This window comes from Triturus cristatus, chromosome 2_1 (assembly GCF_964204655.1).
Source record: "Triturus cristatus chromosome 2_1, aTriCri1.1, whole genome shotgun sequence".
Taxonomy (NCBI): Eukaryota; Metazoa; Chordata; class Amphibia; order Caudata; family Salamandridae; genus Triturus; species Triturus cristatus.
Window position 1 is genome coordinate 990,348,393 of NC_140581.1, and position 144,179 is coordinate 990,492,571.

Here is a 144,179-nt window from a genome sequence, read left to right on the forward strand (position 1 = left end):
AACAATAGTGTGGGGTCCAGACCATTTGTCTTGGAGTGCTGCTGGGGCCACTGGCTCCAACACCCACACTTTCTGCCCTGGCTGGCACACAGTCAGCACAGCCTTTTGGTCATGCCAAGCTTTTTGGAGTTCTTGGCTTGCCTCAAGGTTTTTAGAAGCCTTCTTCATATACTCTGCCATCCTGGAGCGGAGGCCAAGTACATAATCCACTATGTCCAGTTTGGGTTGTCTGAGAGGTCTCTCCCATCCTTCCCTTACCAAACACAGGGGCCCCCTTACAGGATGCCCAAACAAAAGCTCAAAAGGGCTGTAGCCAACCCCCTTTTGTGGGACCTCTCTGTAAGCAAACAGAAGGCAGGGTAAAAGGATGTCCCATTGTAATAATGAAGGATGTCTCGTAGACAGGCCGCTTAGAACAGGTTGTAGGTTTATTTGACAGGTAACAAAGTCCATATAAAGATCACCAGTAAGGCCTCAGATCTCCAGTAGAGCCCCACCAGGAGCAGCCTCCCTGCTGCTCAGCCCCATCTCCTCCAACTGCCAACTCCTCCAGTCCCTCACACCCAACTTTCTAAATGACATCACACACATGGCTGAGCAGCAAGGGACAGAGTAGCAATGAGGAAGATGCACATAACACAACAGGTTATAACACATCTCCCTTCCTTACGAAAACAAAGCATAAAGATACAAATGCATAAAATCAAGATGTAACCAAAATACCATTGCAAACATAAACAGAAAATTCATTATGCAAGTAAACGTACAACAGATCAGAAAATACTTGCAAGACAATCCATAACGAACCCCATCCCCCTCCCTAGGGAAATAATTAGATGGTAACAACAACAAACGAACAGCAATGGGGTAAACACACCACCCCATAGGGGAAAAACACCTCCCATAAACTTGGAAATAGGGAAAATAAACTTCCCTATGATACAAATTACAGAAATAGGGGAACAACGTCACCCAACCAGCTTGAAAGTTCTCTTGAAATTTTTTCCTTTTCTCTTGAAAATCCTTTAAGCAACAGAAACCATAGTCCATTGAAATAGCACACGTAAGTTCTTTCCAGTCGTCGCCAGTGTAATAATGAAGGATGTCTCGTAGACAGGCCGCTTAGAACAGGTTGTAGGTTTATTTGACAGGTAACAAAGTCCATATAAAGATCACCAGTAAGGCCTCAGATCTCCAGTAGAGCCCCACCAGGAGCAGCCTCCCTGCTGCTCAGCCCCATCTCCTCCAACTGCCAACTCCTCCAGTCCCTCACACCCAACATTCTAAATGACATCACACACATGGCTGAGCAGCAAGGGACAGAGTAGCAATGAGGAAGATGCACATAACACAACAGGTTATAACACCCATCTTCGCCTAAGCTTGTCTGGTAAACCTTTTATCATCCCTTTTAGGGTCTTGTTGAATCTCTCCACAAGCCCATTGCACTGTGGGTGATGGGGTGTAGTGAACTTGTAGTTCACACCACACTCCTTCCACATTGCAGTCAAATATCCTGACATGAAGTTGGCACCTCTGTCAGAAATAACCTCCTTTGGAAAGCCCACTCTGGGGAATACTCCAAGTAGGGCCCTTGCCACAACAGGAGCTGTTGTGGTCCTTAGGGGTATAGCTTCTGGATACCTGGTGGCATGGTCCACTATCACCAGTATGAACCTGTGCCCAGATGCTGTTTGGGGGTCGATTGGTCCTACAATGTCTATCCCCACTCTCTCAAAGGGAACCCCCACCACAGGTAGTGGTATGAGGGGGGCCTTTGTGGTGCCACCTGATTTGCCACTGGCTTGGCAGGTGACACAGGAGCGACACAACTCCTTGGTATCTTCTGACATATGAGGCCAGTGAAAGTGAGGGACAAGCCTGTCCCAAGTCTTGTTCTGGCCTAAGTGTCCTGCAAGGGGAATATCATGGGCCAAGGTAAGAAGGAAGCCTCTGAAACTCAATGGTATGACCAACCTCCTGGATGCACCAGGCTTGGGGTCTCTAGCCTCTGAGTACAGTAGCCCTTCATCCCAATACACTCTATGGGTACCTTGAGCATTCCCTGCAGCCTCAGCAGCAGCCAGCTGTCTGAGGGGTTCAAGAGAGGGGCAGTCTAATTGTGCCTGCCTCAGATCTGCCCTTGAAGGTCCCCCTGTCCCAAGAAACTCAACCTGATCAGGTTCAAGTTCTTCTAGGACAGTTCCTTCAGGGCTCTCAGAATCATCCTCCTGTGAGGGCTGATCCACCACCTGAGGCAGGGGGGAGGGCACAGCCTTTACCCTACTGCTCTTTCTCTTGGGTTGTGTCTGGTCCATTGTCCCAGGATCCAGCACTTGTTCAGTGTTACACTTTTTGGCCTGTGACCTGGTCACAGCAAGGACATGTGCATCTATCCCAAGCATTTCTGCATGGGTCCTATACTCCACTTCAGACCAAACTGAAGTTTCAAGGTAATTTCCCAACAGACACTCTACAGGAAGGTCTGAACTTACCACAACTTTCTTAAGGCCAGTTACACCTCCCAGGAGAAGTTAACAATTGCCACACTATGGGAAGTAGTGGCATTGCTAGCGTTGGTCACTAGGTAATTCTCACCTAGCATGATCTGTCCAGGGTCCACAAAGGCAGGGGTCACCATTGTGACACTAGCCCCAGTGTCCCTGTAGGCCTGAGCCATTCAATGATTGATAAAAGGAGTCTGTCTGTACTTGCCCAGGTTACTGGGACCCACAGTAGAGGACAAAGCTATGTCCCCATCACAGATCAGAACAGCCTGAGTAGGTATCCTGACTAGGCCAGAATCCTCCTCAGTTACCAGGGTTAACCCTACTACACCCTTTTGCTGGGAACCACCACTTACAGCTGGACTAGGGGGTACAGTTGCCTTAGGGGCAATGGTGGCTGGGAGCTTATCCTTTTTGGTGCACTCACTAAACCAATGTGAGTTTGACTTACAATAGATGCACCAGGGTTTCTTTTGGCCATCTTTCTTCTTATCCTTTTTGGAACCACCCTCCCCCTGAGCCTTTTGGGGGCCTGGTGAAGACTTCTGGTCTTTTTGTTTCTGATCATTACCCTTCTGGTCTGCCTTTTTCTGATCACCGCCCTGGTTCTGGTTTTTCTGCTTAACTCTAGTCCTGACCCACCTATCTGCCTTCTTTCCCAATTCCTGGGGAGAAGTTAGGTCAGAGTCAATCAAGTGTTGATGCAACAGCTGGTTTTGACAGTTCTTAAGGATTTGTTCTCTCATGATCAAATTATACAATCCTGTATAGTCCTTAACCTTACTACCCAACAACCAGCCTTCCAGAGCCTTAGTGGCACAATCTACAAAGTCAGTCCAGTCCTGAGTCTGTGTCTTCTGGGTATCCCTGAACAACAACCTGTATTGTTCAGTGGTTAGGCCAAACCCATCAATCTGAGCACTCTTCAGGACAGTGTAATTGTCAGCATCCTCATCACTAACTGTGAGGAGCTTGTCTCTACCTTTCTCAGAGAAGGAGAGCCACAAGATAGCTGCCCACTGACTTTGGGGTACCTGCTGTACTTTGCAAGCCCTCTCCAAAGCAGTTATCCATTTGTGGATGTCATCTCCCCACACTTGTAGGGAGGGACAATCTTGCTCAGGTTTCTATTATCATAGGTCCTGTCTCTATCCTTAGGGATATTGCTGCCACCAGTGGGATCTAACCCACTTAACTTCTGCTCTCTGGCCAGAGCAAGCTTCTCTTTGGCAAGGGCAAGTTCTTCCCTCTCAATCCTCAGATTGGCGTCCCTCATTCTGGCCTGATGCTCTTTTCTCTGTGTAGAAGTCATTCCCCTGTGAGAAGAGGCATTGGAGCTATTAGAGACATGGGAGTGGATAGATTCCCTTGAAGGGGATCTGTCTCTCCTGCTTCTCTGGTTAAGCCCACCTGAGGGTCTGAATGGGGGGACCCCAGTCAGACTCCCATGTAGGCTTAAGTTAGCCTGGCTAAGTCTCCCAACTTGGACCTGGCTGTCTACCTCATCTTCTGAAGTCCCATCTGACTCATCTGTAGTGGGTAGACCCTCACCTGTACCTAGGGTACTAGCCTGGGAGGCCCTATGAGCATCATACTCCTCTAGGATCTCCACTAGCTGAATGAGGGTAGGGTTGGAACCCTGTTTTAACTTTCTGGAGGTACGCAATTGTCTCATCTCCTGAAAAGTTAGGGTATCATATCTAGAGGGAATCTTTCTAAGATCTACCACTCCTGAGAGAGAATCAACTTGATCTCCTCTCAGAGACATGATCTAGTGAGGGTGTGGTGTGTGCACCTATCTACACTAGTTGTATCTACTAAACCTCTCTAGTAGTTGTAGTCAGGGTGTGCTAGGCCCTTCAACCTACAACTACTAAGTCCAGTAGGACTTAAGTATTTATAATCTATGTTATATGTACCTAACAATATCTATGTGATCTTTCAATTTAGTATCTCAAGATTACAATGGTATTACAACAGCAAGCTCAGATCCCAACCGCTGCTCACCAATGTGAGAAGTTGGCCTGATATATGATGTCACTAATTCTAGTGTACACCTTGTATCAGTCCAAACAACCCTTATGGTGATTGGTTGTAAAGTCAACCTTATAGACCAGCTATCCTAGTGGTAGCATGGACAAGAGCAGTCTTAGGCTAAACTCTGCATGGCATGTGAAGCCAGCTGTTATACCATATGTAATCCCTTGAATACCAAATGAAAGGACACCACAACAGAAATATATAAAAATAGAATGTATTTATTCTAGTCAAACCCTCAGCACTCTTTATGAGATTCGAGGTAAGTACAACACAGTCTTATTTAAGCATACATTAAGTCACACAGGTAAGTAATACAGTTAGGCCCTAGGGGCCACGCAAACCATATACTAAGTAAGTGGTATAAGAACCACTGTCACGAACACAGGATAGGCCTAGGCCTAGGGAATCGCTGGGGCTACACTATACTACCAAAGGTTAGGAAGTGGGAGGCCCACGGGATTCAGGTGCAGAGTGGAAACACTCACGCGTAATGCGTAAAACTCGATAGAAATAGAAGTTATTAGAATTTAACAGTTTTAGGACACTTCTGGAATAGCTAGGAAGTCGAGACTCGGAAACTAGACCCTAGGATAGTCAATACCCTTGTGAGCACCGGAGTACTCAAGTTACCTAGCCCACGGGCTACGGGTGCATAGGTGTGAACTTGCGTCGGTATCGTCGTTGACTCCTATGGATGCCTGAAGGAAAGTTACTGACAGGCAGTCAGTGAAGAGTGTCCGGTGGATCCCAAGGATGGAATCAAGAAGGAAGGATACCTGCAAGCAGAAGGGACAGAGTCTAGGTCACCAGCCAGGAGCCGGGAAGGAACCAGGCGATGTCGTGAAGATGCAGGTGAAGAGGTGAAGCTTGTCGCAGCAGCCACGGGTACCAGGAGGCGTCGAGGATGACCAGGACCAGGAGGTGAGCTGTCCCACGAAGGCTCTTGCTGTCGGCGGCGTCTATGTCGAGTCAGGACCCAACAAGCCTTGGCAAGCGGAACCCACGCAGAATGGAGGACTTGCTTCTGGTGCAGACCAGGAAGTTCTGGGGTGCTTCTCTTTCACAGAGGAGCGGGTGCCAGTCTGGAGGAGCCGGACCAGCAAGATGAAAACAAAGGTTCATCGTCGCAGAGGTCACTAGCCAACGGGCCAGCAACCGGACAACACGTCGAGCAACTCAGGTGCAGAAGGGCCCCACGCAGAACACGTGAAGTGTGGGGAGCTGATCTTCTTTGCAGATGGTGCTCGGGATGAGGGCTTCTCAATTCCCCAAGCACAGCCTCAAGGAAGCCTCAGAAGTCGCGCTAGTCAGTTACTAGCCACTTTTACCAAGTCGCCGGTCCCACGTCCCTCGTCGCCTCCACGGGTCTCAGCTTCGCTGTAGATGTGGATCTGGGTCAGAGGTGTCTGGAAGTCTCGGCGCTGGTCAGTCTCTGCAGTCGTCCCTCGTAGGATCAGTCGCAAAGCAAGCAGCGGTCGCTGGATGGTGGCTGGTTGCCCAGGGTGGTCACTCCTTGGCCACAGGGGAGATTTCTTCAGTCTTCTTCCGGAGGTCGAATGTCGAAGGTCCAGAGTTTCTGTTCAAGTTGCAGATTCAGGTTAATATCATTTAGCAGGGCTCAGCTACCTATTGATATACTGGGCTAGTGGGCTGGGCTACCTGCAAGGTCCCTCCTATGGGTGGGACCAGGAAGGGGAGTGGTTACACCCCCTTTCCTTTGTCCAGTTTCGCGCCAGAGCTGGGGCTGGAGTGCCCCAGCGCCGGTTTGAACTGGACTATGCATGGGACACCTTGTGTACCCCAGGCAGTGTCTAGTTTCTTTCACCCCTCCCTGCCCCAATACACTAAGTCCTGTCTGGGGTGGTGCTCGCACCTCCCAAGGCAGGAAACCTATTGTCCAAGCCTCCCTCGCTGGAAAGACTCCCACCAACAGGAGGTCAGACTTGTGTCTGTGGCAGCAGCATCCATTTTGTGATGCTGGGGCTCTGGTTAACTTTAACCGGGTAAGTAGATTTCAACATGTCTTCTCCCTCTAGAAGGGAGGAATAATATCCTCATTGCCAGAAATGGTATGGGGGTATCATTCCAAAGTGTTAGACACCTTACACGACACATTTTGATAAAGCCAAACTAGAGTTACCATAACTGTTTAAGATTATAAGGTACTTTAAGAGTATATGGTAGGCTATATCATAGAACAGCTATAAGGACATGGTTCCGAAAGCTGCAGACAGGCTCAGCTCATGCTAGAGCACCATCTCACATGTTACCAAGCACTCTGCCTCCAGGATTGTTAAGGCCTGCCATAGGAGTGGCTGATAGGTACACATGTGTCTATATATGAGGTAGGTATAGGAATACTACACCTAAGCAAGGGGTGTTTACACAACCTTGCCCCAGCTGAGTGATCAGCCAGTTGTGTCATAATGGAAGGCCAGGCCAGGGGTGGCACAATACATGCTGCAGCCCCTGGTAGGCCTAGGGTACACCTATGCCCTGGGTACCTAAGGTACACTATACAGGGACCAATAAGGTGATCCTAACCAATTGGGTTCTGCACCTAAAGTACATAGTATAAATTTAGAGAGAGAACAGCTGGGCTGTGGGTCTGATTGGCAGGCCCACAGCCACATCTAAGTCGAAAACCAGTGAAGCAAAAAGCAAAAAGTGGGGGTGAACATAGAAAGCAGACCCTACTCTCCTACAGTAATTACTTATAGAAAAACTATTTTAATATGAAATTTTTTAACACACTTGAATGAAGTTGTAGCAAGGTTTTTAACTCTGCATCGATAAACATATTTTAGTATTGATTTTCAACACTGCTTCTGATTATGGAAATATCATGTGATTTTATTGTATGTGCTTTTATGTTTTTCTTGTAAGAAATCGAATAAAGCTTTATTTAATTTGATTTCAGTATGATATTCTGAATGCCTTTTATATGAGTCTTTAAAATAACATCAGTGAGATGCACTGTCATCAAGTGCCCACTATGGGAGCAATCGCTCTCTCTCTGAAAGATATTGGTAATTTTTTTTAATTGTATACATTTTCACTCAATGAAGGTAATAGTAATGGCATTAGACAATAGAATGTTTCTTTTTTTTTCTTTACAGCTTTTCCAGTATTGAAAAGAGTTATAGGCTTTTCCAATTCATTACCAATGACTTGTTCTCAATTATTTCTCATGGTAGATAGTGCATTATTAATTTAGAACCTTTCTTCATACTGTGCTACCAAACAGACAATCCCCTCCTCCTTTGAAACACACCACATTCCCCAAATATTTGTTAGTACCCAGGCCATGCTCCATCAGGATCCCCGATTGAAATAGATGCAACTCGTATTAGCACTGCTTGGAACCTCCCATACTGTCACCTGAATCCTTTGGAAAACTGACAGATGTAAGTTCTCTATCTAGTCAATATTCGTTCCCTGACACATGTTGCCTCAGACAAGGCCAGGATGTCCAAGCCACTATAGCACCCGAACTTCGTCTGTCTCATTGGTACTCCATCCGGGTCAAGTCTAAATGACATCAGTCATTCCAGTTCACACTCGTGTCCATGGAACAGCTCTAGGAAAATTGTGGTCATTGTTCCTCTGTTACATTATCACATTATCATGGTACTGTTCACATCCTTTGGCACAGTAAACACTATTAATACTTGAGTTGTTTTTTTAAGGACTTCAACACCTAGGAAACTGATGGTAGCCACAATAGATTGGTTAAGGGCCTTACACTAGAATAATATGGCTGGCTTCAAAGACTCTTTCTCTTTTTGTTTAGGCCAGTCCATGGCTAATAAATGGCGGAGTACTATCTTGAGTTAAATGCTTATACCAGGGCACGAATGAAATGTCTTTCTTTCCCCTACCTTTGGTGTTTTGAGGAGTTTGTTTGCAAAGAAAATCCAAGCGTATTTTTGATCTGGTTGTTGAGTTGCAACAAAAATAAGCACTTAGCTTTCCTAAAATTAGAAGCCCTCAAAAAATCTAACAAAAGGAGCAGTACATTTTTAACAATATCCCCCGGCAGCTGTCAAAGCCATTCAGAACCTACGACACCCCCAGAACATATTGAATTCTGCAGATGATGAAATCCAGGTTGCAAAGGCAATAAGCACGGTATTTCCCTTTTAAAATGTGTAAACTGTAACACTTTAACAAAATATATATATTTTTCATTTTAATGCACAAACCAAAGAAGGCATTACAGTCACATGCAACGTGCACCGTTGCCCACATAATTTGAAAAAAGTATACAGTATCACATCAAGGTCAAGCGTACCAATCTGTGAATACATATTTTTTTTTTTGTAAAATATGTTTATTAACATTATAAATCACTCAAGAACATTACAGTCAGGGGCCAGCACTTACGTAAAACATCCGAACATACAGCTTCCTTATAGAGTCATGCCCACTGTTACCTGATGATATACTATCTGAATTATCGCTCCCCCAACAAACTTTGCAGTGTAGTCCCTAGTAATTCCACCATCAAATCTCCATGTAAAGTCTGAATACATATTTATGTTATAAATGGAAGAACTACACACTTCACACATGAAAATACTTATCTTATAGCACCTCAGACTGACTGGTAGTGAGACCGGACAATGCATCAAGGCCTTCGCCTGTGGACCCCAGCCCATTATATGTTCTCCACCAACCCCAGATTTTATCAAATGTACGAGCACAACCTCTACTACGATATGTCACTCTCTCTGCTGCCATGTATAGGTTCATCCTGCGTCTTCATTCCTGTATAGAAGGTACCTCGGGTGCTCTCCAATATCGAGCCACATCTCTTTTGGATACTACTAAGCCCAGGGCTCTAAAGACAGGTGTGAGAAGTTGGCCTGGCTTATTGCACCAGTACAATTCGACTCCTATGGTAGATAGGTTTAAGACAACCTTTTAAAGAAAGCTATCCTAGTGGTAGCTGTGGAGAGCTGCCTTCAGGCTAAGTCTTTAGAGGAATGTAAAACAGCTTGTTTTACCTTATAATCTCTTGAATTGCTAAATGAAAGGACACCACACAGGTATATATATATATATAAAATATATATGTATTTATTACTAGATACACTCTACTAATCTCTTTATGAGATTAGAAGTCTGGAACATATGCACAAATCAACGTTTCACAACAAATTAAGCACTTATATGGCTGGGGCCCTAGGGGCGTACCAGACCATACACTAAAAAAGAGACTTAGGAATATCGACTTGCGAGGGGACAAGGCCTAGGACCTTCTGAAGCGCTGGGGCCTCACTAATCCACCCAAGGCAGGTAAGTAAAGGACCCACGGGAGACGCATGCAGTGTGAGAACGCAGCCGCGGATCCCAATAGACTTCAATGGAGCAAGTCGCGGTTGGAATTTTAAAGTTTTAGGATACTTCGGGAGAGTCTACAAGCAAGTAACTTACAAGGGAAGTAGTTCTAGAGCCAACACACACAGGAGCACCGTAGTGCTGGAGTTAGATGACTTGCTGCTTGTGAAGACAGAAGAAGTGTCCGTGGAATCCAAGGCTGGATTCAGAAGAAGGAAGACCTGAAAGCAGAGGAGACAGTGTTCAAACTCACTTGGCAGTGACCCGGGGCAAGGAAGCTGGATGCCCACAGTCATCGGGTGATTTCAGGTGATCACGGGTGTCTTGACTCTTCAGCCACGAGGTCCAGGAGGTGTTGACGACAACCAGGAGCTGGATTCGGCGTGTCCCACGAAGTCTGCAGCTTACTGCGGTGTCGATGACCAGATTGGAGCCAACAAGCCTTGGTAACAGCAAGTCTCGTGGAAAGTGTAAAAAGTCAGCGGTGAAGACCAGCAAGATCTGAGGGACTCACCCAGTGAGGGTAAGTCAGGGCAGGCGTGGAGCAACCAGGGGAGCCCTTTGGATTTGTAGAAAGGTCTTCTGGGGACCCACAAGCCAACCGGCAAGGGATCGCGAAGATGCCTCGGGAGGATTCACTCACCAGGAGCCCACGGTCACTCGGGACGTGGTAGGCCTCTGATCTTCGGTGGAAATCCTGCTGGTTCTTGGACCACACGTGGTCCAATGCACAAGTTCGTAGAACGTTGTGAAGGGATTGCACTCGAAAACAGTGCACGGTACCCGGGTATTGCTGTTCCTCGTCACTCGTGGGGTCCACTTGCCTCAGCGTCGCTGGGGACTCACGATGGCCTTGGAGAAGTCAGGAAATCCACTTCCGGGGCTGCAGGGACTCCGGCGTGAGCGGGAAAGTTTGCGACCGTTGATGCAAAGTTTTGGTGCCTGCCAAGCAGGGGAGTCACTCCTTGACTCCAAGGGAGATTCTTCAGTCTTCCAAAGGTAGTGGAGCGTCGAAGGTCCAGGATTCTTCTTCAGAGCGTCGTCCAGGGATATCTAGTTTGGCAAGGGTTCCCTAACTTATACTACAAGGAAGGGAGGGACTAGCTCTATGGGAGGGTCGGGGGAGTGGGTGGCTACACCCACTTCCCTTTGTCCAGTTTCGCGCCAGAGCAGGGGCAGGTAGCCCCTGAACCGGTTTGAGCTGGCATATGCACAGAGGAGCCTACTGCTCCCCAGTACAGTACTTCAAAGCACTCTAGGACTGCACCCACCCAGCCACAATACACTAAATCCTGTCTGGGAGGTGGTTACACCTCCTTGTGACACAATTCCTATTGTTGGGCCTCCTGCACTGAGAGTTTTGGTCAGCAGCAGGAGGGCAGCCCAGTGTCTGTGACTGGTGGCATCCATTTTGTGATGCCAGGGCTCTCCAGGATTCTACTGTGTTTCCACAGTGGGTACATGTCTATCCCTCTAGAAGGGTGAGATCATACTCCCACACCAGTTACTGGTGTGGGGGTATGATTCCAATGCGTTTGACACCAAACACGACATGTTTGATGCAGCCATCCCAGAGTTAGCATTTACAGCGAGGTTATAATGCACTTAAGTGTATATGGTTTAACCGCATCCACAAACAGCCACAGAGACTAGAGTCTGAGAGCTGCAGAGGGGCCCTGCTCAGGCAGAGGCACCCCCTCACATGGAAACCAAGCACCCTGCCCTCAGGATTGATAGGTTCTGCCTTAGGGGTGACTGATATGTTTATATGTGTGTGTAGGTAGAGATATAGTGTACCTATATCTCAGTGAGGAGTGCTAACACTACCTCACCCAGGCTGCAGTAGCAGGCCTGTGGTGTCAGATTTAGTCTGCTTCCCAGGGGTGGCATAATACATGCTTCAGCCCCTGGTGGGCCTGTGAAGTACCTATGCCCTTGGTACCTAAGGTACCATATACTAGGGGCTCATAAGGTACCACAGTATCCAATCACTAATATGCACTCCAAATTGTTTAGAGAGAACAGAGAGGCTGGGGCCCTGATTAGCAGGGTCCCAGCCAGACTATAGCCAGAAACCAGTGTTAACATCAGACAAAAAGTGGGGGCAAATTTTTCATAATTTAAAAGGCTCCCTCGAGCCGCTTGAGCTGACGAGCTTGGGAGCGCCGGCATGCCCAGAGTGGAATTGTGCCGGAGAAAATTAAGCGGCAGCATGTCCAGCAACCTACTATTTTTTCCCTACTGATGACGGAGAAATCCAAAAACACGTGTCTAGGGATACGCTTTGAAAATTATGGTATTGAGCCAAGAAACTTTTCGAACTTTGTCCTGTGCCAAAAACAATGAACTACATCTACCACGATGCTCAGAGGTAATGACGCTGCGATGTGAAGTCAGTGTGCTCCCACCCACTTTTTCATAATTTAAAAGGCTCCCTCGAGCCGCTTGAGCTGACGAGCTTGGGAGCGCCTGCATGCCCAGAGTGGAATTGTGCCTGAGAAAATTAAGCGGCAGCATGTCCAGCAACCTACTATTTTTTCCCTACTGATGACGGAGAAATCCAGAAACACGTGTGTAGGGATACGCTTTGAAAATTATGGCATTGAGCCAAGAAACTTTTCGAACTTTGTCCTGTGCCAAAAACAATGAACTACATCTACCACGATGCTCAGAGGTAATGACGCTGCGATGTGAAGTCAGTGGGCTCCCACCCCCTTTTTCATAATTTAAAAGGCTCCCTCGAGCCGCTTGAGCTGACGAGCTTGGGAGCGCCTGCATGCCCAGAGTGGAATTGTGCCTGAGAAAATTAAGTGGCAGCATGTCCAGCAACCTACTATTTTTTCCCGACTGATGACGGAGAAATCCAGAAACACGTGTCTAGGGATACGCTTTGAAAAATATGGTATTGAGCCAAGAAACTTTTCGAACTTTGTCCTGTGCCAAAAACAATGAACTACATCTACCACGATGCTCAGAGGTAATGACGCTGCGATGTGAAGTCAGTGTGCTCCCACCCCCTTTTTCATAATTTAAAAGGCTCCCTCGAGCCGCTTGAGCTGACGAGCTTGGGAGCGCCTGCATGCCCAGAGTGGAATTGTGCCTGAGAAAATTAAGCGGCAGCATGTCCAGCAACCTACTCTTTTTTCCCTACTGATGACGGAGAAATCCAGAAACACGTGTCTAGGGATACGCTTTGAAAATTATGGCATTGAGCCAAGAAACTTTTCGAACTTTGTCCTGTGCCAAAAACAATGAACTACATCTACCACGATGCTCAGAGGTAATGACGCTGCGATGTAAAGTCAGTGGGCTCCCACCCCCTTTTTCATAATTTAAAAGGCTCCCTCGAGCCGCTTGAGCTGACGAGCTTGGGAGCGCCTGCATGCCCAGAGTGGAATTGTGCCTGAGAAAATTAAGTGGCAGCATGTCCAGCAACCTACTATTTTTTCCCGACTGATGACGGAGAAATCCAGAAACACGTGTCTAGGGATACGCTTTGAAAAATATGGTATTGAGCCAAGAAACTTTTCGAACTTTGTCCTGTGCCAAAAACAATGAACTACATCTACCACGATGCTCAGAGGTAATGACGCTGCGATGTGGAGTCAGTGTGCTCCCACCCCCTTTTTCATAATTTAAAAGGCTCCCTCGAGCCGCTTGAGCTGACGAGCTTGGGAGCGCCTGCATGCCCAGAGTGGAATTGTGCCTGAGAAAATTAAGCGGCAGCATGTCCAGCAACCTACTATTTTTTCCCTACTGATGACGGAGAAATCCAGAAACACGTGTCTAGGGATACGCTTTGAAAAATATGGTATTGAGCCAAGAAACTTTTCGAACTTTGTCCTGTGCCAAAAACAATGAACTACATCTACCACGATGCTCAGAGGTAATGACGCTGCGATGTGAAGTCAGTGTGCTCCCACCCCCTTTTTCATAATTTAAAAGGCTCCCTCGAGCCGCTTGAGCTGACGAGCTTGGGAGCGCCTGCATGCCCAGAGTGGAATTGTGCCTGAGAAAATTAAGCGGCAGCATGTCCAGCAACCTACTATTTTTTCCCTACTGATGACGGAGAAATCCAGAAACACGTGTCTAGGGATGCGCTTTGAAAAATATGGTATTGAGCCAAGAAACCTTTCGAACTTTGTCCTGTGCCAAAAACAATGAACTACATCTACCACGATGCTCAGAGGTAATGACGCTGCGATGTGAAGTCAGTGTGCTCCCACCCCCTTTTTCATAATTTAAAAGGCTCCCTCGAGCCGCTTGAGCTGACGAGCTTGGGAGTGCCTGCATGCCCAGAGTGGAATTGTGCCTGAGAAAATTAAGCGGCAGCATGTCAAGCAACCTACTATTTTTTCCCTACTGATGACGGAGAAATCCAGAAACACGTGTCTAGGGATACGCTTTGAAAAATATGGTATTGAGCCAAGAAACTTTTCGAACTTTGTCCTGTGCCAAAAACAATTAACTACATCTACCACAATGCTCAGAGGTAATGGCGCTGCGATGTGAAGTCAGTGTGCTCCCACCCCCTTTTTCATAATTTAAAAGGCTCCCTCGAGCCGCTTGAGCTGACGAGCTTGGGAGTGCCTGCATGCCCAGAGTGGAATTGTGCCTGAGAAAATTAAGCGGCAGCATGTCCAGCAACCTACTATTTTTTCCCTACTGATGACGGAGAAATCCAGAAACACGTGTCTAGGGATACGCTTTGAAAATTATGGTATTGAGCCAACAAGCTTTTCGAACTTTGTCCTGTGCCAAAAACAATGAACTACATCTACCACGATGCTCAGAGGTAATGACGCTGCGATGTGAAGTCAGTGTGCTCCCACCCCCTTTTTCATAAGTGCAGATCCTACTCTCCTACACAACCCCCCCCAAACGCAGGGACATTAAACTAAACTTGACCAGTTGAGTCTTTGTGTTCTAAGTGGAAACACCTTGAGAGTCCATCTGCATTGGCATGTTGGGTCCCAGGTCTATGTTCCACTGTGTAGTCCATCCCCTGTAGGGAAATGGACCACCTTAAAAGTTTTGGGTTTTCACCTTACATCTGTTTGAGCCATAGGGGGGGCTTGTGGTCAGTCTGAACTATGAAGTGAGTGCCAAACAAGTATGGCCTCAGCTTCTTCAGGGCCCACATCACAGCAAAGGCCTCACTCTCTATAGCTGACCAATGTTTCTCTCTAGGGATCAGCCTTCTGCTTATAAAAGCTACTGGCTGGTCTTGACCTTCATCATTCAGTTGAGACCGTATAGCTGCCACACGCAGCTCAGAAGCATCTGTTTGGACAATTAACTTTTTGGTGTAGTCTGGACTCTGTAAGATGGGGGCAGTGCACATGGCCTGCTTTAGGTCTTCAAAGGCCTTCTGACAGCTAATTGTCCACTGAACCTTTTTTGGCATTTTCTTTGAGGTAAGATCATTTAAGGGGGTCACTATAGATCCATATCCCTTAATAAACCTCCTATAATACCCAGTGAGGCTTAAAAAGGCTCACATATGTGTCTGGGTGGTTGGAGCAACCCATTCCATGATGGTTTGGATTTTGCTCTGTAAAGGCTGAACCTGGCCTCCACCTACAAGGTTGCCCAGGTACACAACCTGACTCTGCCCTATCTGGCACTTAGTGGCCTTGATAGTGAGGCCTGCTTTTTGCAGGGCCTCCAAAACATTTCTGAGGTGGACCAGGTGATCCTGCCAGGAGGAACTAAAGACAGCAATATCATCTAGATAAGCTGAGCAATAAGTTTCCATCCCTGCCAGAACTTTGTTCACCAACCTCTGAAAAGTGTCAGGTGCATTCTTCAATCCAAAGGGCATCACAACAATGTGGTAGTGCCACTAGGGGTCGAAAATGCTGTTTTGGCCTTGGCATCCTCAGCTAACCTGATCTGCCAGTAGCCAGCTGTTAGGTCAAATGTACTCAGATACTTGGCTGAGGCCAAAGTATCAATCAGCTCATCTGCCCTTGATATGGGATAGGCATCAGTCCTGGTGACTGCATTGAGGCCTCTGTAGTTTACACAAAACCTCATTTCTTTCTTACCACCCTGGGTATGAGGTTTGGGTACTATGACTACTGAACTAGCCCAAGGGCTATCTGAAGGCTCAATCACACCTAACTCCAACATTTTCTGGACGTCAGTCCTGATACAGTCCCTGACATGGTCAGGTTGCCTGTAGATTTTACTCTTGACAGGCAGACTGTCCCCAGTGTCCACCTCATAGGTGCAGCAGGTAGTCTGACTAGGGATCAGGCTAAACATATGTCTATACTGCTGCAGAACTTGTCTGCATTCAGTTTTCTGATGGTCAGTGAGGCTGCTTGCCAAAGCAACACCATCTACTGACCCATCATCAGGGTTCTGTGAGAGCAGGTCAGGGAGAGGGTCACTCCCCTCCTCCTGTTCCTCATCAGTTGTCATGAGCAAGCCCATGTCAGCCCTGTCAACATATGGTTTCAATCTGTTAACATGGAGCACCCTAAGGGGGCTCCTGGGAGTTCCAAGATTCACCAGGTAGGTGACTTCTCCCCTTTGCTCAACAATTGTATGGGGGCCACTCCATTTGTCCTGGAGGGCTGCTGGGGCCACAGGCTCTAACACCCACACTTTATGTCCTGACTGGTACACAGTCTGGTGGCGTGCTTCAGACGGACTCCCCGAGATTAAGAAAATATACTGAAAACATCAGTCGAAATTGTATCCTGATGACCGTGCCTCCTGCAGTACAAAGTATCTACCCTGAAGTCAGCGATTCACACCGGGCTCTTTAATCTGAATGGAAAAAGAAGAAAAGAAGAAAAAGATTAAATAACTAGACGAAGACGAATCTAGATCTTCTACAACACTGGTAGTCTCTTCTGACTGAAATTGAGCGGCAACCACGTCATACTGTTGGACATTTGTCCTATCACCTACAATTAGGCTGTTATACACCCCCTGTGTCCTGAAGAAGACCCGATATGACTTTATAGAACAACTGGTTGATATAGGGTCGAAACGTTGACGGTTCCACAGTCCCGCACTAATTGGAATTCCTTGTATATACAGAAAAATCAGGACTCGTGCCTGACAAGGGTTATTATCTATCCATAATTCAGCTGAGGACTTTTTGTGTAAAAAAACTTTATGTATTTTATTGACAATCACGTACATAACATTGTAAATATTCACATTTTCACTATCACACCGAGTCACCTTATTCACTTTGTCACTGCGTCGCTTTCTTGCAAATATTATTGTATATACAGCCTGTTTCATTTCTTGTACATACCCAAAGGAGTTGATGAATGATTTGAAATTCATATGAAATACAAAAAATAAATTATTACGTTTTTTTGAATTATTAGTCATTGTTTAAGATTAATTGCTTGCTAGATCATCGAATGCTGTGTGTTATGTTTAATTGATCTATCTCAATTGTAAATAATTGTTTTCCCTACGGAACCATTGTTCATATATATTGATGAGGCCCAGGTTCCTTGGGTTATAGGGTTACCCCTGTGTGCTTAACTCTGGTACACAGTCAGCACAGCCTTTTGGTCATGCCAAGTTTTTTGTAGTTCTTGGCTGGCCTCCAGGTTTTTAGTTGCCTTCTTCATGTATTCGGCCATCCTGGAGCGGAAACTAAGTACATAGTCCATCACATCCTATTTGGGGGGTTTGAGAGGTAACTCCCAGCCGTCCTTCACCAAACATAATGGACCTTTTACAGGATGCCCAAACAGAAGTTCAAATAGGCTGTAACCAACCCCCTTCTGTGGAACCTCTCTATATGCAAACAGAAGGCAGGGAAGTAAAAGGTCCCATTTTCGCCTAAGCCTTTCTGGGAGACCTTTAATCATTCCCTTTAGGGTTTTATTGAAACGTTCAACTAACCCATTGCATTGTGGGTGATAGGGAGTAGTGAATTTATAATTTACACCACACTCCTTCCACATTGCTTTTAGATATCCTGACATGAAGTTGGTACCTCTGTCAGATATGACCTCCTTTGGGAAACCCACTCTGGAGAAGACTCAAATGATGGCTCTTGCCTCCACAGGGGCTGTGGTGGTCCTCAGGGGAATTGCCTCTGGGTATCCGGTGGCATGATCCACTACCACCAGGATAAATCTGTGGCCAGATGCAATTGGAGGGTCAAGGGGACCAACAATGTCAATCCCTACCCTTTCAAAGGGTACCACCACCACAGGTAGTGATATCAGGGGGGCCTTTGTTGTGCCACCTGATTGCCACTGGCTTGGCAAGTAACACACGAGGGACAAAACTCCTTGGTGTCCTCTGACATATGTGGCCAATGAAAATGTGGAACAAGCCTATCCCAGGTCTTTTTTGGGCCCAAGTGTCCTACTAAAGGGATGTCATGTGCTAGAGTCAAGACAAACCCCCTAAACCTCTGAGGTATTACCAACCTCCTGGTGGCTCCAGGGGTTGGATCTCTACCCTCAGAATATAGGAGTCCCTCATCCCAATAAACTTTATTGACCCACTAGCGCTCCCAGCAGCCTCAGCAGCAGTCTGCTGTCTGAGGGGTTCAAGAGAGGGGCAGCACTGTTGCTCCTTGCTCAGATCTTCCCTAGAAGGCCCCCCTGCCCCCAAGAACTCAACCTGATCAGGCTCAAGTCCCTCTGGGGCAGTTCCTTCTTCAGGATCTGCTTCTCCTCCCTCAAGAGGTGAATCTGTGATCTGAGACAGAAGGGAAGGCACTGCCTTAACCCTACTGCTCCTCTTCTTGGGAAGCATCTGGTCCATAGTTTCAGGATCCAGAGCTCGTTCAGTTTGATGCATTTTGGCCTGTGACCTGGTCACAGCAAATACCTCTGCAGGGATGCCCAACATCTCAGCATGAGTCCATAACTCTACTTCAGACCAGGCTCAAGTCTCTAGATCATTGCCCAATAGACATTTGACAGGGAGGTCTGCACTGACTACTACCTTCTTGAGGCCAGTTACCCCTCCCCAGGAGAAATTCACAACTGCCAGACTATGGTTGGTCCTGACATTGCTTGCATTGGTAACCTGGTACATTTCACCCAGGATGATCTGTCCAGGGTCCACAAGATCCTCTGCCACCAAGGTGACACTAGCACCTGTGTCCCTAAATGCCAAATCCTGTTTGCCATTTATTACAGGCTGCTGTTTGTATTTGCTCTGATTACTGGGGCTCACTAGGAAGGACATATCAATGTCTCCATCACAAATCAGCAATGCATGAGTGGGTACTCTGACTAGGCCAGAGTCCACTTCAGAACCCAGGGTCAACCCTACTTCATCCTTATTCTGAGTACCACCTCCACCAGTTGCTGAACTAGGGGGAACAGATGCCTTAGGGGCAGAAGTGTTGGTGGTTTGATCTTTGGACTTGTTACAGTCAGAAGTCCAGTGCCCTTTCTGTTTACAGAATTTGCACCAGGGCTTCTTTTGGCCGTTTCCCTTGTTAGACTGTGAATCCCCACCAGATGCAGATTTTTGGGGCCCTTGTGAAGACTTCTGGTATTTTGACTTATCCCCACCTTTCTCAGAGCCTTTAGGATCTTGCTTCTTGGTGTCACCCTCTTGGTTCTGGGTTTTCTGCCTCACCCTGGTTCTGACCCATTTGTCTTCCTTCTTTCCCAATTCTTGGGGAGAGGTCAGATCAGAGTCCACCAGGTACTGATGCAACAACTGGTTCTGGCAATAATTGAGGATCTGTTCTCTCATCATAAGATTATACAATCCCTTAAAAGCAGTAACTCTACTACCAACCAGCCAACCCTCCAGAGCCTTGGTTGCACAATCTACAAAGTCAGTCCAGTCCTGAGTCTGTGCTTTCTGGGTGTCTCTGAACTTCAACCTGTACTGCTCAGTGGTTAAGCCAAACCCATCTATCAATGCACTCTTCAGGACTTCATAATCATCAGCATCCTCTTCTCTAACAGTGAGGAGCTTGTCTCTACCTTTATATGAAAAGGAGATCCACAAGATTGCTGCCCGCTGCTTTTGGGGGACCTGTTGTACTATACAGGCCCTTTACATAGCAGTTATCCATTTATGGATATCATCCCCACTCTGGTAGGAAGGAACAACCTTGGACAGGTTCCTATGGTCTGGAATATATTCGCTAATTCTAGGGACACTGTTGCTGCCACCAGGGGTTTCTAAACCCTCTATTCTAGAAGCTCTCTGGAGCTCAAAGGCTTCTTTATCTAATGCCAACTGTTTGGTTTTGAGGGCAAATCGTGCTTCCTCATACTGCAACAGTTTGTACCTTCTTTCAGAGGAGGTCTCTCTTCTACTAAAGTATGAGTTCCTCTGCGGGACAGATTCTCTGCCTGAGTGATAGGAGTGGTCAGACTCCCTAGAAGGGGACCTAGGCCTCTCCTCCACTCTGTCAGTTCTCTTTGTGAGCATTCCTCTGTCCTTTTCAGATCCTTGTGGATCTGGCCCTTCAACCACAGAGTCCAGGTCATCTTGATTTTCATCATCTGACCCAGAGACTGTAATTGACCCACCCCCTGATTCAGATCTATTAGCTCCTAGAGCTAATCTAAGATCATCTGCTGTCAGCAGATCTATCAGGTGTAGTGTGGAGGGACTCTGTCCTAGCTTCAGGTGCCTTGCAGCACACATGGCTTTCAAGTCAAAGAAAGTCATGTCCTTATACTGAGGCTGAGTGGACCCACTGGCTCCACCCTTTAAGGACATTCTAGTGATGTACAGTGTTGTACTACCTACACTAGTTTGTGGCCTACTGATCCTAGCTTGAGCTGTAGAAAGGGTGTGCTATCCCTTGACACACAGCTCTAAGTTCAGTAGAACTTATTGATACTAAGCTTGACTTTATATGTACCTTGAGTACCTATAGTGGTTTTCAGTTAGTAATTCAAATTGAGATTTTCTGGTAAAACAATGGCAAGCTGGAATCCCACACGCTGTGAAGTACTGGGTTTTTAAAACCCAGCGGTGCAGGGGAACACACCCTAAGACTTTGAGTTCTTCCTGTTTCAGACCCACAGAAACACAGAGTCTTCTAGGTGAAGTCAAAGATCTTGTTTATTGGCTGCAGACCAATTACAGGTGTCCGAGAAGTACAACACAATGTATGTTCTCAGGAGACTGCTTAAACTTACAGAAATGGGCTTCTCCTTATATACAAAATATCATGCTTCAGGCACACATTCCTTGTTTTACGATATGGTCATTCATATGTATTCATTACAAACGAAAAGGCAGAGTCATGATGACCATCCCACATTCCAGTTAAGCCAGCCCACAATTATTTACCCAGCGAGGCTCAGATCCCACATCAGATATCAACAGACCCCAATAAACACGGGCACCTCCTGTTTGTAAAACATGCCATAAAGCAGGAAGAGTCAGGTGTGAAAGAGATTAGCCGGAGGCTTGTGTGGGATGAAAAGGCTTTATGGTGTGTCAAACCCTGATGCTAATCACAGGTGGCCGTAGGACGGGGAGCTCGTGGGACCAGACTGACCTGGGACGGTGGAGCCAAGTCGCACAGGTCACAGAGAAGTCAAAGGAAGGCACATGTGTTCTAAAGGCCGGTGTTTGTCCTTGATGTGTAGCCTATGTGAGGGCAACCATAAGATGGCCACCGCTCCAAGATGGAACCCACGAAGTCAACGTGAAATATCATATACAAAGTGCATTTATCGATAACACGTTATGCAAAGCACTTGTACATACTGCATTGGCCATTCGCGGTTCGCTAATACCCGAATAGACAGGGGTAAGGCCCTGCCTCCTACGCGGTCCCAAATTTTAAAGTACCACAGACCCTCCTTTTGCCCTTACATAGACAATACCTATACTCATATCAATCCGAGTCCAGGTCTATATTCATGAAGTCATGGAGATGTTGCTGTAGCATCATCCTATTACTTAGCTCGTCCCTCGATACAGGTTTCCTTACACATAATGTAGCACAGAGGCCACATATCGCAGGAGCACACTGTATACACAGACAGAACAGGAAAAGAATGGCTAAGATCATTCCAATGACAATCAGAATCTTCCAACCCCAGGCAGATATCAGTTCCCAGAACCACCCCATCAGTGACCAATCTCCTTTATCCACGTGTATGGATTCAGATATTTTATGCAGTTTGGAGATGGCTTGATAAACTGTTGGAGCGTTATCTGGTATGAAAATGCAACAGCTAGATTGGATAACCTTACATACCCCACCGCGGTCTGCAAGTATGACGTCTAGAACCATACGGTTCTGCAAAGTCATGAGGCGATCCGCTTGGAGCTCAGCTGTCAAATTACCAAGGGCACCAGCTGTAACATTAACAGTGGATTCAACCACCCGAGTCAGTTGTCTCAGGTTCCTACTATTGACCATAGGTCCCCAAAACGGCAGGAAACCCAGAAAGAAGTCTCCCGCTTCCTGACCGGCAGTATCCTCCTTACTAACCACACCTCTCACAACTCTGGTCTTGTGATAATCAGAGGCAGCAGTAAATGTTGGCGGTAGCAAGTTTGCAATATAACATGTGCCCGAGAAATCAGGGGGCAACCATGTATATGCTCGGTCATTGCAGACAAAATATGTACCCTTGGCAGCCAAAAACGCAGGGGAAAACTGCGATGGAAAAGTGTACGTTCCAGTAGAGTCACTTTTCCCCAGTTGAGCTCTTGGATTCTGACCATTACCTTGTAAACAGAACCGACCTATGTGGGGTACGACCCAAATTGGGGATGAGATTTTTCGCTGCCTTTCACCCAGACTAATGCTATACCCCGTCGCGTTCCAACCTACATAAGCTCGCAATTCATCCTTGGGAATAGATGAGTATGCGTCGATATCTCTGCTCATATCAGCAATTCCTTTCATTAAGGCCTTATTATTTGTGCTAGGTCTGATGGAACGCGGTTGTCGCGGGGAGTAGGCATCTAATGCAAAGAGAAACATGGTCTGGAATGCCCATGATGATCCATTATAGCTAAACGGCAGCACTAGATAAGGAATACCCTTGTTAATGGTATGTGGCATTAACCCACACACCCAGCAATTGGTTGTATTCATGACTAGTTGGTGCTGGTGCAGGAGCTGAATAAACGAGTTATTTACAAACTCAGACCGTCTAGCTTGTTCGTGTTCAGGCAGAGGGTGGAAGGAGTGCAAGGAGGCAGTAGGAGGAGGTATAGGCTGTACAGTGGGAGCAAATGGCTCTTGAGAGGAGAAGAATACAAATCCTATAGTAAACACCATCATACTACATAGTATAAACAGACATAAAAATACAAAACGTTTGCTCTTCATTATTTTACATATTTTCGTCTTAAAGTTCATTTCCTCAGCGGGTCTCTCCATCTTGAAAAACTCCATCCTCTAATCATGCCGCACGCGGCGGGTGAGTATCTTCTGCTAAGGAGTACGCCTGTCAGTCCAGGGAACGCCCTATACCAACCAGAACCGTTGACCTAACGTCTTCGGCCTGTACCCCAAAGTCTTGGCACCGCGACCCTGCGGCTGAACCCGGATGGTGGTTCGAAAAACAAAAATCAAGAAAGTCCTTCAGATGGGAGAGCTATAATATCAAAAAATAGTAAGGGAAGGGAATTTTTATTTGGCCATAGGTCTTGGTCTCAGGTTGTAGCGGTTTCTGCCAGGTACTGACTGGTCTTGAAACAAGAGTTCAGGCTCCGTGGTGTCCAAACAAATTGACGGTGGCACAGCTTCTTGCAAAATATCGTCACTTTCTTGTTCTGAAGTTGTGCCTCTTACGCGTGCATCACTAAATGGTGCAAAACGAGGTACAGTGTCTGTTTCAGAATCAGCGATACCCTCCTGGACCCACTGGTCATATGGTAGAGGCAAAGGGATCCGTTTGCAGTGGGCGCCGTGAATCCAATTCTTTTTCCCTTTCACTCGAACCGCTGATCTTGTCGATAGAAGTACGAGGTGAGGGCCGATCCAACGGGGCTCATCGTTGTTCTTTCGCTGAAAGTTCTTCATGAGTACCCACGAGCCAGGATCGATATGGTGTCCTGGAGCTTCAGAGGCCTGGGGGAGTGTATCGTGCACCTGTTGGTGTAAAACACGCAATTTAGCCGTCAATTCATACAGATAGTCAAGCAGTACTGGATGTTCGATTTCGCTGAATTTTGTCGGTCTTGGCACACCCCATACATTGGCCGGGCGGCCAAAAACCACTTCATATGGACTAAGTCCCACTCGTGAATGCACAGTCATTCTTGTGGATAGGAGTGCTAAAGGCAGAGCGTCAGGCCATTTAAGACCGGAGCTCGCCTGGATTTTGGCCAGCTTGAGCTTCAGAGTGCCATTGTAGCACTCTACTAATCCAGCTGATTGGGGGTGATTTGCAGCGTGAAACTTCTGCTTTATACCTAATCCCTCACACACATTCTTCATCACTCGACCCACAAATTCACTCCCATTATCACTTCACACCATTCTTGGCATTCCAAACCTAGGGAAAAATTCTTTCATGAGGGCTTTGGCTGTGGATAAAGCAGTGTTGTCTTTTAGGGGATATGCTTCTATCCATTTTGAAAAAGCGCAAACAACAACCAGTACATATTTCAAGTTGTTGCACCTTTCCATGTGGATAAAATCTAGCTGCAAAACCTCAAATGGATATGATGGAGGCGCAAAATGACCAGCTGGAGTTGGGGTTCCCCTACCAGGGTTGTATTTCAAACATACCATACAATTCTTGACCACATTCTCTGCACACTTGGGAATTCCAGCGTTCTGCCATACTGGAGCCAACAACTTACAAATTCCTTTCACACTGATATGTGCCATTCCATGTGCCATAGTAACCACTGGAAGCACATATGCATCAGGTAGCAACCATCGCCGATGTTCTGACAAATCAATCCAACAACCATTCTCATCCAATTTACCCGTACTTTCTCTCCACTTGCTCAACTCTTTCTCTGTGGCTTCAGCTTGAAGGGACTTCACACTTTCTATCGTGTCTTCACACATTCCAACATCACCAACCCATCTTGCAGGGCCTGCAACATACATTCGAGTCTTCACATCTTTTGCTGTTTCTTTCGCGATTTCGTCAGCAAATGCATTACCACGACCAACATAATCAGTGACTTTCTTGTGCTCACTGCATTTCATAATCGCAACTTGTAACGGTAGGGTCAGTGACTCAAGGAGATTATTCACCAACTTGCCATTCTGAATTTTAGCTCCATGCGAAGTCAGGAACCCACGTTCTTGCCACAATCGCCCAAAACTATGAGCCACACCAAAGGCGTACTGGCTGTCAGTATATATGTTCACTTTCATTCCTTCAGACAATACGCATGCTCTTGTAAGGGCAATTAATTCTGCTGCTTGAGCCGAATTATGTGGCACACGTGCAGTTTCAACAATCGTGTGAAAAGTCGTGATAGCATATGCAGCTGTCGTATCACCATTCGGAAGCTTGAAGCACGAACCATCCACCCATAAGGTACCATCACACTCAGTCAGGGGAGTATCTTTAAGATCCACTCTCCCTTTTGTCTCTTCTTCTGTTCTAAACAGACAATCATATTGCTCAATCTCATCTATGTCTGCTTGAATCGGCAATAATGTAGCTGGATTCAACGTGTTGCATCTCTTTATGTGTATATGATTTGCCAACAGTGTTAATTCATACCCTGACAATCGAGCACTAGTTAAGTGCTGTGTCTTGGTCCGGTTTAACAATATGTCCACAGCATGTGGAACCATAACGATCAATGTGTTATCCATTACCAATCCAGCAGACTGTCGAATAGACATAGCTGCTGCGGCTGTAGCTCTCAGACAACTTGGCAATGCCCTCGCTACCGGGTCCAAGGTTGACGAAAAAATATGCGCATGGACGCGGTCTGTCGCCAAAAGGCTGTGTTAACACTGATAATGCGCAACCATCTTTTTCGTGAACATACAATGTAAAAGGCTTGCTATAGTCAGGGGTACCCAACACAGGAGCTGAACATAATGCATTACGCAATTCCCAAAAACTTTTCTGACAATCTTCAGACCATGGGACAGGATTCGGTGTGTCTTTACATGTTAATGCTAACAAAGGTTTTGCCAGCAAAGAAAAATTCGGTATCCAATGCCTACAGTATGAAGTAATGCCCAAGAAAGCACGCACTTCTCTCTGTGTTCTTGGCACACTTAATTGTGCAATGGCTTGAATTCTTTCTGGGGTCAGTTTCCTTCCCTCCTTCGATAAGAGATGACCTAAGTAGGTCACTTCTTGTCGACAATATTGCAGTTTTGAGAGAGACACTTTGTGATGAAAGGCAGACAAATGACGCAACAATGATAATGTAGCTTCTTTGCAAATCTTTTCAGTATCCGCGGCGATTTGTAAATCGTCAACATACTGAATAAGGATAGCGCCACTAGGTAAAACAAGTGCATCAAGCTGCGCTTTTAAAGCCTGACTGTATATTGATGGGCTTTCACAGTAGCCCCGTGGAGCGCGTTTAAAACGGAAGCTTCGACCTCCTAAACAAAAGCCAAAAATGTCCCTGCTCTCCTCTGCAATTGGGATGCTAAAGAAAGCATTCTTTAAATCGATCACTGAGAACCATGCAGCAGAAGCTGGAATCATAGTTAACAAGGCAGTTATATCAGGGACAACTGGAAACTGTGGCACAACAATCTTATTTACCTCTCTAAGATCAATCACAAATCTGTAAACAGGTGGCTGTGAAGGGTCCGTTCGTTTCAAGACAGGTAAAACAGGACTATTGCAAACGTTGCCTCTTGTTTCTTCAATTACACCCTTCTTAATCAAATCGCTGACAATTGCTAACAACGCTTTCTGACCTTCATTGGAGATCTTGTACTGGGGAATGCGTGGCAATCTGACATTGGCTTTTAAAGTGACCACGTATGGCGGTATTTCCAAGAGACCCACATCATTGGGACCAGTAGCCCAAAGGACATCCGGAAGGGATGACAATTCAGGTGGCAATGTATTCTTTGACAAGTACATCGGGGAAATCACTTCCTTACCCAATGTAAGTTGTACTCCTGAAGGGGAACAATATAGCGTTGCATGCAATCTTTTTAACAAATCTAATCCTAACAGATTTTCACCACAACCTGTCGTTAGGATGAGGGGTGCTTTTAACTCACAAGGTCCAACAGAAAGTGGCATAGGACTAGAAATCGGGTTCCTAACTGGGGCGCCAGAAAAACCTACTGAAACATTCATTTCGCCAGACAAAGGCGCGCCAGGGAGTTTTGAATGCATAATTGAACTCTTTGCAGCACCAGTGTCCAGCAGAAAGGGCTCTGTTACACCCGCTGTAGTCACCTTAACATATGGTCCACTCTGATCCACCGGTACTGAAACAACTCCCTCTCTCTGTCTATGGCTGTCCTAGTAATCATTACCTTCCACATTGTCGTCTTCTGCATAATAGTCATCATTATAGTACTGAGCTGTATTACCATTTGCATTGGCTTGCTGATCAAAGCTATTTATCGTATTTTGAGGCGGAAGAGGACGCGCGTTCTGGGGAATATTTCCACGTCCTCTGCCTCGAGGAGCTTGCTGACCACCTCTACCTCTTGCGCCATACGCATTACTAGTACGCTGCATTAATTTAGGACAACTATATTTAAAATGACCTTCCTCTCTGCAATATGAACATTGATTGGGACATATAGGGATACGTGGTTGATAATACCCATTCATTTGCTGGTTATTCTGAAACTGTTGGGGTTGCTGATAGATACCTTGGGTTTGCCTATAATTATTCTGTCCTCCACGTGGCGGATAAGCCTGCTGTAAAAGGACCTTCGTTTTCAATTCTTTCTTTTTCTTGTCTGTTCTATCCTTCTCGTCTTTATCTCTATTTTCGTAATACTGTGCAGTAGCCAGTATTTGCGCTGAAGAGGAAACAGCCCACAAACTCTCTGAATCTTTTAATTTCTTACACAACTCGGGAAGTAGATTCTGCACAAATTTATCAACAAATAACCGTTGGCCACCTTCAGTACTCATGTCTTGACCACTGTGGTCGATAAACGTTTCTTCAAACCTTGTAAAGAAATCGGACACTGTTTCATCTTTCTTCTGCTTGCATGCGGATAGTTTATCCCAATTCACGCGCATCGCGGGCATTATGGTTTTCATGTATGTAATAATTCTACCAGGGAGGTCTGCTACGAGGGGCTCAGGTTTTGCACCACCAACTTGTCTAGTGTCTGCGGCAATGATATTAGCCCATGTGTCCCCTAGTTCTGCAGCATGATCCGTATTACGAATGGATCCCCATAAAGGCTGTGGAACCACATTCCCGAACAACATATCTATGTCGGCCAGATTCATGACACATGATTCTGCAGTCTGTGATAACTCCTTGTAATATCCTGTAGGGTTTTTACGGGGGTCAGGCAATGTCTGTTTAAGTGCTAACACCTCAGAACGCTTCCATGGGACATGTACCCAAACACGCTGAAAATGAGCTGGAACAGCCGGATTAGCATTTGCATCAGCAGGTCTCCAAACTGGAGGAACCTCACGCATCGGATATTGGCGCGCTTTTACCTTTTTCCCCACAAGGAATTCCTGTTCGAACAATGATTGTTGACAATCGCCATTCCTAAAGGACAGTAAAGTCGCAACTGCTTTATCTACATCGGGACCCACAATTGTACCTGTTTCAAAATCAAATCGCACTCGACACAACTCCTGCGGGTTTGAGTTTGAACCATGATCCTCCAATTCCTCACAGAGGAATTCATACATTTTGTCGAACACATACCTCTGTTTTGGGGCGTCCCATTGGTGAAACACGTTAACAACTGACCCCACATCATAGAGTGAAGGGAAAACAATCCACCTACGCGCCATATGATCTAATACCTCTTTCTCTTCAGGATTAGGCAGCTGACTACGCAACTGCTTACGTTGTAAACCAGGGGTCATACTAGATGACCCAAAGAGAGACGACATTAAACTAGTAACTACATTAGCTAGTCGTTGTCGTGCTGAAGGAGAAGTTGAGGCGAAAACGGAGGGAAAGACAGAGGGAAGAAAAGCGGATGCAGATACAGGTACCTGGGTAGTGTAGGGAAAAGCGCCAGGGGAGGCAGCTGATGTACTAGGCAAAATCGCAGGAAGCGCAGGGGCAACAGGTAACAAAACTGGCGGCCCTTGAGAGGGCTGCACTGCAGGGATAGGAGCCAGCTGAGGAGGAGCTGGCGGCTGTGGGAAGGCTTGCGGCACATTAACTAGAGGCTGCACATTTACGAGCTGTGGAGGCGCTGTGGCATTTTGCGCATACGGGGGTGGCGAACTTAGCAAATGGGACATTAGGGAATCCTTTTCTTTCTCCTTTGTCTCATCTTGTACAAGGGGTGACAAAACTGGGTAACATTTATCGATCCCTAGTTTGCGCTGTCTATGTAACTGCTCATTCATTTGTTCCTCCTCATTATCTTTAAATTGCACAGCTGCTTGCATCATTGACATACCTTTTTCTCTCTTATTCCTTTTTGCTAGCTTAATTTCCTTCTGTTTGGCTTCCTTTCGCCATAGGCGGAAAGAATCAAACATCGCCGGCCGGGCTTTCTTTTTAAACAATTTAACTTCCAAATTATCTAAGATATCTGTATCGAAACTACCATTTTGGGGCCATTTTAAAACACCGTCCTTTCTGGTGTATCGGATCCATACTTCATTATATGCGATGGGGCCCACGCCATGTTTTACATAAAGCTCATAAGTTGGAGTTCCAATTGGAGGAACCGGACACGAATCCTCTAATTGGGAATCCCTTCTACAACCCAAACAAAACAACCTTCCAAATACACTAGAACCAGGTATCTTCGCTCACTAGTCTAGTTTCAAACTTCAAAGGATTATCGAATACGATAGTCTCATGAATACACGAGTCCTCTGGCTTTGGCACTTGCAAGTTCCAAATCAAAGCGATCCCGAAGGATATCAAATTCCCGAAGGATACCAAACAAACTGGGAGACGCTCCACTTATACTTAACTGAATATCGATGATCGATGGCGTCACCAGAAGACTCTCTTGATTGTTTCGCTCTACCAAATCGTCAAGGGTCCAAAACAGGGCGATTAATCAGGGCAGCAGTCCTTCGTAGCCGTCGGGACGCGGAGAACCTCGCAGAAAAGACTCTCGGACCACCTCGACATGCAGGGGTCGATGAAGTGGCGGCCTTCCTCCAGAATTTCCACACGAAGCTCCTCACAAACCTCTGGCTTGGACCGGTACCGCTGAAATCGCCCCGAGTTGGGCGCCAACTGAAGTACTGGGTTTTTAAAACCCAGCGGTGCAGGGGAACACACCCTAAGACTTCGAGTTCTTCCTGTTTCAGACCCACAGAAACACAGAGTCTTCTAGGTGAAGTCAAAGATCTTGTTTATTGGCTGCAGACCAATTACAGGTGTCCGAGAAGTACAACACAATGTATGTTCTCAGGAGACTGCTTAAACTTACAGAAACGGGCTTCTCCTTATATACAAAATATCATGCTTCAGGCACACATTCCTTGTTTTACGATATGGTCATTCATATGTATTCATTACAAACGAAAAGGCAGAGTCATGATGACCATCCCACATTCCAGTTAAGCCAGCCCACAATTATTTACCCAGCGAGGCTCAGATCCCACATCAGATATCAACAGACCCCAATAAACACGGGCACCTCCTGTTTGTAAAACAAGCCATAAAGCAGGAAGAGTCAGGTGTGAAAGAGATTAGCCGGAGGCTTGTGTGGGATGAAAAGGCTTTATGGTGTGTCAAACCCTGATGCTAATCACAGGTGGCCGTAGGACGGGGAGCTCGTGGGACCGGACTGACCTGGGGCGGTGGAGCCAAGTCGCACAGGTCACAGAGAAGTCAAAGGAAGGCACATGTGTTCTAAAGGCCGGTGTTTGTCCTTGATGTGTAGCCTATGTGAGGGCAACCATAAGATGGCCACCGCTCCAAGATGGAACCCATGAAGTCAACGTGAAATATCGTATACAAAGTACATTTATCGATAAAACGTTATGCAAAGCACTTGTACATACTGCATTGGCCATTCGCGGTTCGCTAATACCCGAATAGACAGGGGTAGGGCCCTGCCTCCTACGCGGTCCCAAATTTTAAAGTACCACAGCTGCCCACCAATGTGATAAGTTGGCCTGGTATATGCTGGTCACTAGTTAAAGTGGCCACCCTGCACCAGTACAATTCGTCTCTTATGGTAGATAGGTTTAAGACCACCTTTTAAAGAAAGCTATCCTAGTGGTAGCTGTGGAGAGCAGCCTTCAGGCCAAGTCTTTAGAGGAATGCAAAGCAGCTTGTTTTACCTTATAATCTCTTGAATCACTAAATAAAAGGACACCACACAGGTATATATATAAAATATATATGTATTTATTACTAGACACACTCTACTAATCTCTTTATGAGATTAGAAGTCTGGAACATATGCACAAATCAACGTTTCACAACAAATTAAGCACTTATATGGCTGGGGCCCTAGGGGCGTACCAGACCATACACTAAAAAAGAGACTTAGGAATATCGACTTGCGAGGGGACAAGGCCTAGGGCCTTCAGAACGCTGGAGCCTCACTAATCCACCCAAGGCAGGTAAGTAAAGGACCCACGGGAGACGCATGCAGTGTGAGAACGCAGCTGCGGATCCCAATAGACTTCAGCGGAGCAAGTCGCGGTTGGAATTTTAAAGTTTTAGGATACTTCGAGAGAGGCTACAAGCAAGTAACTTACAAGGTAAGTAGTTCTAGAGCCAACACACACAGGAGCACCGTAGTGCTGGAGTTACCTCACCCAGGGAAGCCGGGTGCATAGGTGTCTTTTGCTGTCGGGTCGCGGCGTCGTTTTCAATGGGAGCCAAAGAAGACTTGCTGCTTGTGAAGACAGAAGAAGTGTCCGGTGGAATCCAAGGCTGGATTCAGAAGAAGGAAGACCTGAAAGCAGAGGAGACAGTGTTCAAAGTCACTTGGCAGTGACCCGGGGCAAGGAAGCTGGATGCCCACAGTCGTCGTGTGATTTCAGGTGATCACAGGTGTCTTGACTCTTCAGCCACGAGGTCCAGGAGGCGTCGACGATGACCAGGAGCTTGATTCGGCGTGTCCCACAAAGTCTGCAGCTTACTGCAGTGTCAGTGACCAGATTGGAGCCAACAAGCCCTGGTAACAGCAAGTCTTGTGGAAAGTGTACAAAGTCAGCGGTGCAGACCAGCAAGGTCTGAGGGACTCACCCAGCGAGGGTAAGTCAGGGCAGGCCTGCAGCAACCAGGGGAGCCCTTTGGATTTGTAGAAAGGTCTTCTGGGGACCCACAAGCCAACCGGCAAGGGATCGCAAAGACACCTTGGGAGGATTCACTCACCAGGAGCCCACAGTCACTCGGGATGTGGTAGGCCTCTGATCTTCGGTTGGAAATCCTGCTGGAGGCTTGGACCACACGTGGTCCAATGCACAAGTTCGTAGAGCGTCGTGAAGGGATTGCACTCGAAAATAGTGCAAGGTACCCGGGTATTGCTGTTCCTCGTCACTCGTGGGGTCCACTTGCCTCAGCGTCGCTGGGGACTCACGATGGCCTTGGAGAAGTCAGGAAATCCACTTCCGGGGCTGCAGGGACTTCGGACTCCGGCGGGAGCGGGAACGTTTGCGACCGTTGATGCAAAGTTTTGGTGCCTTCCAGGCAGGGGAGTCACTCCTTGACTCCAAGGGAGATTCTTCAGTCTTCCAAAGGTAGTGGAATGTCGAAGGTCCAGGATTCTTCTTCAGAGCGTCGTCCAGGGATATCTAGTTTGCAATGGCAAAGGTTCCCTAACTTGTACTACAAGGAAGGGAGGGACTAGCTCTATGTCCCCTCCTATGGGAGGGTCAGGGGAGTGGGTGGATACACCCACTTCCCTTTGTCCAGTTTTGTGCCAGAGCAGGGGCAGGTAGCCCCAGAACTGGTTTAAGCTGGCATATGCACAGAGGAGCCTACTGCTCCCCCAGTGCAGGGCTTCAAAGCACTCTAGGAGTGCACCCACCCAGCCCGAATACACTAAATCCTGTCTGGGAGGTGGTTACACCTCCCTGTGACAGGATGCCTATTATTGGGCCTCCTCCACTGTGAGTTTCGGTCAGCAGCAGGAGGGCAGCCCAGTGTCTGTGACTGGTGGCATCCATTTTGTGATGCCAGGGCTCTTCAGGATTCAACTGTGTTTCCACAGTGGGTACATGTCTATCCCTCTAGAAGGGTGGGATCATACTCCCACACCAGTTACTGGTGTGGGGGGTATGATTCCAAAGCGTTTGACACCAAACACAATATGTTTTGATGCAGCCATCCCAGAGTTAGCATTTACCGCGAGGTTATAATGCACTTAAGTGTATATGGTTTAACCGCATCCACAAACAGCCACAGAGAATGGACTCTGAGAGCTGCAGAGGGGCCCTGCTCAGGCAGAGGCACCCCCTCACATGGAAACAAAGCACCCTGCCCTCAGGATTGATAGGGCCTGCCTTAGGGGTGACTGATAGGTTTATATGTGTGTGTAGGTAGAGATATAGTGTACCTATATCTCAGTGAGGAGTGCTAACACTACCTCACCCAGGCTGCAGTAGCAGGCCTGTGGGGTCAGATTTAGTCTGCTTCCCAGGGGTGGCATAATACATGCTTCAGCTCCTGGTAGGCCTGCGAAGTACCTATGCCCTTGGTACCTAAGGTACCATATACTAGGGGCTCATAAGGTACCACAGTATCCAATCACTAGTGCATCTAATATGCACTCCAAGTTGTTTAGACAGAAGAGAGAGGCTGGGGCCCTGATTAGCAGGGTCCCAGCCAGACTATAGCCAGAAACCAGTGTTAACATCAGAAAAAAAGTGGGGGCAACATAAGTGCAGATCCTACTCTCCTACAACAAGGTAAAGCGCAGGATATCAATATCATTTGGGATCTCCAACAAAACAAATTGTGGCTTGAGAGTGAGTGTCACCTCAAGAACATTTGAGGGCTTCTGGATGATCGTCTTACGGTAGCTTTGTATATACAGACATTCCAAGAGGGTGTACATAACGAAGTACACGGCGTCTGCGCATCATCAGCTGTCTGGGGTAGATGCTTTCCCCATTGTATGTAGCCTACAACGGTCATAATAGACCCTATGAAAAATGTTGAACTGTATCAGGTGTAAGCGGGACTTGGTTTGCAACCTCACGGGGGTGCATCAGTTCTGCCGCCCAATCTATATCTTCCAATTAGCCCACGTTTCTCTGCCAACCCTCTCGAGCGTACCCAATGTATTTGGCATATTGTTATTAATTGTTCGATATGCAGCACAAACGTGGCCTCTTTCTAGTTCATCCATCAAGATGCTGGTTGATTGCCTTCTCGAGAACCTTCACTGGAAAGGGGAGTAGGGAGATGGGCTGGTAGTTTTTCAGTTCTGTTGGTTCGGCGGATAGTTTCTTAAAGAGGGGGTCTCACTTTGGAGTGTTTCCAGTCCTCAAGGAATTGGCCGAGGTGATGGAGGTGTTCAGGACTTTCGTGAGCTCATTGCCAATGATCTTGATCCTGAGGTTGAAGATGTGGTGGGGACAGGGGTCTGTGGATGCTCCTTAGTGCACTGAGTTCTTGATGGATTGTGCCTTGAGTTTTGAGAGGGTCCCAATGGTGGAGCAGATGTTTGGGTTTGTGTTTGTGAAAGTGAGTAGGTTGATGCTGTTTGCGGTGGTGGTTTGAAGTTTTCATAGATGATTGAGATCTTGTTATGGAAGAAGTCCGCCAGGGTGTCACACAGTCCTTGGGAGGAGGGCGATGTCGTTCCCAGCGGCTGCGAGGTTGGAGAACTCTTTCAGAATGGTGAAGAGCTCCTTGCTGTGATTTGTGCTTGCTTCTTTGCGGTCTGCTAAGGCAGTCTTTGTTTCTTTCAGGAGGCAGTGGTACTGTTTGAGTGCTATCTTGAATGTGGTAAGGTCTCCTGTCTCTTTGCTGGTGCTTCATTTCCTTTCTAGTTGCTGCCAGTTGTGTTTGGTGGATTTTAGTTCTATGGTGAACCAGCTGGCTCTTCTGGCAGGTCTTTTGGATTTGGCTGGCTTGGCGGAGGCAATTGTGTCAGCCTATTTTGTGAGCCACTTAGAGAAGTTCTTCATAGCCAGATCTGGGTTGGATGTTTATTCTGGGAGGTGGGAGTTGAGAGTGCTTGTCCACTGGTCTCCTGATATCTTTTTCCAGTTTCTGCGTGTGGAGCTGGGGGCATGGTGCTAGTATTGGTAGGTCCCGAGATGGTGAAGTGGGCACTGTAGTGGCTGGTTTAGGGTGAGGTGGTTGTACTTCACTCTGTCGATAGAGGTAAAAATGGGGACGAGCATGAATCCTGCAATGTGTGTAGGGTCGGTGACAAGTTGCCTGAGGCCGATGTTGCTCATGCTTTCCAGGAGGTCGGTTGTGTTAGTGTCACTGGTGTCATCGAGGTGGAAGTTGATATACCCTAGGAAGAGTTAATGCTCAGAGTCAATGGCAATCTGGGCAATGAGTTTAGGGATAGCTTTGCAGAAGCTGGGGCGGAGTCTTCATGGTCTGTAGGCGAGGGTGTCTCTGAGGGTGCTTTTTTCATCTATGTGGGGTTGGAAGTTGAGATGCTCCATTATCGGGGGTCAAATCGTCTGAGGAGATTGTGCTGTGGATGGTGTCCTTGTAGATGATGGCAATTCCTCCTCCGTGTTTTTTGGTTTTTTCTCAAATTGTTATCTTGTAGCATTCAGGGGTGGCAATAGCGAGGTCTGGCACGGAGGCGGGTCTCAGTGAAGAACATGGTTCAGGGTGAGGGATGAGATAGTGTTCCAGATCTCTGTGGCGTGTTTGCTGGGCGATTGTGCGTTGAGTAGAATGCACTGGAGTTGTACCTTGGCGATCTCAATCGGCGTGGTGGACGCAGACGTATTTATTTTGTCTCCGGCTTTGTTTGTTGTTTCGGTGTTGCAGGTAAACCGGCAGTGGTGGCAAGAGAACGGACCTTTGGTGGTACATGGAGATGTGCAAAAGCAATTGTTGTCGATGCACCCAGGATCCAGGGCTCGGAGGTCTGCTGCGGTGTAGCTGCACGGGGTGGAAGAACTAGGGTTTCTGGGAGGGGAGGAGCGCTGGGTGGCAGGAAGCGCAGGAGTGACAAACTGCGGGAAAAGGAGCGAGGGGGGGCAGGTTCCAAACAGGAAAACAGGAAAAACTGCAGTTTAACAAGAACAATGTCAGTGGACTAAAACATCCTCAAATAATAGGACAAAACAATAGCAGCGAAGGACTAAACAACAATACAACAACAACACCAACAATACAATACAAATAAAACAGTACCAATACAAATTGCAAATACGAGTTGCACAAGCAGTGCAATGCTACCAGGCTGGCAGCAGAGGGCGGCAAGGGGACAACAGCTGCAGAGTCAGGGAGACCTGCGGTGCTAGCAACGAGAGGGGAATGGATCAAGGACCTGCCATTATCAGCCAATAGGAAAGTTTGCCTCAGTTAAAAAATGCATGCAGGCCACACATAACACACTGCCTTTTCCACAGTTACAAAATATCCTCCAGAGAAAGGGAAAACATGGAAACTGTGCCAATTTAAAATTCATTACCTAATTTTAGTAGGAAAAGAAAGACATACAGTTACATAATAATCAATAATGCAGTAATTCCAGGGAAATCTATTCGAAAATGTAATTATCCCAAAACATCTCCTAGCATCAGGTACATAATGTATAGCAACCTTAAGATCCTTTTCTTCAGATATGTTTATCAGAACAGTAAGTACAAAAACGAAGTAGAATGCATTCGATTCGCAGTACTTTAAAATGCAAAATCGCTATGTTTAAGATAGGCACCTAAACTTTTTAAAAGGTTTCAACTGGTGTTTTGCAAGACTAGGCTCACTAAACCACAGACCACAGACCATAGACTGTCAGAACATTTTTCCAAAGACTCGCAAAATTACAAGGTATATTGTTGCATGGCCTGTTCAGGTGCATGTGGATACTCTCAGGCTTTGGCTAGGCCACTCATAGCCCCAACATGCTCACACACAGGGGACATTTGCCATAGATTATCTTAAAAACCATTGGGAGGCCATGCAGCAGTTTCTTTTCTATCAGGCGTTGTGTGGAGTGGGAGCTTGAGACTCCTCTCCTGAAACTGAGTAAGGAAGTATGAAACAGTCACCATCCCAGAGAGGGGATTGTTTATAGTGCAATATAGCATTGCTGCCTCCTTGTACCTTGAACATATACCCTCCTTTTTTTTACCTTTGCCACTTGGGTCCTTTCAGAACTGTTTAGGAGGACTGGGGCCATGAATGGGTTACTGTGCCTAAACCATGGTAGCACCTTCTACCATTGATGTCCCTGGGCCTGACCTACTTTGTTGCTACAAACTGCACTCTTTCACTAATTTCTTACCTGATTCTCAGGGTAGTGAGCTTGAGCACCCAAAGGCCTCTCAGGGAGGTAGAGCGGGGGTGAGAGGTATGTGGTAGAGACTCAGAACTGAGAGTTAAGCAACAGAGACAATAAATGATTTCCAGCTCAGGTATTTTCTTCATGAAAAAGAAAAACACATTTATTAGACACCAAAACGTAATACTGCACAAAGTAAGGTCAATTAAGCTCTGGGTTCTGCTTGATTGTAACCTGATTATTATCATACAGACTATGCAGGGCGCACAAGTCCTAAAAAAGAAGTGGGGGGACTCTTCAAGTTAAGTGACATCACGGCAGGAAGTGACATCACGGCAGGAAGCGACATCACGGCAGGAAGCGACATCACGGCAGGAAGCAACATCACGGCAGGAAGTGACATCACATGTGCAGCAGATCTATCATTTGCACCTATTGCAAGATTTAATAATTGAAGCTGCTCAGTACTTAAGCCTGTGTCTTAAGGTCCTGTATGGAGGATTTAACAGCCCAAATGTGGATGAAGTTTGGCATACAACTACACTAGTCAAGCCATTAAGTGCTGTAAGCGAGGCGTACTAAAACATGGCCAGGTTTGGTTAAGAGGAGGTCCCAAATGATGAAGCATGCCACTACGGTGGGTGATGGGATTACGTCCTCTTTTTAAGGACTCCTTGGGCTAGGCTTTAGTTTAATTTTCATTTAGGTTCTGTATGCCTGATTGAATTGTGTATTTTTGTGGTTCTCTTGTTCTTGACCCCTGGACTTCTGCATCTATACATATACTAAAACATGGCACCATGAACGAAAGCAGAGTTTGTGCATTGAAAAAAAACAAAGAAAACCACATGCTAGAAACTACAATAGTGATTATCAAAACTATAAAATGTATTACGCTACCTAGAACACCACATTTAAATATACTGACAAGTTTAATACACTGTGACCATGATAAAAAAAAATACAGTTTCAACCTGATACTCTGTACATCTGTTATTGCAGACATTATGGGACATGTTATATTGCCACAGGATGTTTGACCATGGAAAATTTGTGGGACCGCTTATATCATTGAAAACCATCAATTAAAAAATGCCCATGTGTCTGCATATCTTTTATTGTGCTGGGAAGTAGGATCTACCTTTCTAGACTGAGTATCATCTGCATGGTGATGAGCAATCAACCACCTGTTGACATCTGACATTGGATTCCAAAGAGGCAGAAGAGGGCCCATGAGGTTTATAAACATTAAAGAGGAAAAGCGTCCGATGCCAAGGCAGTTTCGTATGGGTGATATTATCAAGTTCATTGTGCTGAAACCCTTTTCGCAGTCACTTGAAGTCACAGGAAGTGTGTTTATAGCCCTCTAAACAGGTTACAGTGGCTCTGGAATCTCATTACCACCATTATCAACATAGTCTCTAAAGCCTTCAGATACGCCTTTATAATTAAGAGAGAATCTCCTGCACAGGTTTTGTAGTTTTTCCTCACCTTCATACCATGGGCTCTCAATATCGTTTGGCCACTTCTGTGGGTTGATAACATCTATCTCTGATGTAAGAGCTAAAAATTAATCTGTCCGAGATGATGTGACCGACCTATTGCTTGCAGACTGTGCATACAACCTGGAGCGCAAGTTATCTGCCAGATTTGGGGGGGGGGGGGGGGGTTATTTTTACCTGCCCACGTGAGTCCTCCCAGCTGATTGGCACTCCTCTAAATAAGCCACTCTCAATAGCTTGTTTAGACTCCTTCCTGCGTGTCCCTGGAAACACCTTAAGCTTTTCAATTACCTTTACTGAATGATTGATGAGCTGGTAAGCTCGTAGCAGAGTTACTTCATCCCTTTGAAGTGCTTCTGACAGTGTTCCAATTTCATGAACCGCATCTGTAACACCATCTAGATTCAGCAAAAAATCGGAAGATGTCAGGATTTTATTAAGCCCGCTGAAAGTAGACCGGTGTTTGGCATCACGAGAAGTACTTAAGCTAGACTGAACAAAATTCTGGTGAAGGGCTGGGTATGACTCCCACACTGCTCGTATTGCCCTTTTGCTAGAAGCAATCCACCGGAAAACTCGCCCAATTTTCAGAATTGCAATTTCTAACTCTTTCGCACATGCATTGAGTTCCTACTGATTTTTGGGAGACTGGTGGTACACGGCATACAGTTTTTCGAAAAATTATGCAAGGTGCTTAAGGTCTTGCACTGTATCAACCGTGTCCGCTTCACTGAGCTCAAGCCGGTGGCATAGACAGTGCCATTTTACAAGGTGAGGGTATTTACAACATAGCCTCTCCAAAACACCAGAGTTTCTCCCAAGCATTACACTGGCACCATCTCTGCACACCCCTATACAATTGTCTGCAAGGACCATTGATTGTAGCACGGACATAAATAATTAAAACAGTAATGGAAGAATGGGTTGTTGACTCATCAATATAAACTGAGATTTTTGGAGCCTGTTCAACGATGCCGATGCAAAGCTTTCTCTGCATTTCCTTAGCAATGCAATCGGTTATCTGTGCTGCAGTGAATTTGCTGGGTAGAATCAAGCTCATATCTGACTCATTAGCAACCTGCAAGGCTACTAGACCTGGAAAGTCTGAAAAGGAGCGATTATTTTTTGCACAAAAGTAAAGCGTGCGAAACCCCTTAACTGTTGAAGTATGATAATGACTCTGCTGCTCCAGGAACGTTGACCGCAGTACCTCCTTCTTGGATGCAGCTCGGATATCACATGCGTTAGAATGTGCTTCAGAAATGCTATGCTTATGTATTTTTTTCCGCAGTGAGCCTAACTGGCTAGCTTTTGTTGGGCCAGATGCAGCAATGCTCCCAGTGGCCTATTCTCTTGACATACCCACACCCTGTGATGCTCCAAGTAGCTTAACCTCACTGCATAAGTTGCAGCCAAGGCAGCCACTTTCACTGCTTAGCCATGGATACTTTTCTTTAAATTGAGCCCACTGATTGTGGTCCCAACACTCTGGCAAGTTGGTATCCCTTTCAAAACTGGCGCCCGCATCCCGGATCTTTGTTGAAGAGTCTTCCAGTGGAGAAGGTTGAATCGATCCTTGGCTTGACATCATACTCTCTGAATCTTGTGCAGGTACATCTTTCAAGCACGCACTGGGCTGTACTAGGCTACTTTCAGAATCGAACCGTGATCCCTTGTTCGCATTTGCAAAGAAATCCATGATGCTGGATTTGCGTTTGCTTATTTCTGTGGAAAGCAGAAAGCATTGGGTCAGTTATATTATTTGCATTTGTCACTCATATTCATTGATGGTTGGTGAGGAGAAAAAATTGCAAAATTGCTTGGCAAAAATATTTTTCGGATTACTTTTGCCACTTATAAAAATGTTTGTGGCCCAATGAGCCACTCATCCCGGTTTGTGGTCGTATTACAATAAAAAAAAAGAGTCACAAAATGCCCTTTTAAAAAATAAAAATTCCCTCAGTTAGCAATTGATAATCTTCAATTTTACCGGTGTGATATTGCTCATTTTGTTTCCCATGTAATGTATGAACATTAAATTAAAAAGATTTGTGGTCAATGAACCAAACATTTTCTGGCAAGGAGTACCAGTGCTTTTTACCTCTCTTGGCTACCACTGTTGCAGCCTCCTTGCTAGGGGTAGAAGGTAAAGTTTCCGGTCTGGCAGCAGCTGGCTGTGCGACTTCCTGGTGATCTGTGTTGTGTCCTGGGTGGGTATGGAACCCAACGTGGCCCTGCTGTGTTGCAGTGTGGATTGTGGTAGGTGTGAACAGGACAAATGCAAGGCAGGGAGATCTGTTGAAAAGGATGGCTCCCAAGATACTGTAAGCTGTTGCGCAAATAAAATATTCCATATTAGGCAACTGTAAGCATTTTCATTGTTGAAGGAATGGTGGCATCCTGCTGCCATGGCCATTCATTCCTTAGAAACGATTCTGAGGCATTCCATCGATTTCCATCAATCTTGAGCACACACATTTTAATATTTGGGTCACTTTAATGACTGCATTTAGACCTATCAAAAGTTAACATTTTTAACCCTATACTTGAAAACCTTAATGCTTCTTTGCCCTAAAGACAATTCCACTAGGGAACTAAGAGGAAAGTCAATTGGAAAGGTCATGCATAATGTGCGGAGGAGCATTGGTCAAGAGCAAAGCAAAAGATGCAGTTCCTCAAGCTATGTTACGCGCTTGTAAAGTGCAGCTGCACAAAATGGGTTAAAATGATTCGCATGCAAGGTACGTATGGTGTATTTCAGTTAGGATGCTCTTCCATGTCGCAAAGTGATGGGATAATACTGCATAACTCAAATTAATAAAAATAAATGCCAAGTTTTCAGGATGCTTATGTGTAATGCTCCCCGTTTTCAGTTATTACTGATTTTTTACAGATAAATACAGACAGAAAACTGCTGCAAAACATCTGAAATAAAAAGTTGCGTTTCATAACATGTTCACACATTCAAATGCAATCTGTAGTTGTGAGAAATTGGAGAGCAAATACTGATTAGCCTACACATTCTTCAAGCAAGGAAAATTTAACTTTTTAAAAGCCAGCCAATTAAAAGCGATGGTAAAGTACCTATGCTTCATGGGAGGGTTGAACAAGATTGGCAAGTCGAGACACAAGTACTGACCACACATCTTACTCTTCAGATTTGTGTTGCTTTCTCCATCATGTGCTTTCTTCACCTTCTGACCACCCCTGCACTCTGTGTTGCTCTCTCTCCTGTGTGCTTTCCCTGGCAAATCCCTGTCTTGCTCATTTCTCCCCTGCCCTTTTACTGTATTTCTCTCCCTCTCGTGCTCCATCTGCTCTGTGTTGCTCTCTTCCTCGTGTACTACCCCCTGCAAACTCCCTCCATGCTTTGTGTTACTCTCTCCCCCTCTGTGTGCTTCTCTACCCTGAAAACAACCCCTGTCCTGCACTCCTTGTCGCCCTCTTCCTTTTGTGGTCCCCAAAACTTAGGGGCAAAAACGATGGGAACAAGAGCTAGGAACGACCCTAACACACAAAGGATGGGAAGAAATCTACTAAGAGACATACAGCACATAACATCGCAAGCATAGAAACAGCTGTAAAGCTTACAACTTATTGGCACCCAACTCCCGCTAGACTTCAGAGGCAGCCATAGCGCAGACTGCTGTAGAGGCTGTGGGCCTCCTGGGACATTGCTTCACCTTCTTTGGGAATGTCCAAAGCTTATGTGATACTGCAAGGTGGTCTTGGCTAACATCAAGTATCTTGAGATGCAACTGCCACTCTTTCCAGCATACATTGTCCTGGGACTCCTCAACCCACTGACCTTTCCACTCAAATCAAGTAGTGGGCAACACATTGGCATGGCATTGGGAGCAGCGCTTCAAGCCACACTTTCTTACTGGGGAACGTAGAAGCTCCAGACACACACAGCATGGCCCCACAGGATATGGCGTATACTGGGAACAAAGCGCCTGACCCTAGCATTAACCTCTCAATTAGATACCTATCAAGAAATCTGACAACTGCATATTTTACTGTTCTCTACTAAATTTTACGAATTTACATGCCCTAGATACCTACACAACCTGGGCTTAACCGAGATTGAGGATAAAACACAAAAGACGGGAGTGGTGATGCAGGGGCGAGCCACTGGCACACCACACCATCTAGGCACATTATAGTGGAATGAATACAAATAGGGGGGATACGTGGGGATGAGTTGGGAATGTTTGGTTGTGTTCTATTTTTTGCCATATAGTACAGCAAAGAGAGGGGAGATGTGTGAGAGACCCCTTGGTCCTATGTAGCGTAATAAAATACATTTGAACAATAATTCACATTTTTTATGAGAGTCGACTGATTCAGAGAAGTTATATTGTATGGATAGTTCATATTGGTCCACGTTTTCAGTGAGTTATGGTCAGGTGGCACACCTTTGGTGCACCCTTTTAATGTGCATGCTATTAAAAGGCACTTGGATGGTGAAGCCCTAAGAGGAAACATACACATTTGCTTGGGTTGTGAACAAGGTATGGGATTTTTTTGTATAGTTGGACAATGGAGATTTCGAGCGTAAACAGTTGATTGCTAAGATCACCATGTTGCTTTATTTGTTCTTCTGCCATAAAGTGTTGAATGTGCATGTGCTGGACTTGGCTAGAAGATCCTTCAACCTGGCCAGTGTGATGTTTACTGCTTCCAGGAGCGCAAAGTCCATTAAGCATGTCATTCCATACCCAGCTTGCTCTGAACATCCCAGGCTAAGAGGGGTACAATGTCTTAGTGTGAGAACGTGATCAGTGCAATGATAACTAGAGCAGCTTCATGAAAACTATTTATGGCAGTTTATTCAACAACCATACCAAGATGGACGACGCAGGAGGCAGCCACCCCCCATCTCTTTTGCTACATTGATATAGGGGAGCGATGGCCCCCTAAGGCTTCTTCTTTATGTGTTCCACGAGAGGACCTTTTAAGGACAACACACTGGTCACCAGAGTCTAGTTTAAAAAAGTTTTGTTTTATGCCGGTATCAGAATTTACCTTTGTGGCAATTAGTAAGCTTTGAACAATCACATATACAGTCCTACCAAGACATGTAAAATTCCCTAGCTATTAGAAAAGAAAGTTACGATTTACTAGGAACACAGAGGTGAGGATTATTCTACCTGACTTAAATAAAAGTTCATCTTTTTATTGCCGCCTCCGTGGGTGATGTAACACCGGATTGTCCACATTTATTTTATTTTCAAAGTGATGCATGATTTGAGTCTTAAAGCTTGTTCTCAGCTTTGGAGCAGAAACAGTCCTAAATGTACACAATGACATATAATCAGAGTTGGATTACGAGATCAGACTGCACACAAGGCATGATGCATCAGATAAATAAACAACAGCTATGGCTTCGTAGTATAGAACAGTGGAAATGCTTCAGCACACACGAGCCGCTATTCAAATAGGTTTTGAACACTTACCTTGAAACCGTCGCCAACCGTCACCAAGCTGAAAATGTTTTCCTACGTATAGATGCCACGGACAAGCAAGGCAGGTCAGTCAGCAGGTGAGGCCAGGAAGGGAAGTGGAGTCTCGAGCAGGAGGCAGGTCAGGCAGCAGGCGAGATAGAAAGAAAACCTCTGTTCCGACCTATATACTTTAGCAAACGACCAGTAGGGTTCTGTACTGCCACTGCTCCATCATTATAAATTGGCTATCTATGCATATGCACTTTACTTTATTTAGATATAAAAATATCCTTAAAACAACACCTCAAAATTACGACAGCAATACACATTTTTAAAAACTTCAAATTGCAATAAAAGCTTCACTGATATATCAATGGTAAAATGAATTAGTGTGCAAAATGCAATGACAAGCATAACGTTTAAAAGACATTTGGTTTCAAGTGTTTGACAACAACCGTAAGTGCAATCCAATATTTCATAAAATGACAACCGATTGTGCAAAGCGTCAGTCAGATAAAAGTAGTGTTAGCAGCATTTGAAAAATTACACGATGAAATGAAATAGCCCTTAAAGAAAGCATAAAAACATACCAAACCATTACTGCTTAAGAGTGCGGTAAGCATATCGTAAAAAAGTTGGAAAAGCAATATTTAGACCTGTGTTTTCTGGCGTTAAAGCTGCAATAATTGCTTGTCTACACGTTCGGATTCCCAGCCTATTCCACTCAATTTTCAATTTGCGTCTACGTTGTGACATAAAAGATGGACAAAGACATACTATATGCTCCAAGGTTTCAGGAGACATACCGCACCCTCTGCACATTACATCCTCTGACAAACGGCGCCAGACGGGCAGATCTTTTAGAAATTGCCAATCGCCCAGTCTGGCAGCCATAAAGCTGGTTTTTAGATGCAAGGAGTAAGTGCACGATAGGTAGGATGCGGGGGATAACCGACCATACGATGTCATTGTTGCCCAAGCATGTCTGCGTTTGGCAAATTGGGCTTTATCAATGATCAGGGACCTCATTCGAGTGCATTTCTTAATGCTAGTTTTAAAAACTGATTTACTGGGGTTGAGTTCCCATAGTGCACCTGCAGACATTTCTTGGATCGAATCCTTAAAAAGACGACTGTAAGAGCCGCGTGGATTTTTCTGGAAAATATCCAACCAAATTAAGGACTCCAATGAGCCTGTGTTTGCTTGTCTCAATTTGTGGCACAGGTTTAAATACATTCCCGTGGCTGAAATTTCATAGTTTAATAGACCCAATTCGAGTCTGATCTGTGCAGCAGAGGCTGATTTGGGCAAGTGGAGGATTTTTTTGTAGAGTTTCGTCACATGTTGGTTAAAAGAGGAGTTTAATTTCCCCCTAAAAATCTCAACACCATAAGTCAGTGTAGACCCTATTTTTGATCTCATAACTTCCAGTAATGGTAACAAGCTGGGGCCAGACAAATTTCTTGAGAGCTTGCAAAAATTCACCTGTAGGTTCATGGCTTTTACTGAAATGACCTTACGCTGTTTGTTGAAGTTGCCCCTGGAGTCAAAATTGACCCCAAGATATCTGTAAGTGTTTCCTATTGTGAGACTAGAGTTGTTAAACAGCCAACCTCCTCCACGGTAAAGTTTTCTACCAAAAATGACCACTTGGGTTTTCTTTAGATTAACCTCTAACCCATTCATGGTGGTGTAGATTTCTAATTTGTTTAGTAGCCTTTGCAGCCCTACCCGTGTCAAACTGAAGAGGACCAGGTCATCGGCATATAAAAGATTGCTTATCGGTACACCTCTCATCTTAGGCGAATGGCTGTTTGTTTCTTCGAGGGAGGGTGGCAGATCAGCTAGGAACAAATTGAAAAGAAGGGGGGCCAGCACACATCCCTGTTTGACCCCTCTAGTTGTCTTGATTTTCCGAGAGAGATGTGTGCCAGTCCCCAACTTCACCTGTACCCACGTGCCCGAATGAAGTTGGATGATCGCATCCAGAAAGTTGTCTGGAATCCCCCATTTTTTTAGCTTCTCCCATAGAGCAGCCCTTGGTACCCGATCAAATGCAGCTTTAAAATCTATAAAACAACAAAAAACCTTCCTGGATGTGACTAAAGCTTTGTCGACAATAATAGACAGCAACAGTAAATTGATCATAGTACCGGAGTTAGCAGTGAAGCCAGTTTGGGTCATTGGAATCAGATTGTTCTGCTCTACCCAATGTCTCAGTTCCTCCAATAGTGTTCCTGCAAAAAACTTGGCTTCAATATCTAACAGAGCTATTGGTCTGTAGTTATTTGGAGAGGCATGGGAGCCAGACTTGTAGATCGGATGGAGTATTGCCCCTCGCCATGAATCCGGTATGGTTGAACTTGTCAGTGCACAGTTGAAAAGATTGGTTAGGTATCTCGCCCATAGGTCAATGTTTGTTTTAAACAAGGACTGTGGTAGGCCATTTGGACCCGGAGCGCCATCAGATCTTGCTTTTAGTAGTACTTTGGTGACCATTTCTTGAGTGACTTGTAGGTCTTCACTTCGTGGGTCCAAGCAGGCCATGGAGCTACTCCTGATCGATTGTGGGTTGGTTGTCGGTTGTTTAGGAACAGATAAAACTGTAGACGCAGAGACCTCTGCGGCCCTAAAATGGTCAGTCAGATAGGCATACCAAACAGCTTCTGCAATATTTGCTGACCCAGATCTAGAGGAGCTAGAATTCTGGCGATTAATTAGGGCCCAGAATCTTTTAGAGTTGCAGCTTTTGCTCTCCCATAAAAGTTTGCACCAAAATTGGGCTAGGTGGCGCCGTTTATCGATTCGTATTGCCTCCCTGAGTAATTTTTGGTTGGCTTTATACCCATTCAAGAACTCGTTGTTTCCTGGGGACGTCTTGAGAATCCGCAGAGTTTTGTCTCTAGATTTCTTCAATGCCCTTGTTTGACTGGAAATTTGAAACTGGCGGCTGAAATGAGCCTTGTGAGCATGTTGTCTAGATGGAAAACGGCTTGTCAATTGGGAGCAGAAGGACAACCACGTGTCAGTGGAGAAGACCGCTGCGTCAGTGCTTTCTGTTATAAATACCAAACATGCTTCCATGATATTTGGGCTGATGTCGTCATTCCATCTTAACCGTTTTAGGTTTTCTGTATAAATTCCTGGGCATGTCCTTGAAGCAGGTTTATGGTACTCTGGCTGTATATTTAGGGTGACGACTTGGGGACGGTGGTCACTTTCTGATCGAGGAAGAATGCTATAGTTGCTCAGGTGATGGAACAGCGCTAAATTACAAATAGTGTAATCTAAGTAGGAGCATTTGCGGCCATTTGACCAGGACCAGTTGGGAGGAGTATCGTTCGTAGATCTGCCATTCATTACCAGAAAACCAATACTTAAGAATTGCAGCACACAGAGCTCACCAAGGCCACAATACACTTGGTTTGGGGGTTTGGACTGTGCCTTGACTTCCGAGGTTGTAAATGTAAAAAGTCCTTCGTAATCGATAGAATTGCCCTGAAAACAATTAGTGTTGAAGTCACCAGTAATAATGTAATCTGAATTGGGATAGTCCACCACCAGGGCACACACGATTTTCATTAGACGCGTTAGGTGGGCCTTTTTTGATCGGGTGTTAGGATTAATATACACATTTAGGAGTAAAAGAGAACGCTGTTTGTTCCATGCACTAATTTTAACACCAAGTAACCAGTCTTCATCCAGGTTCAGTAACTCAATCGGGCCTTTTAGGTTATTTGAAACATAGGTCGACAGACCACCTTTAGGGTGGCCATAGCGACAGGATCTGATTGCCGGTTTCCAAAATTCAATGAAACCAATAACTGGGCTGGTTTGAGAAGCCCAGGTTTCCTGAAGGGCAATTAAGTCATGACCAAAAATAAAAGAATGGATCTCTGAATTTGTGATTTTCTGAGGGAGACCACTAATGTTCCATGAACATAGGGTGAGCAAGGACTGCGACTGGGGGGACGGAATAATTGAGGAAGGATATAGGAGGAGATCTGATTGAACCTGGGCTACGAGATGTTTATCACTTGGTCAATCTGATATATTACGAGACAGGGTGGCTGGTAGCCAACCCCAGTCAGAATTTTTATCGAAATTCAGAGGATTAAGCCGGGGGCGAGGAGAATTTTTAGGTACTGTGTGTCACTATTAGCGGAGTCAGTGAGCCGGATTAAGTTGGGCTGTAAGGATTTGGCACTTGGGGGGTCTAAGTGTGCTCTCTGATGTGATTGGGGAAGGTCCCGTGTGCCTTGCCCGGATGTCCGAGAATCTTTCAATAAAGTTGATGTATTATTGGAGATTGTTTTATGGCGAGTAGGTCTGTGTCGAGATGGACTTGGCAACACGGCTAATTGGGGTTGGGGTATTGTGACTAATGACCTCATTATAGTTATCTCAGTGGAGTTGCCACTTGGTTCGTTTGTGTCTGGCTGAGATTCTGAAAGCCCATTTTCCAGTGGTGGGGGGCTTCGCTCAAGACTACTCAGAGGGATCTGTTGATTAGTGGTTGTGGTTATATCTGCCTTATGGGGGCATCGAGAAGGGCTTGTTGGCATTGCTAAAGATTGTAAAGAGCTTGAAGTGTTTTTGCAGGTAGTGATTGAAAACAACGGGAATAATTTAGGAAGATCAGCTTTGGTGTTAAGTCTTGATTTGTTCCTTTGTTTTCGCTGACGTTTACGCTCTCTCTTACTACAAGGTGGCAAGGGAGGGTGGGGCGTTTCCGGAATGGTGGGGGCAACGACAGCTGGATTGACCCTTGACCCTGCCATATTACTATCGATGACATTGGAGAGCCCATTTACTGTCTGAGGGCTTGTAACGACTTGTACCAACGGTATCGTCAGACATGAAGAACCTTGGGCTTGGTGAGGGACATCTTGGTGGTCAGTCTGTGTCATAGAAAGTTTTCGTTCCCCACTCATCTGTAGCGCGGTGGTCGTTGGTGTTGGGGTATTCACCTTATCTGATTCATGTATTTGAAAAGATCGAGGGGGTTGATCGGGCCGAGACGGAAAACCACCACCCTTCAGCAGTTTTACTTCATTTAGGACACTAGTTAGAAAATCTGGGAGCGAGGAAAGGGAATCAATAATAGGTGAGCAACAACAGATTGACTGAACCAGTTTTGAAGATGCTTGCGCACTCATTGTTAGATTGCTCAGTTTGTCCAGCTTGCTATCGATCCCTGCTGTGAACAAAGCTAAAGTGTTCAATAGGTCCACCTGAGTGTCCAATTTGTCTGAGTGGTAATTAAGGGCCGTGACTGTAGATTGAAAAGTCTGAAGTAACTGAGGCCAGATGGTCTGGATTGTAGCGGCATCGTGAAGGGGCTCCTTTTTTGATTTAGAGTTAGGTGTGTTATTAGGTGAAGTAGAGGTGGTCATAAAAGAAAAAGACAGATCTACTAGCCATTTATCTTTTAATTCTGTTTTTTGTGGAGCCTTTGAGAAGGCTGAAGTTGCTTGTTGGGGTGGGAGTGGGCACTGTTGCGGTTTAACTTGGTCTGGGCTCCCTTCCAGAAAACTTAAGACCTGCGGTGAACCAGAACTAAGTGTGTTCTTGTTCTATGCATATTTTATAGCATTATCATTTCGAACAACAAACAGTCAATTAATTTCAAAAACTTTTTATTAATCATTATTTTTATGCATTTTTTAATGTAAAAAGTATATCTATAAAAGATACAATCATTTGTGACATGCGTGATTTACAAACTATTCACAAGTTATTTTTTCTAAGTATCACAACATGATATTTGACATTAGACATACCACAAAAAGAAGAAGAGAGAAAAAAGGCAGGCGAGGCCAGGAATGGAAGTCTCGAGCGGGACGCAGGTCAGGCAGCAGGCGAGGCCAGGAAGGGAAGTCTCGAGCGGGAGGCAGGTCCGGCAGCAGGCAAGACCAGGAAGGGAGGGCGAGACACATCAATATCCGGATCCGGTCACTTCCAAAAAGGAAAGGAGCCAGTGCAGACAATGCCCGAAAAATTAAGGGCATGGAGCACGAGGGCGGGACTGCCGAGTTGCAGACACACCCATCCAGTGACATCTGCTATGACCACTAATTGGTTGCAGATCACAGCGTCTACTGGTAGGTACCCTGGCAAGGTTACGGGGTGATGGGGGCAGGTTCACAGACCAAAGCAAGAGCTGCGATAGGTAGCGCTCAAAATAGGTGGGCAAGTCAACTTACAAAAGTAGGTGCAGGGGCGTGGTGACCGTCAGTCTGAGAAATTTCCGGATTCAGTGGCAATCACCCGGAAATGCTTGGTTGGTGCGCGTTCTTATCATGCTTTTGATGAGCAGGGCAGGGTGGACGGCATTTTGATAAGCAGGGTGGACAGTGTCCACCCTGTAAAATAAATAGGGGGACGCCGTCCACCTGCGTGGTACCCCGACTCGTACCCTGAGAATATGAGTAGGCAAGATTATGGCACCGGTGCAAGCTCACAATGCCATGTGCGAGCAGCCTTCCTAGTTCTGTAACCCATAGGTCAGTTCAATTGAGACCCACATCGAAATCGTTCTCGCAGGGCTTCAATACCTAAAGAACAAAATACACATTCAGTTCAGCTGTAGAGGCACAATCAATGTTCAAGTTCACATGGATGGTTTACTTGAAGTATCGGTGTGCTGCAATCTTGAGTGGATGGCCGTAGCAGTGCTGGGGTTCTGCTTGCAAATCACAGCTGTTATGTTATGTTATGTTATGTTAAAATGGGACTTTTATAGCGCAACGGCTACTCCAAAGGAGTGTCCCGGCGCTTTGTGCTCCAGACCTAAAGAAAGAACTGGAAAACATAACAGTAAAAAGACAGGAGCCTAAAAGAGGAAGCGGACTAACCAGAGAACAGCCAAGTTTTTAAGTCCTTCCTGAAGGCAAGCAAGTTCGAGGTAGTCCGCAAGGACACCGGTAGAGAGTTCCATAGCTGGGGGGCAAGGAATCTAAAGGACCGGCCGCCTAGACGAGCCCTTTTGATACGTGGTACCCGAGCCAGAGCCAATGTTTCCGACCTGAGGGATCGTGTAGGTCGGTAGAAGTCCTTCTGGAGATATTTTGCACCATTACCATGCAGGGCCTTATGGGCTAGGGTCATGGCCTTGAACAGTATCCTCTTCCGTACAGGAAGCCAATGGAGGGATAGAAGAAGGTTAGAGGCACTAGTGCGACGATGCAGGCCAAAGATCGCTCGAGCGGCAGCGTTCTGGGTCACCTGCAAACGCTGAAGGAGATATTCTGGCAGACCCAGATATAGAACATTTGCATAGTCCAATCTGGATCCTATAAGTGCCTGGACAGTTATCCTCCGATGTTCCTCAGATAGAAGGGGAAAAAACTTACGCAACATTCTGAGGATCCCGAAACATGTTCCCGTAAGAGTAGAAACCTGGGATTTGAGCGAAAGCTCATTGTCAATTTTTACTCCCAGGTTCTTAGCCCACTTAGATGACTGAGTTGGAGGGAACATGTCAGCAGGCCACCACCCATGCCAATCTGGTTCCGATGGGCATCCGAAGAATAGTATTTCGGATTTATCCGAGTTGCACTTGAGGCTGTTGAGTTGGAACCAATTAAAAACAGCCCCAAGGCACTCACGGATCCTTTCTCCATCGAACTCTTCGCTCTTACGGCAGGTGAACAGAAGCTGGGTGTCGTCAGCATAAGAGACGATCCGGGCCCCATAGGACTCTGCCAATGTCGCCAGAGGGGTCATAAGGATGTTAAATAGAGTGGGGCTCAATACAGAGCCCTGAGGCACTCCGACTCCCAATGGCGGCATTTCGGCAGATCCAGGTGGGACCCAGACCGTCTGCCGGCGGTTGGCTAGAAAGGAACGAAACCAGTTGAGCACCGTCCCCCCCAGACCGATGTCGTGTAGTCTAGTGAGGAGATCCTCATGGGGGACGGTGTCAAACGCCGCCGACAGGTCTAGCATAACTAACATCACCCTGCCTCCGGTATCCAGCACCTCCTTCACGATCTCAGGAACTTCCAGGAGCGCCGTCTCGGTGCTTAAGTTGGAGCGAAAGCCCGATTGGGATTCATGGAGTAACTCGTTTGACTCCAGGAAGTTAGAAAGCACGCTATGAACGTGTTTCTCCAGGATCTTGGTAAGTGCTGGAAGGAGCGAGATTGGCCTATAGTTGGAGGGCTGTAGCGCGGGGAGGCCTCCCCACCTCCTTTTCCCAATGTCAGTAGAGGAATGTGAAGGTCCCAGCAAAGCAGCAGCTCGTGACAAGGTAGTCCCACTGCCAAAACAACTGGAAGTCCCTCAATGCCCTCCCACCTTGGTAGTTACAAGTATCCTGAGTGCGGTGTCTGTTTCCAATCAAGTCAGCACAAGTCAGTCGGCTCCTGTCGGTAGATTGCACCTTTGCAGTCATACTGATGGTCACGCTCTCTCATGCTTTGGTCAGGGAGCATACTGGGAGGATGGGACACCCTCCCCTAGACTCAGGTCAGTGCCAGTTACACTCCATAAATTCAGTCACCTGGTCTGTCCAATGCTCTGTGCACATCAGCTGGACGTCTCTTCCTTGGGTAGTCAATTCCTTGCAAGGTCAGGTCCACCTTTCCCAACATTCCAGACATGCACCAGAAAGACCCACATCTCCTCCAGTAAGATGCTGCCAGCTTCAGGTGAAGTCCCCTCATCTGTAAGAGATTGGATTTCAAGATCACCAGCCCTAGATCTCAGCAGTTCTTAAAGTACTCTGAAGAGCACTGCCTCCCTGGGTCATGAAGAACCTGGAGCAACAGTCAAGTGGGATAGTTTGGGTAGCACTCGTTTACAGTCATTTTCCGGACAGGGGATGTTGTTCCTATTGAATGTATTCTGGAACCTGTTTGAATCTGTTCTCTTTAAAAAAAAGTACCGCCTCCTTCTGCAGAGCCAACACAGTCATTGTTAAAGGTTGGCTCTTACAGCAGGTAGAGACCATGTTGTCTCCAAACTGGAAAACCAAAAACCTGGCAAGATCAGTGGATCGGGGAGAGGGTAGGGGGGGGCATGCAGGACTGGGGGAAGTTGACTGACGACGGAATAGGGAAAATAAAACAAAAAAATAAATAAAACCCCTTACTTTGCGCTCACCGCATTTGCACGAGATAAGTGGTTTTAAAAAAAAGTATGTGCCCTATTCTGTCGTCTGTCGACTTCCCTAATCCCCGCCCCACCGCTCTTACCTTTGTGTGTGAGTAGCACTCTGTTGAGAGACAACGAGTTAGGCCCTACCTAGAACATTTCCCTCTGCACAACAAGAGAGCCTGCTTCTCACCTACCTACACTCACCACCTGCTAAATGACCGTGCTCAGAATGGGAGGATCAGTATGCCCTTTCTTACAAAGGTCATTGCTGAATTTCTAAGCAACTGTCTCCATCTTCTGACACTTCTTTGTCTGAAGCTACACCACTTCTTCTCTTGAATGTTAGCAATACACGTTTCACTGTCTGGGAGGCTCCAACACAACCTGTATCTTGTGCTGTATTTTATCAATAGCATCCAAACGGATCCCTCTGGTCTCTGCAACTTCCCACACACATTTATTTATGTATTTAATGCGATTTTATATAGCGCGAACATTACTCAAAGGTGTCGGAGCGCTTTACAAAAGAGCCAGTTGCCTTACATAAGGACTTTCGATTACATGAGTTGCATAAGAGATACAAACCGAAAAAAATAACAAATATACAAGGTGTAAAGTCACTCAAGGAAGAGATATAACCAGGAAAAAATTGCACATGTACAAGTAATAAAGTCACTCAGGGACACACAGATTCACTCTAAAATCACATAGGAATGGTAGTAAGTACAATGGTCTACTATATATACTAGTGGTTAGAGTTCTATATATACAAATAGTAAATTCACTCAGGATTACATTTTAACAGCGATTAGGCTTGAACAATTATATATTATATATTTACATATATAGTAGAGTGAGGGAGGGAAGAGGTAGGGGAGGGGGTGATGAGTGATGGAAACAGGGACAGGGGAGTCAAAGAAGAAAGTCACAAAATGGCGGGGAGCATAAGAGTCCAAGTCAGAAAGTCAAGGGAGCAAGTTCCAAAAACATCAAGAGCCCATTCGTAACCATGGAATCCTTCTTCTAGTCACCATACACATAGTTTGCACATGGCATGCTCGTGGGGATGTCGTCACTAGGCTTGGGCATTAGATTCAAGCAGAACTTTAGTCATCTGGGTCCTGTAGGGACCATGCTCATACATAAACAGGAAAAAAGTCTGTTTAGTATTATCAATCAATCAGTGCGATTTCTTAACCCCTTCGCCGCAGGGGGGGTGGCGGCGGCGGCAGCGCTTTGTTCGTGACGAGCCCAGCTCGTCATGAGGCACAGTGGAGCTGTGCTCATGATGAGCTGGGCTCGTCACGACTCCGCCCACTAATTGATTCTCCCGCACAGGCGGGGAATCAATTGCGCGTGGGAGTGGCGCGACCATTATGACGAGCCGACCTCGTCATGAGCACAGCTCCACTGTGCCTCATGACGAGCTGGGCTCGTCATGAGCATACAAGGGGTTAAAGTAAACCCCCCAGGACATGAGTGTAATCCCATGTCAACTACAGAGTGCTCTTGGAGCTCCCCTCCAGACCACAGAGACAGGCTCTGGGTCTCCTATTCACTTACAAGGCCAACGCACATTGGAATATTGCGCTGCTTTACAATTTGATAAACAATTGATTACAAATTGTGCACAGGATCCCCTCAAGAATTTCTATGGCCACTGGAATTAGCGGTTCTGCTACCGCAGCTTTTTTTTAACCATAATTATTAACAGGGCCGGACTGGGAACCACAACCGGCCCTGGCAAAGTGCTCGGCCGGCCCGCTATGGCCAGTCCGGCCCTGATTATTAATTGCCCCATTTGCCACATAATCCTTCATCTGATGCTTAATCTGCAGATTAGAACAAAAAAAATCTTTCTTGCTCAAATGGATCAAATGGTACTAATACCCTGGAGGCATGTGTTCATGCGCAGTGGAAGGTCATTCATAAAGGTTAACTGTTCAGCTTTCATTTGCTTAGGTCTATATTCGGTTGTTAAACTGGTACTATTGAGGTGAAATCTTTGCCCAGACAGTATGATGTATAAAAATGACAATTTAATGAATTAATACTATCAATAAATGTGCGGCATTATGCCGCATAATTTGCATTTTCTTGCTGCATAATTCAGTTCAATTTGGTGGTCCCCTGCCGCATAATTCCAGTGGCCTTGGTAATCCCCTGCAAGCGCATGCAGTCACACCTTATGTGATATGGCCCCTTACTATCCAAATGGTATAGAACATATTGAACAAGTTTACCACCCATCCTAATTTAATTTTACTAGTTAAAATGGCACGAAAATTGTAAGTATTCAACAAAAGTAAAATTCAGATGAAATATCTTAAAATACTAATTGTTGTGGTATAATGATAGGACTGCAGGCACACTTTATATGAGGCTTTATTAGTGTGAATGAATGTTAAAGCATATTGCTGACAAGTTGTGCCTTGTGCTGCTATAATGAAAAGATTGCTACGTCTGTATTTGGCACTGCATCGCATAGGTGTGACTGGCTGACACAGACAGCGTGACCTACTTTGCAGAATAAGAAGGATTATTTTGGAAGACTAAGGTGATGAGCATTTGCACTGGTAGTCATTCAATCAGATGCTCCCATCTTAGTGTACCATATGCATGACTTCCACAAAGAGATTAAATACAGCCGGAAGGCTGGAATGCGGACCGTCGGGCAGGGTTCTCTGCCTCTCTTCTGGTATGCTATCAGGGATATTTTTGTTGACTACACTCTATAGTTTCTGTTTTTGCTTCTGACTCATTGTTCTTTGCAAAACACGTCATTGCATGACCTATTTATGAAGGAGAATGTGTGGCATCTCTGCCATAGAGACTCCTATAAATGCATGCCATGACATATTTTCAATGTTTAAAAGTATATCCTTGTCAGCGCAGATACAGCCGAGTCAGGTGGCTTGGTGGGCAAATGCACCCACTGTAGGGGCCTGTGCTCGACCTCATGGTCACAGGTTAAAGTCCCAGTGGGACCACTCAGCCTTTCATCCTTCTTAGGTCGATAAAATGAGTACCATTCAGTTGGGTGACAATAAACATCTGTTATTCAGCACCAAGATACCCTTGGTCACAGGTTTAAATCCTGGGGTGGGGGGGGCGGGGGCACTCAGCCTTTCATCCTTCTTAGGTCGATAAAATTCGTACCGTTGGGTAACAATAAACCTCTGTTATTCAGCACCAAGATACCCTTGGGTGAATGTGTGCTTTACGAATACATATTATGTTTACATAAGTCACTGATATTGCTGTTCACAGACAAGCAGAAGACTTGAGCCTATTCTCGGGAAGGGGCTTGACCATGCAAGACTAGAGGGTTTGAGACTCACAACAATGGTCATCACCCTGAAGACACAAAGCAGCTTTGAGTTTTGGTAGGCACCATTAATTTCCCTGCTTGTATGGGATGTACCATGTTCTTAAGCATGACTGTAAAGGTGAACCACGGTGAGGGTGTGTGTATAGGCAGGCTTGACACTTTCTGTGCTCCTTTGTCCTTGCCTCACGTACATTTTCAATTATCACCACCATTTTAACACCTAGGTTTGTCACCAAAAACCCACATGGTTGCAATTGCACTCTAGTAGAACTAGCCAAGTACTCCCTAAATACCAAATAAATAGAGGTGGAGATGTGCCCTAACGGACAGATCTGCTAACGGAACTGGGGAATCAAGCTTATGTCCCCAGCCTCAGCTCAACGTTGTGTGAATCTGATAATAAGTTCCGGAGTCTCTGATGTAAGGTAGGAACGTTATTGGCCAAGGTACATCATCAAACCCTCCAGGAAGCAGTGCAGACCCAGCCGTCCTCACCCAGCTTCTCAACAGTCTCTGCACCCTCCCAGTCCTATGACATCGCCAAGCTTCTAGTTTAATAATCCGTGACATACATAGTCACGAGTACTGGACAGAACATAGCACATCTTCCCCTTTATATAAAAAAACAAAATGATCCACATAAAACAACAGTGGGAAGGAAGGAAGGAAAAAAACAAGGAAAAAATGTAGTTACAAATAGGACAATAAAAACAAAAACATCTTAATGAAACACATAATCAACATGCCATTTAGGCTTGACAAGGATCTCTTGTAACTGTCATCGCTATGCAAGTCAACCACCGCTGAACCCAAAGAAGACCTGTCACTCACCTCATACGAATTCGAAGAGCTCCCAGCTCTCACCAGTCTTGAGAAACTCCACACATCACCAGAATCAAGAACCACAACATTCTTCTTTACTTCTTCTATAAGAAAGGGACCCATGAATTTAGACCTGCCTTTCTTGACAAAACCTGCTTTCTTCACAAACACTCTTGTCACCCTTTTTCCAGCCACCCACAAGCACACAGTTCTTGACATCAAAATAATTCTTATATTTAGACTGGTGCTCTAATCTCCGTTGCCTTACAACATCGTCTGACCACTTCATACTCATTTTGGTACTTAAATTCAACCAATCAGGGCTAAGCTTACAATGAGGTTTCCTGCCTCCCAACATTGCGAAAGGCGAGACGAAAGTCACGTTGAGCACAACTCTTAACAATCTTGTTCATGCTCTCAACAAGACCATTGGCCTGAGGAGAATAAAGAGCAGTCTTGAGATGTGTAATCGAAAGATGACAGTAAAAAGTCAGGCAACTCTTGGGACACAAATTGCACCCCGTTATCCATGATCAAATTCTTGGGGATGCCTTCACGTGAAAACTCTGCTCAGAAAATCAATCACAGTTCTAGTGTTGACAACAGAGACACAATTTATCACAACCTATTCAGAAGAATAATCCACAAGAACCAACACACACCGTTCATTCTGATTGAATAGCTCAAATGGACCAATAATATCCGGCGCCAGCTTGGTCCAAGGTTCATCGGGAATGACAGCAGGTGATAAGGGAGCAGTGTGAGTTTTTTTTAGATTTATCATTGTTGGAACCCTAACAGCAGTCTTTGACCACCTCCTCAACTTCATGATCCATTCTCGGCCACCAGTACCACTCACGCAATGTGGCTTTGGTCTTATTTCTGCCCAAGTGACCCTCATGAGCTAAAATTACACGTTTTCAACTCAGAGCACTGGGAGGTACAGCTCTCTCCCCTCTGAATACTTTTCCATCCATAACACACAATTAATCTGTAGTACATGTTCTGCTTGTTGTGCATTCTCTGAGCTTGTGGAATGTTCCTTTTACCATGTTCTAGGTTGCTTCATGCTTCTGTGTTCTCTCCTTTGGCAGTTGCGTTTGGCTTCTGCTGTGGAGAGTCCGCTCTTGTGTTTCCCGTCTTACTTAATAAAAGCAATCTCAGAAGAAGGCCTTTGTGGACTACCTTTTATCTACAACAATTTTGGCGACGATTTCTTTCATCAGCCCACGCTTGGTTCTACTTCGTTCTGGTCTTCATCACAAGAGCGGAACATTTCTACGCTTTCACCCTCCAAAGCTTGATCCTACAGAACTGTCTCTGGCTCTAGTCAATACAAACAGATGAGCTTTCCTGCTTGGTCAGCTCTCCGTTTGTTGCTCTTTCTACGGATCGTCTTACGCGTCAAGCGTCTTACGCGTTAAGCGTGAGGGAGAGCCAAACCTGTCTGAAACGATTCGCTCCGGAGAAGGTATTGTCTGAATTTTACTGCTGTAGAGACACTTGCAACTTACCTGTTTGCCTAGTTCTGGTTCCGCGCACGATCGGCGTGGGAGTGACAGTTGGTGCGACAGGAGCTCCTCTTCTCGTCAAGGTTCCCCTCCTCTGATGACATCATGGAATCCTCACCGCGGAGTGGTTCACGGCAAGAATCCTCTTTGTCACGCTAGAAGTTCTCTGCTCAGCTACCGTCTAGCGTCTAGTTACGCTCGCACGTCTCTGCGTCATTGACGTGGCGGCCATCTTTGTTTGGTTCTGTTTCCAGGACAACCTTCCCTGTCAGCCACCGAGGTACGGAACTCGGTTTTTGAGCGCATTTGGCTGGCGTTTCGTTCTCTGAGGTGACATACGCGTCGTGTGTCTCATCCGACCTGCTGTGGTTTCAGGTACTGTTTTATCGCCTTGCATTGTTTCTCTCTCTTCATTCTTCAGTTTTAGCCCTATTCTCTGTTCTGTAGAGGGCTCAGCGGGGTCAGCCATGACAAATGAAAATCCCTCTGTAGTTCTTCCTCCTAGTTTTCTGGCTCTGCCTGGTCAACCTAGCATTTCTTGGGATGATTGGTTCCCGATGTTTGACAACTATTTGGATGCTCTAGATGCTCAAGAATACTCCGCAAAACGTAAGAAAGCACTCTTACTAGGTTCTTTGGGCAAAGAAGGTCAACGCATTTTTCGCTATTTACCCCAAGCACTACAAGCTAATGGGCAACCTGTTCCTGACGAATATAAGGAGGCCATTGGTAGGCTTGAGGTAAGATACGCGAAGGAGGAGAACTTAGTCATGAATCGATACAGGTTCTACACAAAAAGTCAAAGAACAGGCGAATCTATCGATGACTTTGTTGCCAGGTTGAGAGAGATGTCAGTGAAATGCAAGTTTGGTGGAATGACGGATGAACTTATTAGGGATCAACTTATTGTACAGTGCAATAACAAGAAGATCCAAGAGCGTCTTTGGGCGGCGAAAAATCCTAACCTACTGACAGCCATAGACCTAGCTAAAATTGTTGAGGAGTCTCAAGGATACATGAAGGAACTTGAAAAGAAGAATTCTGGTGATGTTAACGAAATTTCCTGTCAGGAATGCTCAGAACAAACTCACTCTTCCGGAGAACAAGCTGACATAGCAGCGGTAAAGAATAAGAAGCTTGTCAAAAAAGTTCCTTTCATCAAAAATCCCACTACACAGAAGTCCTCTGTAACTCGCATGTGCAACAGGTGCGGGAGTACCGTTCACTCCTCAGACTCTAAATTTTGCTTTGCAGCCAAACAAGAATGTTTGAAGTGTGGTAGGGTGGGCCATTATGCGAGAGTTTGTCGTAGCAAACCTCGTTCTTCTGTGGCTTCTGTGGACGATAGTGCATTTGTTGATGAAGATGGTCACAAAATTTTGGTTGTTGATGGTGATTCGTCTGTGGTGTTGAGTGACAAACTCAAAGTCAGGCCTAAGGCACTTTTCATCATAGATGGCAAAGAAATTCACCTAATGGTGGATACAGGTTCAAGGTACACTATTATCCCACATGATCTTTTCTTGCTCAATTGGGGTACTAGGCATCTTTTGCCTAAAGACATTTCCCCGGGTGGTTATCAAGGCGAGACCATTGACATTTTGGGGTACTTCAATGCACACATTGTCTTTTCTTATAGGAACATACAAGGGAAAGTTTATGTTTCTAGGTCAGGCCCGGCAATTCTGGGTTGGGTTCACCAGTATGACTTGGCGATCATTGTCAACCCTCGTGCTTCACCACAGGTGATGATAATCGAGGATAATGAGTTGGAGAAGATTTTGGGCGATGCTAGCGCTGTATTTAGAGAAAGCTTGGGTCAACTCAAAGGGTATTCTCATCGAATTGTGTTGAGGGACCACTCCATTCCTGTGCAGCATAAGGTCAGGCGAGTCCCAATCGTTGTTAGACAGGAAGTTAAGAACATGATCGACGAGATGTTGGCCTCTGGAGTGATTGAACCAGTCGAGGCGTCACCCTGGGTTTCTCCCATAGTCGTCACAAAGAAATCGGATGGCAAGCTCCGTTTCTGTGTTGACTTAAGATCTTTGAATGATTGTGTGGTTGCGGACACCTTTCCTCTTCCCAATATATCCGAGTTGGTCACTACGTTACATGGTGCTAAAGTATTTTCTAAGCTGGATCTTAGAAGTGCTTATCACCAGATTAACTTGCATAAGGACTCTAAGCATTTAACTGCCTTCATCACACCTTTTGGCACGTTTCAGTTTACTCGCTTGCCTTTTGGGCTTAATTCAGCTGCCAGCGTATTTCAAAGGATGGTCTCCAATCTGCTTGAGGGTGTGGGTAATACGGTCTACTTTCAAGACGACATTTTGATCTATGGGCACTCAGTGGAGCAACATAATGTCACTCTCAAGATAGTGTTGGACAGGCTTTTGGTGTCTGGTTTGACATTGCGGAAGGATAAATGCAAATTTTTGTCAGAGCGTGTAGACTACTTAGGGTACACCATTAGTGCAAGTGGGGTGAGCCCGAAGGAGGATCTGTGTAGGGCGATTCGCTCTGCTCCTCAACCTCAGGACAAGGACCAGTTACGGTCCTTTATGGGGCTTATCGAGTACTATGCTAAGTTTGTCAAGAACTTTTCTGACAAAACTTCTTGTTTGAGGTCACTGTTAAAGAGAGGTGTTAGCTTTGTGTGGTCTACAGAGGTTCAAGAATCTTTTGAAGCTATTAAAAGAGAGATTTGCGAGGCAAAAGTTCTTACCCCGTTTGACATTAAGAAAAGTTCTGTGGTCACGGTTGATGCCAGTGCTACCGGTCTTGGAGCTATGCTTTCACAAATCCCTGGTCAGGATGAGCGTACTGTTGCTTTTGCGTCACGAACTTTAACAGAGGCTGAGAGGAATTACTCGGTTATCGAAAGGGAGGCTCTAGCAGCTTCATGGGCAGTGGAACACTTTCGTACCTACCTGTGGGGCATGAAGTTCGTGCTCAAAACCGATCACAAGCCTCTTGTTAAGATTCTCTCTCCGGGAGGGACGGGTAAAGGCTCGGCTAGATTAGCTAGGCTTGCTTCCAAGCTTCAGGAGTTTCAATACACTGTCCAGTACATCCAGGGATGGAGGAATACACAGGCTGATTGTCTTTCTAGGTTGTCGCTAGATTGGAAGACTGTGGGAGCTCCGCTCTCATCTGAGGATGATGTTGCTGTTGCTTCTATCGAAGATGCTGTCTTTGTCGGAGAAGGTGTTTTTCAGGCTGTTGATTGGGAGCGTGAAATGTCTGCCGATCTTACGCAACAGGAGGTCATTAAGCTTATCAGGCTAGGTTCTAGGAGAGAGAGTGCAGTTTCGGTTTCGGTACGTCCTTTTCTAAAAGTTTTGGAGGATCTTTCTCTTGTTACGGATAATTTGATTGTCAAAGGGGAAAGGTTTGTACCTCCTGGTGGTCTGAGAAGGAAATTGTTGGCTTTGGCCCACGAGGGCCATTTAGGCCAAACTCTCACACAACGCCGGCTGAGAGATAATTTCTGGTGGCCGGGTATGGATGCACAGGTGGTGGACTGGGTGGTGAATTGTCCTACTTGCAAGGAGGGCGAAAAGAGACTTAAGGTTGGTCCCAGCAACTCTCAAACTCACATACAAAACCCTGGTTCACCGTGGCACAGTATTTGCTTGGACTTTATTGGCCCAATGGGTGAACTTCATGAGAAGGACAGGTATGCTATTGTGGTTGTTGATGTTTACTCAAAATGGTTGGTGGTGGAGTTCACTAACAACATTACTACTGAAAGGACAATTGGGTTTTTGGGTGTTTTGTTTAGAGATGAGGGTCTTCCGTCTGTGCTCATCACAGATAATGGTACACAACTCACTTCTTTGGAAATGCAGTCTTTCCTTAAGGGTTGTGGTGTTACTCATCATCGTACCTGCTTGTACAACCCTCAAGGAAATGGCATGTGTGAAAGGGCTAATAGAGTGGTGAAAGGCATTATTCAAATGGCTTCCTCTGAGGGTCTCATTGTAAGGAAAATGGTTAATGAGATGTTATGGGCCTATCGCACCACACCCTTGGTAGACGGTCAATTGTCTCCTTTTCAACTGATGAGAGGGCGCACTCCGGGTTCCAAACTTGTTCCTGCTTGGATGAAGCGAGTGGTGGCTCTGCAAAAGAATCCCTCTGGGGTTGTTTCTTCGTCCACTGGGTGTTCTTTTCGGGTGGGTGACTTAGTTAAGGTCAAGAGTGGTAGAATTGCAAGGGGGTTGTCTAAATTCAAGGGGCCTTTTACTGTGAAGAAGGTCTTGGATAATTGTGTTATCCTGAATAATGGGGAGTGTTGGAACTTTAGACGGGTGGCTCTTTATGAAAAGGGTGGGTCTCTGGTCAGCGGGTGTGAATCTTCTTCAGCAGAAGGTAACAGTGGTTATCTTTTGGCGCCCTTGCCACACGAGGCTACCTTGGTGTCTCCTGCTTCTCATGTGGGTGGCGGGTGGGGGGATTCTGGTGCCTCTGGTGTTCACTCTGCTCCAGATGCTATTCCTCTTCCTTTGCCTTTGCCACGGGGTAGGGTTCAAAGGTGTAGAAGAGCTCCAGCTTATTTGCAAGATTTTGTGTGTTAAGGTGTTTTTTTTTTTTCTTTTCTTTTTCTTTTCTTTTCATTAGAAAGAAAGAAGATGTGTAGTACATGTTCTGCTTGTTGTGCATTCTCTGAGCTTGTGGAATGTTCCTTTTACCATGTTCTAGGTTGCTTCATGCTTCTGTGTTCTCTCCTTTGGCAGTTGCGTTTGGCTTCTGCTGTGGAGAGTCCGCTCTTGTGTTTCCCGTCTTACTTAATAAAAGCAATCTCAAAAGAAGGCCTTTGTGGACTACCTTTTATCTACAACATAATCCTTGACAGAGAAAAAACCCTCCACTGCAAAGGATTCGTTTTTCTTGTCAGGCCAACCCTACACAATCAAAACTTTAAGATTTTCCAAATCACCATCTACCACAGCTTGTTCCCACTCACTGTCCCTCAGCGCTGGCTCACACACCCAATTTACCAGTCCCTCCTCAGGCTTTCTCAACTCAGTGTTAGCCAGTAATCTAGATAAACAATCAGCTGCAAGATTATCAGAACCAGGAACATACTCCACTACAAAATTGTAACTAGATAGCTCTTTTGTCCACCTCCTGATCCTAGGTGTGAAATATTCTGAGTCTCTGCAAAAGAAAATTCTGTTAAGAGGTTTGTGGTCCGATCTCACAGTAAAAGGCAATCCCCACAAGAATAAATTGAAATGCAAGATAGCTCAATACACAGCCAATGCTTCTCTCTCAATAACAGAGTAATGTTCCTCCGCCCCCTTCAAGGATCGAAAAGCAAACACCACTATCTTCAAGTCACCCTCATGCAGCTGAGCTAGAACGGCACCCAAGCCCTTAATGCTTGTATCCGTGGACAAAATCGTTTTCCTCCTGGAATCAAAATGGCCCAAAGTAGGTAATTTAGTATTACAAACTTTGATTGCCTTTAAGGCCTGATCACAATCATTTGTCAACAAAAACTGGCTGTCTTTCTTAAGTGGGGCTCTAAGGGGTTGAGCAATACTAGCAAAAATATGGATGAACTTAGCACAAAATTCAGCTAAGCCAAGGAAAGAACACACTTGATCCTTGTTCTTGGGCTCAGGAGTCTTCACAAAATCACTTGCCAAATCCAATTTGGGGCTTATTCCTTCTGCTGAGATGGTATTGATGAAGCAAGGATTCAAAGAAAATAAACTTGCTCAAATCAACCTCTCGTTAACGTGTACTAACAAGTAGGAATAGAGATTTGAAATTAAAATTAACATACATACGACATTCATACATGGGAGAAGGCTTTCTGCTTGCTTAAATAACAAAGAATAATTTGCTACGTAAGTGAAATCCCGCTTGAAACCGAAAAACGCTTGGCGCATGTGCAAATCGGTTCTGCGTAAGTAACCACGTAATTAACCCATGTGAGGGGAAAACTCTCACAAATGCGCAAAGAGTTGCTAACTGTAGGTCTCGAAGTACCGCATGCCTGGCATATGTTTGTCTGGATCTTAAAAGAAGTTTTTCGCTACTAACGCTTTGCTTAACAAAGAAGAAAATAACATGGGATAGAGTAGAAGGGGGAGGTAAACAGTGATAATAACATATTTGAGAAATTAACATCTGTTTATGATTCTTTTGTCAATAGTAAACGATTTGGGCCTGATATGCTAAGCCGAAAGAAAAGATGGTGAGTGAAACGTAACGCTAGTTGAGTCTGCCCATTAGAGTCCTGGAATGACCTGCTGACCGGGACATTGATCGTCTGCCAAGACCCAAGGACGAGTGCTTGGGAAAAGATCCTCATCTGAAGAAATTATATACAATTTGTATCTATCTATTTTGTGAGATCCATGTGAAAAGGAAGTGTCATGAGAATTGAATAAATTAAGTGGGAAGGGTTTACTAAACAAAGAATTAGTTAAGAATTTTGGGATGACTGTATGAAGTGATGACAACTCCCCTGCCCCGGCCCAATCACAGTTCAGGATTCACAGATATTTGCAACCTTTGAGGATGGGACATGCAAAAATAAAGGGTATCATTTGAGTGACTTAGGTTAAGATAGAGAGCTGCTGCTGCTAAGAAGAGTCGTTGGTGCTGAGTGGGGAGTAGGCGAGAACTGCTACTGAGAAGAACAGACTGGGAAGATTCAATACTGAAAAACAGCCTGATTAGATTGAAGATTTGCGGAAGAATATCGAGGAGGGAGAGAGTTTAAGAGAGGGATGTGCTCTGGTGCGTCGGGTTCTAGAGAAGTATAGTAAGTATAAACCTATCCTGCACCTGTTCTACAGTCTTTGTGTCCTGACTTTATCAGGTGACCCCCACTAACCCTTCTGGCCAGGGGTTGGGTTTCCCATTCCACTATTAGGTAAATAGAATTCTGTTGTGAATTTAAATTTTCATTGCAAAGTATGAGATACTATGTCCTTTTGTCTCTTCATCTATCACTCCTAATGCGTTGAGATTGTTGAATGCATTTGTGTATGTTATTAGATAATGAATTTTTCTCTCCCAAGAAAGTTGATGGAGTTTGCACTGTGAATGTGTACAAATGAGCGTTCATTTTGATTGAATTAATTAGATAAATCTATTGAATCTTTTTTTTGTGTGAAAATGTCTTTATTGGTATTTCAGCAAAGGTTACAACATTTACAAAGAACCGATTCCACTTAACATATTGACCAGTAACACAGTACAGAAAACAGTCTGAGCAGTGTATCATGTGTGACCCGAGTCTTACAGGTTTGAACCACTTTAACTACGATCTACGGGACCATATCAGGATGTGTAGTGGTATAAAACATTCTTCATCCTAGGACCACATCAAATGGCCGGTGGAGGTTCTGCGTCTGTATCGGCGATATTGGCCTGCTCCAGGAGGTATGTCTGAAGGGGGGCCAAGATGTCTCGAGGGCGGGGAGATGGTGGCAGGAGTTCCGCATAGGTGGCTAGCTGTTCCTGACAATCGACTAGATCATTCAGCCACACTTTAAATTTGGGTGCCGTCCCCCGGCCCCATCTGCAGGCCACTCTTCGCGTGGCACGCAGAAGTGCCAGAGAAATGAATTTCTGCATCGAGGCGGTCAGTGCTTCGGTGTAACCTAGTAGTGTGACTAGAGGGTCTTCGGGGATGTGCAGTCCAGTCATGTGGTCAAGAGCACCAAACACCTCTGTCCAGTACCTTGGAATGAGGGGACAGTCCCAAGCTAAATGTCTGAAGTCGGCCCCTTCCGTCCCACAACGGTCGCAGCGGTCAGTGTTGCGAAGATGGAGGCGCTTCAGGCGTGCGGGTGTATATTAAAGGCGGTGTAGCTAAACATAGTGGATGATGCATAGCCTGCTATTAGCAGATATTTTCCCAGTTTGTTGGTAGCAGAATGACCACTGGTCGTCAGTGATGGGGGAGTCAGGTTCTGCCTCCCAGTGAGTCCTAACTGGGGAAATCTATTGAATCTTACCTGGTGTCTGTGATTATTTTTTTCTGTGAAGTTACAAGATAAATTAATGAACTTGTTAAATAGCACCATCAACTACTCGACTAATGATCCATTGACCAAATGAAGAGTGTTGATCTGTGAAGATTAGTTAGGCATAGACTAATTCAGATCAAAGAAAATAAAAACTTGACCCCCAGCGAAACAATCAGGAAATCTAAATGTGTATATGGGCCCATTGTAAGTGATACATTGATGTGTGAAAAGTTTATCCTGGCCTTTCGCTGGATCAGTATGACCTAAAGATGTCACAGTTGGTACCTTAAATTTACATTATTTCTTCTTCAGCACTAAACCAGCTTCCTGTAACCGGCTGAACACTCTATGTAAAATGATATAATGTTCCTGTTCAAAAGCACCATAAACCAATCTGTCATCCTGAAAAAACAGAACTTTTTCAATTCCCAGAAGAACCCTCTTCATAACTCTCTGAAAGCATGCCGCAGCACAGGCAAGCCCAAAAGGCATGCGAATGAAACGGAAGGCCCCCAACGGGGTTACAAAAGAGGTAAGATGTCTGGAATTGGGGTGCAGCATAATCTGATGGTACACTGAAGATAAATTCATCACACTAAAAAGTTTAGCACTCTTGCTTAAGGCCAAGGTCTCAGAAATGTTAGGTAAAGGTTGCCTGTCAACCCAGATATATCTATTCAACCCTCTTAAGTACACACACACATGCAAATCTCTCTTCCACCGTCCTTGGGTGCCAAAACCACAGGAGCCAACTACTTGGAACACTCAATCTCCTCAATTACGCCATTATCTTTAAATTTTTTGAGTTCTTGTTCCAATGGTAACAACATCATATAAGGAACTCTTCGCACCTTTGAAACAAAAGGTGTAGCATTGCTTTTAAGAACAATCTTGTGCTCAAAGTTCTTCAGCAACCCCAACTAATTGCAAAATACATCAAGGAAATTCTGAAAAAATGCCATCTGGAGCACCTTCCAATCCAATTACCATCACCTTATTCTTAGCATTTGGATTGAGAGTTATACCCATGTCCCTCTGATGTCAACACCCCAAAGGTTGTCACCCCTTGTGGCTACATAAACCTTTCCCACAGTCTCTTGTTCCTCAAATTGAATCATCAGTACATGGTATCCCAACACATAACCCACCTGATTATTTTCAGGTTCCAGTAGGCTTAATTCTTCCTCACCGAACAACATATCCCAATTCTTGACCCCAATCATGGTATAAGGCGATCCCGAGTCCGCTAGTACAGAAACATCCTTGCCATTCACTGCTATTATACACTCGGGCATCTCAATGGGGTCAGAATCAACCATGCCATCACTCTTCACACAAAGAGCATAATTTTGCACTTCATGAGTTACAGAGTTCACATTCATCTTAAAAACAATACCTTTGCACACTCGAGCATAATGCCCCTTTTTCCACACTTGTTGCAAGTTTCAAATCTGGCTTAACAGTTTGCATTGTTAGACAAATGTCCATTGCTATCACATCGAAAACATTTTAATTCTACAATTCTAGAGTCCTCTTGAGTTGGTTTCTTCTTTACATAAGTCTCCTTAGGCTTAATATTCTTTTTTATCTTAGAACTCTCATTACTTTTCACCTCATTTAGAGGAGTCTCAATAACATAATTTATCCTCTTTCTTGTCTCCCCTCATTTCCCTCACCCAAACTTTAGTGTTCAACATTGCTTCCACCATTGCTATAGCATCCGTCAGGGAGGGGTTCTTAGAAAGTAACTTTTTTGGACTTTGGGATTATTGGAAAACCCAACAATCTGGTCTCTCACAAGAGTCAGATAAATGGTCCACTCTCATGACGTGCCAATGTTTTCAAAGATGCTACATAGCTACCAATCTTCTCCATTTTCCCCTGCACCCTAGTATAAAATCTGTGTCTCCCCAAAACAACATTCACTTTTCCAACATCATAACTGACATATCATACATATTATTCGGTTCACCCTCCTCCTCTCCAATGTCAATTTTATCAAGACTTTCATATACATTTCTAGATTCTGTAGTAATATAGCTTGTTTACAAGGTGCAGAAGATTTCTCACCCCCGCAGAAATAAGATAAGAGTCAAAAATGTATTTCCAATGTTTCCAGGGCAGCACTGGGTCTCTCTTGTCTGAGAGAAAATTAGTGGTTCAGATGTGGTAGACATGTTAAACAAAATCTTTTGAGGTGTCCAAGGTACTAAAAGAAAATTAGTATGACACAGTTACCATAAAACTGCATTCACAATGAGTGTTCCTCTAGGGTAGATCAAGATAAACATTCCCCCACCAAGTACTAGTAATGCGCTAGACAGGTTGAGCATAATAAAAGGTGTGCCCGTCACTGTAATAATGCTTGTAAAAATTAAAATATCAAAGGTAAACTTGATGCTGTAAACCAACACCTAAGTTCCAGCACAGGCTTAAGCAAAGTAAGAGGTGTGCAAGTCACCGTAACAATGCTTGAAATACAAGTTAAATTCACAATAATGGCAATAAAAGTACTGTAACACGTGGCACAACGTATTACCCGAGAGGTGTGCCTGTCACAGTGTAATCGCTAGCCCAAACACTCCTTGGGTTATCCGGTTGAGGACTCTGTGGTGCTCAATAAGAAAATAACTGGAACTTCACCTTGCTGCTTCCTTTTTTTTTTTAATTTTTTTTTTTATTTATTTTTTTTTTAATTCAATTTTTATTCGGCAAAAGCAGATTACAATATTATTGCATGTAAAACAAAGCCTTTTACAATACATAAGGCAAAACTTAAGCAGATTCTTACAAATTCATATCTATTTAAATACAGCCACCAATCATAGCCATCCCGTCAATGGTGCCCAAAGTTGCTCACCAAACAGCTTTCTTCTATAGCCTTTCAATTTATATAGAGCCATTTCCATGATACAGAGCAAGGATCCTCGCCCTCCACTCGGAAAATAAAGGTGGATCCTGGCTCAGCCACTGCGAAGTAATGCAAAGACGCAGCACCGACATGCAAAGAAATAAGAAACCCTTTTGCGATGCTGGCTGCTTATTAGCTATTATATCAAATTCGATACCAAACAGTATCAATCCCGCATTAAAGTCCACCAGTATTGCCAAAGAAGATTTTAAAAAATATTGTAGATCGCGCAAAAACGGTGCTAAAGACGGACATTCAAAAAACATATGTGCGGCGTCAGCTGCGTATACACCACAACGGGGGCAACTATCCCCCCTTCCAGTTTTCCATTTAGCTATCTTATCAGGAGTGTAATATAAATCAAAAATCACCATGAAATACTGACTCCTAAAGCTCCCAGTCAGCAAAATGGAGTTGGCCATTTCAAGCGCTTCCTGTAAATCTAAATTCAGAACCCCAAGCCTATTTTTCCATTTTTGTTCCTGTACTACAAGATCATCCTGCTGCCCCCGGCTGACTTCTAGCTACATTAATGCCAGCTTATCCCTACGGATTATTACTTCAAAAATGGGAATATACTCAAACGAACAGGTGCCCTTTATAATAGCTTTATCTAAAAAGCTCCGCAGCTGTAAATATTTAAAAAAGTCTCCTTTATCAAGATCAAATTTCTCCCTCAGAGACACAAACATTCCAATTTGGTTGTTTTCCAAAAGATCCCCAATAACCCGAATGCCGGCAGTGCGCCACCTACGCGCAACAGAGTCCTGAAAAACTACAGGAAAGGTCCCTAGTAAACCAATCGGAGTATAACGATTAAAATCCGCTATCTTAAGCAAAGAACGTGCCTTTTTCCATACAAAAAACGTGGCCCATAAAATTTTAAACCGTGTTTTCTTGTAATAACTAGGTTCAATAACCCTCACAAATAGATATCGTGCTTCACCATGCTGCTTCCGATGGGAAGATTGTCTCAAAATGGCCACCAACGTGTGTAACGTCGTAACTGATGGAATGTGTTATCAACACTAGGCAGCCTGGGCAGTTGGAACGTACTCGCGTTCTAGACGAAGTACCTCATACATCATCAAATGTGCTGTGGCCATGGAAGATAAAAGAGCTCCACAGACTTTTAGAGGTGCGCTCCTCCACACCAACTCCACTTCGGATAAGAGCTCCTCTGACCATCAAAAATGTGCTCCGCCACACCAAACCGCTCCAGAGTGGAAAGCTGCCAGTCCTCTCCAACTCACACGATGTTCAGGGCTCTCAGCACTCCGCAATTTCAGTCAAGGTAAGCAAACTGCACCTGTGGGTTTCATTATGTTATTTACAGGTTTGATGATATTGGACCAACTCGTCGCCAGTAATAAGTTCAGGAGTCTCCGATGTAAGGTAGGAACTTTATTGGCCAAGGTACATCATCAAACCCTCTAGGAAGCAGCACAGATCCAACCGTCCTCACCCAGCTTCTCAACTGTCTCTGCACTCTCCCAGCCCTATGACATCGCCAAGCTTCTAGTTCTATAATCTGTGACATACATAGTCACGAGCACTGAACAGAACATAGCATCTGGTAAAACCACCTAAAGTCCCTCAAAAGGTTAAATATAATCAGGTGTTTATGTAAAGTTCTCTGATGCTCTGGGGCCAAGTTCACACTATTGAACTGCAAAAATGTATGAAACAAACAACGGACAATTGCCCGCCTGTCCCCACCAGACACCCCATTTCACCAAAATGAACAATCTAGCTGACTCTTTTATTGAGTAGCCCATCACTAAGGTTACTCAGCCTTGAAAACTTTTAGGGCCATCTTCGCATCTTTTTAATTTGTATCTTAATGTCACTGCTCTGGATATTGGTGCATACTGTTCACAAAATTAAACAATTTAATCTCTCTCCCTCCACTTGCTCATAAATGTGTACAATGTTGTATTCTGTTAATGTGCAAGCATGGCTCATAAAACACACTGCTTTTCCCAAATAATTCCAAAAAATGCTTGAGTAAAAGTAGAAATGTGTTCATTCAAATTATATGTTTGAGTACATGAATGCTTGCGTTCCACGTTTTAATCTGGAGGCAGCAATCCTTTATGATCACTAGTGCACTTGAGGTTTCTTTGCAACTATCTTTTCAGATATGGTTGCATTTACCTATTTGGTGATCGTAGGTGTAATTTTTTGTGGGCAAGCAAGTATTTTGCAGTCACCTATCAATAAATATACCCGACGAGAGGAGACATTTGCCTGGTTAAAAAAAGTGCAGTATGCCTTAGTTGTCACCGCCATTAGTACACTTTAATGTACATTTTCCATCTAGAATTGCTTACTAGACACGGCTCAGAAAGCACCATAGGACAGCTAGAATCATACACGTTATATTTTGGAGCTTGTCTGTGTCTTTAAATTTTGGGAGGTATTTCTGTAATGGATTCAATGTTAAAATTGTTTCTCAGTGTAATTTAAATTAAACTATTAAAGTATCTTACTAATAATGTTATATTAAACAGCTGTAATTACAAATATGCATTTGTAATTGCAGCTGTCTAATGTTGTAATATGTATCAAACAAGAAGGGGGGGAGAGCGAGGAAGGTGAAGGGACGTCCCTATCCCCAAGTTCAATGTACAAACAATGTGGACGTGCCCACTGAGAGAGAAGAAGAGTTTATGGACTTACTGTAGTAGTAAACAGTGCAGCAAAACCATTAGGTTTTATTAAAAGACCCCTCACACACCAACCTGGTTGGAGTCAAGCTTCATCATTGGGGTCCCAACTGGGTGGCCGAATACCGCCCGGTTGTGCTACAACGCCTGATTACAGCGGAGCTGGTGTGGTGTATAGGTTTGATGTGAGATGTGCAGGTTAAAAATATCTCTGGGGATCCTTGCCAAATGTGTTTGCTGGTGGCGGCCCAGGATATGTTAAAATCCAAGAGCGCAACTAATGGAGAAGATTTGACTCGTAGTTGTCTGTAATAGGTCTACATGTTTCAGCTCCTGCTAGGAAATAATGGGGCTTTCGTCAGGACCGTGTGTAAAGAAGGTGAGTGAGTGGCAAAATTAGGCCACGTGAGAAAAAAATGGTCACAACACACGCGCTAAGGTGTGTTGGAGGGAATGAGGGGAGTCAGTAATTACGACTCCACTGGATGAAACACTTGAATGAAGTGTTTGGCAGCGTTTCAGGGCCCAGGAGGGGAATCGTCTGTAGTCACACTTTTGTCAAGACAGAATTACCGCTACAACCTACTTCGGTCTCCCATGGTCCCGGTTGCTGACCATGTTGTAATATTACAATCCCCTCATGTTTGATTTTAAAGGATCGATAAAATTGATTACATTTATACAGCCAATATTCTGTTTTGTACATATTATATATTGAATTATGTATTTTTATAAGATGTAATTTAATTACGTTTTAAAGAAGAACATATATGAGTTGCATATGATTTGATCTCTCATTTGTTATAGGAAGGCTAAAAACAATGTTTATTCAAGACACATGTGAAGCCTGGAAACATTTTGCATTACTCTAGTGAAAAGGGGTACCTTACTCCCTGGCCTTCATGACCCTAACCCCCGACATGCCAGCAGTAATCTGCCATCATGGAACTATTTCTGTTAACAACATCATGCATTAAATAGAATGGGGGTTGGGAGCACACTGCCTCACATCCTAGCACAGTTTGCCCCTTTGCATCCTGGTAAATGCAGTACACAGTTCATGCTTACTTGAAAATTAACTGGAGTTTTTCACCAAAGTTGGTGCAGACATTGCTGTAAATCTCTAGACATGCGTTTTTGGGTTAAGCCCTCCATCAATAGAGAGCAGCAGTATTCGAGGGCAAAGAAAAATCATCTGGGGTTGCTGGAAATGCTGTCAAATTCCTCTCAGGACAAAACTACAGCAACTTTGAAAGTAAGTATACTACATTTACCAGGATGAAATGGGGATAACTGTGCTGGGATGAGAGGCAGTGTGCTCCCACCCCCCTTGTATTTAAAAGGCTCCCTTGAGCCAACAAGCTGACAAGCTCTCCTGGGATGCATCTGTGTGCCTGTAGAGAGGTACTGTGACCTGTGAAGACTTGGGCAGCATTTTAGCAACCCCTGATGACTTTACTCTGCTCTCTACTACATTTGCTCTCTACTGATGAAGGGCTAAACCCAGAAACACATGTCTAGAGATAACAGCACTACCTGCACCAACTTTGGTGAAAAGCTACATCAACTTTGAAAGTAAGAGTACTGGATTTACCAGGATGAAATAGAGAGAACTGTGCTGGGATGAGAGGCAGTGTGCTCACACCCCCTTGTGTTTAAAAGGCTCCCTTGAGCCAAAGAGCTGACGTACTCTTCTGAGATGCACCTGTATGCTTGTGGAGTGGTACAGTGACCTGTGAAGACTTGGGCACCATTTCAGCAACCCTAGATGACTTTTCTCTACTACTTTTGCTCTCTACTGATGAAGGGCTAAACCCAGAAACATGTGTCTGGAGATAACCGCACTACCTGCACCACCTTTGGTGAAAAACTACAGGAACTTTGTAAGTACGTGTACTGCATTTACCAGGATGCAATGGGGAGAACTGTACTGAGATGAGAGGCAGTGTGCTCCCACCCCTCTTGTATCATGCATTAAATGAAGTTTCAGCGTGAAATCCTCTCTAAAGTAATAGTAAAAGTAAAAGTGCGGATAAAAAAAACATATGGTGAATAATTTCCTGTGAGGTCCCTTACAGTATTCATTTCCTTTGAATTATCACTGATGTCTGATGCAAGGCAAAGTAAACAGCTAAGATAGTTCCCTTCGAATTGAGGCATAGGGTAGGTGTCCACCACACCACAGACACAGAACAATCAAAAGGGACTGAAATCATGCATATGCTATTTCTCATAATTCCAGTTCCCACCTCTGCCCAAAACAATGCTACAATATATATATAGTTATTGAGGATTTTAAACCACTGTTGCGTTTTACAGATGTGGGAGTGGTGGGCTGTCGGGACAAAGTGCCTCTATTTCTTTAAGATTTTTAATTAGTTTTCACGTAGGTGGTGTTTAGTAGCATCCCATTGTGAGTTTTGCAATGTTTCTCAATCCTCTGCGCTCTATTTTAATTGTATATCCACAGTAAAATATTCTTTGCAGGTGAATTACTGCTGGTGTGGCATAGTTATTTTTATGCATGTGTTTCAGGGCCATTTCTGTTTTGGTAACTGTTAGCATGTGTATGTAAAGTTATGCTAATTTCTCAGTGTTTAAGGACCTAGGGCAAGCCCAGTGTTTGTCAGTATCCTTTCATCTTTTGTAATTCCTTATCTTCTGGTGAAGTTGAAATGGTGTAATATATTCGGCTGACTTTAATAGTTGATTTCAAACTGTATTAAGTAATAGTTATTATTGACTAGATTGGGGCTCCTAATGTTGTGGATTTAGGTGATGTCTGGTACAGAAAATCTATTCTGTCATGGGGATTGTATTCTGGAATGAGGCAAGGTTTTACACAAATTTTGGTTTGGTTTAAAGTCTTTACTTCTCATCTGAATGAGCTGGTGGTGGCTGGATAGGTATAAAGAGAACTGGTGGAGAACTGTCAGTGAATCCCATTGGAATGTGGATTAGGGTGGGATAGTTTACAGTGTCAGCAGCTGAGAGGTCCAGCAATATCAAACAGCGGGTCTGCCTTTCGCCAATGCGCTGTTCCACCAGTCCATCTTTCACTTTGCAGGTAATTATTAGGAATAAGGTTTCACTAGAGACTTATTTAGAAAGTCATTATTGTTTTCAAGGCAATACAGATTACACAGTGACCGATAGGCTAGCAACATTATTTATTATTTCTGGCCACAGACAGACACTATTTTAATAAATAACCATCTTTTATGAGTCTTGGTATTGTACATATAGGATGACAGATTGGTGCATGCCCCCCCCCCCCCCACTCAAAAACAACAGATAACAATGATAGTGATGAAAATGTTCATAAACCAAAGCAAACAACCAAAGAGCTGGATATCACTTTAAGGGCCTTATTACGATCTCACTGCATTGGTATGGAAACCTCCTGACCATTGTTCGGCGGTTCTGCAAACCATTTTGTAATGGGACCGCACATGCGGCCATAGCACAAGCTCCCATAGAGAAATGGGAGTTTGTGTGAATCCCTGCATCGTGTGCCAGGCACCACACAGTGCCTGCCACTCGGTGCAGGAATTCACAGGGGGCACCATGGGTGCCCCCTCGGCCCCAAACTGGAGGCCGCAAGGAGAAGGGGGCCCTGCTAGGGGCCCCCAAAGTCTCTTTCTAACAGGCTTTCCATGTCGGAAAGCCCGACATGAAAAGCCTGTCAGAAACTGACATCGTAATCCCTATGGCAGAAAGCCCATCCATAGGGATTAAGTTCCCATCTCCGACTGGCTGACGGGCTCCTTGAGCCCATCAGAATCCAGCCGGAATGACGGGCCAGTTTCACTTTTGACCGCCTGCATCGTAATGCGGTCAGTGAAAGTGAAACCGCGATAAGGCTCGGATAGCCTCCGACCTGAGGTCGGAGGCTTTCTGAGTCTCATTCTGATCAGACTCTTAGTCTGTTTCCACAGCATGTATTATTCCATATATGTAAGGGGGACTCAGTCTGTTTTTTTTTTTTTTTTGCAGTGTTGACGATGTTTGGACCTTGTCTACATTTGGAAGGTCATCATCAGGACTGATATAAATTAAAGACACCTGGAACAAGCCAGATATGAGAAAGTTAATAATTAACAAATAAAAGGAGTAGGGAGATCAGTACTAATCAATAAGCCACACTGTAAAAAGAAGTAGGATGGAACAGCTTATGTCCGTGGAACATTGACTCAGATTGTGGACTTTGGTGAGCAAAAACAAGTTTACATTCACATTATTAATGGGGTAGTCAGACTCTGCAAAGGGCAAAAAATGCAGTCAACTAAGGTAAAAACATAATTTAAGAGAGGGGATGTTGCTAGGGAACAATTTGATATATCACTTATCCAAGACCTCTGAATGAGGTGAAAACTCAACATCTGTTGATGTACTTGGAGCTCTTATGATTTCTACATTAATCATTACAGATGCTTTTTCCTTCATTTATGCTGTTGGCATCGGACCAAAATTGACAAATGCAAGTCGACTGCAGTGCAACCATCACTGTTAGGTAACTGAAAGCATGCATGTCATCTAATCTTAGACCTGTGCAGTTGGAGCGTGAGCCGTGTCACTGGTCTTGCCAACAGTACTCCGTCCGGAGTATCGGAGCGGGGGAAAACAAGGGTAAAGATGTGCAGCCTGATGGAGCCACCGAGAAAGAGTATGAGCTATCAGACAAGGTATTTATCCGTCAGACCATCAATTGAATTGCAAACTGTTAAAGTACCTCAAGGCTCATGAGCTGGCTCTTAAAAAAATAAACTGGCATGAACGATTATTTTTACTGTAAATGTAAATTTGTATTTTCAAAATTTTAAAAGGGAATCATACTAACTTGATTATATGAAATAGATCTAAAGTTGTACTTAACGGAACTATGTTATGAGGGCCTATAATTTATATTATGAATTACGGGTTTTATGGCCACTTATGAAATGTATGTACATACGTAACTTTGTTACGGTTAATTAACCAAACAATGAAGTTCCCTTACCTTACCTTAAAGAGTACGAGTAGCCTGCTCGCATCAATTGTCAAGCAGGAAAGGCTTCTAATGTGGGATTTTTCCTTCATTTAAAATGGCCGACCGAAGCGTTCAACAGACCGCGTTAAGGGGGCGAACACGGTACCAAACAGAGGTGTTTATTCTCGCATTATTTTTGATTACTCTATAAACACAGTAGATGCTTCCTGTATAATTTAGGAGGAGTGACAAAGTAAGTAGTGAAGATTGGTGATAACATTTTGTTTATATCCAAGTACTTTATAGTCCTTCATTTAGGTATTTCTTAACAGTTGTAGTACTCATGGGCAATAGAAACTAGGTCCCAAGAAGGAATATACATAGTTCAAACAAGGCACGTGTAATAACATATAGATATACAAACAAGTACAAATATATATTTAGAATATGCAATATATCGAACAACAGGCAGGTTTGTTACAGGCGTACTGTGAGAAGTTGGCCTGGCATATGCTGGTCACTAGTTATAGTGGCCACCTTGCACCAGTCCAATTCGACTCTTATGGTAGATAGGTTTAAGACAACCTTTTAAAGAAAGCTATCCTAGTGGTAGCTGTGGAGAGCAGCCTTCAGGCTAAGTCTCTGAGGAATGTAAAGCAGCTTGTTTTACCTTATAATCTCTTGAATTACCAAATTAAAAGGACACCACACAGGTATATATATCAAATATATATGTATTTATTTCAAGATACACTCTACTAATCTCTTTATGAGATTAGAACCCAGATACACATTCAAATGTCAACAGTTCTCAATAAATTAAGCACAAATATGGCTGTAGCCCTAGCCAGACCATATACTAAGAAAATGGTTTAACAAAGTCGACTTGCAAAATGACAAAGCCTAGGGCCTTGGGAATCGCTGGGGCTTCACTACTGCAGTGTTAGCAGGTAAGTAACAAGCCCACGGGAGACGCGTGCAGTGTCTAAACACAACCGCGGGTTTCCTATGGAGCAAGTCGCGGTTTGTATTTTAAAGTTTTAGGGCACTTCGAAGAAGTCAACAAGCAAGCCACTTACAGGGTAAGTATTTCCAGGGCCAACACACACTTGGGCACCGGAGTGCACGAGTTACCTCACCCACGGAAGCCGGGTGCATAGGTGTCTTGGTGTCGGGTCGCGATGCTGTTTTCAATGGAGACCAATGAAGACTTGCTGCTTGAGACGACTGAAGAAATGTCCGCTGGAATCCGAAGATGGATTGAAGATGAAGAGGACCTGAAAATTGAGGGGACAGTGTTCAAAGTCACTTGCCAGTGACCGGTGGCCAGCAGGATGGATGACCACTGATGTCGCGTCGTTTCAGGTCATCGATGGTGATTTGTCTCTTCGCTCACGAGGTCCAGGAGGGATCGACGATGACCAGCAGCTGGATTCGGAGTGTCCCACAACGTCTGCAGCTGATGACAGTGTCGGCAACCGGATTGGCGCCAACAAGCCTTGGCAACTGCAAGTCTCTTGTGAACTCAGGATAGTCGGTGATGCAGACCAGCAAGGTCTGATGGATTTACCCTTAAAGGGTAAGTGAGGGCTGGCCCGGAGCAATCAGGAGAGCCCTTGAAGTTGATGAGAAAGTCTTCGGGTGAGTCACTAGCCAACAGGCAAGTAACCGCGAAGACGCCTTTGCAGGAAAAGTTTCACAGGAGCCCACGGTCACGCGGGACGGGGTAGGCCCCTGATTTTCGAAACCAGACCTGCTAGGGACTTGGACTACAATTGGTCCAAAGCACAAGTTCGTAGAACGTTGTTTAGGGTTTGCACTCGAAATCAGTGCACGGTTCCCTGGTATTGCTGTTCCTCGTCACTCGTGGGGTCCAGATGCCACAGCTTCGCTGGGGACTCAAAATGGCTGTCGAGAGGTCAGGAAATCCGCTTCAGGGGATGCAGGAACTTCGGACTCCGGCAGGAGCGGTGAAGTTTGCAACCGTCGATTGAAGTTACAGGTGCCTGCCAAGCAGGGGAGTCACTCCTTGACTCCAAGGGAGATTCTTCAGTCTTCCAGAGATAGTGGAACGTCGAAGGGCCAGGATTCTTCTTTGTAGAGCGTCGTCCAGGGTAATCTGAATTGCATTGGCAATGCTTGGTATCTTATAGTGAAGATAGGGGAGGGACTAGCTCTATGACCACTCCTCTAGGAGGGTCAGGGTAGTGGGTGGTTACACCCACCTCCCTTTGTCCAGTTTCGCACCAGAGCAGGGGCAGGTAGCCCCTGAACCGGTTTGAGCTGGTATATGCACAGAGGAGCCTACTGCTCCCCCAGTGCAGGACTTCAAAGCACTCTAAGAGTGCACCCACCCAGCTCCAATACACTAAATCCTGTCTGGGAGGTGGTGACACCTCCCTGTGACAGGATACCTTTTGTTGGGCTTTCTCCACTGCGAGTTTCGGTCAGCAGCAGGAGGGCAGCTCAGTGTCTGTGCTGGTGGCATCCATTTTGTGATGCCAGGGCTCTATGAGATTTCTACCGTTTAGTACAGTGGGTACATGTCATCCCCTCTAGAAGGGTGGGATCATACTCCCACACCAGTTACTGGTGTGGGGGTATGATTCCAAGTTGTTTGACACCAAACACAACATGTTTTGATGCAGTCATTCCAAAGTTAGCATTCACCGCGAGGTTATAATGCACTTAAGAGTATATGGTTTAACCTCATCCACAAACAGCAGCAGAGAATAGACTCTGCCAGCTGCAGAGGGGTCCTGCTCATGCAGACGCACCCCCTCACATAGTAAACCAAGCACCCTGCCCTCAGGATTGTTAGGGCCTGCAATAGGGGTGACTGATAGGTTTATGTGTGTGTGTATGGTGAGATATAGGAACCTATACCTCAGTGAGGAGTGCTAACACTACCTCACACAGGCTGCAGTAGCAGGCCTGTGGTGTCAGATTGTGAATGCTTCCCAGAGGTGGCATAATACATGCTGCAGCCCCTGGTAGGCCTGTGAAGTACCAATGCCCTAGGTACCTAAGGTACCATATACTAGGGGCTCATAAGGTACCACAGTATCCAATCACTAGTGCATCTAATATGCACACCAAGTGGCTTAGAGAGATCAGTGAGACTGGGGCCCTGATTAGCAGGGACCCAGCCAGACTATAGCCAGAAACCAGTGTATACATCAGAAAAAAAGTGGGGGCAACATAAGTGCAGATCCTACTCTCCTACACGTACGTATTATCAGTTAGTGTCCATTATGTATGTTACACTGCACATCCAGTCTCTGATGTTACATCACTCTTTCATGGTATTGCATCCCATTTTAGGTAGGCAACAATTTTATATATTGTACGACATTATGGGGCATGTGTAAGATGTTTTGCTACTCTCCAACAACGTTCTTTCGCTCGTCCATTGTATTAAATCCTATTTCATTTTAGTTGCAGCAGTATATCCATTTACACTTCATTCTTTGGAGGTTTTCTTTCCTCTCTCTGTCTTTGCCATCTCAATCACATGCCAGCAGATGTCCTCTTCAGTACGCCCGCTCCCAAGTAAATGTGTTACCAATGGTGCAGAAGTAATCTTGCATCAGACTCTGCCTTTATTGTTTGCATAGTTTAGCATATAGAGATGTTCACATATACACCATATACTATACTGTATTTCAACTATATCAAATTACAATTCGAAAATAATTTCAGATCCTGTTTTATATTGTAGTGAGTGAAAGGTTTAGTGTTAAATGCATATTGACATGCCACACAGTTTGTGCATTTGTAGCTGGTACATTAAACACACGAAGGTAATGGGAGGAATCTTTGCAATTTGTCCAAGCTCAGAGTAGGATCTCAACCCATTGTTCTTTTGCTCACCACACCACCTCCGTTTGGACCCAGCATATGCAAATCAGTCTTGACCCTGCTCCTCATAGGAACAGTCCATCCCAAACTGCCAGGCCGTATATCCGGCTGATGCGCCCATTATTAGGGCGAAACCGGTCCTGGGTTGCTTGTGTTCTGGTCCAGGGAGGATCTGGTTTAGTAGTTCAGGCTGGACTGTTCCAACTGGCGAGGATCAAGACTGAGTTACAAATGGCTGGGTCCAAACTGAGGTGGCACGTTGTGCAAAATAACAGTAGACTGGGATGCAGCCGCAAGTAATTATCAGTGGCTTAGATTAATTCAAGCATTCCACCCATCACTTTTTGCATACTTTAATTTTTCTCCCTAAGTAGGATGGGTACCCAGACATGGGTCCCGTGCACGCTGTGTCACTGGAACCACGCTGTACCCAGCTGATGAGCACTAACTAGTTCAACCCGGTACTGGGTTGCTTGTGTTCTGGTTCAGGGAGGACCTGGCTTGGCAGTTCAGGCTGGACTGTAACAATTGGAGCAGGGTTAAGACTGATTTGCAAATGACTGGGTCAGAACAGAGGAGCCATGGTGTGCAAAATAACAATAGACTGGGATGTGGCCTGAGTAATTACCATTGGCTGAGATTAATTCAAGCATTCCACCCATCACTTTTTTTGTATACTTCAATTATGCCTGGTAGGTCTAGTGCCATAACTGTGGAGTTCTGTTCTATGATTTGTATTTCACTGGCATGCACAATGTGGTCCTTGAGGTTGTGACCAAGTTTGTAGCCACACACAGTAGGTCCAGAGCAAGGTTACCATCTCATGAGATATTCCAATGCTTTATTAATGCTTGTTAATGATATTTACAATTTAGTTGCTACAGGATTTAAAGTCCATAGACAAACTAGATTATCTATTTATTTTTTAGATTTTGGTGACAACAGTTCCACTGTGGATGAGATCTAGGCCCTCTTCATGGCTGCCTTCACAATTTTGCGGGGTAACTCCTTATGGTGGTGTTTGAGGATAGTTGCCTCTGCAAAATAGCCATAATGGAATGTGCAGTTTAATCGAAGACTTAAAAACTGCCCCAAGAGGAAACTATCCGTCAGGGCTCTAGGATGGAAACTTCGGCTATTTTATAATGTGCACTGCGCCGGTGGCACCTCTGCCTGTATTTTAAAGTTTAAAAAAAGAACAATTGATGGACATAACTCAGAACAATGTCATACATTCATTCCAGTACAGAGATCTGGGCCTAAATCCATCGTTTTTTTGCTCACCATGCCACTCCAGTTCAGACACAGCTATATGCAAATCAGTCTTGACCCTGTGCCTCATAGGAGCAGTCCAGCCCGAACTGCCAAGCCATGTCTTCCCTGGACCATAAACAAGCATCCTGGGACTGGTTTCGGGCTAACCGCCCTCATCAGCCAGGCTAGCTTGACTCCAGTGGCATGGAGAGCACGGGACCCACGTCTGGGCATACCCGTCCCATTCGGGGTGACAAATGCAAAAAGAACAATTGATGGACAGAATGCAGAACAATGTCATACATTCACCCCCGTACAGAGATCTGGGTCTAAATCCATCCATTTATTTTTCAACCAGTCCTAGGATGCTTGTTTCCGGTCCAGGGAGGACCTGGCTTGTCAGTTCGGGCTGGACTGTTCCCATGAGGCACAGGGTCAAGACTGATTTGCATATGGCCAGCTCTAAACTGGGGTGGCATGGTGAGCAAAAGAATGATGGTTTAAACCCAGGTCTCTTGACTGGGGATGAATGTTTTGATTTGTTCTGCATTCCGTCCATCAATTGTGTGTCTTTTGCATTTTAAATTTTGGCAGATATTCCCCTACAGGTGGTAACAGTGAGAGATACCATTGGCCTACAGGGGAATGCCTTGGGAGTTCCTGGACCTTATTTCCCATTTCAAGGGCTGCGTCGGGTGATCCACCATCTCTGTGCCACATCTCTGTGGTGTAATTAGAGTGCTTCCTAGTCTCTTTCCCTCTGTGCCTACGTCTGTAATATAGCAATGATGCAGAGGCAATGAATTCCCTCATTTGTATGGGGCTGTAGCCTATTCCAAATGAGGGAATCTCGCATTGAGATCAAGCTGGCGCTTAGTCAGTACCAGATGATCGGTATTACAGAAGGCGGTCTCTCAAGCATCTTCAGTAATACCAAGGCGCTCCAGGAGGTGCAAAAAGTGGGCACAAACTCTTGACGAGCCTCTCGGACGCTTTCTACAAAACAGCCCCAGGTTGCCAGTAAAATCTGCAGGATCTTTTCAGCTGTCTGACATACTGGAGATGAAGTGGAGTCTGTTCTCTTACACTTTTCCTGCATTAGTGCAGGTGTGTTTTGGAAACCTGAGCTCCTCATTCTGCACAGCGACTAAGCCTGGGTGCTATAGTGTTTATTTTACATTTTTATACCTATGGTTCAAGGTTTGCAAGCTGTCATGAAATGTTGCATGCTGTGATTGAAAGCAACAAGCTGAAAACGTTTCAGAAAAACGATACTTTTGCCAGAGCCCTTAGAGACCCAGGGCACAGTTAAATAACTGTGAGATAATTTGGGCACTAACAACAAACCACGTCCCGAGTCATTTACAGCAGGCTGTACAGCTGGTTCTTGTGCTGCCAGCCCAGTATAATGCAAGAACAACATGCCTTGGCTGGTTAAAGTGCTGTGTTTTAGTGCTAGTGCAGTGTCAATGATATTTATTTGAGTGATCTGTAAAGTGGTCACTTGTGTTAGTTGGTATTGTGGTGAGGTTTAAAGTGAGCTTGTATGGTCCAGAATCATATGTTCTAGAAACACATGCACTGTAGTTTCCATTCTGCTTTGCTTGGCTGGCTGTTGCTTGCAGCTGCATTACCAGTTTGGCCCGCTACACCGAGAAGGTGCCCTGAAGCAGGCTCTCTAAGCCAAACAAGCCAGAACACCGCAGAAACTGCGCCTTTAGTCTGCACCGGATGTTATGTAATTACTGTGAGCGCCCAAACATGTTACAACCTTAGCATTTCCGATATTCAACAGTGTGCCAAGATGTTTCACTGCAGGGCAGAGTGCAAGGATTCCAGGTAAGGAGGAACTCGATTTATCTTCCAGTAAAACACAGCAAATGTCCCTGAGGGTGCCATATTAACGACCATATTACACCTATCAGTGCTGAAGACTTGATTGAGTATGCCCAGACACCATTGCTGTAGCTCTCAATCCCAAATGATTCTTCAGCCCTGAGATGGGAACCAAGCCCTGCTGTGTGGCACAGCATGCAAATACTGTTGGTCCCTTGCCAGGAAATCTGTTGTGTCACATACCCACGAAAACTGATATCTGCATTCTTTCTACAGGTAAACACTTCCTTCTCACACAGACTTCCTTGTGGTAAAGTTTAGTTTTCTAAATAAAACAATGTATGTTTGAAAACAAGCATCCAAACAAAACATGTTACTTTTGAGTTTTACCTGCTTATTTGTAAGTGACACCTGGGATCTGTTTATTTCATTAATTCTGTCTATATATCAACCTAATCATGTTTGTCGCATCACACAATCGTTTGTATTCATTTTTGTCTTTATTTGTCATGTAATGTAATTCTGCATTATTAATTGAAATCATGTTGCATCATTGGTACGATTTAAGATATACCTTTTGTAACTCTAATTAAATAAAATTTAAATATGGTTTTATAAATACTGTGTACACTGAGTTCCCATTCGAATATGTTGCTGTTGTCTCACATAATGATTTAGTGTAGTATTCAGACTGCCTAGGGTGTTTGTATTCAAACTGTTATTGCCCTGCCCTAGGAGACCTTTAGTCTTAGCAGGGGTCCTTGATATATGCATTATATATCACCCTGTTCCTTTACATAGCGTGCAGATAGGCCACTTCGAAATGCAGTGATAAACCAGTTATCGATGAAAGGCTAAGTCTGTCCTGCGAGATACCAACGTATAAGTGTAGCTTAAATGCAGGTATCATCAGTAAGTGCTTTAATCATTGAGTTATTTTAGCAGTTGGAACCTCTTCCTTTAATACATGATGCTCTCATAAGTTAGTAACTGAAGCCAGAGAGCAGAACTGCTCAGATAAAATTAATGCCAAATAGCCACTCAGAGCATCAACAAAACAATGTATATTCAGTCTATTGATGTAGGAAGCTGAGAGCCAATTAATTTAAATTTCAAAGAAACATAAATAGGAGGTAATCCCTTGCCATGTGACACCTTCAGATGGCACTTTGCATGCCGGGATTTTCTATTTCATAAATGGTATTTTTTCATAATTATGTTATTGTGAAATCAAAGACCAGAAAGGGATGAAAGAGACATACATGACATGGGGCCACGTGGTAACTATGGAGTAATTATAACTGCAACATGTGACAATTTTTCGCACTGTGCTGCAGTATTTGCATAAAAATTACATTTATGATATACAGACCAAAATCACAACTCATACTTGTTCAACTAATATGCAGTCACACCAAGGCCCAGATAAACAAAAGTAATTGCGGCTGTGTGCTGCATATAATATGGTGTGCGTTGTGCTCCAAGCGTGAAAAAAATTTAGATTTTCATATTTACAACACAAGAGTTTGCCAAGATACATGGGCGCTAGAAAAGCATAGCGATGCTGTGCAAAACATCACGCAAACCTTTAAAAAAAAATGTGTAAACATTCCTAGCTAATATTTAACTATCTCAGACATGCAATGACATACACAACTATGTATGAGAAGACACATGCAGGAAGATATTACTTTAGACGCATGCACAAACATTTTATCCAAATGAAGCAATATTTTAATGTGTTGAGATGACACTAAACATCGAGGCATTGCTAACAATCTTAATCTGTACATTCTGTTATGCGAATGTTCTCCCTTGTTGTAACCAATGGATAACAATAGCCAATTTTGATATATATTTTCTACTTTCTAAAATAGTCTAAATATGCTGTGTATTTTGTATATTGCATGTAAATTATACGTATCTTTCTAGGACTTCTAGCAAGACGACGCATACTTTTTCCCCATGTTTTAGTAACGTATGTCACAGCTGAGGTAAACTTTCATTTTGACCCTTTTAAGGTAAACGTATACCACTAGGTTAAGTGTCAATTCATAATGTTTTTATGTCCTAGCCGTAAGACATATTTTCTCCTCCACATAAGTTGATTGATGTATTTTTTTTTATTAAAAAATATCTTTAATAAAATGTTTGTTGTTTTCAATGTTGGATGATCTTCCTTTAAAATCTTGGCCTATAATACATGCCAGGAGTTAACCACATATTGCATATTATTGATCTTATGTTTCTTGTGTGTTTCACAGTATCTTAATTGTGCCAATACCAGCACTGGATAATGCTTTTCACCTTATGCAAATATAATCATAATTTGTTTTTAGCAGATTGTTTTCATTGATGATGGCCATTGAACATTGGTGACACGTACGCCAAATTGTTAAACACATTTTTAATATCCAACATTTTAGAATGTTTAATCAAAAAAACACGACCTCTGGCACAATATAATATGACCGCTCTATCTGAGTCAAACAATTACCTGCAATAAGGTAGCGCAAATCTTTTGCCATCTGTGTCCCCGTATCTCAAGTAATATTTCTAGTTTTTCATGTGTAGCATTTGGAGCTGTTTGATCTCACTTATGCAAATAATTAACATCAATATGTGTGAACAAGCATTTCATCTTGGGTGCAATCATAAGGACAAATGGTTAGGGAGTATGCCATGGCATGATAATAAAATCAACCTTACCAATACATACTATTAAACACCCTCTTACCCACTGTCACACCCTCACTCATAAGTCGTCATTTTTTGTTTTATTCTTTCATCCACACTTTTTTAAATATACTATAATAAGAACACTTTACCTCATACAGTCTCCTGGTCAATCTCTCTCATATATAATCATAGTCGCATTCACTGGGTCTCACTCTCACTTACACAAAGTCACCCTCTCACAAATACTTATTGACAATCACAACTCATCTAGTACAGTTGCTCTTCTTTTGTATTTAGGATTGAGTAGGGGGCTCAGGGCATACTGGAACTGCACCTGCTGTGCCATTGATAGCTCCAACACAGAATAAGTGCAACTTCCATTTACAATGTCCCATTTTTGATTTGTTCTTTGTCACTCAGACTACTTCACTCACTCTGTTACACTCACTCACTTTTTACTTAATCGTGCTTACATTATACTACTCGCACTGATTTTACATCACTTTCACTGTCTTTGTGTATAATGTAACAGTGAAATGAAACTGTGAAACTTGTGTTTTTAAATGAAGGTTTAAAATGTGTGGTTATTGTGTAAAGTGAATCTGATAATCTTTTTCTGTTTGAAAAAAAGATTAATGTTAAAAATAATATCACATACAAAGACTACTTTTGACCTAATGGTTTAACAATATTTTTAAAAAAAATGCTGAAATGTATATTTCCTATAAAACATTTTGGGATAAACAAGACAATAGAATTGGCAATAGGTTACACAAAAAAATACAGCTTTAATATTTAGGAGAATTATAAAACAGGCTATGGTGTTTTATCAAGAATCAACATTTTTTGCCTATTATAATATGTCTTAAAATCTGCCTTTACTCATTTCGAACAGTTGCTGCAAGTCTTTTCATTGCCTCCTAATTTCTCGTACAATTTTACTTATTGTTTTATTTAATTAAACTTAATAGTTCTGAAGCCTTGAAAACAGTAAAGTCAGAGCCGGAAGCAGTTAGTTGTGCTCTTTCTTGTAATAGTGTGGTTTCTGAAGCTTGTATTGATAGTGCTTGTTCTATAGGAACTGTCATATTAGAAGCAGATGCCTTTCGTGATCTATTTTATTTAAAATATGATTGAACACATATGAAAATGTTTAACAATATCTTACATATGTTGTATCCTAATTTACTTTTGTCCATTGTGCACTTTGTAGCAGAATCAAAAGTGGGTATAATGTCCATGAAAGTATTTTATATGCACATAAAACTTTAATTTGATATGATACAGAGTAAATAAATAAATGTAATATATATTTACAGTATCAATTCTGTAAACGAGGATAGATTTTTACATTTATTTAGCAAGTAGGCATCGATACATGTGTAGGACAACTCCAGAAACGTATGATTCATACAATGTTTGAGCTCAAATTAAGGTTTTATGTTTAATTTATTGAAAAAGCATCTTTTTTATAACAAGGCCCAACCCTAATTTTAAAATATATATGTCACCTTTGACATGCAGTCACAATTGTGGTAACCAGATGCCTATCTTCTTAAAATTAGTAAAGAATGTAGTCTCCATGCCCTTGTCACAGCAAGCTGGACTACGGGAAGAGCCTCTAGCCCAGGATCACCGAGTAACTCACCAAAAGAGTACCAACCATTCGGAGCTTGGCAGCCAGACTCTTCATCAATCTCCCACACAGGACTCCCATCACTCCACACCTCAGGGAGCACCACTGGCTCCCTGTACACAAAAGCGTTCATTTTGAAGTCTTCACACGCACATTCAAGGCACTACATAACGTAGGCACCTCCTATCTGAACAGTCCCATCTCCATCCTCAAACACCCCTTCTCTGCAGGACTTTACAGGCACACATACCACGCATACACAGAACCAGATCAGGAGGACAGGTGTTCTCCAACATCACTCCTAATGCTTGGAACAACCCCCCAATTCACATCAGACCCTCCTCCTCGACTTTCTCAAGGAGCTGAAGACCTGGCAGGGCTAGGCACACACATTTGCTCAATGCCAGGATAGCCTAGTAGGTGATAGGGTACTTTACAATACACCTAACATAATGTTCACAGCATGCCTGTTTTCAGCTTGCACATGAGACTGAAAAAGGCTGGCTTACAGTTAAGTGTAATATGCTTCAATGTATGGATAATAAGAGACTGCATGTGTTTGTTTCTTTGTATTCAAGTGTGGGCATTTAAAACAATTGACAGTCCATTTTGCGGATCAGCTTTGCATGAGTCTTATCTGTATGTCTACTGTAAAGAGGGTAGTTTGATGTTCCTTGTGGAAATAGCCTGGCACCCCCTGTTATTGAGAACTTTAGATTTAATAGGTCAATGGTTATGTTTAGGATTGGTGTATGCTTAGGTCATACCCTGAAGAGACTATATTGAGGTTAAAAGGTACATAATAAGTTCCAGTGTCCTTTAAGAAAGATTGATATAAATGTCTCTTATTCCATCTGAAGGTAAGTAGATGTCAGGGGCTACAGGGTGAAAGCTGCATTGTCTTATGTTGAGGAAGGAGGTTTATTTGTGGGTCACAGATTATTGTGTCTCATTCTGATAGAGGTCATAAAGAACTCAGTGTTCTTTGCAGGCACCTCTTTCTACTTCTGCGGTTGCCACTCCATCTGGAGACTGTCACGCTGCCAACAGCTTCTGGCCAGACAAAAGTCCATGGCTAGAAGGTGACCTAAGTGGAACACTTAAAATTGGATAAAACATAAACCAGTGCAGAGTAAGTAGGCCTGTTAGACACATCCTATGTCTTCTTAATTGTGATAACATTTCAGCACAAGATCCATGTTTGGTTGGTGTGGTCTCTTACACAGAGGGGAGAACTAAGCAGATTACTAATTGCTGGCCCAATACACTATGGTTGTTGATGCAATGACAGGGAAACTCACGAGATGAGTGGAAACCTCACCTAGTGGACAACCCAAAAGCAGTAATATCTGACCAGTCCTGGCTACCAACTCATCCTGCCAGCACAACTCTACTCAGGATAAGAATGTAATCAATCATGTGCCAGATTTTCACACAACTGCATTGCATGCATGGGACACTGCCTTAGTGGGCCAAAGGGTCTTAAGCAGTCCTGAAAATTATTTACAGAAATGGCGTTGGGGATGATTTGTGTAGAGTAGAGTTTGTCTTGGGGCACTGCCTACAGGAGAGAGTGCCTGGCATACACTACAGCAACCAATCATCATCTGCAGGCTTGTGTGACCATGAGCAAGAAGAAGGGCAAATTAATAACTGTCAATTTTGAGTGACCAGTGCTGAGACTAAAATACCCACAGGTGTGCTAGAGCGAGCGACAATAGACTGCCAGCAGACCAGAAGTGGTCCTGCTACATAAATACTCCACTGTTGCCACAGCCGTTTGAGTGAAAGGCTGAACACCAAGCTGCCACTCAGCTACATGGAAGATTGTCATGTTCCACCTGGAGAGAAACACCAACCAGGGGAGGACTTACATGGACCACCGCTGCTCCTCTAAAATGCATGAGAGATTTAAAATGGCAGGGTGAAAAACTGAATGACCGATAAAAACAAACAGGGGTTGAATATCACCGGCACTCATAAGTTTACACTCCATGTGAACCAAAGAGTACCACTCAAAGGGTGGGGAACAAGAGTGAAGAGTTGGTGTGTAGCAGGAATATCGTGCAAAGGCCCTTGTAAACACAAAGTGTCAAACATATAACTGGTATTAACAGATTATTACTTCTTTATTACTATGGAATCCTTCCAGGCAAATTAAGTACTTGTGGTCAATACATCCATTACATATCTTACCATGCACGTGTGGTGTGTTATATGTTGCGCTGGTGCATACATGTAACAATTGTTGATAGACATGATCCCCCACAGTAAGGTTCACGAAAAGCCTGTGACTGTTTTGTTAGCATTGATAATCAAGATGCAAAAACATTGTGATAGTCCCACTTGGCACATCCATATAAAATATGGGACAAAATGGAGAGGAAAATTCATCAAATGCTATGGCTTTCAAGCACAAAGCCCTGCCTGCCCCACGCCTTCCTCAATGTGTGCTCACCGTCATTTACTGACGGAATGTGTGAGAAAAATAATGATTATAGTTTTTGGAGTTTGTACTGGAATTCACATTGTTACACACAGGCAGGGGAGGCAAACACAAATAAATAAAATGTCATTTCAATTCAATTTTATTTATTTACCACTGCACCGGCTCGCGCTGTGTACAGCACGAGGATGGGGCCGAGGCTGAATCCTGCAAATGCAGAATTACAGCACTGATCCACAGAGTGCATGAAGGGTTGGCCGGCTGTCTACAGCCGTCCTATCCAACATGTGCAGTGTAGACCCAGCAGTCCAAAGGCTGCTGGCACACGCCCCCAGCATCAAAATGAACGCTGTTTGAGCCTGCTCCCACCAATCCTGGAGCTTCTCTTGGAATGGAGAAGCACTGCAACGGTTGTGCTCCAGCTCCCAGTTAATGGTGAGTAGCGCCTTCACTCCCCACCATTTTCTATTGAAGGCAGCCACCACTGCAAACGGGGTCTTATCACTGAGCTCACTTTTCAGGATTTGGACTTGTTATTGACTCCGCCACTATCACATGCACGTTTGGGCGCATTGTCACTTCTTTCTGTTGTATGTCTGGTACACTCTCTGCTTGCCTGAATGTGCCTAATTATTGGCTGTTAGCATGGCTTAACGCTGCCTTGTAAATAAGGCCCAAAGTTTTTTACATAATGCAAAGCTTCTAACAATATAAAATTGATGAAAATAAGTACTTTCAGAGAGGCATGCTAAGGGGTATGCATGACTGTCACATTCCGTTTGTTCTATAAGTGTAGGCTTACTCAAAAGACATCTAGCGATATTCTTTTGAGTAATAAAAAAAAGTATCTGTGCAGTATAAATCAGCACACATGCAAAAGTATTGTTTTTTTGTAAACATTTGTAGCCAGGTCTCTGATAACTCTCTGGATCTGTTGTTTGTTATGGAGACCTGGCTTGACGCCGTATCAAATCCTATTGTTGCACTGGCCACCCCTGCTGGTTTTAAGCTTTGTCGGGTGGATCGGCCTGTTGGTAGAAGAGGTGGCGTAGCCATCTTATACAGGGATAACTGGGTCTTTCACAGTGAAGTCTCTAGTATACGGGACGCTTGTGAGGTTTTGGATTTTAATATCCAATTCTCGGATTATTTTACTCTAGGTGGCTCTCTCATCTGTCGCCCCCCTGGCCCGGCTAGCGCCTTTCTTAAATCTTGCAGGGATGCCAGATGCACTCATTGCGCTTTTTCCCACTTTATGGTTCTGGGCGATGTGAATTTACATCTTGATCAACAAGATGCTAAAGACTCGGTGGATTTCCTTGACTCCCTCCAACTAGCTCATCTTTCCCAATGGGTCTCCCATCCTACTCATCAGGGTGGCCATATTTTAGACCCTATCTGCTCCAACTTTCTTGCTGTGGTGGCCGAACCCCTCTCGATCTCCTGGTCAGACCAATTCTTCATTTGTTTTTCTTGAGAGATTACTCGGCCAGCTCGGCCTTTTCGCTGCATTCGCCCTCCAACGTTCAGTAAAATTGATCCTCTTCAATTTAAGAGTTCTTTGGTTGCCTCTAGGCCCCCCTGTCAGCTAGATCTTGAAGGGAGTGTGACCGGGTTTACTAACTGGATTGCCGACTCAGTGTCGTCACTTTCGTCACCTCGCTTACCTAAGCTTGCTAGGGAATCTCCCTCGAAACCTTGGTTCCTACCGGAGCTAAAAACTCTGAAACACGAGTGCAAAGTTCTGGAGAGGGCTTGGCATTCCAGCTGCTACTGCCCTATGGCGAAACTTACTTTGAGAGCCAAACAAAAAAGTTATTACGCCACCATCGCGGCAGCAAAAAATCAATACTTTACATCGCTGATCGACCAGGCTAATAACAACTCCAAAGAAATGTTCTCTATTGTGAAAAGCTTTATGTCTCCGTCCGCCTTGATGCGTTCGGCGCCTGTTACGAAGTCCTGGTGTAATACTCTTGCCAGGTTCTTTTTGGACAAAATTTGTGCCATCCAAGCCACGTTTGCCCCCTGTGCTTTAGCACCTATGTCCTGTATCTCTGTTCAGCCCTCAGTCGACCTATCGCACAATCTTTCTTCCTTTTCACCAGTAGATGTATCTAGCTCCCTTAAAATTTTGAAGGCTCTGAAGTCAGGTTCTCCTACAGATCCCTGTTCGGCCAGACTCTTGGCCACTGTTGCAGACTGCATCAATCCGGAGGTTAATCTGATTATTAACATGTCTCTGCGGGATGCCCACGTTCCAACGTCCTGGAAGCAGGCGAAAATCCTTCCCCAAAGCAAAAACCAAAGGAAATGATGGACGGAGTGTTGAACATTGCAAGCACTCACCTCCAGTCAACTGATCTGGGTTTAATCCATCACCGTTCTTTAGCCCACTCTGCCACCCCAGTTCAGACATGGCCATATGCAAATCAGTCTGACCCTGTGCCTCATGGGAACAGTCCAGCCCGAACTGCCAAGCCATGTCTTCCCTGGACCGGAAACAAGCTTCCTAGACCGGTTTCTGGCATTTCAGCCGTCTTCAGCCAGGCTTGCTTGAATCCAGTGGCAAAGTGAGCAAGGGACTCACGTCTGAGCATACCCTGCCAACTTATGGCGAACAAAGCAAAAACCAAAGGAAATGATGGACGGAGTGTTGAACATTGCAAGCACTCACCCCCAGTCAACTGATCTGGGTTTAATCCATCACCGTTCTTTAGCCCACTCTGCCACCCCAGTTCAGACATGGCCATATGCAAATCAGTCTGACCCTGTGCCTCATGGGAACAGTCCCCTCCTTAAAAAGCCATCCCTGGATCTATCCATTCCCGGAAACTACCGCCCTATCTCGCTGCTGCCCTGTTTGGCCAAGGTCTGTGAAAAGGTGGTTACTAACCAACTCACTGAGTACGTCGAGACCTTTTGGTTGCTCCATCCGGCGCAATCGGGTTTCGGGGCTGCTTATAGCACAGAGTCTGTTCTATTGGAGGTGTCTGAGGCAATTAGAGAGTGTCTCGATGCCGGCGGGAGGGCCGCTTTGGTTATGCTGGACCTCTCAGCGGCCTTTAATACTGTGCCTCATGCCCTGCTTCTGGATCGCCTCTTGGAGATCGGAGTATCAGGGTCCGCGTGGGGTTGGATCAGGTCTTTCTTGGAGGGTCGCTCTTAGCATGTTTGGCTTCCACCGTGCGCCTCCGCACCCCAAGCAGTGGCCGCGGGTGACCCACAGGGGTCATGCCTTAGCCCCCTTCTTTTTAACATCTATGTTACCCTGCTGGTTTATCTTGCGGAAGCATTATGGGCTAAGGTGATGGCCTACGCTGATGACACCCAACTGCTGTTTTCGTGGGGACGTGACGAGGATGCAGTTCTCCCCACCCAACACTGCTTATTCTCAGTCTTTCATTGCCTTGCTCAGGCACAGTTCAAGTGCAATGAGGAGAAATCGGAGATCCTTTTGTATGGCACATTCCCCGCGGACTTCAGAGAGAAGCAATGGCCCCCTGGTTCCCCCCTTCCTAGTTTTAAGGGTGATTGGCTGGCACTTGTTTTAGCATCCTGAAGTCACTGCGAAGGAAACTGTCGTTCGTGCTTTAATTCTCTCGCGCCTCGATTACGCTAATGCACTGTACGCTGGTATCTCGGGCTACCTTTTAAATAAATTGCAAGTGATTCAAAATTCGGCCGCCCGACTCCTACTGGGCCTTTCCAGCACGTGCAGTGTGCGTTCTCATCTGCGATCTTTGTATTGGCTCCCGGCGGAGGCCCGGATAATATTCAAAATTGTATCCATTGCTCATAAAGCCCTTTATGGTCTGGGTCCCATTTATCTGCAGAAGAGGTTTGCTTTCTACATTCCGGCGAGACAGCTGCGTTCTTCCTCCCAACTTTTGGCGCAGATTTCTCGATTTGGTGCCGTCAGTCCAAGGGAAACAGTCCAGGAGGTCCTCCTCCGCCTCCTAACACATCTGAAGTGACCACCAATACGACAAGTATATAGTGAAGTCGTCTTTATTACTGCTCATCAACGGCAGCTTCCAGGGAATGAATCAAATATCACTCAAGACTCCAAGCATGAACATTCCATCACCAAGGAGGTGACAGAACGTTCAGTATGTAATAACATTGCAACTATAGATACTACAATATCTCCCTTTCTCACAGAAACATAATGATTGAATATTCAAAAGAGAACAAGAGAAAAATAGAGACAAAATTAAGTACAATAGTAAACATAGAAAGGAAAATACATAATAAGAAAAGAAAATATAAATATTGAGAACAAAACCTCATTAAAATTAGAACGACAATTACATTTCATAAATCCATACGTTTGGGAACAAATCTCCTGCGAGTACTCTTCCTCACCAAAGAAGTAGACGTATCTGGTAATATACCATCACAGGTTGAACTTTTCCCGCTCAGGTCAATCTCCCCAACATCAAGAGATGATTTATTAGATGAAAGAACAGGGTTACCTTCCAAACCCATTTGATGCACAACTTTATCAGGTATTCTATAAATGCTAGATACATTCCACCAATTCTTACCATTGACTCTCACAGCATACCGTGAAACCAAATCAACACACATCGGTTGACTGAATTTCGATAGACCTTTGGGTACATTATGAGGACTCTTTATCTTAACCCAATCTCCCACATTGATTTTTTGAGACCACCCTTCTTTGTGAGAACTCTGTCCTGAATGGTATGAAGTGTTTTCCTTAGCATTGACTTTATTGTGTACATGAGAATGCACCTCTCCCTCAACTCTCTCTTCAGAAGATGACAAAACTGACCTAGACAATAGTCCCCACTGCCTCATCCAAGCTGGACACATGCTGAACGTAGCAACTCTCCCTCTCAATAACTCAAAAGGACTTTTCCCAAACTCAGTACCCGGCGTAGTCCGATGAGCCCACAGCATACTTTGTACAGCTCCTCTAATATCAATATTTCCAGAGACAGCCCATTGCACACAATCCACCAATATACGATTCATGCGCTCAATAAAACCATTTCCTTTTGGGTGGTAAAGAGCTACTCGTCGATGGAAAAATCCAGATTGATTTAAAAAACTAGAAATTTCTTTGGAGACAAACTGTACTCCATTGTCTGACAATAATTCCTTTGGAAAACCTTCTCTTGCAAAAAGACTCTCTAAAAACTTAATAACTTCATTCGTATTAGGATCAGTCATAAAACAAACCTCCCACCATTTGCTGTAATAATCAGCAATAACCAAAGCAAATTTGTATTTATTGGGCAAAGCATTGAACGGTCCAATAAAATCTAAAGCCAGTTTCATCCTTGGCCCAGAAGGTAAGTCAACTTTCACTTTGGGGGGAATGACAGTTTTGATCACTTTGTCACTGGAACAACAAGTAAAACAACTTTCAACCATGTTCTCTATATGACGATCCATTGAAGGCCACCAATAAATTGAACAAATTCTGCGTTTGGTGCATGTTTGCCCCAGATGACCTTCATGTCCTGCCATAATTATACGATCTCTCAAACTAGCTGGAGGTACAAATCTATCACCACGTAAAATCATCTCAACTTCTTCTAGAGACAATTCATCAGCCACTTTTGAAAAAGGTTGCAGTTCTCTATCCAGATGTTTTTCCTTTGGCCAATCTTGAATGATACATTTTTTTACTTCCTTGAGAACGGAATCAGAATGCAACACATAAAACTACTCTTCCTCCTTAAAACACCCCCCTTTACAAACGTCAATACTCTCAATTAAACATTCCTCATCTTCGTCTGCAGTACATTCACTCTGCACAACAGGTAAAGGCAGTCTAGAAAGTAGATCAGGTCTAATGTTTTTTCCTCCAGGAATATGTTCAACTACGAAATTGTATTGAAGAAGTTTAGAACTCCATCTGGCGATCCTGGGAGTGTGATCTTTTACTAGAACCCCATTGAGAATGGGAATAAGAGGTTTGTGATCAGCCAACAGCTTAAAAGACCTACCCCAAAGAAAACTTTTAAACCTCTCAACAGCCCAACAACAAGCCAGAAGTTCTCTCTCGATGACAGAATATTTTTTCTCGCTGGGACGTAATGATCGAGAGATGAAACCAACAGTGTGTTCAATACCAACTTTCATTTGAGTCAACATGCCACCAAGACCATCCAGACTAGCGTCCACAGATACAATAGATTCTAGAGAAGGATCAAATGGAGTCAAAATGTTACAGGAACCAAGTTCATTCTTGATATTATCAAAATCTCTTTGACACCTTTGATCCCAAAAGAAGACAGTTCCTCTCTTCAAAAGTTCACGTAAATGAGCAGTTTTGGCTGAAAAATTTGAAATGAATTTAGAATAGAACTCGCACATACCTAGAAACAATGAAACTTGCTCTTTGGTCTTGGGGGAAGGAACCTTGACAATTGCTTCAATCAGACCAACTCTAGGAAGAATCCCCTTACCAGATGTGCGGTGCCCTAGATAATCAATCGACTCCACATCAAAAACACATTTGCTCAAATTACCCACAATACCCTTCTCTTGTAATCTGTTTAACACTTCAGTCAAGCTTTTGTCGTGCAAAAGTTTGCAAACCCCTGCCACTAGAATGTCGTCTTGAAAGACAACCGTGTTATGCACCCCCATTAGGACTTTTTCCATCACACGTTGGAACACGGAAGGCGCCGAGGCTAGCCCAAATGGCATCCTTTTGAATTGAAAAGTCCCAGATGGAGAAACAAAAGCAGTCAAGTGTTTAGACGATGCATCCAGTTCAACTTGATGATATGCCGAAGATAAATCTATCTTCGAAAACCATTTGAATCCTTGAAACTTAGAGACTATATCACCAATGCGGGGTAATGGGTGTGAGTCCACCCATATATTCTTGTTGAGACTGCGTAAATCAATGCAGACCCTGAGATTCCCATTTTTTTTCCGTGCGACCACCAAGGGACTTAACCAGAGAAATGATTCGATGGGCTCAATCACACCTGATTCACACATCTTCTCCAACTCTTTAGTTAAATCATCCCTAACACTCAAGGGTACATTCCGCAACTTGTGTTTAGTAGGAATAGCTCCATCTTTTACTTTGATAAGATGTTTAAAACCATTGATTAGACCTAGTGTGTCACAAAAAACCTTGGGGAACTTTCTTCCCCAGTTAGAAGGGTCATCATAACATGTTAATTCATTGACAATAGATACTGGTTCCTTAGTGCCTGGCATGAGAGTCATTCCAAATAAACCTTGGTGGTACCACCCTAGGATGTTTAACCCTTTAATAGCCACATAGATCTTCCCAGTTATAGATCTCTCTTTGAAGACTAATGTGCTTTCAAAAAAAACCTTTAGTTGAATCTTCCTTCCTCCATAAGATAAAGGGGTTCTAACAGGAGGTTCAAGATGCTTATCACCCCACACAGATCCAAACAACTCTTCAGTGATCATTGTCATGCGTGCCCCTGAATCAGCGAGTAGTTTCAAAGTTTTTCCATCCACTATTATGTCAACAATCGGATCAGCATACTCCTCACAATCATCCTTAACTACTAACATTAAATCACTCATGGAACTTGCAACTTCCGTGTCACTCTCCAATTTGTCGCTCTCCTCCCACACAGCATTAATATTCCTCCTAGAAGTACACACTTTAGCAAAATGACCTTGCTTACAACAATTTCTACAGGGAGCGTTCCGAGCGGGGCAACCTCGTGAATTAGGGAAATGTGAAGAAAAACCACATTTTGGACACACATTTTTCTTTTGAAAATACAATTGTTTCTTATCATGTCTTACTGCGGGCAATTTCCCTTTAATCTCATTGCTGTTTTTCTCAGGGACACTATTCTTCTCCACCCCATTTTTCCCTTCATTTACGACACCAACCGCACATTTGTTTGATCTAAGCTCATTGGAAGACATGTGGGATAACTCAATGCTCTATACAATGGAAACCGTTTCTTCAAGGGATGGATTTTTTAAAGTTAATAACTTCTGTTGAACTTTTTTATCTCTACATCGTACAACAATTTGATCCCTGATGAGTTGAGATGTAAAATTTTCAAACTCACATTCAGAAGCCAAGATACGTAGAGAAGCAACATACGACACAATGCTTTCAGAAGCTTGTTGTTCCCTCGTAAAAAACGTATGCCTAGCTTCCACCACACTCTTCTCAACATCAAATTGTTTTTCTAACATTTCTATTGCTTGATCAAAATCATTTAAGGGTTCAATACCCTCTGCTACTTCAGGTAAGGGTAAGTGTTCTAGAACAGCCTGACCCTCAAAACCCAGGTTGTGTTCAAGAATGAATCTCTTACGTTCAGCACTGAATCTAAGGCCCCCAATGGCTCCTAAATATTTCGTAAATGCCCTGTACCATACTTTCCACTCTAGAGGTGGGTCTCCTGGAAGCTGTAGGAAAGGAGAAGGTGCTTGTACGTTCTGCATGATAAAATGCTATGAGACAAGCTACAAGACTTATCAGTAAATCAACAAATATTCTCCCTTTCCCAACAAATATTCTCCTTTTTTTTTTTGATAAGTAAAAATAATTAATTTTCTTTTGCTATATATTGAACTCAAGTGTTGACGAATTTGTTCCTGCAACAAAAGAAATTGGTGAAATTGTACATGTAATAAACAAGTTATATACCAAAAAAATCACCATTCAACCCAGTACACTAATTGAGTCCTTCATCTTTGTATGAAGATCACCGAGATGGCGCTAGAATACTGTGGATGTAATTCCAGCAGTTAGAAAAAACGTTGCTCCGATGGATAAATTTACTATAAATGCGACGTGCAGCACGAAGAAGCAGTACCTTGACACACACTAGATGCTTGACAGTCCCCTTCCATGCGTTGATGTCTTGCCGGTAAACACAGCATTGAGAGTACCAGAATAGTTATGTGCGCGCTGACTTCACCACCGGAGGACGTTACGGCGTGAGGAACATAGAAGCGCACTAACCTCCCAATCAGAATGCAGCAGCCGTAAGAATTCTTGATGAACGTGTCAGCGTCATCACTGATACGCGCTCCACGTCATCATTTCTTCAGCCAGCATGAAGGATTGAAGACCAACGGCTCTCTCAGATCTCGTGCACCTCTCCAGGCACCAATCAGACAAGCAGGAATAGGCAGACACGGACAAACTCGGGACAAACTCAAAAACGAAGGTAAGATGAGATTCCTTACACTGTTGCAGCTCCAAGAGGATGGAAATGCTGATTAATGTTATTTAGTGTGATTCCGGAATCCTCTCATGCCGTGGAGAACGGAACAACTTAATCCGACTTCAGACCACGTCACTGCCAGCCGAGACAGAGTGTCCCATCAGCAACATAAATATCGGTGCCGTTCAGGAATATCCTCATAAAACGATTCTTTACCAGAAAACGAATCTTAGGTAGAACGATTCCGCGCACATGGGTGTAAAGATGCGCAGTAGATCCCATCCTCGTCGCCAATTGAAGTGACCACCAATACAACAAGTATATAGTGAAGTCGTCTTTATTACTGCTCATCAACGACAGCTTCCAGGGAATGAATCAAATATCACTCAAAACTCCAAGCATGAACATTCCATCACCAAGGAGGTGACAGAACGTTCAGTATGTAATAACATTGCAACTTTAGATACTACAACATCCCCATTCCAGGATTCAGATGAGGGTAAAACACGAGTGAAAAACGGAGGAAAGACACAGAAGGAAAGAGAAGGGGAGAGCTTGAAATGAGGGGAAACGACAGAAAAAGTGCAAGAAAGAGTGGAGGAAAGACAAAGAGGACACAGAAGAGTGAAAGTTTGAGATTGAGATGAGGGTAAAAAACGAGTGAAAAACGGAGAAAAGACACAGGAGAGTGAAGGGGGAGCTTGAAATGAGGGGAAGACGACATAAAAATGGAGGAAAGACCCAGAAGGAGAGTGAAGGGGGAGATGGAAGTGAGGGGGAAAAAACAAGTGAAAAAGGAGAGAAAAAGCGGAGAAAGAGAATGGAGACAGAGGTCCACTGGACCACCAGGGATGAGGCGCAGGTGAAACCTGCGGGTGGAGGAGGGCCTCAAACACCAACAATCGAGAGTGCAGGGGCTTGGGAGAAGGCCTCATTTAATGGTGGAGCTGCGAGGGAGAGAGAGCAATTTCACTGACAATGAGTCAGTGGTCTTGCTCGCCTGTCCCCGCATTGGCCGCCTTTAAGCAGGGGTCGGGGAGGGCTGGACAGCTGGGAGGCGGGAGCGGGGAGGGGAGCTGGATTGGACTGGTTGTGCTGGGGGGAGGGACCGCAGGGGCAGCAGTGGCGGGAAAAACGGGTTGAAAAAGGAAAAAGGCAAATAGAGAGAGAAAAGTACAAATAAGGCAGCAAAAGTGCAAGAAAGAGTGGAGGAAAGACACAGCGGACACAGGAGAGTGAAAGGGAGATTGAGATGAGGGTAAAAAACGAGTGAAAAACGAAGGAAAGACAGAAGGAGAGTGAAGGGGGAGCTTGAAATGAGGGGGAAACGACAGAAAAAGTGCAAGAAAGAGTGGAGGAAAGACACAGAGAACACAGGAGAGTGAAAGGGGGAGCTTGAGATGAGGGTAAAAAACGAGTGAAAAACGGAGGAAAGACACAGGAGAGTGAAGGGGGGACTTGAAATGAGGGGGAAACGACAGAAAATGGAGGAAAGACCCAGAAGGAGAGTGAAGGGGGAGATAGAAGTGAGTGAAAAAACCAGTGAAAAAGGAGAGAAAAAGCAGAGAAAGAGAATGGAGACAGAGGTCCACTGGACCACCAGGGATGGGGCGCAGGTGAAACCTGCAGGTGGAAGAGGGCCTCAAACACCAACACTCGAGAGTGCAGGGGCTGGGGAAGGCCTCACTCAATGGTGACAATGAGTCAAGAAAATCTCACTCACCGAGTTTCACCAAGCGAATCGCTAGAATTAATTAATAAGGTGTGGCTTAGCCAGGTGTGGAACCAGCTCCTCTCCAGTCCAGAGAAGCAGAAGGGGAACATTGGGGAAAGCCAGTCGGGCCCGAGGTCACAGCTAAGTTTAATATTGCACGCGCCACATGTTGGAGAACTCATAGTAAATAAAGATGGGTACCTTGCTCACCAATAGGTTCTTTAGTATTTCGGGGAAGCGCTGAAGAAAGTAGTGAACTTCCCTAAGACTTTCTGTTTTATTCTTTCATTTGGGCACTACTTGTTTGAGTTTTGAGTTTATTGCATCATAGCTGCGTGGATTGGAACATTTGGTGAATTTTTCTTATGGTGACTGGCACAGCTTTTTGTTTTCTTTATTAACCCCACAATAACCAGAAACGCTCAAGTGCAGGACAGCACTTACCAACCGCACCCAAAGAGAATAAAGCAACAATACTCTCACTTGGGTAAAGAACTTACCTGAACTCTCTCCTTTCTGTTGAGTGTGCCGGCGGATGGGGATCTCCAGGCGACGTAAAGAAAGGCGAAGATAAGAAGCCAAAATAATCAGCCGCTATAACTGTACAAAGTAAAACCAATCAACCACATTTTCTCTCCAAGAGTCCTAATTCGCATGCCAAGCGACACCATCCTGCCCATTATTCTGCCGAAGTCGTTCTCTAATGAACAGGCCTCCCTCTTATGCACCTTTCATTGGGGTAGCAAACGTCATCGCCCTTAAGAAATTGCAGCTGCGACAGGCAGCGGGGGGATTGAGTGACCCCCCCCCCCCCTCTCTTCGAAGCGTACTATCTGGCAGCACAGCTGCAAGGGCTGTTGTGCTGGACTGCTGGGTGTTATATTGGCGGAACAGGTGAAGAGCAAGGGGTTAGGCCGGTGGCGGTGGTGCACAGCTTCCCCTCCCGAAGGTTCTCCCCTCATCCCCTTGGCTATTGTGCAGGCAGCTCACTCCTGCATGCTTAGGATACACAGTTTTGTGCTTGGGAATCCGAAGTATGCCATAGCCGTTCCCCTAAAAGGCCTACCTAATTTCCCCGGTTTCTTTTCATCTAAGGACGTGCAGGCCTGGACGGCAGTCACTGATTATGGTGCGAGATTTATTTTCTGATGACCAGACCTTTTACATAGACCCATTGACTATGGACTATGGCCTCCCACCAGGACAGTTCCTTATGCACCGATAGCTTCATATCACCTGCCGAACCCTCTGGGGCACATGAGAGGCGGAACCCACTACACTACTCATCTGGTATAGAGGCCACACTCACTATGGGCGAGGGCTGTCACCTAATCACATGGCTGTACCGGGCCATTGGGAGGGGAACTCCAGGGGCGAAACTATCCAGTTCTTATGATGCATAGAGCGTGTCCCACCACCGCCCAAATGAACAGCTATTTCCCTAACACACAGATTAGCTGCCCACAATGTCATACCCCTGACACAGCCCTCACACATAGCTATAGTCCTGTTTAGCCCTACAAAGTTATTGGCAGTCAGTACACTCCTCCCTACGGGAGCTCATGGAACTGCCCGATCTCCATACATGGGAAGCGTGTGTTATAGGCATCGTTAAGTGCTGGAAACAACACAGGGTGCGTGTACATTTTGCAGCTCTAGCGCTCCTGCCTGCGATGCGTAAGTGTGGGGGGGGAGGGGGGCAGATGAGAAGTCCCTTCGCTATGAGAAGGTTTGACATCTCAGTAGGGCTTTCTCTCTCTGCCCAGTGGGCTACTCTTCTCACCCAATTTCTACAAGAGGTGGGAAATAATGCTCTCCCCCGTTATTTATGCTGTCCTGCCCTTTAGTAGTTACCTGGCAAGCACACCGGTAAGGGCTCCCTATCTCAAAACCTGAATTGGTACATTGCTTCCGGCACAGCCTAGAGGGTGTTGCTGGAAGGGGACACCATTGAGGGCCTCTCTCTTCCATCCCCACCCCTCCCCGCGGACCTACCGGCCTCTTGTTCATGTTCTGCCACACTCAGAGACGCACTCACAACGATCAGATCCCTATGTACACGTGTTTCATTCTCAACAGTTTCGGCCTCCCGCCGCCGTTTCCACCACATGCCCACTCCTTTGCCCAGTTTCTACTTTCCCCCCACTTAGAGACACTGCAACAGGGTACAAGCAGTACTCATCAGCATGTGATGATGATCATTTCCCAATGTTTATTGGTATTTATATACTAATTCTACATCGCTGTATAATGTATCCATGTTTTTGTATGGTATGATTCTTATCAATGTCCTTTTGGAAGGCAAAGCTTGTCGCAGATGTTGCACATAATGTTAAACTTTTTACGGCCTTGTCTTCATTTGTACCCTCCCATGGTGACTGGCCCCTTTACTTCGGTATTTACATGGGACCTGTTATTTAGTCTGTAAACACTATCTACTTTATTGAGTTTCTCTTACTACAGGCAGGGGACATGCGCTGCTTCAGCTGAAACCGCTTGTGTTTTTTTAAGCAAACCCCCCCCCCCACCACCACGTAACACAGGCGCCTGCTTTCAATCACTTTAACCCAGAATTATCTTGTGTCTGTTTCAAACTCCTCCCCACCCCCCAAGTAAAATGGATTTAGAAATGATTAGCGAATGAAGTCATGTGAATTCTAGGTAGCACATAATCGTGTGCTAATGGGCTGAAGCTGACAACAGCACATCTGTGTTCCATGTCATCTGTACTAAAGCCACCTGACAGGTTGTTTTCAAAAACCTGTTTTATTAACACCACCTATATCTAAACACAGAGAGAGAAAGGGTAATTTAAATGGAGCCACTCTTGGTCCCCTTATTATATATATAAATAAACAATGAAAGAGTGATTCCGAATGATTGACTTGAACAAGACAAAAGTAGTCACATATGTGTTTTAAAAGAACTCTCCCTCACCAACCTAGTTGGTGACATGCTTCATCATAGGGTTCCCACTGAGGGGCCGAATGCCTCTCGGGTGTGCTACGACGTCTGATTACAGCGAAGCAGGTTTTTTTGAAATGTGAAAGTGAGTGAACAATAACACCATGAATATTTAAAATTGCCTTTACTTATCCTAACCAATTTTTAATATTGGAAAAGTAAGGCAAGGTTAAAAAAGGCAAAAGTGGATGTATTAACAGTTTAAATTGACCAATGACATCCTTGAGTGAATACGTGGTTGTGGTCGGTCTACATGTCCATTAAATCTTGATCTTACAGTGAAGAAGTGTCTCACTTTCACATAACTGACTCCAAGGAATATTGTCATTTAGCCCATGTTTGTGCGTGGAAAGTCTGTAAATCCAGCGCTGGTCTTTTTCAAAAAGGAGCTTAGATGTATTTGTGCTGGATTTTATCTGTTCAATTATAGTTCATCTCAGGTCGTTGGTAGTGTGGTTACTTTGCAGAAAGTGTTCCGTCTTTCTGGTGGTGTTCTTTTTACAATGGATATTACTTCTGTGTTCGCAAATGCACTGCTTTACCTTCCTGCTGGTCATTCCCAGATAACTGAGGCCGCATGGACACGTGATCAAGTATACCACGTTCATAGAATTACAATTGGTGTGAGATCTCAGAGTCCAGGTTTTAATTGGTTCAAGCTCAAGGCTCTTTGCAGGGGAAGTCAAGTGGCAGACACTGCAATTCCCACAGGGAAAATGACCTGTCACACTTGGGAGACCCCAGGCGTTTAAAACTGAGGGGTTTGGGTCAAGGTCTGTTTTTCTTGGGTGAGTAGATACCAGGGAGTCCTTCAAACTCCTTGCTCTCTTAAATGAAAAGAGAGGTTTGTCCCATTTCCTGTCGTTGGTCTGTAAACTTTTCCAATGCCTATTGATCGATTTGGTAACAGCATTAGACACTGTACTGTGGGTGGTCACACAAGTGAGGGGGATCTCATTTGTGTATTTAGGATTATCCTCTAATAGTACCTCACAAGCCTCATTTCTTGCTCGTTTTTGGCACTTATGAAGGATTCTGTCCGGGCAGCCAGAGTTTTTCAGTTTGTTTGATAGATCTGCTGCTTGGATGCTGTAGTCCTCCAATTTACTGCAATTTCTCCTTATGCGGAGGTACTGCCCATAAGGCAGGTTCTCTCTCAATGCCCTCGGATGAAAGCTGGTAAATTCAAGGAGGTTGTTTTTCGCAGTTGGTTTGTGCCAAATGACAAGGACATCATCAATGTATCTCATCCAAAAAGAGATACACGTGTCAAAGGGGTTACTTTCATCCTGGATGTATTTCTACTCAAAATCATGCACATACAGCCCTGCCACACTCGGGACAAATATGCTGCCCATTGAAGTACTGGTGGTTTGGAGAAATAAGTCACCTTCAAATTTGAAAAAGTTCTCCTTGAGTGCCAGTTTAGCACACTCAATGATGAATTGTCTCATTGTATGGAAGTTCCAGTTGGCATCCGCCAGTGCTTTTCTGATCACTTTAATCGTATCATTTTGTAGGATGCTCGTATATCTACTCTCGATATTGAGGGTCACTAGAACGGTTGAGTCATCATCCACAATGATATCATGTAGCAGATTAGGAAGGCTTTTGGTATCCTTCAGATATGTTGGCGTTTTCTGTATAAGAGGTTTTAGGAAAAAATTGGAAAAGCGAGACAAAGGTTCCAACAAGGACCCAATCCCCGAGACGATGGGACGGCCAGGAGGAGGGGTCCTGTTTTTATTTATTTTGGGCAGAATGTAAAAGTATGTTTTTTTTCCGTCTCCTGTTACTGAGAAATTTGCCTCGTGTTTAGAGATATTCCCATTTGTTTCTGCGTAACCCACCAGGGTTCTGATCTTATTTTTCAATTCTTGTGTAGGGTTAGTTTTCAATGGGGTGTAGTTTGTTTGGTCATTTAAAAGGCGTCTGCATTTCTTTTGGTACTCGGACTTATCATATATGACCACCCCCCCTCCCTTGTCTGCTGGTTTGATCTTGATGGTGTAATTTGCCTGTAAATGTTGTACGGCTTTTATTTTTTCCTCGCTCAGGTTTTGAAAGCTACCCCTGTCTTCTACTGCTTCTCTGTCATTAAACACAGCCTGTTCAAATGTAAGAATTTCTACAGGTGTGGTGTGTGCTGATGGACAGAAAGTAGATTTTAGCCTTAGTCCTGTTTCACCCATGGAATTAGTGTCCTCCCTCGTCTCCTGTTTATCAAAGAAAGCTTTTAGTCTAAGCTTTCTGAAAACGTCTGATAATTCGCAATGCAAATAAAATTTATCAGGACGGGCCGTGGGTATAAAGCCTAGTCCTCAATTGAGTACTTTTTCTTCCGTGGGTGTTAAAGTAACTGAGGACAAATTTTTAATCAGGCTCTTAGATTGCTCGTCCCTGCCTGAAGTGCCCGTGACTTGCTCCGGGCGTTGTTCCCTACTGGGTCGTCTTCCTCCCAATGAACCTCGTTCATTCCCCTTCTCTTTCCTCTCCCCCTCCTGCCTCTACCTAAAAAATGCGGCCTATATGTGTTCTGAGGGAAGAGGGGTGGTTGTAGGCCCTGTAGGAAAGCCGGATTCCAGCACATCATTGGATATTGATGATGTGGATTGAAATGGTTGGGGAAGCCTCCCCTCTTGGTGTGGGGTAAGGGGGCCATGGCTATTGTGTATTGTGAAATCTGTTTTTCCCTCTTTGCCTTGATTTGAAACTCCCTCCACTTGACCCACTATTCAGGGAGGAGTCATCCTCCGAAAGGTCAGAGTGTTTGTCATTTTTTGTAGGAGGAACATATTCTGGATCTGCATGGGGATACGTTTTTTTGAAGAAAAAACGTTTCAGATCTTTCTGAAACTTCTGGATTTTGGACTCAGTTAGATTCTCTTTATATTCATTGATTTCCTTATTCAGTTAATCTAACTTCTTCTTATATGCCGTAATCGTGGTCTTAAAGCGATTCTCAGTAAGTTGGATCTCAACCAACATTGTTTCTAATAGTCTCAATGCAGTTTTAATAATTAAGAATAGCCAGTCGTGTGTACAATGCCACACAATCTGGGCCCATCCTTTTCTAAAAGTTGCATCCTCCAAGAATATACGAGGTGCATTGGTTAGTATTAAGTCCTTTGGTGCTGTGTTGTTACGTAGGTATTCTGTCAAGATGGTACCATGTAGGATAGTTCTAATCCTATTCCGCTTCTGCTCTGTCAGTTTCTCCCATTCAGTTGTCTGGGAAATTGTTTGAGCTATATTCGGATCAGCAAATATTGAGGGTCCTGCTAAAATGGCATTCACCTCAGCATCAGTAAAGGTTAGGCCTTGATTCTCCCCCATGTTGGTGCCTGATTTAGCCAATGGTTCACTTCCCCTGTAACAAGAACTCTTGCAGCTGCTTGCTGCCACAATATATTTAAACACAGAGAGAGAAAGGGTAATTTTAATGGAGCCACTCTTGGTCCCCTTATTATATATAAATAAACAATGAAAGAGTGATTCCGAATGATTGACTTGAACAAGACAAAAGGAGTCACATATGTGTTTTAAAAGAACCCTCACTCACCAACCTAGTTGGTGACATGCTTCATCATAGGGTTCCCACCCTAGGGGCCGAATGCCTTTTGGGTGTGCTACGATGCCTGATTACAGTGGAGCAGGTATTTTTGAAATGTGAAAGTGAGTGAATATTAACAGCGTGAATATTTAAAATTGCCTTTACTTATCCTATCCAATTTTTAATATTGGAAAAGTAAGGCAAGATTAAAAAAAAAAGGCGTAAGTGGTTGTTTTCACTGGTTAAATTGACCAGTGACAATGGATATTTTCACAATGTGCTTTCTTTTTCAGAATCAATTTTCGTTTCCTTTCAGACTACGCTGAATGTCTAAAACCGTAAGTCTACAGTAATAAGTGTCAAAGGAGAGGGTGCACCTTATCATGTGCATACCCCCGTGACATTACTGGTCCTGACGAAAGCCTCGTTAATTTGCATATTGAGGCTGAAACATGTAGACCGGCCACAACCACATATTCACTCAAGGATGTCATTGGTCAATTTAACATCTTAAAATATCCACTTTTGCCTTTTTTAATCTTACCGTACTTTTCCAATACTAAAAATTGGTCAGGATAAGTAAAAGCAATACCACCACCACCATCAATACCATCACTAGCACCAATACCCTCACTACCACCACCACCACCACCACCACCACCAATACTACCAATACCACCACCACCACAAATCCAATACCACCACCAATACCACTACCACAACTAATACCACCACCAATACCACCACCACCACTAATACCACCACCACCACTAATACCACCAGTACCACCACCACTACCAATACCACCACCACCACCACCAATACGAAAACCATGACCTCTACCACCACCAATACCACCAACAATACCACCACCACCAATGCCACCACCATCACCAATACCACCACCACTGCCACCAATACTACCACCACCACCTCCAATACCAATAACACCACAACCAATACCAATTCTTCCACCACCAATGGACCAATACCACCACCACCAATACCACCACCACCACCAAAGTCACCACCCCACCACCACCACCACCAAAATACCACCCCACCACCAATACCACCACCAACACTACCACAATACCACCACCACTACCAATACTACCACCACCACCACCAATACCACCACCACCAGTACCAATACCACCACCAATACCACCACCACCACCAATTCCACCACAACCAATACCCCACCCCAATACCACCACCACCAATGCCACCACCACCAATAATATCAGTACCACCAATACCATCACCAATACCACCTCCACCAATACCGCCACCACCAAAATACCACCCCACCACCAATACCACCACCAACACTACCACAATACCACCACCAATGCCATCACTACCACTAATACCACCACCACCACCAGTACCAATACCACCACCAATGCCATCACTACCACCACCAATACCCCTCCCCCAACACCAACAATACCACCACCAATAATACCAGTACCACCAATACCATCACCAATACCACCACCAATACCAATACCGCCACCACCACCAATATCGATACCAATAACACCACCACCAATACCGCCACCACCAATGCCACCAATACCACCACCACCAATACCACCACCACCAATACCACCACTACCAATACCACCACAAGAGTGCCTTTCGCTCACTAGTAATAGCTAGTTATAGCTGCAGCCAAGACCATCCCTCCCGCCCTCTATGCCTACCATAAAGCACAGCAAGCCCTGCACCAGGAGGTGAAGCCAGGGCCCTACTACAGTTGGAGTGCTTTTTATTAGGCCATAGATAGCAATGGCATTACGGAATGCCACACTATACACTCAAATCACGGAGAGGGCAGGAAATAGCCCCCCTCCTGCTCCTTCTACTGAGCCGTGACAATGTAATCACAGAGCGAAAGGTATTGGAGCGCTTTGTTAGTGTTTATAGCTTGGATCATATGTAACTCTCACTTCACCCTTTGTGTATGTGTAATTTACAAGACTTACACATCTTCTTCACTGTACTATTTATCTGTACATTGAAGATGTCGCAGGCCGGTCTCTTCCTCTGATATTTACAATCTAACAAGCGGTCGAGAAGGCCCTTTACTGCAATGCAATAGGTCTCGCATTTGCAAGAGTTTAAGCTTTTAGTATTGTAAATTACAATGCCTTTTATTTATTTTTTAAAACCCAAAACATAAATAAAAGGCAGTCATTTACAATTCCAATAGCTCAAACTCGATTGAAGGCGAAACCTTTTGCATTGCAAATGCTTGTTGAATATAGCCGCAGGTGAAAGGACTGAGCCGCCGTATGGAAACTTCCTGTAGGCAGACTGATGCTAATGAGCACTCAACACCGGCATGCTCATAAAGCAATTGGATGACAGCATTCAGCACAGCTACTCAGCCTTGACCCTGATGAGCTAACAGAAGCTTTTAGCACTTGCCCGGCCTTTCTTGGGGGGAGATCAGTGGGCTCCTGGGGAGCTGGGAGATGCAGTTGGAATAGCTCAGGTAAGGCAAAGGTGAGGCTCCCTTTGATTTAGTTAATTATACTATCATCAATGCCCCAGAATAACTGAATATGCCGAAATACAAGCCAGGTAATAATCCAGTGGGCTCTCTGCTAAAAAGTCTGGTCTGCCGCTTTAAAGAAAAGGCCAGGAGCTTGGCAACCAAAATAAGTACTCTCTGTACCTTTGCCAAAAGTAAAAGAAATCTCTTTAAAAGAAAAGGAGAAAACTGTTCTGAAGTGTAATACACATGTAGCCCCTTCAGCTCCCTCTAGTACCAAATTCTCTGCGGTCTCCCTGATTAGTTAGGACCTAATGCCAGCAACCACAGAACAAATCAGGGTCTGCCAGGGAAATGGCCTATTGCAAGGTTCTGAAACATTTCAGTGGCTTGGCATAAAGAACTAAACCTGAGACAACCCTGCAATAGAAGAGCTGGAGAGTAAGGAAGGGAGTATGGGAGGGACAAATATGAAGGGGACTCGGGACAAAAGTCATAGCATAGATTCTAAGGTCTCGCCGGGCTTGACGTGACCCATCCATAACAAAACCAGTGTGGGGTATGACTTTCAAAGGGAGGAACATAAATCTCTGAGATTGTAATGACTTCAAGCCTCTCCCTTCTGCAACAAAATCAAGCAGTGACAGGGCAGGAAAGGTCTTGCGGTCTTCAGCAAAGCAGGTAAAGCTGCCACAAATACTAAGCCTGACATTTATTTCCAGGAGGACAGTGCGGCTGAAAAGAGAAACAGTTTAGCAGATGGGGCTCAATCAGTTCTCCAGTTACAGGATCATGGTTCTAGTTAAATGTTTTCAACTACGAAAAGTGTAGAACTCTGATCAGAAATAGAAAGGGTGATAGAAGGTAATGAATGCTCCTCCCAAAGGACTTTCCAAGGTATCTCAATTGGTCAAAAAAAGGCAGAGAGTCTGCATCCACTTCACATGGGCTTTAATGACGTGAGCGCTCGCCGTTCATTACTGTGAACGCATTCTTCAGCGTTAGTCGATCCTTGCTAACAGAACCATTAGACAGTTACCAGGCAACACCAGCCTGTGCACGCTCTCGCGGCTAGGAATGCCAACGAGCTTGATCTCGCTCGTACCTTCTCTGCCTTCAAACAATGCACATACCTAATGGTTCCTCGTTAAGCCTAAAGTATACTGCAAGTTGCCTAAAAATATTAAAAAATATAGCAGCCATGTTGACCCTTGCACTACAGTTGGAATATAAAGAAAAAGGTTTGTGGCTCAAACAATCCCTGGGCCTTCAAGCCCAGAAAAAACAGAACCATATGACAAATCAATGAAGCATTTGTCTTTAAATTCTGACGGTCCAAGTCCCAGCCCATCATTAAGTTGTGAAGTCACGATGTCCAGGCAATGGAGTGATAATGACTTATATTTATTTATATAAGTAGGGGACAAAAAGTTAACAGTATGAAGGGCCCGGGAGATCAGCACTAACTGTCATCAAGGTTCTCTTCACCCCATAGTACCATTCTACCTTGCAACATTCTAAATTCTATAATACATCAGCTACCACAACAACACTCATACTAGAGACCACAAGAACTGTTCCACGTATACTAAGATTGAATCCTTATTGACTATTTTGGCTGAAATTTAAGAGGTTAAAGATTGTCAAAACTCTCTATCTCAAAGCCTTGGTAGTAGGATGGCAGAAATTGAAAAGAGAATCGAGACTTTTTAGAAACAGCTGGAAGCGATGAGAACTAGAATATTGGCTCTTGAGAACAGACAGAATGAGCTATCAAAAAATAGCTCCATCCTTCAAAAGGAACTTACCTTTATGAAACAACAATTGGAGAACCAAGAAAATTGCTCAAGGAGGTCTAACCCTAGATTTCTTGGCATACCTGTAAGGGAGGAAGGGAAAGCCGAGATGACTATTGAATATATGGATGATCTGATCCACACCCACCTTTTGATGAGCAAAATAGAAGACTTGACTATAACCCGTGCACATTGAATACTGTTTCTAGAGTATCCATATAGGTCCCATCCTTGTATGATGCTGGGGAAGTTTGGAGACTACAAGATGCATGAGAAGGTGTTGAATAGTCCTATAAAACAGAGAGGCATTCAAATCAGAGATGGGTTTGAAGTACAGGTTTTCCCTATGTCATATGAGACCTCCAAGCAAGAAAGGGAATTCCGGCAAATGCTACCATTATTCCAAGCTGCCGGTGGACTAGCAAATATTTTACAACTAGCCAGATTGAGAACATTGTTTAAGGGAGAATATAATGTGTTCAATGATATTATGACTGCACAAAACTACCTGCATGAAATTTAGACTAAGAAATAATGATGGGTTTTGATTTTCTTCCATTGGAAGAATGAGATTTCTTTTTAAGAGTTTCTGATTTCTGTCTTAAAAGCCATATGTATAATTTGCTTGTAAGAAATATATCTAAGTGTAGGCTAAAGATGAGGGGAAGTGGTCTGGGCCATTTAGGGTCCCAAGTAAGGTTGAAGCATCCCACCTTTTGCAGGTAGGGTGGGGCATCATGACTAGGCGACGTGGTCATGATGGGGGGTTTCTGGTCTCAGGGTTGTGGTTGGTTAGGAGTGGTGGGTAAGGTGGTGGTGGACGGGCACAGGTGTAGTGAAAGAGCCACTCTTGTGGTTTGGCACCCTATGATGACCTTCAAATACCACCATTTAAACTGACTTCAGTGTGTTATTGTACCCTAGCCTGGATATATGAGATGGTCCTGCATATGCCTGCCTCTCTTCTTTCTTGTAATTTTGCTGTCTTTCAGTGGGAGCTGTCACGGAGTAGAATAGTCTTGCCAAGAATAGAAGGTGTGGGATGTGCATTTTAAAGCATGAGAGGGTGAGAGAGGTGTGGAATGTACTCTTTGATTTCGAAGAGCAGTGTTGTGAGTGGTGGTGCACACATGTGCATTGTGTTGTACATTGGTGAAAATTATGAGCTCTGACTATTGGCTTTGATATGGCCTAAATGTCATCTTGTTTTCTGACTTTGCCTTGCTTATGAGTTCTTACAATTGGCTTTGAGATGGCTTCCTGTCATCTTGTTTTCTGGCTTTTTTTTACTATTGGCTTTGACATGGCCTCATGTCACCTTGTTTTCTGACTTTTCCTTGCTTGTACGTGCACAGCAGTGCTTGTAAGTTGTTTGGGTTATGAGAATTATGAGTTATTACTATTGGCTTTGACATGGCCTCGTGTCATCTTGCTTTCTGACTTTGCCTTACTTCTGCGTGCACAGCAGTGCTTGCGATTCATATTCAAGGTCTTTCTGTGCCTCACTTGTTTTTCGCACCTCACCGACCAGAGTGAACTGGAATATGTTGTGGGAAGTGTCTGTGGACTGTGCAACTCTGCCTCGAAGTCAAAATACGGGAGATTGGCCAGCCACATCTTGGCCTGGACGCAGACGGGTACAGCCAGCTTGGTTTTTTCTAATGAGAAGGGGGCGAGGTTTTCTAGAAGCTTCGCCTCACGCTTAGTAATGATATTTAAGCTGGGAGCCTTCCTGGGCCAGGTGGAAGTTCACCACAGAATAGACGTATATTGCTGTGGAGGTGATGGAACTTGAGTCGTGACTTGAACTCCTTCCTGGGCTGTTGAAAGGACTTCCCCAGCTAGAGTTGACATGGATGATCCATATTCAGTCGTTGAGGTGTTCCTAACCATTTGTATATATTTACTATTTACTATCTTTGCTATTTGTACATACTGCATTTTATCTTAATCATTTATTTTACCTAGTAGGTACCTGGGAATCTGCATTTACTGATATATTTGGCCTACCTTTTTAAATATTGCATTAATAAATTTGTGTGTCAGTTTAAATGCACCAGAATTTGTCTTTTTGTCTCGCCTTTGGGAGTGCTGGGTTTTTGACTCGCCTTTGGGAGTGCTGTGCAAAGTGTGTGTTTTAAAAAGGTGCAGTGGTATATTTGCCTCCAAAGTGGGAGTGCAGGGTTTGGGTGTGTCTTTTTACTGAAAAGCACATTCATTACAACAGGTTGCGGGAAAGCTCTGGGGTGGCTCTGGTAGTCCCCAAGTGGGGCCAGGGCCTGCATCTATGGGGGAAAAAGAATGCTTTCTTGCAGTGGTGGCTTAAGGTAAATGAATAAAGCACCTAGTCTGGGTGGTGGTGGCCTGCTGAAGTAATCTGGTTTCAGAAAGTGATTATTTAATGGGCTCCTGGTTAGAAGTGCAGGGTGATTTCAGTAAACGTAAAGATGGGATGAATTATTCATGAAAGCAATGGGAAGTTATTGGTTTGCTTGTTGAGCAGAAGGTGATCATTGTCTTCAGGAGACACATATTAAAAAATCCAAAATCTTATCAGTTAAATTGTCTCCTTTTCACCCTATGTCTCTATGATAAACTGGCCCACTAAAACACTGGTCTTAAAACAGAACATTATTAGCTGAAGTATCTTTTATCAACAAATGATGTCACAGGCTATTCTATTTTTTGAGGCAAACAGACACTTCTATTGAAAACTTTCCTAAGTAGCTAACACTCAAGATTTTATGGAGAGTGAGATTGCAAAGAATAAGCTACAGTATTTTCAGATGGAGAAACAATTCATAAATAACAGAACATATGGCCAACAGCTCTACGATGAAGGAGAAGTAAGTGGGAAGTTGCTGGCTAGTAAGGTTAGAACACTACATGGTAAAATTCAGGACCCATCATCAGGTACTCTGCTGTGTGATGCCCCTTTAATTGAGGAAGCATTTCAATAACACTTTGATCTATTTACACAACAGATCAACATCTAAGTAAGAATGACATGCTGGGTTTGTTGGACAGAATTTGCCTCCCGAAGTTGACAAATGAAGCAGCACAAAATCATGCCCGTCCTAAAACACTATCAGAGATAGAAGGTGTTGCCAAAGCTTTACTTAGAGGGAAGGCTGCAGGAAAAGATGGGTTTCCATCAAAGTGTTATCAGGTCCTGCTTTCAGAAGTCTAAGGATCTATATTAACCCTGTTTAAGAGTATATTGAAGGGCGGCCCTACTCCCTCCTCTTTTCGTAATGAACTTGTAATTTGTTTTCCTAAGAAAGACGAAAAACCAGGAAGACATAAATTAATCCCTCCCAATTACACGCTGCTTAACGCAGATAATATGATCTTTATGAAATTACTAGGTGCAAGAGTAGCAGAGATTGTGCCTCTTTTAACAGATAAAGATCAGATCAGGTTTATTCCTGGGCGCCAACTGTATTATAATACATATTGTCTGTCTGAAGCAATTGATTATTTTAATCAAAGCAGGACTCTTACAGTAGTCTTGTTTATAGATGCCGAGAAAGCTTTTAACCTTGTGAGCGGGGAATAGTTGCTTCAGGTCATGGAAGTAATGGGATTTCTAACACAGCTCCCAAGATCAATAGCGCCAATATATGCAGAGTCATCTGCGGCAATGTCTCTGAATGCTCTGGTTCTGGACCCCTTTCAGATCACCAGGATTACAATGCATGGGTTCCCCCTACCACCTTCTTCTTTTGCCATTTATTGAGCCCCTGGCTTGTTTCCTACGTCAGAATGGCGAGGTGAAAGCTGCAGTCCCTTGAACATCAACACTTACATTATATGGGGATGATTTTGTGTTAGAGAAGGGTGTTTCAAGACCTTTTCGATATCTTTAATACATTTTCAAGGCTTTCTCTCTATCAGGTAAATAGCTCCAAAACAGAGATTAACCATTTTACCTCAAGCCCTGCAGAATAGATATCAACAAAAGCGAGTTGGGTATCTGGGAATAAAAGTATCAAAGAGATTTGAAGATCTATGTGAATTAAATGGCCCCATCTTGATTACTTAGAGTCAGAATATGATGGATCGGTGGGGTAGGGTGCCAATCTCTATAATTGGTAGAGTGGACTAGTTAAAATGCATATTCTAACTTTGCCAAACTTTGCTTTTTTAATTCTATCCCTTATGTTCGATATGATAAGTTTTTCATCAGCTGAATGCAGCTGATTTGTGCTATTATCTGGAAAAAGAGAAACCCAACAATAAATATGAAGAAGCTGATGTTGCCCACTCAACAAGGAGGGCTATCCGTCCCTCACTAGAACGTTTATTATTTTGCGGCTCATTTAGGTGAGGTATGGTGATTTTATTATATCTAAGAATTTGATGGTTCTTTTCTTAAAGTCATGTGCGGCAGAGCTTCTTTTCGCCCCGACCCTATTTTTCCCCAAGTAAAGAACCCAAAAAGATAAGATATCGTATTCTTTTCACTTTTAAAACTAAACAGAATCGACAATTTCAATTACCACGAATCCCCAATATTCATGCAGATCCCCCTGTTAAAAGCCTGTGCCCTGATGAATTGGTAGACAATGCCACTGGAAAAGTCAGGGATTGGTTGATAAAGAAGCTCTGGTCCCTTGGGGAGCTGTTCAGCTCTGTCTCTCTACTCCCTGGCCTCAAAATAAGCTGTTATATCTACAAATTACATCTAGCTTGAAGAAATGCCAACCACTGCAAATTGAACCAGCTAGGGAAATAGTTTGAGTAGTCGTAGTCAAAAATACCTAACTCCGGCCATAGGCCTTAAAAGTTGTGCAATAAAAGCAGAATAAAACAATGCAATCGCCTCGTGGATTCACAATACAATATTCTTAGAAGTCTTGCACACATAGATGTTGCATAAAGTACTTCCCTAATAATCTAATACACAGGGAAAAAAGAACACAAACCATTGCCAAAAACCGACAATGGTCCACCATGTCGAGGGTGAGGTTTATGCACTTAGAAATCGTAATAGGACTTTATTGCTAATACAGACCAAGCAGTTTAAGAAGGGGAAGAAAGATACATCAATACAATTAATCAGGGAGGCCTGGGAGTACAAAATAAAAACTCATAAACTCAATTGTTAATTAAAATGTAGCAGCATAACCCTCCCATGTGCCAACAAATGTTGAAGGCAGCTCACAAGTCAATCTCAAAGCACATGCATGCCCTGCATGGATCCACAAATCATCTAAGTTGAGTACAAGTGCAGTTGCTCTAATGCTGAGTATAGGCCAAATCGCTTTCAGGTAGTACCCACTGCCTAACCGAATAAAGTGCAAATGCTCTAGTGCTAAAGCGGGAGGCCAAGTCGCTGGCGGCACACCCACTGGCAATGAAAATCTGCTCGCACAGAAGACTGTTAGTCTGCTCCTTTCTAATCTCAAAATTCAGAGGACAGTTAAATAGTGCTGGAGCCCCAAACTCTGCCAATATAGTTTCAGCCATTTTGCCCTAGAGAAAGAATACAACAGAACAAACTGTGTTCTATAGTTTCCACCCGATCCAGGCATACGGAGCACAGTCGCTTAGTGCTCATGTCGGGGCTCACCTTAGACCATTTGGTTGTATAACTATTCAGAGCTAGGGTGCAAACCATGAATTTGATAAAAACTGTTTTGTCCCACTGCGGAGTAACCTTATCGAGGTTCAATTCTAACTGGGGGGATGGTTTGATAGACAAAAACCTGCCAGTAAGACTGTCACTGTCCGCTTTCCATGTGCACTCTGTTCTTATATGACCTCAGAATACCTTTTTGTCGAAGACCTTCACTGAAGAATTAATAGAAAAAGGATTGGTCCAAAAAGCGTTCAAGCCCAGAGTAAAGAGACATTTTTGGATGTGAGATAGCCAGATTGAGGCAGGGGAAATACAGACCTTATAAAATGATTTTCTCTATGAGGATGTCCGTGGGACCTGTCCCCCAGAACTCACCCCCATAAAGTGCAGCTGACTGAACAGCAACCTTACAGACCTCTACTGCTGGGGATACTGCCCTCTGGCTGGAATCCCTTTGCATCCTTTCAATAGTTGATGATTTGTGTAGTAATATAGCCCTAGACTTTTCAATGTGGGGAGACCACGACAGAGCCACAGATTCTTATGCCCAGGTAATCTAAATGCTTGACTTCCTTGAGCGCTGGGGTCCCCAGTGTCAGGTTTCTGCAAAAGCATCTATGCGGCCTTAAAGCCATACAGTTAGTTTTCACCACATTTATTTTAAGCCACCTGTGATTATAGAAGTTGTGGAATTTGTTCAGGAGATTCTGATTTCCAACACTGGTTCCTGAGGTAAGCAGTCGGTGAACAACAAGCTGGGAATGGAAACATCACCATGTTTAGGGGCATCGTTGATACAGTCATGGAGGTATTTCAACACATCGTTGATATACAGGAAATCCAGTATTGGTGCGAAAATGCATCCCTTTCTCACCCCGTGTAACATTGATCCTCTCAGTTAATGCCCCGTCCCTGCCCCACTGCACTTTGGCATAATTAATCTTGTGGAGCCTCACCAAGATCCCTACCAAGGTCAGTGGATCACCCATTGACTTGAGGGAGTCCCAGAGACAAGCTCTGGGAACCAGATCGAAAGCTGTTCTCAGGTCAATGAAGGCAACATAGAGGTGATCATTCAGGAACTTTATATACTAAAAGAGTATCAACATGAATCTGAATATTTGACCCACTGTTCCCACCTTGGATTGGAATCTGCCCTGGAAAGGGGAAAGGATATCAAAATTGGTGGCCCAAGCCGAACATTTGGCCAGAACCTGACGACCGAACACCTTTTGTAAAACGTCAATGAGGCCAATAGGGCAGTTAAATACTTGGATCGGATCTGGCACCCTTTTTGAAGATTATTATAATCACAGCACCTCTCCATAAATCAGCGAGGGGGGCGTCTGACATGATGAAATTACACAGGATGATAGTATAAGGGGCCCAAATCTCGATCTCAGAGCGGTACAGGTTGCCCGGACTAAGATCTAGTCCGGGTGCTTTCCCAGGTTTCAGGGAAAGGTTACCTTACTTGGTGTCGTCTAGAGAAAAGGTGACTGTACCATACTCCACAGGGTCTACATTGGCCTGAGGATGTAGGTCAAGATTAGGGGACAACTGGGCTTGAAGGGGAGTGGAGTGAAGATTGCCAGAATGTTGGACAAAAATCTGCTGTTGGATATGGTAGACAGTAAAGGTACTGACTTCCAAACTGCTGTGAGCAATTATATGCCCCAAAAGGAAGAAACATCTTCCTTTGGGAGGCTTCTAGCAAATCATGCATATTTTGGTGCTGGTCCCAGCTCTTATTACTGGCCTCTAACACTTTTTTTAATGTCTACTTGTCTCACGAATCTGCAGAGGGCATAAGGATCTAATGGCAGTTAACAAACGTAGTTTAGCCTGTCTGCACTTTTGTAAACCAAGGAGCAAACTCTAAGAAAGCTCTTTTATTGTTTCCAGTATCCTCCTCCGCCTCAAAAAGAAGGCTTAAGAAGCCAAAGAAATGACCATGGATGGTAGAATTGGGCAATGCATCTAAATCAGCATCCTTTTATTGAGAAAGGACTGAATCAAAAAGGTTATAGATTGAGGCAAACCGCATAGGGCAGGAATTTATTTTTGGCCACTTACGAACCCTCCTGGAGTTCCCAACGTTTATGTCCCCAGGGACTCTGATCTAGTCCAAAGGCTTGAACAGACCTTCTTTAAGGGTTAGATGCAGTGGGTTATGGTTGCTCTCTGACCTGTTTGCAACACAAAAGTCCTCCAACCAATTCCATATGTCAAGAGATAGCAGGATATACTTCATTCTACCTTTAGAGACACCCCTGGAAAACGTAAAAGCCGGGTTCTTTTCGTAATCTGTCCAGCTGTTTGTTGCATGCCGGAACCTTATGAGCAATAGTAAATAGCTGCATTTGTCTGACCACTGCCAAACAGATTTTATGGGCGGGGCATTCAATTCGGGGATGGTCAGGACTGCATCTTCTGCTTTAGTCACCAGCGTAATGTAATCCAGTGCCTCGAAGGTGATGGTGAAATCGCCCCCAAGAATAAGCTTAGATTTAAATGACAGAGACTTCAAATATATATCGAGGAAGCTTAATGTAGTAGAAGGACTATGGGATGCCACCATGTGATTATAGTTGTTGTAGATGTTGATAAAGGGCCCATTGGTAGCTTTTACAGATAACCCTAGCACATCCGGCGACTCTATCTTTAGTTGCTCAATAAACCAGTTGAGTCAGATTTTGACCCATAAACAAATGGCCCACCGAGGAGCAACCAGACGTGGAGGGAAGCGCATCTACTGAAAAGTTGGCAAAACCAGACCTGTGTGGCATCTCTCAGGCCCAAGTTTACTGAAAAAGGCAGAGATGGAAGGAATCAGTGTATTCGCCCTATAATGGGTCGACCCGTTTACTGCATATACCAGTCAAGTTCCATGAGAGAATCTGCAGCTGTCCCTAATGTCTTGGTTGCCCCAGTATGATGCCAGAGAAAAAATCCCTGCCCCCTGGAACAACATGCGCCTGTACTTCCATCTGGGATACCAAGACTTCAGGGGCAACTACAATGGAAGCAGGGACATTAGTACTATGGGAAGCTATGGAATGTAGTCAGTCAATGCCACTCACAGGCTGCTCACTCCAGGGGGACACCTTCCTCCTAGCCGTGGATTACCACCCCAGTGGCCTAAGCTAGCATTTTTGTAGCAGTATTTCATTTACATTTCAAGGATTTAACAATCTATATTAGACCCACTACTTCATCATGCAATGCTAGTACAATTACATACAAATTGGTCGTTGTGTCATGCAACCGGGTAGTAATGCCAGCCTCTACACCCCTACAAATATCTGCTGATAACCCTGCTGTGTCACTACATCAAAGGGGTAAACCTTTTGGAAAAAACCACAGCCGGTTCAAGTGGACGCGGGAGGTATACCAGGGAGGGTTCATCATCTAGAGTAGTTTTAGCCACAGGATCAGGGCTTGCAGGGGGTTTGCTCCTGCTTGTCTATACTCTGTAAGGCTTCACCTCCAGAAGGCCAGGTAGAATAGATTTCACACTTTTCCCTGGACCCCGGGTCACAGTGGGTATGGGTGGGTTCAGTAGCCTGTCAATCAAGTTGTTTATTTGGCTGAGGGAGCTAGAATTATTAACTTTCCTAGCACACTTGTTGGGATTTTAGGAGGAAAGGACAGGGTCATCAGCTTTTCGCTTACCTGTGGCTGGCAGTTATTAGAATGTAACTCAAAGGCGAACTTAAACACACCCCATTAAGGTCCTAGAAGGACTATAATGTCCCGGGCTACCCACTCCATCTCCACGACTTGAAAAGCGAAGTAGGCTCCTCACAAGATATAGCGTACATATGCCCCCAGACAAAAAAAAGATAATTACAGTAATGGATGGCAAATAGTCGTTATAAAATTTGAGGGTACACTCACAAAAAATATTATAGGTTCAAAGGGCTAAACAGGACATTCATCTGTAACAAGCAGCCAAATTGGAATAAAAGAATTCTGTCCATAGGCCAGTCCCTGGAACAATCGTAGGAAAGGTGTGTTCCCAGTTAGGCCCCCAATAACAAGAGACAGGCCGACCCCACAAATCTGAAATCAGCCTGGGTAAAGCAACAAAGCTGGGGAAATATCGCAAACGAAATAAAAGTAAGTCCCTGCAAATTAAAACACAATACAGCAAGGGGGCATGCAGCCCAGTGTGGTCCCTATGTGCATCACAAGGCAGATTAAAGCCAGTAGTCCTGAGGGGATAAGCAAAACAACTTGCTAGGAGGAGTCACTCAATAGTGGTCCACACAGTGTTGGTACAACTCTGAATGGGAACAATGGCTGCTTTTCCACGACTGGTTGGCGTCCCAGTGGGGCAGTGCACACGGGAAAGGGATTAGCCAAGTGAGTAATTGGAAAGCAACAGTACCTTGGTTATGATGAAAATAATCCAAACAAGGAAGCCAGCCAAAAGTGCCAGGTCACAGAACAAAGGGGGGTGGCCCTGGCTCCTCCTGGTGCTGACGAGTGCAGGACGGCCCACCCTTGGCCCGGCTTTGCCAATGCATGGCCTGTGCACGTCTGCGATTGAGAGCGCTAAGGCTTGTGAGACTGGAGATCCTCTCCGGCAGCATTTGACAGGCTAAGGGCTCAGCAGCCCCTCAGAGTATGGCAAGTCCTGAAGGCAACCCGCACTGCGGGATTAGCAACAGCGCTTTAAGAGCAAGAGTTTATGGGCAGCCCGCCCAGTCCAGAGGCGATTGTCGGCAGTTGGGAGCGTTTAAGGCTTGTGAGACTGGAGGACCCCTCGGGCAGCTTTTGGCAGGCAAAGGGTTGAGCACTCCCTCAGAGTATGTCATGTCCTGCAGTACTATTTCAAACTACTGGAGGGCATAGAAAACAGATGCAATGGGCAAACTGGTTGCGTTCAGAAGGATCCAAGTTTAAGGACTAGTTTCAAGCCATACAAATTAAATGGATACTAGAAAATAAGGTGAACTTAACTCGAGAACAGTGGTTGGAAGCTTTATTTCTTAGCTCTAAGACACTATGGGGAAGATTTACTAAGATTTTACGCCATGTTTCCATCACAAAAGTGATGCAAATCGGTGCAAAATCTTTATTCCAATTTACTTTACAGTGCTAAACTTGTTTAGCGCTGGAAATAACAGGAAAGTAGTGCAAAGCAGCATATAGCGCTGCTTTACATTACTTAGTGCCAAGGGGGGCGTACAATAGGTGGAGCATGGGCTTTCCCATGAAACAACCCAAGGTTTCTTTTTTATAAATCTTCTTTATTGAGCATTTATTATTTTTAAACCAACCCAAAACTAACCCACCCACTGCTCCCATAGCTGGTGAGATGTCATAGTTATAAATATATGTAAAAAACATGACACTACATATAATCCATAAAGCCTTCTCAAGTAAAAAACATTTAGAAAGAGCAGCAAATGTCTAAGCTCACCTAAACTCCCCTCTCCCCTAAAGTGTCCCATGCAACTGCAGCAATCTTTTAGTGGTCAGACCTAACCTCACCAAAATGTCAGTATCTCTCAACCCACTTCGTCCAGGGAGTCCAGATTCTCGGGCCTTTCTGCTGTGCACGAATCCCCTTTCTCTTGCATACATAGCTTTCTCCAAGTTATAAACCACCAAAAGCCGAACCTGCCATTGCTGGAATCCCGGAGGGTTAGGATCTAGCCATGCTGAAGCGATACACAGTCTCAGCACAACCATAGCTTTGAAGATCAAGTCTCACCGTAGCACATCTACATCTTCCCCTACTACTCCTAACAAGATCATAGCAGGAGACAGGGTAAATTCCAATTTCAACTCCTCCCCCCAAAAATTGGTAATTTATTGTTGCAAATTTATGAGTATGTTACATGATGCAAAGATATGGACAATATCAGCTCGGTATAATGCACATCGGGACAGCATGTTCTTTTTCCCTTCCCCTACTTAGTGATATTATATGGAGTGTAATAGAGGGAGAAACAAGTCTTATCATACTGTGCTTGCAGTCAAGCAGGTTTTAAAATAGTTTGAGTAAAATCAAAAGATTGGAAAACCATTGTGTCAGATGTCCCAACCCTCTTTTGACATTCCTGAGAGCATTTCTCCAGATCATCTTTCATTACGGAGTTAAGGAGATTGTAGATAACACCAATCGAGGTTTACCTAGTATCCACCAAACTATCAACTACCATAAATTTGGCAAGTCCAATTGGACCGCACCCTTTTTTGGACAAAAAATCCCTCATTTGAAGATATTCAAAGATATCCCTCCAGCCAATACCAAACTTATTTTTAAGATCCTCCAAAGAGGTTATGCCTGTGGAAGGTTAAAAAAACACCCTGCTTCGCCAATCCCATCTGAGCCCATCTCCTAATAAATTGATCCTCTAAAATCCCTGGTAGATTTGGGTTATTTACTGAAGATGTACAAAAGTTGAGTCTATATTGCTTGATGGCCAATAATCTTCAAACAGTACTCCATACTTTAAAAACCCCCTACAAAGTCTTAATGCGTACTTTCTTTTACTAGTCCTAACGTGTACTATCTTTTACTTATACTAGTCCTAACGTGTACTATCGTTTAGCTGTTGCCATAAACACCCCCACGCCTCTTTCCTCATTACTAATTCATAAGGTGAAGTTACACTGTCTTCGACCCCTTCCTTAATATATTCTTGCAACAAAATTGCACTATACGGCAAAGAGGTAGCCCAGTAGTATAGTTTCTCATTAGGGAGAACCCAACTCCCCCTCTCTTTTGATATCGTAAGGAACTTAAGCACTCTTCTAGGTCTGGTATAGGCCCATACAGACCGTGACAATAGATCTTCAATTTTCTTCAACCAATGGCCTGAGAATTCCAACAGAATTGCCCGAAAAAATAAAGGATCTTGGGGGAAAAAAGCATCTTTACGATATTACATCTGCCAACTATGGATAGATGAAGATTATTTAATCTAGTCAGGTCTTGTTTAGTTTTATTTAAAAGGGGTTCTATGTTATTTGTAACTATGTTATCTGTTTCTGCCGAGACACTAACCCCCAGATATACTGCCTTCTCTACAATTCGTTCATCCTGTATTATTATTTTCCCATTAATAACTAATTGAGTTTTATTTTGATTAAGAGCATATCCCGAAAATTCACCAAACTTTTGGGCCTCTTCTCCCACCTCTTTGAGTGCACTTAAGGGGTCAGTAGTCATGGGGGCAAACAGAAGCTGAGAAGACAGACAACCTTACTGAGTCCCCCCCGAAATTGAAAATGTGTCTGACAGTGCACCGTATACACAAACCCTAGCCACCGGGTGGTGATATAGCATTTTAAATGCTTGGATAAAGCCCTCACCGACACCCACCCTTGACAAGGCAGCCCACAAAAAATTGCCAGAAGACCCTGTCAAAGGCTTTTTCTGCATGGTGTAAAATTAGGGCCATTGGATCTCCTCCTATACAGGTGGCATCAAAGACGAAGATAACTCTCCGTTCATGATCAGTTGTTCCCGTTCTTGGGATAAATCCATGTTTTTGAGCTGATACAACCTTATGTTGTATCATTGGCGCTATACGAGAGGCCAGGATCCTGGAGTATATTTTAGAGTCGCTATTGATCAGAATAATCTGGCAGTAGGACCCAAGTTCCAGTATTGGCTTACTTTTTGGGGGGAATACCACAATTTTGCCAGAGGACCAGGAACTCGGAGGTCTTCCTACCTTAAAAACATGATCAAACAATTTGGGTATGCACTCCTTAAGTTGTTGAGCGAATATCCTATAAAATCTGTGGGAATACTGTCCTTACCAGTAACTTTACGACTTGGAAGACTGTTCATCCACTGTGAGGGATCTTCTAACTGCTCCTGTTCTTCAACAGAGAATTGCTTGTGGGGAATTGAGTCTAAATATTCCTTAAACTCCCCTGGGCTCCTCTTGATGTTATCCAGGTATAGAGTTTGATAGTGTTTATTAAAAGACACCCTAATTTTGACGGGGGTCAGTGACCAGTCCCATAACAGGATCCTGAATCTCTCGAATTTTGCATACACCGTTGCCTATTTCGGGAGGCCAAGTGGTACCCGATCTGCTCACTACATTTGTAGGCTTCTTCTTTCCAAACAGTAAGCTTATCAGTTGCTTTCTTAGCCTCAGTTTCCAGATTAGCAGGTTTAGACACTGCCACTTTTGCTTGAGCTTCCCCCAAGTCACCCCCCTGTGGTGAAACTGTGACCAGATCCTCTTCTGCCTGGGCCAGATCTGCTTGAAGAGACTGTAATATATGTCCCCCGTATATCAGCCTTCAGGGCATCCCACACGATGTCTATTACTGCATTCCTCAAGTTATCTTTTAGAAAAATAGGAATACACTGCATTATATAATTACGGTAGTCTTCATTAACTAAAATAGCTTACTCAAAACTCCAAGATATACCCTTAGGCTTGAAACCTTCCCCCTTGATTTCTAACACTAATGGGTTATGATCCAAGAATATACGAGGGGTATTTTCTATTGAACAGCCATGAATTAAAGAGTGAGAGACAAACACATAGTCCAGTTGAGTATGGACCACATGTGGTATAGGAAAAGAAGTATACCCTGGGTCTGAAGGCTTTTGCCAATTCCATAAATCAATCAAGCCATGATCTTTGCACAGGGCCCTTGGGGTATGAAATACCTTATGTTTCCTCCCAGTATAAATCCAATCTACTTCCACATTTTGGGTCCAGTTGGCCGGTATATTGATGTTAAAATCCCCCAAAGGAATACTAGGAGAGGCTACAATGCTAATTCCCCGGTCAACCATTCAAGCACTCACGGTTCATCTACAATTCTTTCAGAAGATTGAGCATAGAGTAAAGGTTTCCCCAGTACATAACTGGCATTCAGATATAACCAAATTTATCAGCCAGTGTGCAAGTGAATTGCAAGCTGCTATTGCCCACCAAAATAGCTACACCACGCATCCGGGTGTCCTGTGTTGTACCCCCAACCAGCCTATATCCCAGCAAATTTAAAAGGTGAATAGGTGAAGTTGTGCACCTTCAATATGAGTCTCTTGCATACAAATGTCTGCTACTAACAATTGTAACCCCGCCTCAACATTCTGTCTCTTCTTAGCGTCGTTAAGCCCACATATATTAATGGTAGCTATTCGTAATTTACCCATTCCTTCTCAGCAAAGAGAATCCTAATGCATACCATCTTACTCTTTAAGGCCATATTTGCTGCAATAAAATAAAGAACATAAGGCACAGAGCTATCCCACCAGCATGTGTGTCCCCCTACCCATCTGACCCCCCCGTACCCGCCCAGCCTCCCCCACCCACCACCAAAAACAAAGGCAACCAGGCCCCTGACTGAGCCAGGATGAGGACATCTGACACTATCCCACCTCCACCTCTCCCCCCCTTTTAACACCTCCCTCCCAGACCATCTTTTCCTTTCGACCACAGATGAAACCGTTAGCCATAAATAATACCCTACTTCACTAAACCTCACTCCCTGACCCAGCGGTAATATCTTTTAGGTATGCCTGATTCTGGATTTATTGGATGAAATTACAAGTTCCCCCCTGAAGACAATCTTCAGCGGGACGGGTTCTGTAAATAAACCTTGGCTCCCAATTTTTGAAACGGAGTGAAAACCTGCCTTTAACGCCACCTTCGTTCTACTGTGGCATGAGCGAAGTTCGGCCTGGTAAAAAAGGTCACTCACTCATGTTCTCTTTTTGCATTAGGATGGGCCAGATTATAAACTGCTTGCCATAGCAAAAAGCTGCCGAAGTACACCAGCATTGACCATGGTCATTCTGGTTCCTTAGAAATGTGTTTCAACACCATTAGTGGAAATCTATGAGCCCGCAGGATTTCTTTGTCCCAATTCCATGAGGGCAGCTCGGGGAAGGCACCGCGTAATAGGGAGACCATGTATTTTCTAGCATAATTTCCCTCTACCCCTTCTGCCACCCCAAGGAATCGTAAGTTAATACGGCGTTGCCGGTTTGCTTGGTCTTTAAGCAACCACATCACATCTTTTAGCATCACCTCCTGCGTTACACCCTGAGACTTAAAGGCCACCACTTCGGTTTTGAGGATTTCCGTCCGACTTTCAACTATGACTATTCTCTCTGCAATATCTGTACAGGTTTTCCCAAATTTCCTAACTGCACCCTGCAGTTTTTTAGCAGCAAGTCGGGCTCGGCAGTTATCACCCTTGACTTCCTCCTGGAAGTGTTTTATAGATTGAAAAATCATTGCAAGAGAAGGATCCCTCAGGCTCCAGACCGACTCCACCAATTCTCTTTCATTTTTCCCCCTTCCTCCGGGGCATTAAGGTGTGTGGCAGAATAGTCCCACCTCAGGTTCCACGTACTGCCTCTGTCGGACACTTCCCGGGGACTCTTCCTTCCTTTTCTCCCCCCTTTTGGAAAGGGATTTTCTTCGCTGTGATGAACACGCCAAATCTTCTTTCTTCGGAGCTGCTATTCTACTTTGCTCCCACTTCTCCACTTGATACAGATATACTAGCATCAGAGATATCTAAATCATCTGTCAGGGAGAATAATTTCTCAAGTGAATTGGGGGACATGGCATGATCTCTAGGATCATTTTGTGACTTGCCCTTGGTGGCCTTATCAATCAGGAACTTAGCATCTCTAGGTGTTGCTTCTCCAATTGTCCCAACCATGTTGTCCCGTTTCATGGGACCTGGGCTGGGTCCCAGCCCCTCTCCCTTTAATGGTGCCTCTAAGACAGTCTCTTCATTTAACTGTAAACAAGAGCCAGAATCACATTCTTGTAAATCCCATGTCCCAAACCCCTTCTGGGTGCAGGTCTTCTAATTGGATATTTTGCCTATCACTTGCAGCATCAGTATTGATGATAAGCTGCATTTCGCCCCTCCCCTTGTAACCATTAGTCAACATGCCAGCAGTCCCGAAGGAGGAGAACAAATTAACAATTAGGGGTTCGGATCCCCCTACGTCCCGGGGCGTTCGTGGAAGTGCTTTTTTAGTTATCTCAGTTTTTTACTTAACGGATCGGTTGCCATCCTTCTTGCCACCGGTCCGACCTTCCAGAGTGGCCTCACGCCGGGGGAGGGGCTGGGCGGTCATCAACACTGAAGCAGAGACAGCCGGGGAGCAGTCCGTTGCTTGCCACTTCTTCCGCCTCGTCCCGTCATTGCTGTTTAGCGGGTGTCCTTGCAGCTGAACAAAAGACAAGAACGTCAGCTTCAAGTCAGCCAGCCACTGATGAAAATCAACAGATGCTGCCGAAAGTAGCAGGTGGCCCAGCGCACACCAACGTGCACCACCTGATCTGATGTTCAAACTTCAAACCCGGTTGCGGTGGTCAGCCTCCAGGGTCCTAGCGCATGAACAGATTGCACCCCACATGCAATTTCGCCATCAGACGGCAGGTAAGAGAGCTAGAGATCCGGCTGGGGAGAGGATAGAGCCGCGATCTCTTTGAGACGCCATCTTGCCTCCTACCTACAACCACCCAACGTTTCTGACGCTAAACTCCATTTACTAAATAAAGTAGACAGGGTTTAGCGTTAGAAAACTGCACCCAATTGAAGTAGGCACAACGAAGAAGAAATGCTTTCATTTCTCCTTCCTTTTCTGACTTTGTGCATATGCTGCACTTTACAGCACACATACAAAGAGGTAGTCTAAGCATAGTACTTTGTAATGGAAGGGTACCCTTCCAGTACATAACTTATGCTAGATCACGGAGACACCCTTGCACTACGGCGCAAATGTGTCTCCGTGGTGCACGGCAGCTGATTTTTGCACAGGTGCTGGGGAAAGGGGAGGAGAGTGCCATATTTCTGTAAATATGGCGCTCTCCTCCTCTCTCCTTTTCACGCAGTGTAACATTTGCAGCTTCTGCACCGCGCTGCGTGAGAAAGTGGTAAATCTGGCCCTACGTGGTCCTAATTTTTTGGAAGATGCAACTTTATGCTCAATGGATGGTGTGTTATACCCATTTATTATTACATAATGGATGGTAAATATGCCAGAGCAATTCATTAGGTGCTTGGAATCCGACAGCTGGATTCATAATATCTGGGAATACAATAGGGTGAAAGCATTTTGGGAGGGGGATTTTGAGATGTATGAGAGTTTCCATGGGAAGGTATACTTGGTAGTCTTAAATGCAATCCTATTGGTCTGCTCTAATCATTTGGGAATTAGACCAGCTCCAGCTCAACTGTTGGTTCGTCGCAATGTTAGTGGCACAATCAATAATTACCACATTTTGGAAATCAGGGGAACCACCTAAGCTGCAGGCATGGGCCTAGAAAATTAATAATGTATATTCTAAACAATTTTTGTATGCACAACGAGTAGGGAAGGGAAGAAGCTTTTTTAAAGTTTGAAAATATGCTAATCCATTTATTAAGAGATTAAATAAATGGTTAATGAATTAAAAAACTCCAGAGGTTAGGAACGGATCAGGGGAAGGGGAACTCTGTCACACTTTTCCAAAATATTGCACTTTAGCTCTGGTAAATTATATTATAAGGATTTTAGAAGGTACTGTTATGAAATTGTTGTTGGAATTAATTTATAGGATTTTAATTCTTGGTAGCTTATGTAATGTTTCTTGAAGTTAATTTGGAAAGCATAAAGCGCATTACTGTATGCTAAAAGTATTTATTTTTTATATGGGAGAGAGACCGAATCAGTTTTTGTTTTCTGGTAAAGCTTACTGCACTATGCACTTTCAAACTATACTTATAGCACTTTAGATAATATTTTTAAGCATTGTATATTGGAATAGACTCATTTACTCTCCAATTCTTAAGTTCATTTGTCATGTAATATGTTTGTGCTGCAAGAAAATAAAATACAAATAATGATAGTAACACTTTTAATGTAAGGATTTTTAAACAGGCCTGATATCATTCACATATATCTACAAATAACAGAAAACCTGGGTGCATGATTACCTTTTAAATATTATTAATTTTGAAATATAAGTGTTATCGAGATTCAATTTAAACTAAGTTTGAAACTTTGAAATATGTTTGTGGTGATTGTTGTTTTGTATTTTTGTTGGGAATAGGACAGACAGGTATTTAAAATTCAAATTACATTGTTCTTAGGTTTTGTGTGTTGTATGTTTTAATTTTGTATAGCCCAATATTTCTTTAGATACCCGAAAGTCAAGTATATCAATGACACTATTTATAAGAAGTGAGAAAATGTGTACACTAGCATTAGTAAGTAGTCACCACAAAAATATTTAGTTGAGTGTACTATTTAAGCAGTAAAAATACATGCTTACATCTGAAAGGAATGTCCTATAAAGACTGTTATCCACAGATTAGTATTAGTTTGAATCACAATATATGTAAAACTTTGACATTAATTCCATCTCCAAGGCTTGATTTTAAGTGCCATTAATTCCTGAACTTTAGATGACTAATTTCTCACTCACCCCATAATAATGTAGTAATTATTCTCATCACAATCGCCTAACATTTCTTTTAAGATCATCATGCCTGCTATACCTATGTATATGTTCATCACCCTTGTACCTGATCCGAGAGGAATAGTGAAATAGTGAATCCCTATTTGTTTATGCACATAATCTAAGAGAGGTGCAACAGTGGTAAACCATAACAATGTTAAAGATTAAGGAGCTGACTTCCGGTCGAGGCGTCAAGATGGCGGTCGCACTCTAAGAGTGCTCCTGACCCCTCCGTCATCCGCCCCGAATCAGGCAACCCTCAACACACATCGGCATCACCTACCTGCAACCAGCGGTGTTTCCCTCCGGGGCCCCTTTCCTGACATCCCGGTCACAGCCCGCGGCGCCTGAGGTCTTCTAGGGCTTACGACCTGTCGCGGCCTCTGCGGTGAGCGGCGTGACCTGGAGAGGCAGAGCCGGGCCTGGCGTGATCTCTGCTGCTGCGAAGGGTCGGACGGCAGCCCGCGTAAGGGCGGCCCTGCAGCGGCGGCCCAGACTGGCGGGGCCGCGCACACCAGGACATTGCCCGCAGTACTTTGCAACCCCCTTCCTGGATCGGCCGGTGCATCGGCCGGCGTGGGGGCAATGGTGGCAGAGTGGCAGGCCTCCGATCAAGGTGAGGCGATTTTGGAGGGAAGAGGCTACGGAGGGTCGGGCGGCGGCCCACCCTAGATCGGCCGGTGCATCGGCCGCCACAGAGGCAGTAGCGGCAGAGTAGCAGGCCTTTGATCAGGGTGAGGCACCTTTGGAGGGAAGAGGCTGCGGAGGGTCGGGCGGCGGCCCGCGCAGAGGCGGCTCGGCAGCGGCGGACCTTAGTGACGGGGGCCGCACACACCAGGACATTGCCCGCAGTGTTTCGTGCCCCCAACTGAGATCGGCCGGCGCATTTTCCGGCGTGGGGGCAGAAGCGACGGAGTGGTGGGCCTCTGGCCAGGGTGAGGCACTTTTGGCGGGACAGGCGAGCCGGGATCTGGTTGGCAGCAAGGACGGTGGTGGCGGTGTGAGTTGCGGGCCCCCGCCCCCCGGTATTCTCCTGACTCCTGCATGTTCTGGCAGGCCAAGACCTCACAGCCCCACGTCTATGTGACCAGGTGGCGGTGACTGGGGCGCCTGGGAAGGAGTGGCGACCAGGTGGCCGGTGGGGCCCTTGGTGGGATCTCGGCCGGCGCTGCCCCTGCAGCCTGTGGTGAACGGCGGTCTGCGGCAAGCTGAGGTGTATGGCGGAGGAGTCGGTTGGCGGTCTAGTGTGGTGAGTGGGGGGACCAGCTGCTGGTCCAGGCAGCGGCGCGGGGGTTGATGCGTTTGTCCCCCCCACCCCATAGTTAGTCCCTGTGTCGGGCAGTGGTGAAGGATCTGTCTAGCCTTGCCTGTCCAGCTGGGGTTCAGGTCCCGGGAGGAGGGATTTCTCGGCCATCATACTGAGTGGCATTGGATGTCCCGATATCCGTTGGCTCTCAGAAGAGTGGGCGACGCCCGGTCCAGCTGGCCGCCCGAGGGACTCCGGGGATGGCTGTGGCGGTACCGCGGTCCAGACGGGAGTCTGGGGTTGCACCTCTTGGTTCCACTATGCCACAGGCCCTCTAGGGTTCCGAGATCCACATTGTTGTTACCGCGCTCCCACCTTTGGTGGTATCCACGGACTACTCTCCTCTGGGTGGCTCCCGCGTGGTTCAAGGGCAATCCATACGCCTGCAGGTCCTTGGTTCCCCCCCCTCACTAATCGCTCGTCCCATCCGGGTCTCTTGCGGCCGTAGTGGCTTTGGGTCCCGTCCACGGTCATGGGAAGGGACAAAGGCCCCAGGCCGGCGCCGGCGACCACGCAAACCAAGATGGACAGGTTTACTACTTCAGAGTCGGATCTCCCTGGGGGGAGGTGGGGGGATCTCCCCCCCCCCTCCTGATAAGGACCTGACCACTATCCTTCAGGCCATCAGTGCTTCTCAGGCATCCGTGGAAGGGAAGATAGGGGAAATCAAGGTGGACGTGTCCCTCCTTCGACAGGATCTTCGCAACACCACCGCCCGATTGCCCGAGGCCGAATTCCGCATTTCCACGATGGAGGACGACATCGTCCAACTGAAAGAGCAGGTGGCCCAATTTAAAGCACGCACTGGGGAGCTCCACAGGCGAGCCGAGGACGCTGAGAACTGCACATGCCGCAACAACCTCCGGAGGGGGTGGAAGCGGGGCAAACGGCCCCATCGCTGAACAATGGTTTCGGTCCTGGATGCCCGGGGAGGCTCTGTCAACTTGGTTTGTGGTAGAAAGGGCCCACAGGTCCTTGGCGCCTAGGCCTCCACCCGGTGCCCCGCCCCATCATCCTTAAAATTCTCAACTTCAAGGACAGGGATGCCATCTTACGAGCGGCCAGGGTGAAGGGTCCCCTCAAGTTTCAGAATCACGTTATTATGGTATTCCCAGACTACACTAGGGAAGTTCAAGATCTCTGGTGCTCCTACACGGAGGTCAAGATGAAGCTGCGCACTCTGGGCCTGCAATACCAGCTCCAATTTCCGGCACGCCTCCGAGTTATTTTTTATGGCAAAACATACTTTTTTGACTCTCCACAGGTGGCGTGGGCGTGGCTGACGGAGGAGCGTCCCCTTCGCCCTCGGCAAGAGGACACTACAGCACATACGGGGCCACTACCTGCGGGGCCAAGATCACCGGGACGCCCACTGCGGCGTCGCACGAGGTCCCATCGGGGGCGCCAATTACGTGCTTCACCAGCCCGATCTTCTAGGGGGGGGCCCCCGGCCATCGTGACTCCTCAAGTTAATCAGGCTCTCCGACGCAAAGCAGGCGTCGTTCCAGGGAGGTCTTAACGGGCTCATCCCCACCACGGGCCCAGGTGGACTCAGACCTTTCTCGCACTCCCACCCTTTAGCCGCCTTGCACTCAGGTCTGGACGATGGATCACTACTGGGGTGCGGCACTTCACCCGGGCAGGGAAACCCAACTTTGCTGGACTTGTATGTTCTTTCTACTGCTTTATGCCGAGGCTCAACTTAATCCGTGTTTCTGGAGGGGTCATCCAAGCCATCGATCCGAGCGTTAGTTTGGTTTGGTTTAGTTGATTACGGGGTCGACTGATGCTTCCGTTCATGAAGTATAGGGTGGGGGGTGGGGGCTGGTTGGTGTGTGGGTTCTTCCTTGGTTGTTGTTCTTTTACTTGGCTTACTGTTTCAGCTTTCACGGACGGAACCATGCCCTCTCGGTAGTGATAACACCAACTCTTGGTGCGCGCGATCTCCCGCACATGCATCGGCCCCAGCTTGCGTTCACATTGGTCCAGGCGCTGGCGCGGCCTAATCCTAGATTCCGCCCGCCGTGACTGGCGTCACCGTGATCGGGGCCTCCCTCCAGGTCCTGTCCTGGAATGTTAACAGTCTCCTGGACAGGTTGAAGCGCACCGCGGTCCTGTGCTATGCACAACGCCTCCACATTGATAGCCTTCTCCTCCAGGAGACACACTTATTGGGTAACTGCTGCCCCGTTCGGGTATGACAGAGTGTGGCACTCCGGTTTTTCCAGGGGTTGCCGGGGGGTGGCTATCCTCATGAGACGCAGTTTACCCTTTGTTCTCTCCCAGGTGACCTACGATCCTCACGGCACATATGTGATGGTATGCGGCTCTCTGGCCTGTTCTCCGCTCAACCTTATGTCCCTATACTCGCCACCCTCGTTGCTTACCTCTACACTGGCACAGACCTCTGCCCTCCTAGCCTCGCTTCCCCTGGGCGTCACGGTTGTGGGGGGAGATTTCAATGCGGTCTCCAGTCCGGACATAGACTCATCGGGCCCTCCTTCTGCTGTCCGCATTGCTCAGGCTAAACAACTGAGGTCTTGGTCCGAGTCCCTGGGCCTTTGTGATGTATGGCGTACGTGCCACCCGCGTGCTACCCACTTTACGCACACCTCCGCAGCCCACCACACGCAGGCACGCATAGACATGATGTTTCTCCCTGCTACTGACTGCGCGACAGTTGTAAATACGCGTATCCTACCCAGGGGAATTTCGGATCACTCGCCGATACTCCTCAGTACCAGAACCCCTACTCCCTCGGCTCGTCAAACGTGGAGGATGAATGCATGGTTCCTCCAAGATAAGGACTTTCGGAAGGCGGTAGGGAAGGAGCTCGAGCATTACGTCCTCACCAACGAGGGCTCCGTATCCTCCCCCAGGACCCTATGGGAGGCTGGGAAAACCGCAATTCGGGGGTTCACGAAAGGGCAACTTAAAAAGCAGAGGCAGGAGCGACATCGGGAGATCCCCGCAAAGGAAGCGCAGGCGCTTTGGTTGGAACAGTCCCTTTCCCAGCTCGATAACGAGCTCCGAAGTCGACAACTAGCCCTTCTTCACTGCGAGATTAGGCAGCTATCTTTGGACGAAGCCAAGCTACTTTGGAGGTCCTCAGTGGCACGAGTCTACGGTTGGGGGGACAAAAACGGCACGATTTTACATCGGCTGGCTACCTTCCCCAGGGCAAGCCGAATAATTCCAGAAGTGGTCGACGATCAGGGTTCGGTACTCAATGCCCCATCAGCGATGGCGAGCACGTTTGCCAGCTACTATCGGCGGTTGTATGCCGCCCAAACACCCGAATTGTCGCTCCGTGATCTTCTTGGGCTAAGCCACGTCAGTCTCCCACGGTTAGAGATGGCAGCTCAGGAGGATCTTGATCGCCTCTTCTCTAAGAAAGAAATCGAGGAAGCCATTTCTCTTACGTCCCCAGGCAAGACTCCGGGACCCGATGGTCTTCCCCAAGAATACTACGCGGCCTATCGGGACACACTGGTGCCCCATTTGACTGGCCTTTTTCAGGAAGCCACCGAGTGAGGTTCCTTCCTGCCAGAGACTGACATGGCCACAATCGTGGTCCTTCCTAAATCCCAGGCTCCCTCCCGTCGGTGTGCGGATTATCACCCCATATCCCTCCTCAACACTGAAATCAAACTCTATGCCACCATCTTAGACCAACGGCTCAAGCCATATCTGCCCAATCTGGTACATCAGGACCAATGTGGCTTCATGCCTGCCCGCGCGACCAGGCACTGCCTTCGGAGGGTGCAGCTGGCTTTGGACCACCGACACCTCCTTACTCCCTACTTGGCCCTCCTTCTTATTGATTTCGAAAAAGCCTTTGATTCGGTGGGTTGGGTGTACCTCCAGGTCGTGTTGGCTGAGATGGGATTCGGGCCCCGGTTCTGCAAACTGGTCCGCGTGCTGTATGCGCGGCCGCAGGCTCGGGTTGCTGGTGAATGGCGTCCTGTCCGAGGCCTTTCCCATAGCGAGGGGTACGTGGCAGGGTTGCCCCCTTTCGCCCCTGTTGTGCGCTCTGGCCATGGAACCCCTGGGGGTCCTGGTGCGGGCGGACACCCGGGTCAAGGGTTGGGAGTGGCCCAGCACCGAAACGGACATGATCGCGCTTTACGTGGACGATGTCCTTCTCTTTCTGGCGGAGCCCGCCTCCTCTGGGCCGCGTTGCCTCCAGTTGTTGCGAGCGTTTGGGCAGGCGTCGGGTCTTCGGCTGAACCCTGGGAAATCGGTATTGGTCCCACTTCACCTGTCAAGGGATTGCTACGATTGGCAGTCCGACGCAACTCCTTTAAGTACCTGGGGATATGGGTTACCACACTCCCGGAGCTGGGCTGGTCCCTTAATGTAGCCCCTCTGATCACAAAGGCTAGAGCAGACCTCCAAAAATGGAAGACGCTGCCCCTGAACCCTCTGGGCCGGGTGGCCTTCTTTAAAATGTTGATTCTCCCCAGGTTCCTCTATGTCCTCTAGAACGCCCCGTTCTGCTTTCCCAGACCCTGGTTTAGGGAGTTGAACGGGCTCAGTACAAAATTTTTATGGGGCGGTGGAAGGTCACGCTTAGCTCTTTCCACATGTCGGATCCCTTCCTTTGACGGAGGCATGGCCATGACTCATCTGTACCTCTACTTTGTGGCCACACGTTTGCTGATGGTCCACGACTGGTTTAACGGGGGATGGTCCGACCCGGCCTACCGGCTGGAGCTGCACGAACTGGGGCTTTCTAAAGTACAGGCCATGTTGTACGGGGGACCTGTCCCACTTCAGCTGCCTGAGGCGAAACGCTCGGTATTCCTGGCTTGGCGGGCTTCGCTGCGCCACACCGGCTGGACCGGTAAATTGACCCAATGCACCCCTCTCTGGCAAGGGGCTTGGCTACGGGAGGTGAGTGGTCTGCGGGGGTTCAAAGCCTGGGACCTCAAAGGCATATCGCAACCTGGGGATGTATGGGTGAGGGGTCACATGCTTTCATTCCAAGATATGCACCATCGTTATTCCCTGCATCCCTCCCAGTTTTACAAGTATTTGCAACTAAGACACGCCCTTCACATACACATCGTAGACGACACTCGGCTCCTCGAATACAGCGCTACGGAGGCCCAGACGCTACTTGGGGACTTGGGTAAGGGGGGTATCTCCCCGATATACCGTACCCTAATCAACAACACTCCCACCTCGTTGGACAGACTGAAAGACCAATGGGTAGAGTGGGTGGGGCCGCTGGGTGAGGTGGATTGGCGTGACGCGCTCATGTCGCCTAAAACAATCACAACCTCCGTCAAACTTGACTTATCCAATTATACTACCTGCACATCACTTACCTCACTCCTGTACGCCTTCATCGAGCGGGCCTTCGCTCCGATGCGTCCTGCGCTAGGTGTGGCCAGACCCCAGCTGATTTTTTTCATGTGGTTTGCACCTGTCCCCGGTTGGCAGCTTTCTGGGAAGCCGTTGAGGGGGAACTTACGGAGGTTTTGGGGTGTGTAGTGCCTCATGACCTACGGCACTACTTACTGGGGATAACAGACGGGCTGGATGGGTCCCGGAGCGACAAGACCCTTTTTAACACAGCAATGATAGCTGCCAAGGGCGATATAGCGGCAGCATGGATTTGTCCCGATCCACCAACTCTGGGGAAGTGGCGTAAAGGAGTGGACTGGTGCGCGACACAAGAGAGGGCTTTATACCTGGCGCGTGGGTGCCCCAAGAAGTACCGAAGGGTGTGGGGCAAATAGTTGGGCACAGTTGGGGGGACTTAACGAAGTTTCTAGTTTCCTGTGGTAGTATTCTCTGCAGGGGTCCGTGCTGGGGTTGTGGGAGGGGGGGTCTTTCTCTTGACGATGCACATGATTACCTGCTATCCGTGATTATGCTGAACTGTTTGTAAGTGTTTTAAAATCAATAAAATTTGGTTATCAAAAAAAAAAAAGATTAAGGAGCTGATCTCTAAACAGATGTTTGAATATTGCCAATAACGCACCATGTTCATAATAGGTGTTCATGTGTTAATAGCAATGGATGTACCTACACAATACTTCTGTGGTCACTTTGTGGCAATAATTTAGATACACACTAGTGATAAGGGATATATCAAATAAAAGTGTTCTGGGTTTGCTTGTGTTCATTCAAAGGGTATTTATGTCTATTTATTGAGATGATTTGTACACTTGAAGAGCTGGCTCCATAACTGTAAGAAATTGTAGTAGTACTAGAAGGGGGTTAGTACCCACCTCAAATAATGTTCAGAATCCTTGTCAGGGTATACCACTCAATTCACAAAATAAACCTGAGCTCAACCCCCAGGTAGCCATAGCACAGAGCAGACATGCTTCACATAGAGGGAATGTGTAAAGTATTTATGCAGTGCCAAAACAGTAATAAAGTCACAACACAGGAAAAATCACTAAACAGTTTTGAAAAAATTTCAATATGTTATAAAGTACAATGACACCAAAACAACAAAGATCCAACAAAGGGCACTGGAGGTATGAAATTTAAAAGTTCACCTACAAAATAATGGCAATGAGTGTTAAGCACCAACTGCGGATATTTGGTTGTGCTTGACCAGTATCAACGTGCCAGGTAAGGCCAACCACGATGGAGCATTGGTCAGATACAGAACCAAGGTTCAACCCAGTCAAAAATGTTTCCTTCTGACTTAGTCTCTAAAATGGAAGTCAAAAATTCTCAGCAGGCAGCAGACTGTGGACAAATAGGACTATGACATTGGAAAGCCATCGAACAAGGTCTCATTAAAGCCGTTGACTTTTGGGGGAGTAAACTCCTAGTGCGAGAAATTCAGATTTGAGACTGATGATGGTGCATCGCCAGACGGATCCTTTTGACACCTTCACTTGGTGAAGATTTCTATGTTTGGACTTAGTCACTTTTTTGAGTTTTAATTCTTCCAGCCTGGCAAGGCTACAGGCTGTAATCAAAGAGAGCTCCCAGAGGCCAGATACCATTGTCTAACAGCCCGCTGAAAATGATGCTGCAGCAGAAAAACTCAGAGTGGGAACTAGGGTAATCTTTAGCCCAGAGGCAATGCACCTTCATTGGATCGTGGTAGAAGGCTTCTACCAATCCTCTGGATGTCTTCAATGCCAAAAGATTTCCAAGTGGCAAATTTCAGGAGTTGATCGGAGGATTACACGGTAACACCAGCCAAGGGTCCAGGAACTTGGGGACAGCACTTGGGGGTCGAGACTCACTCCATTAGAGGCTAGCAGCAGGGTCCAGGGCAGGTCCAGTTGGAAAAGGTCAGCTGGGCAGTGCAGTAAAACCGCTTGTTGTATCCCTGTAGGTTGAACAGGAGTCAGCCAACTGACCCTTACAGTCACGTCTTGGTCCTGGGAACAAGAAGGTCAGGTCCAGTCATTTCAGGTTCTTCATAGTCACAGACAGCAAGTTCAGTACTCTTCTGATTCTTCCACATGTCAATCTGTGTTCTGAGGAGGATACTGTGGGTGCGAATTATGCCTGACACCATCCTGTGGTGGGGGCGACCCCTGGCCACTCCCTAACCAATGGGGTAAATGTTTCCATAATATCCCTACACACGTTTGCAGCATTTACTGTGTGCTGACTCTTTGAAGTTAATCAAGTTCCTTGCCACAGCACCCAGGCCATCCTGTCAAGGGAATGACAACAGCACCCGACACACAAGGCCTGTTGTCCCTGTTCTGGGAGCAGTTCACACCTTGCCAGAGGGGAGCCATTCAGCTGCTAGGTGATAGTTGAATACTTGCAGAAACTATATATTTTTTAATTGCTATACAAAAATATATTCTACCATTACATTTGTTTTTGTACAACTATTTTAAAGATCCCTTGATTATTTTTAAAGCTGCTTCCAAATCGAAATTGTTTAGAGAGAACAATGGTTAAGGGTTGGCCTCAGTGGGTCCAGTGCAAGAGAGTAAAAACCCAAAGGGGCAGTGAGAATTCAATTTATACTGGACAATTAATCGTCAAGGGAGCGAAAAATGTAGGGAAACATATGTAGTGTAAAATAGAAGGTTTATTTTACACAGGTACGAATTATGTACTTAAAGTTATAGTCAGGTGCTCACATAACGTGAAAGGTGCGTAATGTGACAAAGTGCTGGTGAACTAAAAAACACAACATCACATTGACAACAAAATTGGAACTCAACATGAGTATATACAATGGAAGGGGTTCCTGTTGTAAGGGTCGACTGCTTTTCGATCTTTTAGGTTTAACTCTTTTCTTAGTTTTAATAGAAATAAGGTAACAACGACAGCCTCAGCAGCTTTCGCCTACATCCATGCGGGCCGGCACATTACTGACTGGCATATCATCTCTCTCACCAAGTCCCCTGGGTAGGTCAAGGTTAACACAGCATGTCGCCTACAACCCCTCAGGGCCGGCCGCGTCTCATACCATAGGAGTTCCAAAAGCTACAACCAACATAGCGTGTATCTTGTGCTATCAGGCCCACAGGGCACCCTTCAGGGAGGTGTCCAAACTTGGCGAACCAGGGCCCGGTCTCTGCCGCCGGCCCTTCGGCTACAGTTAGCCCCTCGGGACTGCCATCCGTCGTGATACTCAGAAACAAAACAAAATCCCGCCCCAACTCTCCCCTCCCCCTCCCCAGTCCAGTGCGTGCATCCCATAATGACCGTCAGATTCTATTGCCTTTTCCAGGGGCCGCCCTTCCGGCCCTGTCAACAGGCCCTTCAAGGGGCGGAGTCCTCCTGTGTAGTGAGTCTCAGGAGTCGTAGGTATTTTGGGCACGTCAGTTCTCTAAATTCTGTGGTCAACAGGGATCGGAAGGGCTGCCAGATGTCATTAAATGTCTCCGTGTCACCTGCCACTGTCAACGACAATTTTTCCATGCCTAACACGTGCCAGAATCTATGCAACCAGCCCGTGATCGTGGGGGGTGTGGGCGTACGCCAGTGCACTAGGATGTTTTGAATGGCGGACCCCAACGCTATGGCGATCTGTCTGCCTCTGCGGGATTTTAATGGGTACATTAAGTCGTTGGGGAGACCCAATAGGATATAGGTCGGAAAGCGCGGCAACTCAATCTTGAAATGGGAGTCTACTTCATCTATCACTTCCTTCCAGTAGGCGGCAAGCAGGGGGCAGTCCCACAGGATATGTGTCAGTGTTCCTGTCTGTCCACAGCCCCTCCAACAAGTGTCCTCCCTGCTGCTATCCATGGCGTGTATACGTGCTGGGGTGTAGTACCAGTATGTGGAAACTTTGGTGAAAGTTTCGGTGAGGCCCGTGTGATATGCCGAGTGCCTAGCTCTGTAAGCTATCTTTGAGAAGTTGGCCTGATATGTAGTGCTCACTATTCTAGTGATCACTGTGTATCATTCCAAACGACCCTTATTGATGATTGGTTGTAAGTCAACCTTATAGACCAGCTATCCTAGTAGCATGGACAAGAGCAGTCTTTAGGCTAAACTCTAGAGGGCGTGTTAAGCCAGCTGTTTTACCACCACATTTACCCCTTGAACACCACATGAAAGGACACCACACAAGTTGTTATGAAAATAAAGGATATTTATTTATAACAAGACTACCCTGGCTCTTTATGAGTCAGGGAGCTAAGCACACTACAAAACTCTTATGAAAATACTTCAGGTTGCACAATTTACACAGATGCCCGAGGGGCACGAGAAACCATCTACACTGACAGTGGAATGCGAATGGTTAGAGTCTAAAGTTACTGATTCCGGAGAGATCCGATCAGTGGGACTAAACGAACAAGGAGCTGGACACTTGTAGAGTGAACCTACGATGGAGCACCGAGATGCTCGAGTTACCTAGCCCAGAGGCTGCGGCTGCGTGGGGTTCAGCAAGATGTCGGGAGTCCTCGTTGTAGTCTCAGGAGCCTGAAAGAAGAAGTTGCTGGCAGGCGACCAGTGTCGATGTTCAGCGAGATCCAAGCCTGGATCGGTGATGAAGGAAACCTGAAAGCAGAGGGGACTCAGTTCTCAACCGCTAGCCAGCGATCGTGTGGGCACCAGGATGGTACCGGATGAAGTCACCTCGACCAGGTGAGTGGATGACGTCGGACTCGGCTGTTCCTCGGACCAGGAGGCGCGGCGGCGACCAGGATGGAGGGCGAGCTGTCCCACGAAGGCGTCTGCCGTCGATGATGCTGGGCCCAGGAGTGGGGCAGCAGGTCTTGGCAGTGGCAAGCCCACGCGGTGGAGTCAAGATGGCGTCTGGAGTGGACCAGGAGGGTCCGAGGTACTCCTCTGTTGAAGGGGAGCAAGAGCCAGTCTGGAGCAACCAGACCAGTGATGAAAAACTGTTGTGGTGCGTCGTGAAGAGGACCACAAGCCGGTCGGCGAGTGGCCGGACAACGCGGTGAACAGCAAGGAGCGGAAGGGCCCCCACGCAGATCTCGTGGATGCTGGGGAGGCAGACTTCGGTGCTGGAGCTGCTCAGGGTTAGGGCTTCGCAAACCCTAGGTACACTCACTCGAGGGTCCCTCGGTGGGCGTGCTAGATAAGCGTCGTGCAGGTTCTGAAGATGGCCGGTCCCGCAGGTCTTGTCACACCTACGAATCTCAGCTGGGCTGACGATGTAGGTAGAGGTCAGAGATGGCAGGGAACCCGGGTCTCGTCGAGCTGGGCAGTCTTGATCCATGGGAGAGACGTACAGCAAACCGCAAGCGCTTAGGTGGTGCCTGCTGGTGCAGGGTGGCTACTCCTTAGCCACAAGGGAGAGTCTTCGGAAAAAGTCAAGAGTTCCTTTCGTGGAAAGTAGTTCAAGATTCAGAATTATCCAATTTGGGAAGGGGACTCGCTCCTACCTTTATTCTAGGAAAAGGG